Source organism: Sus scrofa, chromosome 13 (genome assembly GCF_000003025.6).
Source record: "Sus scrofa isolate TJ Tabasco breed Duroc chromosome 13, Sscrofa11.1, whole genome shotgun sequence".
Classification (NCBI taxonomy): domain Eukaryota; kingdom Metazoa; phylum Chordata; class Mammalia; order Artiodactyla; family Suidae; genus Sus; species Sus scrofa.
The window spans coordinates 60,574,094-60,718,272 of NC_010455.5; the positions used below are offsets into that span (position 1 = coordinate 60,574,094).

Here is a 144,179-nt window from a genome sequence, read left to right on the forward strand (position 1 = left end):
TCACAGATGTGGCTCTGATCCCAAGTTGCTATGGCTGTGGTATAGGCCAGCAGCTGTAGCTCTGATTCATCCCCTAGCTTGGGAACTTCCATATGCGGCAGGTTTGGCTCTAAAAAGCAAAATAAAATAAAATAAAATAAAATAAAATAAAATAAAATAAAACAAAACAGTAAATCTTATGGTGTGTGGATTATACCTCAATAAAGATGTTATTAAAATAAATAAAATTTTTGAAATGTCTTAAATAGTACTCATCAAACTAATAATAGCAGTTACTTTAATATATTTAATATATTTTTAATGAGAAGAATGAATTTTCATATTTATTACTCTGTAATTTAAAATATATTAAAAAAAAGAAAGAAAGGCAAAGTCCTAAGTACCACTCAAAATGCTGCTATATTAAGAGAAATGCATAGTAATGTGCATTCCTGATTTTTGAGCACTTTTCTATGCCCTGGGTATATAAAAATGCATAAGCCATGTTGCTTTTCTTCCAGGAATTTATGGTGCATATAAGAGTGGAGAAGGTGCACAGCCAATTATTGCATAGTATGCTAAATGCTTCAGTAATAGCATGTATATCTTGCTATGAAAGCACAAGGCATGGGCCCCAGGGGAGAGGAGCTGAACTTTAACAGATATGCAGAAGTTAGCCAAGCAGAGAAGAGGTAAGAGGAGACAGACAGTGAGAACAGCATGGGCCAGTCTTCACAGGTGCCGGAGCATGGAAGCTTTCAGAGAACTGTGAGCATCAGCAGCTATGGCACTAATAGATGTTTTATGGGGCACATTCTTGCAGATGGGAGGATAGGCTGGAAGCAGACCAAAAGGGGCTTTCAATAATGTCTTGCTACGGAGTCAGGACATTATTCTATAGGTGAGGGAAAACAGCATGGGAAAGAAGCAGACCAGATGGAAAGAGACACAAGACAGGAAAATAACCTAGAGATTCCTGATTTAACCAGCCAGGAGAAAGCAGTGTGTGAACTAGAGCTGGGGCAGGGAAATTAAAAAGGGAGGTCAGATTCAAGAAATATTTGAGAGACAGAATAGGCAGGACTCAGGGACTCACTTGTGTAGGAGAGAAAAGGGAGTGGGTGTAACAGTGACTCCCAGAAGTCATTAGCTGTCAGAGCACATATAGAAAGATTCTAGTCAGACTTGCTTGTTCCTCAGGAAATAAAATGGAGATGAAATAAAGGACATCATATGCAATAAGAGAAGATATGCCCTGTGCCCTCTGGATAGATAGACTCTCTTAGTTCCCTCCAGTTGTTGTGACATTATGCACTAGGGCATTTGTTAATATGTATCATATACATACTAGAGTATGCCCCATACAATGTGCAAAATCTATAAGTGAATAATTCCACTGAGCTTTCAGCACACCCACTTGTAGAGGTAGAAAATGGACACACTGAGATTATGAAACCAGGTTCAAACTCAAGAAGACTGATTTCAGAGTCCAGTGATTTTAATCACTATGCTCTCCTGCCTCTGACAAAGATGCCTCTGAAAGTTAAGTAGCTCTGCTTAACTTCCAACAAAATAAAGTCATATTATAAACGCATCTTCTTTTCCTTCTCACAAGATCCAATGCACATCCAGAGTATCCATAACTTCCTCTCAGTTGAGATCAAAGTGACTCTTCAACCTTCTCAGTGAGTTCCAGGATGTCTACACTGGCCATATGAGGTAGGAACATCCATCAAAGTGCAGCATGGCCATATGGTCAACCAGGTAACCCAAGCAAAGCCAAAATGCCTTCCAAAGAAAACATCCAGTCCGGTGGGCTGGTGAAATTCTTCAGCCAATACTTGGAGATTCAGAGACTCACTACAGTAAATATAGGATTTGTTTGTTTGTTTGTTTTTACCACCTGGCAACTATTTCCGTTAGTATCATCCTGATTTTCTTCTTGGTCTATACTTCAGATTATATGGTTGAGGTGGGTGGACTTGATTTCTACCTTCAAGAGTGAGACTGTAATTTAGGCTTGACCAATCAGAATACCTTATCTCCTCTGCCCCAGTAATTGGTTCCAAATTGTGTTAAGAGATACAATTCTGTCCCGTGAGAGTCAGACCTGGGACACTTTCAAATTGACCAGGGAGAAAAAGTCCTGTTTGGAACTATAAGTCCTGTTTGCCTGAAGCTTCCAGAGGTGTCAACATGGCCAAAATCTGAGTGAGTAGACAAGACAGAGGAAATGAGAGTGTCAAGATAAAATAGGGAAACTTTGAGTTCCTTTAATCAAACCCGTGGTATATGGAAGTTCCCTGCCTAGGGACTGAATTTCCTGAAACCTAAGCTTAAATTTTCAGTTGCTTAAACAAACCAATACATTATCCTTAGTATTTGAGCTATTTTTGAATTTCTGATATCTGCAACCAACAACAACAAAATCACAAGACGGAAAAACCTAAACACCTGCCTCAATAACAACGAGAAAGTGCTGAGGAGGCAGCCAGCTAGCTTTCTGCAAAAGACACATTCAGAGGGGGCTGCTACTTGCACGGCATTTACTGCCAAAATCTGCCTAGGAAAAGAGCTAATGTAAGAGCTGTCACATCTGGGGATGCTCAGTGTTGGCCTTGTAAATAGTACATTACATAGAGCAGCTGTAGGGTATAAGCAACAAAAGGTAAGGTTAAATAATCTCTGTGCACATAGCATGGATCTGCTGTCAGCCAAACTTTCTCACATTCTGGTAAATACAGTTCATTCTTTCCTGACATCTCGCATGAGAGGCCTCCCTCTCAGAATGTCCTCCCAGAACAGCCCAGCTGTTATAATTTTAGCTGTTTTCAAAACTCACCCCTAGTTTCCCCTCCAGTAATGAATTTTCTCTGGGCATTGCAGACCTTATGGCCATTTTCTTTGAGCTCCTCTAAACTTTATATCTAGTACCTCCTACATGGGATCCAGGCAAGAGTTGACTTTGTATAACAAGCTTGGCAAAATATGTCTGAGTCTTGATTTCCATATGTGCTGTGTGCCCAGAGGGAGTGTAGAAGAGGAACTTGGAGTTATTTCCAAATCTATAAGGACTGGATTTTTTTTTTTAGGGACATACCTGTGGCATATGGAAGTTTCCTGCCTAGGGATTGAATTGGAGCTGCAGCTGCAGCCTATTCCACAGTCACAGTAATGACTGAGCTGCATCTGCAAAATATGCCACAGTTTGTGGCAAAGCCAGAATCTTAGCCCACTGAGCAAGCCCAGGCATTGAAGTCAGATCCTCACAGACACTAGGTCAGGTACTTAACCCACTGAGCCACAACAGGAACTCCCAAGAGGACTGGATTTTGATAGTGGAAAGAGAGAATGATAGGGCCTCTAATATTCTATAACTTTGTGATTCTCTAGAGGGCATCCTGGGGAGAAGCAAGTGCTCACTGTGGGCCAAGGGTCTAGACACTCAGGCTATGGGTACAGGGTCCGTTGTACCTTCCTTCATTTCCAAGGGCTGTGAAATGATACAGAGCTGGGGGTGCAGTGCTATAAGATGCTCTGCAGAGGTGATGCTAAGAGGATGGGCAAATTTGCAGTTTTCCCAGACAGCCAGACTCTAACAGACATCAAAGAGCCTTATGAAACTGCTCTGATAAGAGAGTCCCCTGGGAGCAATGTCAACCAGTAACACCTCCCAAGGAGAGAAACCAAGGAGAACCACTCCTGAAGTTGAGTCACAGACAACAGGAGAATCCTCTGTCTGGAACTGCCTTTGTGGAGAGCAGTTAGAGAGTCTGGCTGGGGAACATTTCCCAGTTGCAGCTCAGCCTCTCAGTCTTTCCAGTATGAAGGCTGTATGGCACTGTGTTCAAGATAATGGGCCCTGGACTGACAGACTGGAGGCGTTACAATAGCTCTGTCCCTGTTTATTGTGGGGCTCTGGGGAAGTCTCTAAGCCTCAGTTTTATCATGCATAAAAAATAAATAATACTAACACTTCGCAAGGGTTTGGGCCAGATAAAATGAGACAATGCACATAAAGTGCCTAGCACAAGGTAAGTACTCAGTATGTGTTAGGCATCATCATGGTAATTATCATTATCCAAGAGAAGAAGATGGTGAGGATTAGAAATTGTTGGTGTGTCAAGATGCCATTAATTGAAAAGAATAATAAATTCCTTCTATGGAAACCCAGAGAAGTTGGAGGCCCAGGCTCAGCTCAGGGCTCATACTAACAATGGAGAGACCTCAAATTCCAAATGGGAGACGTGGCTTAAAAAGAAAGATAACAGAGATTCTGTTTTTAATCCGTTGTTAATTTTTCCATATGCCCTATTTTTTATCCTAGTTAGATTATGAACTATAATATACTATTACATCTTTCACTTCTTATTCTTATCTCAAAGTCTAAATCAATGCCAAAGGCCCTTGTTTATTAGCTGATTGGCACCAATGGCCTAAAGTAGATGACCATAGTCATTCATACAGTGTGAGTATATCTTGCATGTTATCTATAAATTGTAGAAAGAAGAGACTCACAGGTTAAACAAGATATGACACCACAACAGTTCAATGAAAATATTATGTATCAGGAGTCCTAAAAAATTCATATCCTTTAACATAATAATTATGTTTTAGGAAATTATCCTAACACTATAATATAGTGAATAGAAAAAACTTTATGTGGAAAGCCATTCTTCTTGACAGACTATATACACAGGAAATTTTTAAAACAGTCTAAATATGAAACAATAGGGGATATGTCATGTAAACTATGGATATTTTTGCAAGTAAAATAGCTATTAAAATGCTTAAGAAGCACCTTTAAAGGCTCAATAAGTGCTTACAATTTAATGTTTATTGAAAAAAGTTGTATACAAACTATGATCTCAATTACGATAAAAAGCACAGAATGTTAGCAGTGGTTATTTCTGAGTGGTAGGACTTGGGATTTAATTTTTTGTTTATACTTTCTAGTTTCTATTTCCTAAATTTTCCCAACTGCTTTTTAATATTGAATAATAATGTTGAAATATTATTTTTAATTACACATGTGAAAAGATTGTAGCCAGCTGAAGGTAACTCTAGCTAGATTCTGGCCCAGGTCAGGAGGGGTTAGTATAGCAGGAGGCAGGGTAGAAAAGCCCAGAAGCCCAGTGGTGATGAGAAAGTCCAGCCTTCTTTATCTCTACAGAACACTAGAACACCCAAAACAAAGACTTCTAAACTTTCCCCCAGGCAAGGGAATACCAAGGTCTGTGACTTAGTTACTCTCTTTAGAGAGGGAGAGGGGGAAAAAAGACAGGTCTCTCTCATCCAAGACATCATGTTGGGAGTGACATCACAAAGACAGTGACATAGGTCATTCCTGTCTTTGCCCACCCTTACAAGAAGAACAACTAACAACTCTTCAAGAACAAGACACCACTGAGAGAATCTTAGAACAGAGGGGTGAGCTGAACCACCCCCTTGCACCAAAGCAACCAATGTATTATATTAGAAAGGTAAGAGAAGCAGTTAACATCATACTCAATGGTGAAAGTTTGAAAGATTTTCCTCTAAGATCAGGAAGGGTATCCTGATCTTAGAGGAATACAAGGATAGTGGATACAAGGGTATCCACTTTTATCACTCCTGTTCAACATAGTACTAGAAGTCATAGCTAGTGCAGTTAGGCAAGAAAAGGTAACAAAAATATCAGAATTGGAAAGGAAGAAGTAAAATGGTCTCTATTTGAAGACGACATGATTATTTATACAGAAAGTCCTAAAGACTCAACCAAAACACTGTTAAACCTATTCAGTTACTTCAGTAAAATTGTAGGATACAAAATTAACATACAAAAATCAGTAGCATTTATATTCACTAACAATGAATTTTCAAAAAAAAAGAAATGTTATTTCATTTACAACAGCATTCAGAGACAATAAAATACCTAAGAATACATTTAACAAAGGAGGTGAAAAATCTATACTCTGAAAACTGTAAGACACTAATAAAAGGAATCAAAGAAATGGAAAGTATCTTGTGTTCAAGGATTAGAAGAAGTAAAATTGTTAAAATGTCAATACTACAAAAGCCATCTAAAGATTCAATGCAGTATCTATCAAGAGTCCAATGGCATTTTTCACAGAGATAGAAAAAACACTTCTAAAATTCATGTGAAATCAGGAAAGACTGGATAGTTAAAGCAATCCTAACAAAAAAGAAAAAAGCATGAGGCTTTATCATACTCTTTGTTTTCAAGATATACTATAAAGCTATGGTAATACAAACAGTGTGGTACTAGCATAAGGACAGAAAAAATAGTCCAATGAAAGAGAATCAAGAGCCCAGAAATTAACCCAAGCATACATGGTCAACTAATACTTGACAAGGAACCAAGAATACTCAATGGAGACAAGACGGTCTCTTCAGTAAATGGACTGGAGATAACTGGATATTTATTTATTTTTTTTTTTTTTTTTTTTTTTTTTTTTTTTGCATTTCTTGGCCGCTCCTGCGCATATGGAGTTCCGGCTAGAGTCGAATCGGAGCTGTAGCTGCCAGCCTACGCCAGAGCCACAGCAACCAGGATCCGAGCCGCGTCTGACCTACACCACAACTCACGGCAAACGCCGAACCTGACCACTGAGCAAGGCAGGGATCGAACCCGCAACCTCATGGTTCCTAGTCGGATTCGTTAACCACTGCGCCACGACGGGAACTCCGATAACTGGATATTTACATGCAAAAGAATGAAACTGGACCTTCATCTTAAACCACTCACAAAAATTAATATGAAATGAAATAAAAACTCAGATATATAACATCTGAAACAATGAAATTACTAAAAGAACAGGAATAAACTACTAAAAATGGACCTTGGAAATGATTTTTTGGATATGATACCTACAGTGTAACCAATTAAATAAAAAACAAGTGGGATTACATCAAACTAAAAAATTTCTATACAGCAAAAGAAACCATTAACAAAGTGAAAAGACAACCTATAGAATGGTAAAAATATTACAAACTATATCTAATAAGAGGTTAATATCCAAAATACATAAATAACTCAAACATTTCCACACACACAAATAACCCAACTGAAAAATGGGCAAAGGAACTAGGTAGACATTTTTCCAAAGAAGATATACAAAAGGCCAGCAGATACATGAAAAGATGCTTAACATCACTAGTCATTAGGGAAATGCAAATTAAAACCACAATGAGATATCGTCTCATGGCTGTTAGAATGGCTATCATCAAAAAGACAAGAGATAATAAATGCTGGTGTGGATGTGGAGGAAAGGGAACCCTGTGCACTTGGTGGGAATGTAAACTGGTGCAGCCATTATGGAAAACAGTTTGGAAATTCCTTTAAAAAAATTAAAAATAGGAGTTCCCATCGTGGCACAGCAGAAACGAATCTGACTAGGAACCAGAAGGTTGCAGATTCGATCCATGGCCTCGCTCTGTGGGTTAAGGATCTGGCATTGCTGTGAGCTGTGGTGTAGGTTGCAGATGCAGCTCAGATCCAGTGTTGCTGTGGCTCTGGCGTAGGCCAGCTACAACAGCTCTGATTAGACCTCTGGCCTGGGAATCTCCATATGCCACAGGTGCTGCCCTAAAAAAACAAAAGACAAAAAAAATTTTTTTTAATCATAATAATTAAAAAATTAAAAATAGACTACCAAATAATCCAGCAATTTCACTCCTGGGACTATATCCAAAGGAAACAAAAACACTAATTTGAAAAGATATCTGCACCCCACATTCCTACCAGCTTTATTTATAATAACCAAGACATGGAAATAACCTAAGTGTCCATTGATGGGTGAAAAGATAAAGAAATTAAAGTATAAATATACAATATTATTCAGTGATAAAAATGATGAAACCTGGAGTGCCTTTGTGGTTCAGTGGTAATGAACCCAACTAGCATTCATGAGGATATGGGTTTGATACCTAGCCCCACTCAGTAGGTTAGGAATCCAGTGTCGCCATGAGCTGTGGTATAGAGATTCCGCTCAGATCCTGCATTGCTATATGGCTGTGGCATGGAACAGCAGCTTCAGCTCCAATTCAACCCCTAGCCTGGGAACTTCCACATGCCAGGAGTGCATCCCTAAAAAGCAAAAAATAAAAAAAATATTTAAAAAAAGATGAAATCCTACCACTTGAAATAACATGGATGGACCATGAAGACATTACCCTAAGTGAAATAAGAAAGTCCAATATTGTATGATCTCACTTGTACTTAGAAGCTAAATAAAAAAACATAAAAACAAAAAAACTCAAACTCATAGTGAAAGATCAGATATGTGGTTATCAGGGGGTGGGAGGTAGGAACTGGAGGAAGGTGATCAAAAGGTACAAATTTCCAATTGTAAGATAAATAAGTACAAGGGATGTAATGCACAAAATGATGACTATAGTTAAAAGTGCTGTGTAATACATAGGAGTGCTGTTTTTTCTTTTGTTTTGTTTTATGGTTGCACCTGCAACATATGGAAGTTTCTAGGCCAGGGACTGAATGCCCCAGGCAAGGGATTAAACCTGCGCCTCTGCAGAGACCCAAGCCTCTGCATTTGGATTCTTACCCACTGTGCCACAGTGGGAACTCCAGGAGTATTGTTAAGAGAGTAAATCCTAAGAGTTCTCACCACAAGGAGAATTTTTTTCTTCTTTCTTTATAATGAATCTATATGAGATTATGGATATTGTGATAATGATTTTACCAGATATAAATCAAACCTTCAAGCTATATGTTTTAAATTTACACAGTGATGTATATCAAGTATTTCTCAATAAAACTAGGGGAAAAAAAGCACCCAGAGTTTCTCAGTCTGGGTGATTTAACCTATTATATACCCTTCAATGTGGTGAAGCTGAAGCCTATATCCTCAGCCCTCTGCAGGCTCTGACCTGCTACTTTTTTTGTTGTTGTTGTTGGTTTTCAATTTCATTTATATCCTTTTATTTAATTAGTTTTTTTAATTTATTTATTTATTTTTCTGCTGTACAGCATGGGGGCCAAGATACACTTACATGTACACATTTTCTTTTCAACCCTTTGTTCTGTTACAAGTATCTAGACATAGTTCTCAATGCTACTCAGCAGGATCTCATTGTAAATCCATTCCAAGTTGTGTCCAATAACCCCAAGCTCCCGATCCCTCCCACTCCCTCCCTCTCCCCCCAGGCAGCCACAAGTCTATTCTCCAAGTCCATGATTTTCTTTTCAGTGGAAATGTTCATTTGTGCTGGATATTAGATTCCAGTTATAAGTGAAATCAAATGGTATTTGTCTTTCTCTTTCTGGCTCATTTCACTCGGTATGAGAGTTTCTAGTTCCATCCATGTTGCTATAAATGGTATTATGTCATTCTTTTTTATGGCTGAGTAGTATTCCATTGTGTATATATACAACATCTTCCGAATCCAATCATCTGTCGATGGACATGTCTTGGCTATTGTTTCCATGTCTTGGCTATTGTGAATAGCGCTGCAATGAACATGCGAGTGCACATGTCTCTTTTAAGTAGAGTTTTGTCCGGATAGATGCCCAAGAGTGGGATTGCGGGGTCATATGGAAGTTGTATGTATAGATTTCTAAGGTATCTCCAAACTGTTCTCCATAGTGGCTATACCAGTTTACATTCCCACCAACAGTGCAGGAGGGTTCCCTTTTCTCCACAGCCCCTCCAGCACTTGTTATTTGTGGACTTATTAATGATGGCCATTCTGACTGGTATGAGGTGGTATCTCATGGTAGTTTTGATTTGCATTTCTCTTATAATCAGCGATGTTGAGCATTTTTTCCTGTGTTTGTTGGCCATCTGTATATCTTCCTTGGAGAAATGTCTATTCAGTCTTTTGCCCATTTTTTTCCATTGGGTGATTGGCTTTTTTGCTGTTGAGTTGTGTAAGTTGCGTATATATTCTAGAGATTAAGCCCTTGTCAGTTGCATCGTTTGAAACTATTTTCTCCCATTCTGTAAGTTGTCTTTTTGTTTTCTTTTTGGTTTCCTTTGCTGTGCAAAATCTTGTCCGTTTGATTAAGGTCCCATTGGTTTATTTTTGCTCTTATTTCTGTTGCTTTGGGAGACTGACCTGAGAAAATATTCATGATGTTGATGTCAGAGAGTGTTTTGCCTATGTTCTCTTCTAGGAGTTTGATGGTGTCTTGTCTTATATTTAAGTCATTCAGCCATTTTGAGTTTATTTTTGTGCATGGTGTGAGGGTGTGTTCTAGTTTCATTGCTTTGCATACAGCTGTCCAGGTTTCCCAGCAATGCTTGCTGAATATACTTTCTTTTTCCCATTTTATGTTCTTGCCTCCTTTGTCAAAGATTAATTGACCATAGGTGTCAGGGTTTATTTCTGGGTTCTCTATTCTGTTCCATTGGTCTGTCTGTTTTGATACCAGTACCACACTGTCTTGATGACTGTGGCTTTGTAATATTGCTTGAAGTCTGGGAGAGTTATGCCTCCTGCTTGGTTTTTGTTTCTCAGGATTGCTTTGGCCATTCTGGGTCTTTTGTGGTTCCATATAAATTTTTGGATTCTTTGTTCTAGTTCTGTGAAAAATATTATGGGTCATTTGATATGGATTGCATTGAATCTGTAGATTGCTTTGAGTAGTATGGCCGTTTTTAGAATATTGATTTTTCCAATACATGAACATGAAATATCTTTCCATTTCTTTACATATTCTTTAATTTCTTTGATTAAAGTTTTATAGTTCTTGGTATATAAGTCCTTTACCTCTTTGGTCAGGTGTATTCTGAGGTATTTGATTTTGTGAGGTGCAATTTTAAAAGGTATTGTATTTTTGTGTTCTTTTTCTTTTTTTTTTTTTTTTTTTTTTTTTTTGTCTTTTTGCCATTTCTTGGGCTGCTCCCGTGGCATATGGAGTTTCCCAGGCTAGGGGTCTAATCGGAGCTGTAGCTGCCAGCCTATGCCAGAGCCACAGCAACGAGGGATCCGAGCCGCGTCTGCAACCTATACCACAGCTCACGGCAACGCCGAATGGTCAACCCACTGAGCAAGGGCAGGGATGGAACCCACAACCTCATGGTTCCTAGTCGGATTCGTTAACCACTGCGCCACAACGGGAACTCCTGTGTTCCTTTTCTAATATTTCATTGTTGGTATATAGAAATGCGACTGCTACTTTTTTTTTGCCCATACTTGGAGAATAGACTTGTGGCTGCCTGGCAGGAGAGGGAGGGAGTTGGAGGGACCAGGAGCTTGGGGTTAACAGATGCAAACTATTGCTTTTGGAATTGATTTACAATGAGATCCTGCTGTGTGGCATTGAGAACTATGTCTAGATACTTACAACGCAACACAACAATGGGAGGAAAAAGAATGTATACATGTACGTGTAACTTGGTCCCCATGCTGTACAGCGGGAAAAAAAATTAATTAAAAATAAAAAAGAATCGTACTTTTAGGAGAATGGTAAATGTATTATATACACGCTTAAATCCCACTATCTACTGCATGCAAGTTGTTTGGTGCAGCAGTTGAGACAACTGGCTCTAAAGGGCACTTGCCCCAGTGCACCTCCTGCCTCTGCCTCAGGGGGGACTACCTTAAGCAGGTTACTTCCTCTCTCTGTACCTCAGTTTCTTTAACTGGAAAGTGAGATGACGGCACCTACCTTTCAGGGTTGTTCTAAGGATTAAATGAGTTAATACATGTACATCAAAACAGTGCTGGTCATTTAGTGAACACTCAGGAAGTTGGTTTTTTCAAAAACAATGTGTTTACCCCTATGCTGTACAATGGGGATAAAAAAGTGTGTTGGGGGAAATAACAATAAAAAATAAATTAAAAAAAATAATTAAAATAAAATAAAATTGGTGAGAGTGGGGAAAAAAAATAAAAGCCCTGAAGCCACAGGTCTCACTCTAACCTTCTCATCACCACTACCTCTTTCAAATACCCATGACCTCTGACAAAGGAAACTGCATCATCAGTGTATGTGTTAATTACTTCAGGTCTCTGTTCACAGTAGCACTTAATAATAATAATACATTTCAAGAAAAAAAAATAGTCATAATCTACCCAGATAGCAGAAGAGCAAGATAATATTATTGATGTGTTTATTGGAAAGCAATCTCAATTATTTGCTTTGCTTTAATACTTCATTGGTGAATTATATATTTTACAAAATTCATCTCTTACTAAATAGTACACTTTTTTAGCCATGTTTCCCTGATAATGAAAACAGATAAAAAAGAATTCCTGAGCTAATTTCTTTTTCCTTGAGAATTTCAAAGGACTTCGGTTGTGAATACTAATAAAATAATTTATTATCACTCTTCTAGACTCTGGTCATCTGTCTGCTAATCAATTCATTAAATGCTCAAATCAAAAAGAAAGTTTTTTTAAAGAATGTTAATATGCCAATTCACAGAAAACAATATATGATTACCTTTGCAGAGGACTGTAGTTTGAGAACTGTCTAGACACAGTGAAATATTCTAGAGATGATCCCACATCCTTCTGACCCTATGACTATTCAGAGCACAAACTCAGGATTTCAGCTCCCTTCGCTAATACCTAATGATAAAAAAAAACCTCCATGTATTACTGATAAGAGCAGTTAAGCAAGTAAATAATAAAGTCTCCTATCACTTCAAAGTAAAATGAATAAAATGTGCATAAATATAAAGTCAATTCACCAGATATATTTTAAAAATCACAGCTATTAGAGTTAGAAGGAATCTCAAGAGATCATTTTACCTGGTCTGCTGGCTTTATGCTGAAAAGGTATTGCTCTATCCATGTGCACATAAAGGAAGCCCCAGAAGGTTAAAGAGTGGGCCTTTTGGCAAAAAACTGATTAGCATCAAGAAGCAAGTTAAAGTTAGATTTCAGTTTGTAGTATCTTCATTAGAACTTTTCACACTGCATCAAGCTGCTTCTCTAAAAATTATTCTTTTCGGAGCATTAGTGGTCATTCCTATACTCATTCTACATTTTGTGAGCACATATTCTTTGCCAGGCAGTATGACAGACAGTAAGAATACAAAAAGAAAACAATGCATAGTCTCAGCACTTGAAGAACTCACAATCCAGCAAGGACAAGTTCAACATAAACAACGAGTTGTGTAGTAATAGCGTAACACCATCAGCAAAATGAACTTGGAAGAGAGAGCAATAAATTCTGCCAAGAATGAGAGAAGAAGGTTTTACAGCCCTAAACGATGAATAGGAGGTATTCCAGGCAGAAGAAACCATGGGAAAAAGGCATGGGTGTAAAGGATATGTTTAACGACAGCAAATGGAAAGCATGAAAAGCATTCTACCTCAAAAACAACACAGCCTTGTTTTAATACAAACCTAATGTGATAAAGCAGCCTCACAGGTGTACACATGCAAGTCTTCTCAGCATTGCACAGGGCTTCTAGGGGACTTCACTATGTTCCATTTACCTTTATCCCAGCCATGGTGCTCCCTGTAAGGGAAGCCCTTCTGTCTTCCCCCAGGTCAATCTCCCACCATCCTTCCTGACGGATCTCCAGCATTACCACCTCTCCAGACTCTCAGGAGTGTTTATTATCCTTTTCTTTGTGCTCCAATTTTCATATTTCCTGCTAGAGAGCATTTTATGTATTCATTTACATACATGCCTGTCTTTTGAACAAGTTTATGAAGGTCTCAAAGACAGCAGGCCTTTAGGATAATTGTATGTTTGATAAACAAAAGAATGGATGACTTCTAGGGGGAAAGCTGGATTCTAAGTTTGACAGAGACAACATGCAGAGTACAAGTCCTCAATGGAAACAGACACATATGTAACTCATAAGTGGAAAAATAATTCTCAGATTTGAAACCCCTAGGGAAATAGCTCCACTCATAAACTCCGGTTATCCAAAGATTTTCACATACAGCTGCTTTGGCATTGATTCCAAACTCCACCTAGACAGAGTTATAAACTCAGATCCTTTTCTTGTTACAATCTTAGAGTTCATAGTGGATGATTGGCAAAGGTAGATCTTTGTATATAATTTGGACATATAAACATAAATATGAGTGAGAGAAAATGACTGGTTTTTCTTTTATCACCGAGCATGTAATCCATTATAAAGGTGTTAAACTCATTTTTTTAAGTGTGAAAATGAGAGGAAATGAGGCTAGTGACAAAAAAAATGTAATGTGATAGTAAACTAAAATTAATGCTTTACAAATCCTCAGCTTCTCAGCCTTATTGTCTAAATTTGTTATTATCATGAATTATCAGGGTGAAAAACAGCCAGCCTCCTAAAAGTAAAGATTTTATTAAACTTCATTATGCATCAAAATGCCCAAATCCCTCTCCTTTGACCTGCTCAAGCTACTCAGTCCTACCGTTAAAAAATACCTCATTAGCAGTACCTGATGTCAGCAGTTGTGTTATTAAATTGCTTGCCACTCAATACTGAAATGCATCTAAGATGTCCAACTCTTTATGCCACCTCTTCTCTTTGCAATATAACAGTAGAAACAGTAGTATCTGGAATTGCTATTAGTCATAATTCCAAAAACTTGGTCATTTCTGTGATGTCTCTGAGTTAACAGGAAATCAGGTACTACCTGCCAGGCAAAAGTGTTATACACCAGTAAGAGATGAGTGACATGATAGATAGTGTGTTAGTCTATTCAGATTTCCATAAAAATACTACAGACTGGGAGGCTTTAAAAAACAGGTATTTGCTTTCTCACAGTTTTGGAAGCTGGAAGTTCAAGATCAAGGTGTCACCAGAGTTGGTTTCTAGTGTGGCTCCTCTTCTTGGCTTCCTGATGGGTAACTTTTTGCTACATCTGACATACCCTTTCCTCTGTGCTCACTCCTGGTGTCTTTTCATCTTCTCATAAATACACTAATCCTATGGGATTAGAGCCTCACCTTTATTAACTCATCTAACCTCAATTACCACCTTAAAGAAACTATCTCCAAACACAGCCATGTTGGAGGTTAGGGCTTCAACACATGGATTTGAATGGGGTGGGGAAGGGGTTCACACAATTCAGTTTGTGATAGATGATAGATAGATAGATGGATAGACAGACAGACAGACAGACAGACACAGACAGACAGATAACAGACAGACAGGAGGGAGGGAAGAACAAAATGAAAGAAGAAAGGAAGAGAGGGAGGGCAGACAAGGCAAGGAGGAAGGGAAACCACTAACCTACTAAGGAAGTAGTATTAGGACAAAACTTAAATCTCTAAGTAGTAAGCAATTGCCTGTGAAATTAAAAACTGAAATGTTATAAATCCCAACACCACTCCAAAATGTTACATCCTCACGTGCACAAGCGCATGCACACACACACACACACACACTCACACACACACATACATTTTAACACACATGGGTCATAGTGCCTGAAGTTTTACATTAATCATTCAACAAATATTTACTAAGAAGTTTGTCACTAGCACTTAGCTAGGTGTTATGGAGTATGCTAACTGAATATCTGGTTGAAAAGGATTACATTCTAATATGGAAAAAAATCTATGCATTAAGAAAGTTGTTCTTAGCCTCTATTCTATTGCTGAAAGGAACACTTGTGGAACTTTTTAAAAATATATATACTATAATCAAATCTTCTGAATCTAAATCTCTTCTAAATACCTGAGGAGAGACCTAGGTATCTATATGTTTTTTTAAATCTTTCCAAGTTATTTTTAAACAAAGACAATACGGAAAACCAATTCAGTCCACAAAGATAAACACTGGTCTTTCCCTCTCAATAGTAATGCCCCAGGACAATATTAGACATTATGTAAGAAAAGGCATGAATGATTTAAGATAAATGTATACCCATGAAATGCTTTATAAATACAAGAGATTTTTATCATGCAGTAGGTCACTATTTAATAATTTGAAATGTAACTTTCTTCTAATATTTCTAAGAAACACCCCTGCTTTCTCCAGAAGTTTTCAAGGAAGAACTCACAAGGCCTTAGGTCTATGACCCCAGCCCTATGGGGTACCTGAGTAAATCTGGACCAAGATTAAAAGCACTATGCTTAGCCTCATAACAGTTGTTTATAATACATTTGAATGAAAATCCAGATTCATATTAACAATGATAGCACATGAGAGATTAGTAATTATTTTTAAAATCAATATTTAACAATGCTTTCACATGTACTGACTTTATTAGATATGCACAACAATCCTGTGAGATGGTGGAAAAGATTGTGTATTTCTATCTCTGCTTAGCAATAGAGAATCCTGAACCTCTGAGGGGCTGACTGGCTCAAAGCCACAGATCTAGCAAGAAAGAGCTGGGAATCAAGTCTACACCTTCAGCAGCCAAAAGCTGTGTTCTTTTTACTTATATAACACTATCTCTCAGATGAGACAAGCAACAAGAGAAGAAAAAGAAAAAAAAACACAACAGAAAGACTAAAATAAAAAAATCAAAATGAAATACTAAAACATGTAAACACTCTATAAGGGAGGATAGTGGCAATTTCTGAAAGCTTAAAGAGGGCAATTCGAATCTAGATTTGATTAAGGTGGCTCTTTTGAAATGTGAATATATTCTTTCACTACAACCCACCACAGTCTGCAACTATGGACCCATTGTGCACACCACTGATGTATTCACAAATGGTTCCCCAAGATGTCCCTTGAAAATAACTGTGCTGCCCTCTACGGTTGACAAAGAAGTAGGCATGCAAACAGCTACGAGCCCAGCTATTTGTGTCTCTGAGCTGACAATAAAAATGAACAAGTGCTACAAATACCATTTCATTTTTATCAATAAGTGATTTAATAGTAACTTTTTCATTGAAATTTTTAAATTTATTGCTGAAATTCAAAAATTCCTTGCGCTTAATACAGACAATATAATTACTATTTCTAACTATTGTTATTTGGATTCTTTGTTCAAGGTCTAACTGAAAGAACATGAATAGACATTATATACTCGTAATTAGTTTGAAAACTCTTATACTGTCAGGGATAAATGAGCCTTAAATGTCAAATAGAGGCAAATGGATGTCTTCTACATGATGACTCTGATCTGTAGGAAGCAGCTACTTGGAGAAATGTGTTAATAAGGATTCTGAGACCCTGTCTAGACTCAGAGGGAAAGAGTGATGTAATTGATTAGCTATGTCTTCTAAAGAAAATAAAGTGAGGTGATAGTACACAGGCACCATGCCTGCTATCCCTGTGCTAGTCTCATCCATGCATTTTACAGATGAAGAAATCGAGGTCCAAAGATCTTGTCAAAGATCTTGTCAAAGATCTCACTGTTTCTTGAAGTTATGCTGGGTCAAGAATTCAAGCATCTTATACTCTGGAATATTCTTCCTGTAATTGGCTAAAAGCTTCTTAGCTAAACCTCTAAGAAGAATGCTCAAGAAATTCCAGCCCCAAAATTCAGACAATAAAAATGGTGTTCATTCTCAATATGGCTTAAAATAATTCTTACGGGTACTGATGTGCATGTTTTTTTCCTTTTCACAGACTGAGAGCCTTCTGAAAGATATGGGCCCAAGCAAAGGCCTTTCATCTTACAATTGATCTTTCTGATGATTTGTTCATAAGGAAATAGAATTTCCCATTGTAGAGTCATTTCCATGGTTACACATTGATTTCCTATAGGAAACATCCTGTTTACATGGCTATCCTGTCTTTATTGTAGAGGGTAAATCATCCTCTGAGTTTTCACTTTATCTGCAACCTGAGGCATGTAAAAATGAGCTCTGTGAAATTAGCAGAACAAGATAAATAAATGATTCATGTGAGTTGGTTTTGCATGAATAAGTGATTAATCCTCTCTTTCAACCTTGTTAGGAAAGAATACAGAATTAATGTCATTTTATGCAAATAGAAGCCCACTTTTCTAAATTCTGAACTAATTATAGGTATTTATGAGGTAAAATATATGTGAAATTTCCTGTAGCTAAAAAAAAAAAAATTATAATCCTGCTACTACAAATCAGAAACTAAACTGCTCTTTACAAACCTTAACTACAGATGCACATAGATGATACTGTGATTTACCCTAAAGTTTCTTTCAATACATTCTGGGTTTCAGAATGCCAAAGTTAAATGACCTTAGTGGTCCAAAACAGACCTCACCATTGCTTACCAAATAGCCCAGCCCTTGATTTAAACCAGACTCTATGTGGCAGCCTTAGCAGCCTGAACTGACTACACTTTTTGAAGCAATATATACAGGATACCAGTATCTTGGCAGAGTGAGAAATGACCACTCATTAAACCAGTAGAACACTCAAAACCCAAAATCAACAGGATGAAATTCCCTTAATTCAGGGGCAGACCACTACAATTCTATTCTCTACATATGTGCGCCTTGGTTGTGTGCTAGATATTCAGATCTTTGTCTCCACAAGCATTTCACTTGCAGCGGAATCTTTGAACATAAACTTAGATCAACAAGGTAATTCTGTATAAGTAACAAAACAAGAACACTAGAAGCAAGAGGTCACTTTGTACTGGAATATAGTCAAATAAAATTTCTTGTTTAGAAAGGAAATTGTAATTTGAGTGGGGGCCCCCGAAGAAGCAGTAAGATATAAGGTTTAAGCGGAAAATTACATAACTAATAGGTTGTAAGCCATGTACTTCCCTAAGCCCTTTACACTATCTTATTTCTTCTTCACAACAATTCAAAGAGGTGTGTAAGCTATTTTTTATAAGTGAAAAAGCTGAGGTTAAACAACTAGTGTTGCAGAGCTGTTAGCAATGATTGCAAGGCAATCTCCTGGGTCTATAGTCGTAACCACACCATTCCAGGCAAAGGGGAGAAAAGGAATCAAGTACCTGGGGATGCAAATCACAGAGCAAGAGAGTGACAAAGGGCAAATCACTCAATCAAGAGATGAGTGGTATAGTTAGAGGGAGGAAGGGCTGGGAAAACTGCATGGTGATGGACTATAGAGATCTCTGAAAGTCATTTTTAGTAGGATAAGACGTGAGAACTGAACTCCAACTGAGAAGGTGCCAATTAATTCAAGTGGCACTGACCTGTGAGGTGGGGGAGATCCTAATCACCAGAACAGTAAATGCTCATTATCCAACCTTTTAATTGGCAGCCTAGAAAAGTTATTAGCAAAGAACCAATATTTGATCATGCTGTTAAGGGGAAAACAAAGAAAATAAATAAACAATTCTCTGATCTCTCCCAGACAACAAATCTGTATTTCAGATGTTTGTTTTCCTACCTCCCTGCCCCAGTGGAGATAAAACGAACAAAAGGAAGAACAGATGGGACTAAAAGCAGAAGTCAGCTAATGAAAGAAAAAAAGCAAGGCTAGGGGAGGGTGTACAGAGAAGGATTCAGAAGGATAGCAAAAGATTTTGAAATGTAAAGTTATCCACCTTGCTGATCTAAACACACACTAGTGCCTACTTTGCAAAGTGAAATGGCTTTATCAAGTATTGGTAGAGATTCGTACCTAGGAATAATTACACACATCTCTCAGCAGAAGGGTCACCTGATAGAACCAAGTCAGCTATGAGGGCCAGGAGCATGTGCATCATCCCTTAGCAATAACAATATAGGACAGAGTCAGAGGCTATTCCCTATACCTTCAACTGGTACATGCGGAAAATAAAACCAGAGAAAGTCAACAGATAGTGCTTTAGACTGGGGATCTGGAAGGTGGTTCCTTCTCTCCTGAGAGGGGATTCATGCATTTTTCCAGGTGACAAGGTAAGTGGTAGAGTACCCAATCCTTTTTCCTTCCTCTCTGGAGAGCTTGCTTTCTTCCATTCCCAGAGCTCCAGAAAGAGTCAGGCTTTTATTCAAAGCCTAGCTCTGCCACTTATTAGATGTGTGACTTTAGGCAAGTTACTTTCCTCTTTGCCATCAAGATAAATAAAACAGGAAGTTCCCGCTGTGGCCAGCAGTAACAAGTCTGACTAGCATCCATGAGGATTCCTGTTCCATCCCTGGCCTCACTCAGTGGGTTAAGGATCCAGTGTTGCTGTGAGCTGTGGTACACGTCACAGACACGACTCAGATCTGGCATTGCTGTTGCTGTGGCATAGGCTGGCAGCTGTAGCTTCATTCAACCCCTGAGGCTGGGGGAACTTCATATGCCACAGATGTGGCCCTAAAAAGCTAAATAAATAAATAAAACAAGTTCTTTGCTCTCAAAGAGCTAAAGTAAATCAGGGACAAACAGGAAGACAAGGTCAAAGAGGAGTAGCTAGCACTAAGTTACTTGACTTTCTGCCCAGCATCAGGCTCATTGTAGTTATAACTAAGGAGTAGAACATCCCACTTCAGTGGGGAGGGAGAGGCTCCTTCCTCTTGTCAGCTTCCTCTTTTCAGCTTCCAGGCTGACTCTGGAATTGGTCTGATTGTTCTGGGGGAAAAGCAGGAAATCAGACTGCATCTTCAATACTAGATAATATTTATTGATCACTCAGAGCTATTTATTGTACTTAAAGCTTTATACACATGATCTCATTTAATCCCCCAATAATCCTATAGATTATTATCTCAGTTGTGGAGATGAGAAAGCTGAGCTTCAGAAAGATTAAGTGACTTGCCCAAACTCCACTGAAATTGGGACCTGGCTCCAAACTAGTGGCAAGCCAGAAAGCTGTTATGTGAGCAAAGAACTGGGGCAGCTTTCCTAGTGTTTTTGTTGTGACACTCCAGCATAAACGAGAAGGTCCTGCTGGTCCAAACATACATTTTAACTCCCTGGCATCAATGTTATTTCCTATGGAGAATTTTTAAATGCCAATTCAATATATTTTGCTGCATTCCACCAATTTTTGAGGCATCAGGATGATGTAGAGATTACAAAGAAATAAGAAGCACCTTTTCTGTCCTCAAGGAATTTTTAATGTAGCATGAAGATGACGAGGAGACAGATTATAGCAAGTTAAAGTATCTGATTCTGAGATGTATTTGAAAATTATAGGGGTACAAAGGAGAGATGGAGGAAAGGAACAGGGAAGGAGACACTGAGAGGAGACTAGAGAAGAAAGGAAGAAGAAAGGAAAGAAAGAAGGAAAAAAGAGGTGTTTGAGTATTTACCGTATATCATGCATTGTGCTAGGCTGTCCATCACCTTACCTCTCAGTTCTCCCAACACCATCATATGTAACATTCCTCCCCAAATGTCCCAGCTCCAAAACCCTGCAGAGGCTTTTCATCACACTTAGAATGACCTGGTCGTGCATGATCTGGTTCCTTCCTTTATCTCTGACCATAAGTCATACCACACAAATCCCTTCACTATGCCTTCAACATATCAAGCTCCTTTCAACATTACAGCCTCAGATACTTACTGTTCTTTTCACTTGGAATGTTTTCTACTCCACTCTCATAGAGTCACGTGGTCTGCTTCCCTCCCTCTCAGTATCTCCACTTGAATGTCACTTCCACAGAGCGGCTCTCCCTGACTTCCCTAACAACCCACTTCCCAGCTTCACTCTGTCTCCTTGCTCTCCTTTAATCTTCTTTGAGGCATTTACTATTACCTAACTTTGGACAGGAGCTGCGTGAGGGCAGCAATATATTCCCAGAGTCTAAAGAGCATCCTGCACATAGTAAGCACTCAAGGAAAATGTTATGAATGAGCTAAAGAATCTATCTTTGCAAGATAAGGAAATGGGCTCAGAGAAGTGAAGTTCCTTCATCAGGTCACACAGTCAGATCTATTAACTTCAGGGGGTTGTTATCAGGTTCCCTCCCGCCTCAGGCCTTCAGCCTTGAAATCCTCTCTTCTGCCAGCTCTTCACATAGATGGCTCTTTCTCATCCCTTCAGAAAGGCCTTCAGCGGTTACTCTATTTAAAGTTAACCCCCCCCCACACACACACAGTCCCAGTCACCATCTATCACATTACTTTATTTTACATTCTCATAACACTTGCTACTCTCTGACATTATCTTGTGGTTTGTTTACCTTTGCTTATCTTCCCTATTAAAATGTTAAGTACCAGGAGCACTGAGACTGCATCTTTCTTGTTTGCTGGACCACCGTGCAAGTATGGAGTAGGCAATGAAAAATAAACTGATAAATCAAGGAGAATGTGCATCTAGGTCTCTTGGCACCATAAATGGCCCATAAGTGATTACTAGGTACTAAATATGTATTTTTAGTAGTAGAGATGTTGCAAAGAGTAATAGCAAGATTTTAACAGGCAATGATCACAGGAAAAGAAATTCAAAGTGAAAGGAATCATGTAAGCAAAGGTATTTTTTCTTAGATTGTATTTCCTAAGTAGTTTTGCCCCTTAAGTCTGTGGTTTGGGTAGAAACAATAGAAATTTGGCCTCAGTGCAATCACAGAGGTTCAGGGAGATGCCTTCACTCTTTATGAATCAAAAATATTGTTTCAACCAAGAGCATGGTTTTGAACAGCTTCCCATACTATTCCCCATGTTTACAAGACATGTTACAATTTCAGGAATGGCATTCAATGTGGTGTTTAATTTGGATTCAGCTTTGTAACTGTCTATTCAGGCTGACAAGAGAACAGTCTTCCCTTAGTATCCCCTGAGGATCCATTCCAGGAACTCCACAATACCCAAATCTGTAGATGCTCAAGTCCCTTGTATAAAATGGCATAGTACCTTGGCCCTAAATATTCTCAGGCACCACATCTGCAGGTTCAACCAACTGATGATGGAATTTGATCCAGAACCTGTGGATGGGGAGAGCTGACCATAATTATTCTTGCTTGTAGCAAATGGTTTGGTGGATTTATAAGTGATTATCCAGGAATGGCAGGAAGCAAAACACCCCCCAAAAAAGAGCAAAAAACTATGAAAATCTACAATATACATAGCCTAAACATATATTTTTAATTCGTAATTCGAAATAAGAATTGATTCTTCCAAAATAAAACTGAAACAGGTGACAAAATTGAAGTCCTAACATGGAGTAAAATGAATGAAGTGTTTGTGTGACTTCAGGATTTTCTCACAACCAACAGAGAGGGCAGGGTAATTTCTAGATCCTAGAGTAAATCTTAACCTTATTTGGGGATTATTTAGGCAAAGCTGCTGTTGCCAAAAAGAATCTTCTCTTCACTCATATTATACCCAACAACCATAGGCTCTACAACTTTTCCGAATAAAAACATGCGAAGAGCTGAAGGATGCTGCAGAGAACTGTAGATGTGGACTAAAAAAATATCTGCATTCAAACCTGGACTAGAGGGATGGGACAGGAGGGCCGGTGTGTTGACTCTTGTCTCAAATACAAACTCCCCAGCTACCTACCTATCTCTCTTCTCTGCTCTTCTACGATTTCCCTTGTGACAGAAGGTTTACCATGCCCAAAACTTGTCCTTAGAAGGCAGGCCTCCCAGGAAAGAGGTTAGTGTTCTGAAAAATTCCATGGAAACTCAGCAATGGGCTATTGCTTAAGTCAATTTATCCTGGCCAATGGTAGTGAGTCTTGGACCCCAGTCCCCCAATCATGCCAGCCTGAATGCTGATATGGCAAAAATCCTGCTAATACCTTGCTAAGTCATAGAGCTATAACCACAAGGCTTGGACTCTAGTCTGCTAATTACTAGCAGGATGGGCTAATGCTCCTTCCCCTACCCTCAAAGGTAAATGCTGCATTAACAGCATGTAGCTAGAGCAAACTCATAATGCTGTTGCAATTTGGCTGGCTCCTGATTGCAGCAAGGATGAACTGACACTTCCCTAAAAATTAAGCTTAAAAGCCCCAAAGCCCAAAGGTGGGAATCTCTCTCACAGAATATGACTTCCAGCCATGCAAGTTTACTATGTGCTATTCCGGAATCTGATAAACAGAGAGAAAAACTCCATACCTACTTCATGACTTTGTTAAGTTTTTCCCCAAGAATGATATGTGTACAATCTGGTTGGTTGCTTTGGTTCCCACAATACCTCATCTATTTATAATACATATTTAGGAAAGGAGAGTACTTCTTAACAACCATTTGAATGTTGCTGAAATAGAAAGGGAACAGTTGAATGTTTTATACAGACACACACATACACACACACACACATGACAGCTGAAGACTGGGTTAGTCTGTCTATCAACATCAGTAATTAATACTTATTGAGTTAATACTCAATGCCCTGGATATTGGAGGAATACAAAGAATAGTCATAGTCAAATCAATCTTGCTCTCAAAGAGTTTGGATTCCATTAAGGAGGCATAAGATAGAAACATAGAAAATTCCAAAATAGAAGAGAAAACTATTAGTGTCCCCAAAAAATGTACAGTAAAAATGTCACAATAGTTCAGGAAGGAAGATACCATGGAAGTGATGGCCTTAAGCCAGAAGAATGGTATCAGTAGGTAGAGAAAATGGCATAAGCCAAGACAGAGAGGAGAAGTTTAAGACTGGCTGGAGTATTGGGCATGTTTGCAGGAGCTAGGAAATATGGATAGAAAGGTCACCTAAGTCTCAGTTACAAAGGGTTTTAGCCACTAGGCTAGGAATATAAGCTTTATTATGAAGATCAAAATGAGCCACTCAAAGGTGATGACCTCTCAGAGCTGTTGCCAGAGAAATTCCAGAGGTAAGAGTTCATCCTTCCAGATGACTTCCAATGGCTCTCCTCCCTCTCAGATCCCCTTAGTCTCTAGATTGATGCTAAAGAAGAAATAGTCCTCCAACTTAGACATGACCACATGGGTTGAGTCAGGGTTTGAAATGTGGGGAAGCTACTGAAAACAACGGCTATATCCTAGGTGATCACACAGAGAGCAAAGTTCAAGCAATTAAAGGAAATAGAAAACACAAGCCATGGGGCTCTTCTCTTCCTGGCGATCCCCTTGGGCAAGAAGCCAGTTCAGACACAGCATCAATTTGCCTGTTGTTGTTGTTGCATTTTTTTTTTCACAAACATTTTCTCAGCAGGAAAGAAATATTTTTTCTCTTTGCCTCACTCTTTGACATGTAAGTGGTAGTCCCTCCCAATACCTGGTAGTTTCATTAGAAACCTAAAGGGAAAATAACTATTGTGGGAAAGAAGGAATAGCCTAAACTCCAGGCTTCTTTAAACCTGATTAGATCAGTTTAAAATGAACTTAAGGCAAGTGAGCCAAGTATTTACAGAGCAACTAGAAAGGACTTGAAGGATTCACTGAACTGGAATTTGGTGCACTGAGCTGATCCTACGAAACTGTGATTACAAAACTACAAAGCTTGACCAAGGAAAGTTTCATGTGCTTCATGACCTTGTATCTAAAATCATACTCAGTCTGAAATCTCCTTCCTTCCTACTACAGAAATTGGTTAACTATATTGCTTTACTTACAAAAAAATTTGTGTCTAAACCAACTTGAAATGTGATTCTAGACACTTATCATGAAGAAACAGACAAATATGCAAGGATGCATGCAGAAGAATGTTCACTGCAGCATTTCCTAAAATAGTGAAAGACTGGAAATAATATTAATATCCACCAGGAGACACTTGTTTAAGAAAAGCATATCACAAAATGTACTACCAGCCAGCCGATAAAAAAATAAATTAGATGTATTAACAAGAAAAGATGTCCATATTGCTAAGAAAAATAAATTGTGTGAAAATAATATGTATAATAAAATCTAATTTTAAATTTATATTTTTCTATATAAATATGTTTATATAATTTAAATATACATATAATTTGTGTATGCATATGCAACATAAAAACAAAAGATCTATGTATAAAATATATGTATATATAAATAGTATAGACATATGTGCATATATATGCAATATATCACAGCTAAGGAGATACATCTATAGTAAGAAAGGAAGGAAGGAAGAAAGGAAGGAAAGGGAAGGGAAGGGAAAAGGGAAGGGGATGAAAGGAAGAAGAAAGGAAGGGAGGAAGGAAGGAGAGATACAATTATATATACAGAGAGTATGAGAGAAAGAAAAAGCCTAAAAATCATGAACCCAAATAAAAAGTTAACAGTGATTGTCTCTAGGGGTTTGGTATTATGAAGAATCCTTATTTTCCACTTTGTGTACTTCTGAATGGATTGAATTTTATTACAATAAGCATATATTTTTTACAATTAGAGAAAGGATATTTCTATCAGAAAATGAAGTCAGAAAAAGAGACTTCAGTTCTTCATTAACTTTTCCCAATTTGAATACTACCTATATTAGAGATCATTTTAAGATATTTTTAAGTGTTCTGAAAATAAAGCGTGGTATAAAATAAGCTACTTGGTATACTGAAAAGAATATTGGCCTAAATTTCAAAGTCTTATGAGTCCTAGCTCTTCCTTTTCTCTAACTGAAAATAAAATACCACGATGCAATCCTCCCTTACTAGGAATGGCCTAAAAAAACTAGGATATGGAAAACCTAGGTTCAAGTCCTAGTTCAGCTACTTATTTGCTGTAGAACCTTGGTCAAGCTATTTAAGATTTCTAGGAAGTTCCCATTGTGGCTCAGCAGTAAGGAGCCCAACTAGTATCCCTGAGGATGCAGGTTCGATCCCTGGCCTCACTCAGTGGGTTAAGAATCCAGCGTTGCCATGAGCTATGGTGTAGGTTGCAGACATGGCTTGGATCCTGCATTGCTGTAGCTATAGCACAGGCCAAGAGCTCTAGCTCTAATTTGACCCCAGCCAGGGAAATTTCATGTGCCACAAGTGTGGCCCTAAAAAGAAAAAAAAAAAAAAGATTCCCAGACCTCATTTGCAATACGTATAATTTAGGAATGATTAACTGTTGAATAATTGATATTTATTCAAAAATTATTAGTCCAGATGTAGTTAGTCTTTGTTCTCATGGAATTTGCAGTACAGAAGGAGAGTTCAACATTAAATAATATACAAATAAATGAATGAGGAATAGAAGACAAATAATGATCCTTTCAGAGCATATAACAAAAGTACCTGACCTAGTCATTACCAAGTGATACTTTTCTTGGATTTGATGGATAAGTAGTCATTAACTTGGTTAAAAGAGGGGGTGAAAGGAAGTACATTCCAGGATTGGGAAGTACAATGTTCAAAGGTCCTGTGGTAGCAAAAAGCATAGATAGTTTGAAGAGCTAAAATAAGGCCAGTAGAAATAGCTATTGAAATGTTTTAAGCATGGGAGTGAATGTTACAGGGTAATTTGAGATGATATAAAACAGGGCATAGAATAATGCTTTTATCATTAAACAACAAGATATGCTAGATGTTAATAGGAGATAAAAGTATACAAATCACTTAAAACAATTTTCCCCCAACTCAAAAGCATTATCAAAATACTACCTGATGTTGTTCAGTAACTAGGGTGCTTCACTAAAAAAAGGCAAGAGTGAAATATAATGGCACCACTGAGATTTTTTTTCCAAGGTGAAAATCTTCCAGCTGAAAGAGCAAAAGATATAAGGTACACCATGTTTAAAAGAACAGCCTGACTTTAGGGAAAACAAATGAAAGGATTTGTCAGAAATCTCCACTGCAGAGCTACTGATGGATGCTAACTCAGTTTGATACAGTACAGGGGAAACGCCAGAGGAGCAGCCATACAGGTTGTGATCAAATGTACCTGCTTGGAAACAATTAAATATGCAGTCACCTGAATTCCTGGGTCAGTTTCCAACTAAAGAAATTATAAGCTACTTTGCTACAACTAAAATTTCTCCTTAAGTAACATAAAATGGATATTTTATTTTGAACTGAAGTGAAATTTCAAGAAAAGTATCAATGGAATTGGTGAGGTTTTATTTTTTTTCTTCCTTAAGAATACTGCTGGGGAATTTACTAATAGACATACAAATGAGGGTGATAGGATGTCAGCTCCAGTAAGAACATTAATTAAAAGAAAAGTGTTGACATTTCTGTAAGTTCATGCTAGTAGATCAAACACAAACCCAAAGGAAGAGAGAGAAGGTCAAGGTGATATTCTACATGCCAGAAAGTAAGTTAAAAGTTTCTGAATAAGCTAAGATATATGAAGCTGCAGACCTGTCGACTTTTTTTGCTTATAAAGAGTCTAAAATAGAACCACCTAAAACTTAAGTGGCAAGGAATTTGGAGAAATATTAGGTAGCAACTGGCATGACTTAATGTAGAAGAGACCAATATAAATTTTGTTCTTTGACAAAGCAGCAGATCATGAAAATAAAGGAAGCAAGGATATGAAATCTACTGTAACTTTAGCAACATTTTAAGTTCTATCATGCAATACACAGTACCATGTAAGAGGAAATGTACTGAGGTGACTAGAAAAGTGGTTAATTTTACACCAGAATAAATTGCAGATATATTGAAGATTTAAATATCCAAAAATTAAATTATTAAAAGATACCTGAATATTTACTGGAAAGAGCAACCATAAGCAATGTGAAAAAACATAAAGTCAAAGAAAAAAGGGAAAGTACTTATAACATCATCATCAAATGAACACACTAGCAAATACAAAAAAAAAAAATCCAAAATAAAGACAATTAACAGATTAGGGAAAACAATGGCAAATAATATGGTAGAAGCCAGACTACAATTTTTCTTATACAGCAAGTCACCAAGATACCAATGAGAAAATAAGAATGACAAAGACAATAGAATTAAGTCCAGGTTTCTAAGGAGGTTTTGTTTGGGTCATTAGTTTGATCCCTATGTATCTTTGTTTTCTCCTGTCATATAACAAATTATCTCAGAATTTAACAGCGTAAATTACTAAATATTTATCATCTCACGGTTTCTGTAAATTAGAAATTTAGAAGCACCTTAGCTCACTGGGACAGTAGTCCTCTGAGGCCTTGACTAGGGCTGGAAAATCTATTCCCAAGATGGCTCATATACCTGGATGCTGGAAGGAGTCATGAGTCTCATGTTACTTCTCCATAGGCTGGCTGAGTATCCTCTCATCATGGTAGCTGATTTCCTCCTCAGTGAATGATTCAAGAAATAACAAGGGGAAAGCCATAGTGTGTTTTACGAGCTAGCCTCATAAGTCACATTTTGTTTCTTCCATAACATTTTATTGGTTACACAGGGCAGCCCCATCCAATGTGGGAGAAGAATAAACTAGGGCTTGATTGTCATAAGATTCCCATTGATTTCCCAAAGAAAATGTAAATATTTCCTTCATTGCCTAAACATTTATTGAATATCTAGAATGTGCTATCCAGAGTACTAAGTGCTACCTTGGTAAAACCAATTCAAAACAGGTGATCTCACAGTCACAAAGAATTCTAGCAATAGTAGTATATTTCAAAAGTGGGCAAGAGTGAGCAATGTACTTATCAAGTGGCTCAACTTCTATGGGCTACTGCTCTAAAAGAATATCAAAATTCTTTTCAATGGCCAAAGAGCTGTCCGTCAATGTCAAGATATTTCTGCCCAACACTACTCTTGTCCCAAGTATGTCAACACAAATTTCCAAACAAAGCCAGTAGCTTTCTAGCCAGGACCAATACAAGAATACTCAACTTGTGCTTGAAAGGTTTGCAGAAATTCTCTAGATTGTTTGAAGTTGCAGAAATTCTCTATATTGTTTCAAATCTAACTTATAAATTGTCCTAAAGGTCTAAAACTCTACCCTATTTACCAAAGATTATGCTATTAGTCCACAAACCTTCAAGTATGCATCTTGCTTTGTCTACTACCCAATCAACAAAAATTTGTGGAATACCTGGCACTATACTATCTCTGGAAAAACACACATTGTCTCCATGGGAAAAATAGGCAACAAGTAAGCAAACAACTAAATAATGTAGCTTGTCCGGCTCTGGGAATGAGACCTTGAAATAGCATACATTCCTATTAAACCACATCTTTGTTGTCCATCTTGGGATGGAAAGTCTGACCATAATCAAATAGATAAAAAAAAGTACAGAACACTCTAGTGAATACACAAATATATCTTATTCTGTTAGCACTATCCCCAGTTAAGGAATGCTTCACTTTGAAATTATTTTTGTCTTTAAATATTCCATCGCTTTTTTTCTTACTTTTAGTTTATTTTTCATTTATTAAAGTGTAGCTGATTTGCTATGTTGTACCAAGTTCTGTTGTATAGCAAAGTGACACAGTCATACATATATATATATACATTTTTTCCTCATATTATCTTCCAACAGGTTCTTGCCCAAGAGATTGCTTTAACTCCCCATGGTATACAGTAGGACCTCATTGCTTATCCATTCTAAATATAATAGTTTGAATCAATTAACCCCAAACTCCCCATCCATTCCACTCCCTTCCACCTCCCCCTTGGAAACCACAAGTCTATTTTCTATGTTCGTGAGTTTGTCTCTGTTTTGTAGATAGATTCATTTAGACCTTGCTTTCTGAGATTCTAGGCCTAATTAGAATTACTAATTCTATTGATTACTAATTCTATTGATTACTAATGATGTAATCAATAATAATAATACAGTACTTACAGTTTTAAATATTTTTCTTAAATATCTCATTTAAAAATAATAATACAGCTGATAATGTTATATTAATAAAGCTTATTAAGCATTATGAAAATGCTTGGCAGGAACTTGGATCTATCAGATGATGGTTTGGCTGAAACAGGGGAAAAGAGGAGAGTCCTTCAAATGAGGTAATAGAGCTATGAGAAAAGGATGAAACTATACAGGGCCTTAAGGCCCATGCTAAGGAGTTTAGGTTTTAAGCTACATGCACTGGGAAACCAGGGAATAATTCTCCTCAAGCAAGTGACAAGTTCAGACTTAAATCTGTATTTCCTGGCATGCTGCATTATATCTATGCAGTTGTGTGAAAACTGCTAAAGAGAGAGTGGGTCAGTCAAGGCCAAGGAACTAGGCAGGCTGACTTGGCATATATAGGTACCCAGACCCTTGGCTTTGTCTTCATTAGAACAGTGCCACTTACGGTGGACACTTAAATAAACACAACTATTGCTACTGAAGGTTGGTATGTCCTCATTTACTGAAAGTGAAAGGTCTTCTCTTCATGACTCATCCACATATCCTGCCGATCCTCTTAATTAAAAAGTTTTCAAACAAGTTGATGCATTAGTTATTATGAGCCCAGACCCACCAGGCATAAATCCTTTTTGCCACCCATATGCATGCCAGAACTTCACTGCTACATCTTTAATCATTATGAGGGAGATTCTTCAATATAATTTTCATGACACCATCTGCCATGTTCTCCTCTTATGCTTATTGGTGGGGCGACTGCTCAGTGATTATAAATATCAGATCTGGCTTCTTTTAAAAATAAAGCCCTAACAGAGACTCAAGGTGGGGAGAAAGAGTCATAAGACTTATCACAGTCTTAGGAATGTATTCTGGGTTAGTCTTTTTTACACCAAAATCAATAATGCAGCTAAGAATGGAAGTAAACTGAATTTGTGATCATCTTAGTTTTCAGCAAATTAACTGACTCATTCTTGCATCCTTTTAAAGTATTGTACTTTTCCATCAGTATAATTGGTTATAGATTGAGAACACTTAAAGGGGGAATAGCAGTTGTAAAAATTAAGCTGTCTCTCCACTTACCTTAAACCTAACTATCCAACGACTCTGAAGCTCAATATCCTCTGAGATGACTTCTCTGATTAACATAATCACATGTTTTCTTCATATTATGTGACATTATATGTGGCCTCTGGCACAAAGCCACTAGCAAATAGGCATGTATCTTATTTGTTTTTTTTCCATTCCCTACCCTCCAACAACAACAACAAAAAAATCCTCAGAGACAAGGACTTGGTTGAAAGGAATTTATTTTGGAGATACTCACGGGAAGCAGGAATTACAAAATGAGGAGAGTAAGACATAGAAGGAGAGGGAAAAAAATGGAGTGCTGATAACCACTGTGGGCAACTGATAACTCAGTGCAGCTGGGGACTAATTCTTGAGAGTCCACAGAGAATACACCTAAGAATTTCCTCTAAAGGACTAGAGGCTAAGGCGTTTATCTTATTTTTCCACTGATTGAGATTTGCCACTGGAGGTATTAACTCTGTGCTCTTCTATTCTGCCCAAAAGGTAGACTAAGAGAGCTTTGGGGACTTAAAAAAAAAAAAAAAAAAAAAAAAAAAAAGCCCTGAGGTAGAACAGAGAGGTGGAAGGCTTTTAAGGTGGGATACGGTCAGCTTACATGGGAACTGTCCAACACAGATACATCTGAATTCATGATGGATTAAGAGAATGTGGACACAAAAAGTATCTGCTGCAACAAAGAAGTGATATTGCTATTGATAATGTGAAAAGTGTGAACAATCATTTCTCTTATTTCTTAGAGTTATAGAGAGACTGACTGATCAGCTGGCTGAGTCTGAGAATTGCTTGACAAGTAGTAAATGAGGACCTAGTGACAATTAGCTGAACACCATTGGGCAATACAGAAGTTAAAGACAAGATGTGCAGTTCTCAAGGAGTTTATAATCTAGTAGGGATTATCAGCAGCCATAAAACACACTACTATATAACTACTGGTTTTGACAATAAAGGCACAAAAAGTGAAAGACAGTATCTTGAAGTGATTTAGAAATTCCACTCTGGAGTCAGACTTAGGTTTACATCTATGCCAGTAAGTTACCCTAATATCAATTCCTATTATCCTACTCCTTCGGTATCATAATTTGTTCATCAAAAAAAAAAGAAAAGAAAAATAATAGTATCTGCTTCACAGTATGGTTGTGAGAATTAAATATATGTAAAGAATTAATTGCAGTGCCTGGGACATAAATTTTCAGTAAATAATGGTTATTTTTATGAAGACTGAGTAGAAATATAAAAGAATGAGATTTTAGGAAAAGACAAAGGATCTCATCTTCATGCCAGATCTTTTCTCTTCCTTAAATACCAATCTTCTATAGTCCCTATTCTAGTGCCATTTTACCTTTTTAAAATGCTACATTATCTAAGGAACTATGAATAGTAAAACCAAAATACAGTGATTTTAAGATACAGAAATAGAGCACAAGATGCATGGGCTTTAGAGCAATACTAACCTAAATTCAAATCCATACATTTTGTCACTGCATGACTTTGGATAAATCTAAGTGCTCTGCCATTGGGTTTTCTGATCTATAAAATGGGAACAATATTGTCTGCTTCATATTGTCTGCCACTACAAAGTTTAAGTGAGAGTATTTCTAAAGAGTTCCCAACACATTTCATACCCTCAAAAGTGAATATTCACTCTTGGACACTTACTAGGCACTATACCAGGTTCTGGGGAATAAAAAGACAAGGGCATGAACAAGGTATGGTCTCAATAGTAAAAAGTATTACAGGTTAATGTTAATACTTAAACAAACCCAGTCATTTATGGTACTCAAGTTAGTAAGTTACCCTAATATCAACTCCTATTATCCTACTATTAAAGGGAAGGATGGAGTAAGGGAAACAGGGAGAGAAAGAAGAAACTAAGCTGGTTAGCTCTGAGACAGGGTTCCTGGAAGTACAAGATGATGAGATCTATCTAAATTCAGACTCTCTCTAAGGGTAGGTAATCGGAAGCTCGCAACATGAGCCAAAGTCAGAGAAGGTTTCTCTAACAAAGGGCTAAGCATGTATAAGGTCAACCCTACCTACCCTGAACTTGGAACATGTAACAGTGTTGCTCCTCCCCTATATTTTAATCCAGGTAAAACCAATTAATAACCACAAGGAAGGGAGATGATGTCATATGTTGAACAGAGAGAAACAAAGAACAAGGTGAGGGTAAGGAATGCTCTACAAGCACAGTATATATATGGTCTCATCACAAGTCAATGCCTTGCAAAGCTATAGTGGTGATTCATCAACGAGGAGGATACAAGACAATATCTCAATTTTACTGTATCTCAAGAATGGGTCTCAGAATGAGCATGGTCTTTACGGGTCTGCACTCCTCCTTTGCTCAATAGCATTCCTTCCTCACATTTGCAGAACACTTTATAGTTCACAAACCACTTTAATGTCCATTATCTCACATAATTCTCAGAAAACTCTGTGTGATTTGAGACTTTTTATCTCCATTTCATAGCTGAACAATCAGTCTTAGAATGCATATGCAACCTGTCTGAGGTCCCAAGATGTAAAAGAACTCAGACTAAAATTCAAATTTTCTGGTCCCATTTCCTGATCATTTCTCACATGTGCATAGACTTCTGAGGGAAAAGAAGGTGAAATCAATGGAAATGGAAGGCAGTGACAATGGGAAGCAATCTGTCCTCAGAAAACTTGAGGGATGTCCTTCAAATCAGAATTCCTAAAAAAAGAACTGGTCATTCCAAATCTATGCCATCACTAAAGGCAGTTAGATGTGGAAACCTTTATGAGCATGGAGCTTACTCCATGAAGAACACCATTAGACTCAAGACAGTAAAATTCATTTTAAACTAAATGGTGAGTAATCAAGTTGCTAAGGTTTATGAGCCTTGCACTAACACTAATACTGAGGTACAGTGTCAACAATAAAACCATAACCACTGGCAAAACTAGCCTTCTGTGGAAAAAAGGCAGGTCTTTTCCCTCAGCCTAAAGGCAAAAACAGCATCAGGCAATTTCAAGAATAACAAGATCACTTTCTCTTGCATGGTCCTAAATAGTGAATAGAAAGTACAGCTTCACCCTTAGAAATAAATGATTGTTTGATAATGGGACAAGGACAAGAGTATGTAATTCTCTAGCTAAATGTCAAGCATTTACAAAAGTGGGTGTGTCTATATAATAAAATATCCCCAAAAGCATGGCCAGAGACAAGAAGAAAATACAGAGCCCCTTTACATCCAAGTCTGCACATGCAATTGTCTGCTACCACAGCAGAGTTCCCCAAAAAGATGTGATTTTAAGCAGAAAAGGACTGAGCCCAGTGGGCTTGTCAGAATGAATTATCCTCCTATTTAGCCCCTAGAGAGATAAATGAATCAGTCCATTGAGGTCTGATGAAAATCTACTTCAAAACGACTGTTTTGGTTTTTGCTTATTTGGTAGAGAGTTGTTCTTCTTAACTGTATTGACTAAGAGAAACAACTGCTTCCAGAGGTCAGCCCTGGACAGGACTGGCAAGCCTCAGCATACCCACTGAGAAGGACCTTGTCTTCATACTGGCTCTAGAGCCTCACTGTCCAGTGTAGTCACCAAGAGACACACAGCCAGTGAGCACTAAAATATGGCCAATCCAAATAACACATGTGGTAAGTATAAACTACACACCAGATTCTGAAGACTTAGCAAGAAAATAATGTAAGCTATCTCATTAATAATTTCTATATTGATTACATGCTAAAATGATAGAATTTTAGATGTATCAGCTTAACTAAAACAGATTATTAGCTATAATTTAAAAATTAATTTCACCTATTTCTTTATATATTTTAAAATGTGGCTACTATAAAATGCAAAATTACAAATCTATCTCATATACGCAACTTACATTGTCTTTCTACAGGACTGTGCTGTTCTAGAGGGTATATACTTATCATAAAAAAAAAAAAACTCTATCAAGCCATTTAGGTAAATTTAAAAGGAAAAGGTATAACAGCCATGTTTTAATGCTCTTGAGTTCAAGTAATTTGGAAGTGGCTTTGCTTGCCTTCTAATGTGCTTTGAAAGTAAAAGGATGCAAAATATTGTATTTGCTTGCCTGACTGTTTTAGGCAGATTGAGATTTCATTGTCCCCAGTAGGAACAGTGTCTGTTTAACTGATGTGTAGAGTTTCAACATTGCATGATGGGGCATGTGGGTGTTTAACTGTGACACTTGAGAATGCTTATAGTTCAGCTGTTAGAATGCGGAGTTGATCAGTGCTGATGAGTCTAAGGCTGAGTGTTCAATCCCCACCCAGACACACTTAGCTCAGCTGTTTTAAAACTAGGGATACACTCCCCATCTAAGCTTGCTTTCTTGCAAATGTTTACTATTGGTGACAGTGAGGGCCAGTAAAATAGTTGTACTGTACATTCTTCAAATCCATCACCACATGCAAACTGCCATTTGATCCATTTTAGAAAATCCATCAGTACTACCACATAAAGCAGCCCAGTTTCATCCTTTAGGGGGAGTGCCTCACCTGTGCCACGTTGTCACATAAAGGAAAACATTTTACATTCCTTTGTTTAAAAAGAGGGATTTTTTAATGCATGTAGGTTGCAAAAGCTAATTTAAAAATACTGTTTCCTTTCCCTCATTTGCTTCTTGGAAAATCATTTTCAAAGTAAAAAAGGTCCCAAACTAAATCCTATCCATCTAGGAGATGTAAATCATAATGGAAAGCATGCACTTATATACTGTGGCTTCACATCAGTTTCTAAAACTTTGCTATTGAACAACTCCTTACATTAAATTAGATTTTTGAGTGATTTTTGTCCCTCAGATTGCCAAGAGATAGAAGCCAACAGTGCTACGTAAATGAGACTGGAGTCTGGAGATCCTGATCATAGGCCAGGCTTTGCACAATAGCTGTGTGGCCTGGGACAATTCATTTCCCTCTCTGGTTCTGAGTGCCCCTCCCCCCACACCCTGCCTCATAAGAGCAGACTCACAACTAGTCTTATCCTATTGTTTTGAAGCACCTGACAGATGATCTTTAGGAGCCTATACTCTGATTTTAAATTTTCTCAAATCCATTTTTTTTCCTGTTCCTCTTCAAGAGCAATAGAGGTGACACCTCATGATTTTGGCTGACCTTCATTTTTAACAGCTGTGCCAGTCAGCTTTGGAACAGGCTCCCATCTCCAGTGGCTTTTGCACCTGTGATCTGGCTGGCTCAAGCTCTCTGTTTTCTGCCTGCTTTGGCAGCAGATTGGAAGTGAGAGTGGTTGCCTATGTTGTTCTCTGAGCTTTGTACCCCTGGTGACTCAGCTAGTAGATATCTAAGGGCCTTGTCAACAGCTAAGACTATCTCTGCATTTCCTTGGCTCAAAACGTAGTCCTGGGAATTACTCTGGCTGGATCTAGCTAAACATCTGCCTTCCAAAGTGAAGGTTAACCTTTTCTTAAACACCAGCCAACAAGAAGGCTAGGACAAAGTGGGCCTATTGTAGCTTGACAACATTAATACATCCATAGAATTTGGACAACAGATGCTAAAATCATCATAAAAGATAACATGTATTGAGCACTTACCATAGACTAGACACTGTTATATAGTGTATGTGGGGTGGGTTTCTAATTTAATCTTTATAACATGCCTATGTAATGTAATAAGTACTATTATTACTGCCATTTTACAAATATGGAAACAGGTTTAGAGAGATAAAGAAACATTCCCATAGACTAATAGCTTCTAAGTGACAGGGGTAGGATTTGAAGATAGCTAGAGATGCTTAATTCTAGAGCTCAGAGAGATATGTACTCTACCATCAGTATAATTTTTGGTGGTCATTGTGACCCAAAAATTCAAGTTGGGATTGCTCGACTACATCATTTCTTCTATCTGAGGTGGCTAAACATCTTAAATAGTTGTGCATTAGATCCAGTCCATTGAGAAGCAGGCACCAAGGCAGATTAGATATCACTATTTATTTTTAAGCTTCCTTCCACTCCTCACATTTTTTTCCCTCCTTTTAAGGGAAAAGGCAGAAGAGAAGAGGCACAACAGGAGGCAGGCAATTCTCAAATTTCTACAGTTCAATCTTCAGTGCCAGAAGGTATGAGAGAATACAACTTTCACAGGTATGTCCCTGAAAATCTTAGAAGGAACTGAGACCTAGGACATTTCTGCATTTATACTCATCTACTTATTTTCTTGCTCTAAATCCATTCAATGTCTGTTCTTCCTTCCAAAGGTAACTCAGATCACAGCATAGCACCATGGAACATAAATCATTCTGAATAGGACTCTGTTTCTAGGGCATATCAGTGTATACTCAGGGGATCGGCCTTTAAAAACTACCTGCCAATGTAGGTAGATCAGGGTTCTACTACAATACTTACAACCCAACACAGTGAAAAATCTTCAGCATTCACCCATTTTCCAACACTGTCACACTTTGCTCATCTATTCTGAAATACCTTTGAAATCTCATCTTGCAGAAAGGAGCTTATAAATAGCAGAAGAAATCATAAAAATCACGTTTACCAGCATCTCATCTAGAGAAAGAGCTAAGGATAAAGCATGAACATTATTAACAGGCCCCCAAGCTTCAGATCTGATTGCATTAGATCTGCCAAGTTAACCAGAACCTCACTGGATTATCCTGGTCTCCTCCACTGTATGTCTCAGGTTAAAGACACATCTCTGAGCCTCCCTCTAAACTGAGGCTGATTTATCAGGTGGTATCTGCCAAAGCCAACAGCTCAAGTGAAAAATGATTGAGGGTTGCTAAGACAATTTCCCCAAGCAGCTGCAATTTTCACCACGCTCCAACCCTACCATATCTGGACTCTCACTTAGAAAGGTGGCTAGTATACTGGAAGGAGCACTCACTAATAGTAATAGCTACTAAATTCTCACTATGTAACAGGCATTTTATGTGTATTATTTCCACCCTGCTGACAGACTAAGGAAGTAGGTGTGATTATCCCCATTTTCGAGTCAAGTAAAGATGAGAGGGCATCCATTATTTACCCAAGGTCACATATTTAGTGCCTGATAGAGCCAGGATGTAAATGAGCTCTTTCTGATTCCATGTAACTCTCTATATCATTACCATCTCCAATTTTTTTTCAAATTACAGCTGTTTATTTATTTAGTAGAATGATTTTTATTTTTTTCATTATACCTAGTTTACAGTGTTCTGACAATTTTCTACTGTACAGCAAGGTGATCCAGTCACACATACATATATATACATTTTTTTCTCACATTATCCTCCATTGTAAGTGACTAGATATAGTTTTCAATGCTATACATCAGGATCTCATTGCTTATCCTTTCCAAATGCAAGAGTTTGCATCTATTAACCCCAAATTCCCAATCCATCCCACTCCCTCCCCATCCCCCCTTGGCAACCGTAAGTCTATTCTCCAAGTCCGTGATTGTCTTTTCTGTGGAAAGGTTCATTTGTGCCTTATATTAGATTCCATATATAAGTGATATCATAGGGTATTCGTCTTTCTCTTTCTGACTTATTTAGTCTGAGGGTCTCTAGTTCTATCCATGTTGCTGCAGATGGCATTATTTTGTTCTTTTTTATGGCTGAGAAGTATTCCATTGTGTATATATACATCTTCTTAATTCAATCATCTGTTGATGAACATCTAGGTTGTTTTCATGTCTTGGTTATTATGAATAGTGCTGCAATGAACATGTGGGTACATGTGTCTTTTTCAAGGAAAGTTTTGTCCGGATATATGCCCAAGAGTGGGATTGCTGGGTAATATGGTAGGTCTATGTATAGATTTCTAAGGTGGCTCCATATTGATCTCCATAGTGGTTGTACCAGCTTACATTCCCATGAACAGTGTAGGAGGGTTCCCTTTTCTCCACACCCTCTCCAGCATTTGTTATTTGTGGACTCATTAATGATGGCCATTCTGACTGGTTTGAGGTTGTATCTCATAGTAGTTTTGATTTGCATTTCTCTAATCATCAGTGTACCATCGCCAAACTTAAGGCAGGAAACTTGATCTGAGCCCTGGAACTGCCAGTTGGGTGTCCTTTGACAAAACTTACTTCATTTTACTCTGGGTCTTATTTGGTTCAGCCAAAGAAAAGAAATAATGCTAGTGAATCTTAGTTTGGGATATAGTCCCAGGAGTCAAGTTGACTGGGTGTAAGTGGTTTTCACCTTCGCCTAGCCTAGAGAGTATACAGGCTCTATCATTATGGCATCATCTGTGCATAGGGGTTTAGCCAAAATGCCTGGTATAATATATCTCAGGCAAGGATAAAATGCGGAAATGCTCCAAGAGTAGAAAAGAAAAGATACAACTGTCTCCACCAAAGAACAAAAGATTACACTGGTCACAGAATGAAGAGGTTCATTGCCAGTCTTCCAAGGTTCAAATCTCAACAAGTTGGTATATCAGTTTCTCAGTGTCCTTGTCTGTAAGGTCCAGCTATTAATAGTATCTCATAGAGTCACTAAGTGACATAAGGCACTTCACACAGAGTAAGTATTAAATAAGTAATAGATATGATCATATAAAGTATACTACATGTTTGCTGAAATACACTTTTGTTCCTAAAAATTTTTCCTCCAACCTCTGGTAGAAAGTTTTGGTGGTGATAACATTACAATGGAAGAGGGCTGAAGTTAGGAGAAAGCTGTGAAAAGAGCTACAAGAGAATATTTATGCCCTATGTCAGCAAGATGTAGTCACACACACACATCTTTGATACAGACTTTGGAGGTTTTTTGGCTTTCAGACCATCAAGGACAATCAAGTTATTGAACATAGGCCAGTGATTTTCCTTTTAAGTTATTTCAGGCCATAAGTACAGATAAGGGATTCCTGGCCCTGATACTACTAGTGTCCATGTTATACCTTATCCTAGCTACTTACAAACTAGGTAGATTTTGCAGGAAAAGTGCTTAGATTTAATCCTGGCTTCATCACTGCTATAGATTTCATCCTAGAGAAGTCATTTAACCTTGCTAAGCCTCCCTTTTTCATCTGTAAAATGGGAATAATGTAATCCACTTCGTAGGGACACTAGAAGAATGCAATGAGACAATAAACTTGTGGCATTCAGAATAATGCCCCTCCCCACAAAATAGTCCAGGTCTTAATATCCAGAACCTGTGGCTATGTTGTGTTACATGGCAAAAGAGATGTTGAAAATGACATTAAGATTATAGATCTTTACAAATAAAAGTCCAGGACCAGATGGCTTCACAGGTGAATTCTATCAAACATATAAAGAGGAATAGGTGCCATCCTCCTTAAACTCTTTCAAAAGGTGGAAGAAGAAGGAATACTCCCAAAGACATTCTATGAGGCCACCATCACCCTCATTCCAAAACCAGGCAGAGATACCACCAAAAAAGAAAACTATCGCCCAATATCATTGATGAATATAGATGCAAAATTCTCAACAAAATCTTAGCCAACCGAATCCAACAACATATCAAAAAAATTATACACCATGACCAGGTTGGGTTCATCCCAGGTTCACAAGGATGGTTCAACATACGCAAATCAATCAGCATCATACACCACATTAACAAAAAAAAAAGTCAAAAATCATATGATCATCTCAATAGATGCAGAAAAAGCATTTGACAAAGTTCAACATCCATTCATGATCAAGACCCTCGCCAAAGTGGGTATAGAGGGAACATTCCTGAATATAATCAAAGCCATTTATGATAAACCCACAGCAAATATAATCCTCAATGGGGAAAAACTGAAAGCCTTCTCACTCAAATCTGGAACAAGACAGGGATGCCCACTCTACCACTGCTCTTCAACATCGTTTTGGAAGTCTTAGCCACAGCAATTAGACAAACAAAAGAAATAAAAGGCATCCATATAGGAAGAGAAGAGATCAAACTGTCACTGTATGCAGATGACATGATTCTATACCTAGAAAACCCTAAGGACTCAACCCAAAAACTCCTTGAACTGATTAATAAATTCAGCAAAGTGGCAGGATATAAGATTAACATTCAGAAGTCAGTTGCATTTCTGTATACCAGCAATGAAACATTAGAAAAGGAATACAAAAATACGATACCTTTTAAAATTGACCACACAAAATCAAATACCTCGGAATACACCTGACCAAGAGGTAAAGGACCTATATGCCAGAACTATAAAACCTTAATCAAAGAAATCAAAGAAGATGTAAAGAAATGGAAAGATATTCCATGTTCCTGGATTGGAAAAATCAATATTGTGAAAATGGCCATCCTACCCAAAGCAATCTACAGATTCAATGCAATCCCTATCAAATTACCCATGACATTTTTCACAGAACTAGAACAAACAATCCAAACATTTATATGGAACACAAAAGACCCAGAATCGCCAAAGCAATCCTGAGAAACAAAAACCAAGCAGGAGGCATAACTCTCCCAGACTTCAAGAAATACTACAAAGCCACAGTCATCAAAACAGTGTGTACTGGTATCAAAACAGACAGACAGACCAATGGAACAGAATAGAGAATCCGGAAATTAACCCTGACACCTTTGGTCAATTAATCTTTGACAAGGGAGGAAAGAACATAAAATGGGAAAAGGAAAGTCTATTCAGCAAGCATTGCTGGGAAACCTGGACAGCTGCATGCAAAGCAATGAAACTAGAACACACCCTCACACCATGCACAAAAATAAACTCCAAATGGCTGAAAGACTTCAATATACGACAGGACACCATCAAACTCCTAGAAGAAAACATAGGCAAAACACTCTCTGACATCAACATCATGAATATTTTCTCAGGTCAGTCTCCCAAAGCAATAGAAATTAGAGCAAAAATAAACCCATGGGACCTCATCAAACTGAAAAGCTTTTGCACAGCAAAGGAAACCCAAAAGAAAACAAAAGGACAACGTACAGAATGGGAGAAAATAGTTTCAAATGATGCAACTGACAAGGGCTTAATCTCTAGAATATATAAGCAACTTATACAACTCAACAGCAAAAAAAACAATCAATCAATGGAAAAATGGGCAAAAGACCTGAATAGACATTTCTCCAAAGAAGATATACAGATGGCCAACAAACACATGAAAAAATGCTCAACATCGCTGATTATAAGAGAAATGCAAATCAAAACTACCATGAGATACCACCTCACACCAGTCAGAATGGCCATCATTAATAAATCCACAAATAACAAGTGCTGGAGGGGCTGTGGAGAAAAGGGAACCCTCCTGCACTGCTGGTGGGAATGTAAACTGGTACAGCCACTATGGAGAACAGTTTGGAGATACCTTAGAAATCTATACATACAACTTCCATATGACCCTGCAATCCCACTCTTGGGCATCTATCCGGACAAAGCTCTACTTAAAAGAGACACATGCACCCTCATGTTCATTGCAGCACTATTCACAATAGCCAGGACATGGAAACAACCCAAATGTCCATCGACAGATGATTGGATTCGGAAGAGGTGGTATATATACACAATGGAATACTACTCAGCCATAAAAAAGGATGACATCATGCCATTTGCAGCAACATGGATGGAACTAGAGAATCTCATACTGAGTGAAATGAGCCAGAAAGACAAAGACAAATACCCTATGATATCACTTATAACTGGAATCTAATATCCAGCACAAATGAACATCTCCTCAGAAAAGAAAATCATGGACTTGGAGAAGAGACTTGTGGTTGCCTGATGGGAGGGGGAGGGAGTGGGAGGGATCGGGAGCTTGGGCTTATCAGTCACAACCTAGAATAGATTTACAAGGAGATCCCGCTGAATAGCATTGAGAACTATGTCTAGATACTCATGTTGCAACAGAAGAAATGGTGGGGGAAAAACTGTAATTGTAATGTATACATGTAAGGATAACCTGACCCCCTTGCTGTACAGTGGGAAAATAAAATTAAAAAAAAAAAAAGATTATAGATCTTAAATTATAGAAACTGTCTTAGATTTTTCCAAGTGGGCTCCATCACATGGATCCTTAAAAGTGAAAGAGAAAGGTAGAAAAGCTGTTCAGAGATGACATGGCAGGGGAGTTCCACTGCACAAACTGATTCAACTCACCATTGCTAGTTTTAAAGATGGAGGAAGTAGGTCACCAATGAAGGAATGCAAGCGGCCTTTAAAAGCTAGGAATAGCCTGAGCTGATAACCAGCAAGAAAACTGGGACTTCAGTCCTTCCAGAGCAAGGAACTGAATTCTGCCAAATATTGGAATAAGAAGAAAACAGATCCTCCAGAAGGGAATACAGGCTTCCCAACACCTTGACTGTAGCCCAGGAACTTCTTGTTAGACTTCTGACCTATAGACTGGAATCGAAAATGTGTGGTGTGTTAAACTGCTACATTTGTGGAAATCTGTTATGGCAATAATGGAAAAGTGATGCAGAATGTCAAGTACTTAAAATGTGCCTGACCTAAATAGACATTTCTCCAAAGAAGATATACAGATGGCCAACAAACACATGAAAAAATGCTCAACATCGCTGATTATAAGAGAAATGCAAATCAAAACTACCATGAGATACCACCTCACACCAGTCAGAATGGCCATCATTAATAAATCCACAAATAACAAGTGCTGGAGGGGCTGTGGAGAAAAGGGAACCCTCCTGCACTGCTGGTGGGAATGTAAACTGGTACAGCCACTATGGAGAACAGTTTGGAGATACCTTAGAAATCTATACATACAACTTCCATATGACCCCACAATCCCACTCTTGGGCATCTATCCGGACAAAGCTCTACTTAAAAGAGACACATGCACCCTCATGTTCATTGCAGCACTATTCACAATAGCCAGGACATGGAAACAACCCAAATGTCCATCGACAGATGATTGGATTCGGAAGAGGTGGTATATATACACAATGGAATACTACTCAGCCATAAAAAAGGATGACATCATGCCATTTGCAGCAACATGGATGGAACTAGAGAATCTCATACTGAGTGAAATGAGCCAGAAAGACAAAGACAAATACCCTATGATATCACTTATAACTGGAATCTAATATCCAGCACAAATGAACATCTCCTCAGAAAAGAAAATCATGGACTTGGAGAAGAGACTTGTGGTTGCCTGATGGGAGGGGGAGGGAGTGGGAGGGATCGGGAGCTTGGGCTTATCAGTCACAACCTAGAATAGATTTACAAGGAGATCCCGCTGAATAGCATTGAGAACTATGTCTAGATACTCATGTTGCAACAGAAGAAATGGTGGGGGAAAAACTGTAATTGTAATGTATACATGTAAGGATAACCTGACCCCTTGCTGTACAGTGGGAAAATAAAATTAAAAAAAAAAAAAGATTATAGATCTTAAATTATAGAAACTGTCTTAGATTTTTCCAAGTGGGCTCCATCACATGGATCCTTAAAAGTGAAAGAGAAAGGTAGAAAAGCTGTTCAGAGATGACATGGCAGGGGAGTTCCACTGCACAAACTGATTCAACTCACCATTGCTAGTTTTAAAGATGGAGGAAGTAGGTCACCAATGAAGGAATGCAAGCGGCCTTTAAAAGCTAGGAATAGCCTGAGCTGATAACCAGCAAGAAAACTGGGACTTCAGTCCTTCCAGAGCAAGGAACTGAATTCTGCCAAATATTGGAATAAGAAGAAAACAGATCCTCCAGAAGGGAATACAGGCTTCCCAACACCTTGACTGTAGCCCAGGGAACTTCTTGTTAGACTTCTGACCTATAGACTGGAATCGAAAATGTGTGGTGTGTTAAACTGCTACATTTGTGGAAATCTGTTATGGCAATAATGGAAAAGTGATGCAGAATGTCAAGTACTTAAAATGTGCCTGACCTAAATAGACATTTCTCCAAAGAAGATATACAGATGGCCAACAAACACATGAAAAAATGCTCAACATCGCTGATTATAAGAGAAATGCAAATCAAAACTACCATGAGATACCACCTCACACCAGTCAGAATGGCCATCATTAATAAATCCACAAATAACAAGTGCTGGAGGGGCTGTGGAGAAAAGGGAACCCTCCTGCACTGCTGGTGGGAATGTAAACTGGTACAGCCACTATGGAGAACAGTTTGGAGATACCTTAGAAATCTATACATACAACTTCCATATGACCCCACAATCCCACTCTTGGGCATCTATCCGGACAAAGCTCTACTTAAAAGAGACACATGCACCCGCATGTTCATTGCAGCACTATTCACAATAGCCAGGACATGGAAACAACCCAAATGTCCATCGACAGATGATTGGATTCGGAAGAGGTGGTATATATACACAATGGAATACTACTCAGCCATAAAAAAGGATGACATCATGCCATTTGCAGCAACATGGATGAAACTAGAGAATCTCATACTGAGTGAAATGAGCCAGAAAGACAAAGACAAATACCCTATGATATCACTTATAACTGGAATCTAATATCCAGCACAAATGAACATCTCCTCAGAAAAGAAAATCATGGACTTGGAGAAAAGCCTTGTGGCTGCCTGATGGGAGGGGAGGGAGTGGGAGGGATCGGGAGCTTGGGCTTATCAGACACAACTTAGAATAGATTTACAAGGAGATCCTGCTGAATAGCATTGAGAACTTTGTCTAGATACCCGTGTTGCAACAGAAGAAATGGTGGGGAAAAAATGTAATTGTAATGTATACATGTAAGGATAATTTGATCCCCTTGCTGTACAGTGGGAAAATAAAAAATAAAAAAAAATAAAAAAATTTTAAAAATGTGCCTGACATGAAGTAAATATTAGTTAAAGTCCAGCAATTTGATAACAGTGGTGGATAGTGATGAGGAGGAAAATAACAACAATGAACTCAAGTTCCACCTGAAATTATGAATATTAAAGCTAGTTAATATTCACAAGATTAATCATTACTGAGGCCCTTTTATAGGTCTAGTAGCATATCAAATTCCTTCTATATAACAAATTATTTTGTCTAATCCTTACAACTATCCTATGAAGTAACTGTGATTATCCATTCCATTTTCACAAGATGAAACTGGAGCTCAGAGGAGAAAATTTCATTCAGCTTATACTGAATTCTTCTCTGAGTTATTTGTGTAATGCAGAAGTTATCAAGGATGTAATACCTAAGCAGGATGTGGAAATTCAAAATGTCTCAAAAGGTAGAAACAACACAATAGGTTACTCCTTTAATGGACAAGGATTCTTATGCAGCCCTTTCTTTTATCAATGCCTAAAATAATGCAGCTGGAGCTCTCTGAAGAAAAGTTAAACAGGGAGGGATACACAGAAACATTAGAACTTGAAACTGCTTAAGAGATAGAAAATAATTGTTCTAAGACAATTCTGACCATGTTCCTGCTGAGAGCTCAAAGCATGTGAGTTTTAAACAAGGAAACCAACCTCAATCCTAAGTAGCTCAGAAAATAAGAAATGTATTTCAGTTGGTCTGAGACAGAGTTTAGAAATGAGATCAAATGTGTGTCCTCTTTAGACCAAAGTCTTAAAGGATGATTTGATTCTTCTTTTCCTAAGCAGAATGCAATTTTAGGTCGCTTGTTATGTCCCAAGAGACACCACAAAAGTATTATTCAACAGGTGGTCACCACAGAAGATTCCAGGCCAAACTTTACCACTTGCATGAAAATTATTTGGGATGACCCACTCCAAAGGGTATGAATTTGCAGAAGCCTAGAAATCTGTATTTCTAACAAGTTCCTTAGGTGATTCTCTTACAAATTCAAGTTTGAGAAACTTTCATGTAGAGATGCTCAAGAGCATGCAGTGGTAAGTCAGTCCTCATCAACAATGAGATATTCCATAACAAGTACCAGGGGAAGCACTAAGATTAATATAATTCCTACCCTGACTCCAGGATTTCCACAGGCAACTGCCAATCTACAATATAGGACAGATATACAGAAGTAATTCATGGAGGTACAAGTAGACTTGCTCCAGGAAAATAGAAACAGAACAATTAATTCTGGCTGGGGATCTCCCTCCAGAATGTGAGAAAGAGGTCTCATTCAAGTTAAAGTTGAGAATGAGATTGGCAGCAGAGTATGAAGTGGGACAGAAGAAGAGCAGGTTTTGGGGGGCAGGGCAGGGGGAGAAGGTGAGCAAAAGCATGAAAATATGTCCAGGATATTGTGCATAGACTGATCCTACTGTGGAAGAGGAGTCCTCAAAAGCTGTCAGTGGAGAAGAAGACAAAATATTTGTCTAACTGGAGGACTCCAAAGACATCAATGACCTAATAATAAGGTGAAGGGGAAGGTATTTTAAGTTTTTAAAGATATAAGTTGATCTATGGTTCAAAAATGAAACAAGTTATGCAGTAGTTTCTTGTCACTAAAATAACACATTAGCACAAAATGAATGGATTAAAACAACAAAAGTTTATTCGCCCACAGATCTGGAGGCCAGAAGTCTAAAATTGAGAGTTAGCAGGGTTGTATTCTTTTTTTTTTTTTGTCTTTTTGCCTTTTCTAGTGCCGCTCCCACGGCATATGAAGGTTCCCAGGCTAGGGGTCTAATTGGAGCTGTAGCTGCTGGCAACGTGGGATCCGAGATGCGTCTTCGGCCTACACCACAGCTCATGGCAATGCCAGATCCTTAACCCACTGAGCAAGGCCAGGGATTGAAACCGCAACCTCATGGTTCCTAGTCAGATTTGTTAACCACTGCACCACTACGGGAAATCCAGCAGGGTTATATTCTATTCAAATGCTATAGAAGCAAGTATTTCCTTGCCTCTTTTCAACTTCTGGTGGCTCTAGGCATTTCCTGGCTTGTGGCTTCATATCAATCTCTGCCTCTGTGTTCATGAAGTCTTATCTTATCCCTGGGTCTTTTCCTCTCTGTCCCTTTAAGGACATTTAGGACCCACCCATCCAGAATGATGTCATCCTGAGGTCTTTCACTTAATTATATCTATAAAGACCCTTTTTCCAAATCAGGTCACATTCATAGGGAGTAGGCCATGTACGTATCTTTTGGGGGACTAACACTCAACTCACTACAGACTATCATAACATAGTAAAATATAGAATCATTTTGTAAGACAGCTCCATCTGAATTTGAATCTTTATTCAAAACAAGTTACACTACTTACTGTGTCACCACAATAGGTAGAACATGTATGTAAAATAGTGATAATAAATATTTCTTGGGGTTGTTATAAGGATTATGTATTACATACCTACCTAGGATCCCTAGCATAGTGTCTGGTACATAGTGATTCTCAATAAATCATAGCTAATGTTAGTCATATAAAGAGATTACTATTGTGTGAGATCTATTAGCGAGGCCATATATTTTAGGAGTTAACTGCACAGTAGAGAGATGAATGCCCTGGGTGCAATTCTTGGCTCTATAATAGCATGACTTAAATCTGAAGCTTGTAAAATGGAATTTATAATATTAACTACATAAATAATTTGTTGTTAGGGTTAAAATAAGTAATACATGTACAACAGCCACATGTGTGGCACATAGTAAGTCAGCTACTTAGTGATTATGAGGATGAAACAAAGGAACATATTCAAGAGAGTCTGGTCACTCACACATAGCGATCTAGTGTTTAGAACATAAATACAGCATAAAGCACTTTGATATGCAATATCTAATTTGAGTTTCCTCAAAGCTTTTTGTCATCTTATTATTTTGTGGCTTTGCCCTGGGCAAGAAGACTGCCCCTCCAGATGCTCAGGGAGAGGACGGTTCCCCAGACCATATTTTTTACCAAGTTAAGTACTTCTGGGAATTTTCTAGTGACTTTTGGAGGGCAAAAGGCCCCCCAAAGAAATATAGGCTCTGTGAAAAAGAAGACCTATGTGTGGAGTCCTATAATTCTTTCCATAGGCCTGAGTGGAGGCAGCTGCAGAAGGAGCTTTCTCATTCTACCTCTTGCCATTTCCTTCTTTGTTATGATCCTCATAAATAAATCCATATGGAAAAACAGCTAGTCAACCAACACCTGCTCACACCAGAGAAGATGCACAGAGCCCAACTGTGAGCAGAAACTAACATGATAATCAACTTTGATACTAGAATTTCTGTCTCTGCTTCAATGAAATACAGACGCTTTGCTCTAAAAAACCAAAATAAAACAATAAAAAAGCTAATTAATTTTCTGATTGCCCATGTGAAGCAGTTCCTGGGCAGTTTGTTTCATTTCCATTTGATATTGGGATCAATGAGACAGAGAGAAAAAGCCAAGGTGAAAGCACCTAGTGAGATGCTCACAGAGTATTCACACTGTTCTGGGCACTCTGGAGGCTTTAGAGCATGAAGACAGCAAGGTTCAAAAATAAACAGCTTATAGAGTTCCCATCGTGGTACAGTAGAAATATATCTGACTAGGAACCATGAGGTTGTGTGTTTGATCCCTTGCCTTGCTCATTGGGTTAAGGATCCAGCGTTGCCGTGAGCTGTGGTATAGGTCGCAGACATGGCTTGGATCTGGCGTTGCTGTGGCTGTGGTGCAGGCTGGCAGCTGTACTCTAATTAGACCCCCAGCCTAGGAACCTCTGTATGCTATGGGTATGGCCCTAAAAAGCAAAACAAAAACAAAAACAAACAAACCAGCTTAAAATGGTCAAGGAGGCATAATCAGACAGGTGCATAACTTCAGAAGAGAAAACAAGTAAATGCAAGTATGTCTAAACCACAAAAATATTCTAAGGATTCAGATCTAGTCAAATACATTGGAGGAGAGTGACCTATTGGCATGAGTGAGGCAGAATAAACAAATTGTAAAGACAGAGGATAGACCACATTCTTTTTCAATGAAGAAAGTCCCGTCGCAAAAGTAAAATTGAAACTAGATTTCTAAATTGTCTCATATCAGATCTCTTCCTTCTCATTCAGACATAGCCACTCCCATTATTCAACTCCTATAATAATTTCTAACTCTTCTTCTTGTCCATCTTCAATTTTAACCCATTCTTAATGCATCTATCACCTTAGCATTTTTCCTTAAAACATACACACACACAAGTGGATGATATGCTGGAATAAAATTGCACGTGTCAGTGTAATAGGAGATGGAGGAAGGTTGTGGTAGAGTACATAATCTCTAACTCTGATATAGGAAGGCCATTTATTTGTAAAAGTTGAAATATTTATAAAACAGGCATATTATTAAAAGGTAAAAATAGAGTGACTATACCAACAGAGAGTTCTTCTCACTATGTCCTCACATGGAAGAAGGGGAGAGAAGAGCTCTCTGGGATCTCTTTATCCAGGCACTAACCTATTCACCCTCTTGATTTAATCACCTCTCCAAGGTCCTATCTCCAAATACCATCATATTGGGGGTTAGGTATCAACATATAAATTTATTTTTAGCATTTATTACAATTACCATTTATTGAACAATTGCTAAACTCTAGACACTGTTGAAAGTGCTTTATATGTTATTTTTTATTAAAATATAGTTCATTTACAATGTTGTATCAACTTCTGCTGTACAGCACAGTGACCAAGTCATACCTATATATACATTCTTTTTCTCATACTATCTTCCATCATGTTCTATCCCAAGATATTGGATATAGTTAACTGTGCTGTATAGTAGGACGTCAATGCTTATCCATTCTAAAAGGAATAGTTTGCACCTACCAACCCCAAACTCCCAGTCCGTCCTATTCCCTTCCACTTTCCCCTTGGCAACCACAAGTCTGTTCTCAACATATAAATGTCTTATAATACTTTAACTTACATTATCTACAAAGAGAGAGGGAGAAGTGGGTAGTTAAGGAAAAAAGAGCAAGGCCCTTTTCTTCCCCATTTTTTCTTCTGAGATCATGTTCAGATAAGAAGGCCTGAATCATGAATGTTGTTCTTATAGACCATATGAAAGTTATGGCCTGGGGATACTTATCTGGAAACTTTATGCCTTACAAAGGCAGTAATAGTCCCCCAAATTACCTGAAATGTTGAACTAACACATGTGGTAAGAGAAAATTACAGTCAAGTTTGAGTCAAAAGAATTATTAGCCTGTGACTATGAAGAAACCACTTAATTTCTCTGACTTATTTATTTCAGCTGTAAAATGGGAATAATAAAATTTACACTGGTTACCTTACAAGCTAATTTTGAGAAGTAAATGAAGTAACAGATATGAGAAAGGCTTGGAAAATATAAAGCACAAAATAAATACAAATCAATGAAACAAATGTATCTATTATGTCATCTGATCTTTACAACATCTCCAGGATATGGACAAGAATTATTATCCCCACTTACTGACAGAGGGGAAAAAAAAGAAACAGAAAAGGATTAATGTATGTGCTTAGAGTCCCTTTGCAGGTTGGTTACCAAGCTAAGACTAATATTTGGAGCCACCCTACTTCCTGGCTCTCTGTGCTGTTATTCCAAAACCATCCCCTGTCCTCCTGTGCATCCTATCTCCTCTGACTTCAGATTGGACTGATCAAAAGAAAGACGATGAGCAAGTTGGAAGAGAGACTGAGGTATTTTTTCTGATGTTCTCCCCTTTCCTCAGCACTGTGTCTCTGGCAAGACGTGATCCCTCTACAACTTGAACTAATTTCTAGAGCCTCATTCTACAGTGAAAGGTCTCATGAGGCTACAAGTACACTGGGTCCCAGTGCTCACCCCTTGTTCTTCAGACCTAGATAGTATAACAGCTTCTTGATGCTGCTAATCTCTGGCACCCCATCATCTTTTCCTGGGTGTCTCAGTCTCACCTACCTTGCTCTAAATGGTACCTTCGTTAAATTCTCAACAAAATTCTAAATAAATGTGCTTTCCCTTTTATGCCAGGTTCCTGACTGATAAACTCCACATTTCCACAATAATGTTCACAGGCTACCAAGGAAACTTTCACTACTTTTTCTCTGATTCCTCTTTCAGCCCTATCTTTACATACAGGAAAGCTGGTTTTCTGCAGGAAGCCAGTCTCCCTTCTTTCCTCTCCAGATACTAACTTACCTTCGGTTTATACCTCCCTTTTTCTAATTCTTCTTTATTAATTTAAAAGCTGCTAAGTCCTCTCCTTAGCTCTTATTTCCTCAGCCTCTATTCTTCCTGTCTCACACTTTGTTTTTCCAGAGCTGATGTGTCTGCTGTATAATTTGGGTTAAGGAACAGCATTAAAGAACCCTCTGAGCACCTTAGGGAAACATATTCTATTCACACTGAGTTTCTTTCAACTCCAAATTTGCAAACTATTCTTTCTGTAAAAGGTAAGTCTGCCTAAAAGGGATTAAAACAAATTGACCACTCTTTCAATTTTCTCCTCAAAGTTATATAGACTCTTCTTACACTGGCAGTACAAGTTCATCTTCTTTCAAACTAGATCACCCTTGTTACTAGGCACTTGTGATAGTAACTGTCTCCAAGGCTACCATAAATCAGTGGCCCAACACTCTTTTCCACCAAGAAAATTTACAGCAGAAGCAGGCACAGTAGTCACTTTGGCCTCTAGGGTGTTTTCTCACTAAAGGCCATGAGTTCAGTGGTTAGACAAAACCTATAATAGCTTTGTCTTCCTGGAGTGTGGCTGGAGGGAAGATAAACAAATAAAAATGTCCTTGCCTTCTTATGTTAGAATGCACAACCAAAGCAACAAAAAGCTGAAATTTCATTCAGAATATTTGAGCCCCCTCCTCCTCTCCTTGCTGTGAAAAATAATGATCTGTTGATCTCTGCTTGTACTTCAAACCATATGCCCACGAAGTCAGCATCTGTCTCCTCATTGGCCTTCTCTCCCCCAAATGTACTGGCTGTCACCAAAATGGAAATAGCATTTCTTGTGATACTTTCCAAACCACACTAGTCATGAAGAGCTGACAATAATTACCAACAAATTGGAACAGTTGCCCCAAATGATGACTGTACAGGCCTACAAAATAACTGGTATTTTTACCACAGTTCAAGAGTATGAAACTTCACAAGTGATTTTATGACATTTTGGCTACTAATCACAGGTACAAATTATCCCTGGTCAATTAAAGAAAGATGAAAGTTCATCTTTCTTTAATTAAACCAATAACTTGTTCAGCCTCAGGGCTTGAAATAAATGTTAAGATTCTGTGTCTAGCAATCATGAATAAAGAATTAAAGAAGAAAACTCTACTATCATTGATTTCCTTAAAATCAAGGTCTTATCCACATTGGAAATTATTCATGATGACACTTTTAGATAGAAAAAAAATTAATCATTCTCATACTCTTTAGGCTGCCATGTAATTAATGACTTTCTTCACTATTATGTTTTGAACATTCTATCAATTAGATCACTCTCAGTAAATCAATCCAGATATTTTCATTATATTCTACTGCAAATATATGTAAAGAGGGACTTGAAAAAATACCTAATATATATTATAGCATAAAATAAAAATCTCAAGTAACCTGCTCTGCAATGTAATACATCTCTGAGCCTCTAGTCCCTGATCTGTAAAATGGTGCCTGATGATCAGTTTTATGTGTTAACTTGGCTAGGCTTGCTCTCCATTTATTCAACAAATACTAATCTAGGTGTTTCTATAGATAATCTAAATAGGTCTGATTCAATCAATTTAAAGTCCATAAAAGCAGAACTGAGGCCTTGCTGTTCTTTCAGATTATGCCCAAGAATTTCAAACCGCCCTTTCTGACAGCCTGTCCTACAGATTTCAGACTTGCCTAGTCAGCCCTCACCTGTTATAGACAAATTCCTTGCTATTTATCTATCTATCTATCTATCTATCTATCTATCTATCTATCTATCTATCTGTCTACACTAGTGGTCCTATTTTTCTTGTTATATTTGACGCATACATGGGAATAACAATGCCTATTCTATAGGACGGCTATAAGAATAAAATGAGATAGAGATTATGTGCATAAAAGTTTTTTTAAACAAAATGAATGTAACAAAGTATATTTGGTATTACTTTTGGATGTGACTAACTCCATTCCAGCTAATAATTTCTTTTTTTTTTTTTTTTGTCTTTTTTCTAGGGCCACTCCCACGGCATATGGAGGTTCCCAGGCTAGGGGTCTAATCGGAGCTGTAGCTGCCAGCCTACACCACAGCCACAGCAACTCGGGATCCGAGCAGCATCTGCAACCTACACCACAGCTCACAGCAATGCCGGATCGTTGGCCCACTGAGCAAGGCCAGGGATCGAACCCGCAACCTCATGGGGATTCAGTGGCGCAGTGGTTAACCTTCATGCTTCGTTAACCACTGCGCCACGACGGGAACTCCCAGCTAATAATTTCATGTAAACACCATTCTTTCCTAATAAGCCTTACCAAACCATTGTGGTTTTTAGATATTGCAAATTTTCTTACATTCTAAGGCTGCTTTCTAACACCACCAGATCCTACTTTATCGTTTCAGAGAATAAGACAATCATACCCAAAGCCACAAGCATCCCATCCATATGTGGTACTGTTCATAAGAAACTGATAATGAACTTGTGACAGAGTCTGTGGACACAGATATCAAAAGTCAAGGTGAAGGCATAAAAGTAAGATCAGTGTTTGAACAAGAGCCTGCACAACACTTAAATGAAGAGTGAGTCCAGAGTCAGAAATAAAGAATAAAAAGTCAACTGATATCAGGAGTTTCTGCTGTGATACAAGAAGTTAAGGATCCAACGCTGTCTCTGTGGTGGCACAGGTTCAATCCCCAGCCTCGTACAGTGGGTTAAAGGAGTTGCCACAGCTGTGGCATAGGTCACAGGTACAGCTTGGATTTGATCCCTGGCCCAGAAATTCCATAGGCCATCAGTGTGACTAAAATAAATAAATAAATAAGTTAACAGAAATCACAGCAGGGACAGAAGATGGGCTACTACAGACACTTGCTCAGGTCTTACCTGAATCTGGGCTGGCTTGGCTCCCTAATGGTTGGGTGAGATGATGAGCTGGGAAAGAAGGACCCTTGACCCAAGCTGTGTGTGAAATGACCCTCAGGCTCAGGAGCTCTCATACCAAAGAATCAAATGAACAGTAGCACCTTGCAGGAAAAATAATCACCAAATTCATGTCTCTTACTTTTAGGCCACACAGCTAAACTGTAGTCCCCAGCCTCGCTTATAGTTAGATCTGGCTGTAAGATTGAATTTTAGCCAGTGGAATGAGAGCAGAGTTTCCCATATCAAGGCTTCTCTCATAAACACTTCCATGCTCAACTCTTCCTGCTCTTTAGCCCTTCTTTCTGGTTGGAGTGGAGCCAGTCCCCAGGGGAGCCATAAGAGCTACATACTGAAGAAGGAAAAGCCTTAAGATACAAAAAGCCTAGATCCCTGAATCACTGCTTGGAGAAGAGGCATCCAGGAGAGCCACCTGGTTGAGATTATTATGTAGCAAGATAAGAACTTGTACTATGGTAAGCCACTGAGATTTGGGAGTTTATCTATTAGATCAGTCAGCTAAGAAAAATTGATTCCAAATTTGCCATGCTATTGTAATAAAGATATGCAGCATTGGCTAACTCAGGTAGCCAGTGGCAAAGAAACTGGAAATGGAATCTGGGAAACGGCAACTCATGCTACATAGTTAAAACAACCCAGCATTTAAGTCAAGCTCTGATTAGGGGCTTTTCCTAAAGTTAGAACAATAACATGACCATTAGTTTAACTTTTTTTTCCCCAATTTCCCTCTCCACAGGGCCAGATTTCTCTCTTTCCAATTTCTTACTTCTCCCCTTCAGACCTTTAATCAGACCGCTGATCCCTTCTGATGACACCATCCTCCCATCCAAATCCTATTCTTCCTCTAGGATCAAGACTTATCTCTCTCCAGCACTTCTAGAAATGCTTTAACACATGGTAATTCTACTATCCTCTAGCCATAGTGTTTAAACAACTTATATGGGTATTTAATCATACAATGTCCTACATTTTTCTTTGATTCTCACCCCTACCCCACCACCATGAGCTCCCTGTAAACTTTAGGGAAGGACTAAATCATATAATAATTAACTTACGCCAACAAAGCACTAGCAGAGCAATGGACTTACACAGTGGATCTTAGCAAGCAATGAAAATGAATCATATTTCCCTTGCTCTAAATTTTACAATAAAACCAATAATAACCTGTGATGGCCTGATGAAGAAAAGATGCTAATACAACACAGTAGGAATGGCCAATGTATGTATTTCAAACACCAACACCAATGGTGTAGTGTGGCTGCCTGGAGCACTGTGATGAGAAAGACTCATACTCATACTGTGATGAAAAAGGCCATACCCAGGAAACAGTGCTGTAATCTACTAGCAGTGTCTGTATGGAACTGGATTGACTAGTGGCATCATGAAGTTTTAGTATTTGCCACAGGCTTATATAGACAATCCGTAGTGGTTAGACACTCAAGGCTTTTATAGACAACTACCGACTTGATAAAACCACTTAGATGTCACCCAGGCACCTCACACTTATTTTATCTAATATGATATTCTTAAACTTAGGTTCCCACCTCTCCTCCTTCCAGTCTTCCTCATCTCAGTAAATGACTCTACCATATATTCAGTTGCTCAAAGCAAAAATCAAGGAGTCAATTTGATTTCTATTCCCTTTACTTTACTCTCTCCCAACACCCTGCCAATTCTATTTCCAAAACATATTTCCAGTTTTTCCATTTCCCTCCCTCTCCTCTAGTCTATCACCTTAGTTTACTCCATAACCATCTCTCATCTAAGACTATTGAAATAAACTCCTAAATGGACTCCCTGCTTCTATTCTTATCATTTAACAGCCTATTTTCCACACAACAGCAGAATGATTTTTAAAATCATCAATCAAATTGTGTCACTTCACTGCTTAAAATTTCCCAATAGGCTTCCTCTCCTTTGTACTTAAAGTAAAATTTGATCTCCTTTTAGCAGACTAAAACCCTAGAAAATTTTGACTTATAATATTGGTCACATTTTCTCTGTGACTAGAATTACCCTAGATCAGTGGGCTCCCATCACACTCAGATTCAAATACACCAAGTGTATCCCTGCCTTACAAACTTTGAACATGCTGTTCTTTCTGTCTGAAATGCTCCTGCCTCAGATGTTTGCATGGCTGCTGCTTTTATATATGTGAAGTCTCAACTTAAATGTCACCACTTCAGTGACTCCTCCCTAGCTACCCATATATAAAACACCTCTCAAGTTCATTACCTTTTATCATTATATCCTGTTCACTTTTGGAACTATTTGTTTTCTTGCATTTGTCTCTCTTCTTCAATGGATCATTAGCTCCACAAAAGCAGAGACCTTGACTAATTTCATTGTTATCATATCCTCAGCAACGTGACCTTGGCCATCTCATTCCCACTTCTAACCTTTATTTTCCTCATTTTAGAATGAGGGCTTGGGATTTGGTGCTCACTATTGCTTCGACATTCTTTGCACCCAGGGTTCCAAGGAGGCTTTAGAGCTCAGGGCTTCTTGAGATACTGACATTTCTAAATGCATTTTTCAAATGAAGTCAAAGCCCTCAGGCAGGCCAGTGGGGATGTCATGGAGAGCCAGCAAGAGGGAAGTCTGGTGAGCTGAATTATACCGTTTGTTTGCCATGCCACTCCACCCATACTGAGGAGATGCAGCTCATTAGGTACTAAATGTTTAGTGACTGTCACTATTAATTGGTGGGTATTAATACTCTAAAGAGATAGTAAATCTTGCTTTGGACTCAGTGACATAAGACTTTTGCAGTCAGACAAAGCATAAGGAGTTTGAATATAAAACATTATAAAAAAGAACCCAAAGCTTGTCCCATCCCTACTTGTAAGAGTAAATACTGGCTGCTAATTATATTGAGCATTTCTCAAGTTACTAGAATTGTTTTTGTTTGGTTTTGTTTTGATTTGATTTTTTAATCATTTATTTATATATATATTTTTCTAATGTACAGCATGGTGACCCAGTTACACATACATGTATACATTCTTTGTTCTCACATTACGTGTTCCATCATAATGGATTAGACAGAGTTCCTGGTGCTACACAGCAGGATCCCATTGCTAATCCATCCCAAAGGCAACATTCTGCATCTATTTACCCCAAGCTCCCAGTCCCTCTCATTCCCTCTCCTTCCCCCTTGGCAACCACAAGTCCATTCTCCATGTCCACAATTTTCTGTTCTGTGGAAAGGTTCATTTGTGCCATATATTAGATTCCAGATATAAGTGATATCATATGGTATTTGTTTTTCTCTTTCTGACTTTCTTCACTCAGGATGAGAGTTTCTAGTTCCATCCACGTTGCTGCAAATGGCATTATCTTGTTATTTTTTATGGCTGAATTGTATTCCATTGTGCATATATACCACATCTTCCTAATCCAATCATGTATCAGTGGACATTTAGGTTGATTCCATGTCTTGGATACTGTGAATAGTGCTGCAATGAACATGTGGGTGCATGTGTCTTTTTTAAGTAGTTTTGTCCAGATATATGCCCAAGAGTGAGATTGTTGGGTCATACGGTAGAATTATTGTTGAATATTTTACATGCCTTTTTAATTTCATCCTCACAACAAGCCTAAGGAACAGGTACTAATATCCTCATTTTATTAAAGGGAAAACTTCCAAATAGAGAAAAGAAGTACCTTGCCTAAGCTCACAAAGCTAATAAGTAATAGATCCTAGATTTGAATTGAGGTCTGGCTCATTCTAAAGCCTATGATCTTGACAACTAAATAAACTGCTTGTTTTTATAATTATCATCTCATCATATTATTTTGTGTTTTTTGTTGTTGTTGTTTTTTCTTTTTAGGGCTGCACCCATAGCTATGGAGGTTCCCAGGCTAGGGGTCTAATTGGAGCTGTAGGCACTGGCCTATGCCACAGCCACAGCAGCGCTGGATCTGAGCCCTGTCTGTGTGTGGTCTGTGACCTACACCACAGCTCATGACAATGCTGGATCCATAACTCACTGAGTGAGACCAGGGATTGAAACAACAACCTCATGGTTCCTAGTCAGATTCATTTCAGCTGCACCATGATGGGAACTCCTCACGATATTATTATAATTATTTTTATCAAAGCTTTTTACATTCTTTAAGTCTGAGCTCAAATGCCACTTCTTCCATGAAGACTTGTCTAACTTCCAGACAGACCCATGCCCCACCTCACCTGTCCCTGGGGGGTTGGCCTTTTGGAATCAATCACATTGAGGCAGGAGGGGCAGTAACTAACATTTATTAAGAATATACTATATGCACCATCACAACTATCCTATGAAGTAGGCATTAAATCTGCTCTGAAAGATGAAACATCTTGGGCAGGGTCGTATAGCTTAAAGTAGCAGAATCTGAATTTAAACCCAGGTTAGTCAGATGCCTATCTAAGCCCAAGGAATTGCCACAAAGTTACTCTGAGCTCTCCATTACACACCTAGACTAAATAAGTTCTCCTTTCATAAACCCTCAAAGTTCCAAACACATCTTTGTAATCTCTTCCATAGTTAAAATTTCATGTATAATTATATGATTAATTTTAATTTCCTTTTTAGCCCCTAACTCTATGAGGTAATAAACATATCTCACTGTGCTCTACTAAACTGCCAGCCATTGACAAATGTAATAGCAATGGACCTCAAAATAGGTTTGAATAAATGAATGCTTTGTGTACATTTCATTGTATACATTTCATACATAAATTTAACCCATTTCTGCTAGACTGTAAGCTCCCCGAGATAGGTTACCTTCCTAATTTATCTCTGGATTCATCATAATGCTCTGTGCATGGTATAAATTCAATAAACATTTGCAAAATGAATTTTGCATATAGGTCTGTACCATTTCAAACTCTGTGTCATTGAAGCTCCTAAGTAGACACTAAATAAAATCACAGAGTAAGAAGACCTCATATTTCCTTTATAGGAGAAGTTTATAATCTAACAAGTATGGGTTCAAAAGCCAAGAATAAAAAGCTCTGTAATGTAAAACCCAAGTCACATAATTATATCAGTCAGGATACATTAAGCCATGCTGCTATGATAAGCACTTGACTATCTCAGCGGCTAAAAGAAAATGTTTATTTTTCATTATCACTATAAGTTAGTGCAGGCTGAGGGCACTGTTCCACATCATCCTAACTCCAGGGCCCAAGTAACAGAGCAAAACTGGTTGTCATGGCAGAAGGCAAATGAGAGCAAAAATCCTGTAGCAGCTCTTAAAGCTTCCACCTGGAAATAATGCTACATCGCTTCTACTCACATTTCCTTAGCTGCCTTCAAGAAGGAGTGGGAATGCCCTCCTATCCCATGCCTAGGAGGAAAAGCATAAACATTGATGAATGGCTCCAACTGCACAATAACAGCCTGCTTAGGAGAAAACACTGAGGAGTTACTTAGAACCTGACATACCATCCAGAGAAACCACTATTTTAAAAGTGATCTACTTCTAGTAAAGAGATGAAATTGACAGTTTTTCCAACATCTCTTTAAAAACTTCCCTCTGGACCTCAGTGTACTTATCTGTAAAATAGGAACAAAAATAGAATTTCAGAGCTGCTTTGTCAACTGTAATGATGTAATGTGAAAGCACCAATAAAGGGCCTGGCATACCTGGCCACTAAATACTAATCTTCTGGAGTTCCCATTGTAACTCAGCGGTAACAAATCCAACTAGTATCCATGAGGATGCAGGTTTGATCCCTGGCCTCGTTCAGTAGATCTGGCTTTGTGGTGAGCTGTGGTGTAGGTTGCAGATGCCGCTCAGATCCCATGTTGCTGTGGCTGTGGTATAGGCCGGCAGCTACGGCTCCGATTCAACCTCTAGCCTGGGAGCTTCCATTTGCCACTGATGCGGCCCTAAAAAGACAAAAAAAATTTTAATCTTTTGAGAAACACAATCTTCAGGTCCAAGTATTGTCTTTGAAATGTAGGAAAAATTAATTCCTCCAGATATCAGAGAGATAAAACCATCCACTTTCCCTTAAGTTTAGCAGTTTTCTTTGGCTAATATTTCTGGTTGCCTACCTGCTAAAATGGCTTGCTGCATACAATCACCCACACATCCCTCTAATATCAGTACTCAATTATTGGAAAAGGACTAACTGTACCATATTCTGTGGCCAAAGAAGATTGGAGGAAGGAAGGCAGTGGAAGGAAGCTGTTAAAATAATGACACTATCTGTCCTTCCTAGATAGAACCAAACCACCTTCATCCAATGGGCTATACAAGTTGCCATGATTCCTCTTCCTGCTTTATTTGCCTTCACATCCCTTCCCACACAGGGCTTTGGGGAGGGCCAATGTTGCACATTTCCAGCTAGCTTCCTTATAGACAAGACTCAGAACCAGGTCTAACAGGCATGTAGTATTTTCCATAATGGACAGCATTTCCACCCTCCTACAGCCCACCCAAGTGCATGATTAAAGGAGCTTTAAAAGGTAAATACTCCCAAATTAAATATTACTAGACTCCTCACTCCTACTCATACCTCCATAAAAATGGAAGCACATTTTAAAGTTGTAATGTTTCTCCATGGCTGTGCTTGGTAAATACCTAAGAGAAAGGAAGCTCTCCACTTTTCTTCTCCCTTGTCCCCACCTTCACTGATACTTCTCAAGGACATGTCTTGATTCTTGGATTTGGGGCCATGTTTGCTGGTAGAAAGGGGCTACTGGGCAATAAAACCCCACTGCTTAGGTGCTGCCTTCTGTTTTCTCTCCCTTTCATGCTATGGGAATAATAAAGGTGTGGACATGTTCCCACATGAGAAGAGACCTGGCCTTCTTATCTCTTAGTTTCTCTCTTCCTTCTCCTCTATCCCTGCAGCATAAGTGCAAAAGGCCCAGAGAAAGGTCAGTACTGCACTTTGGATAATGACTGATACAAAACAAAAAAGTATCAACTACTCACCATGTGGCATTTTATAATTTTGAAAATGTTTTTCATCTTTTGTCTCACTCTGTCTTCATGGCAACCTGTATGAGTTTCATAGGGCTACTGCTTGAAAGCACCACAAACTGTGGCTTAAAAAAAATTTTATTGTCTCTTAATTCCACAGGCTAGAAGTCTGAAATCAGCTCTATGCTCCTTTTGAAACCTATAATGGAATCTTTCCTTACCTCTTTATACCTTCTGGTAGTTTGCTGGAAATCTTTAGTATTCCTTGGTTATAACTGCATCACTCCAATCCTGGTCCTCATCATGACATGGCATTTTCTCCAAGTGTCTGTGTCTTCACATGGCCATCTTTTTATAAGAACACCAGTCATACTGGATTAATGTCCCACCCTACTTCACTATGACCTCATCTTAACTAATGACATCTGCAATTAGACCCTATTTCTAAATAAGGTAACATTCTGAGGTACTGCAGGCCAGAACTTCAATCTATCTTTTTTTGAAGGTAGGGACACCCATAAAACAATCCTGTGAATAAATTTTTCAGGAAGTATTACTGTTAATGTGTTGAAATAATTTATAAGAAATGTCTACTACAGACCATTCTCTTCATTCTATCATAAGAAAACTGAAACGATCTCCTCAGTGTCACATGGTGGCAAGTGACATATACGAAGGAAAGGATGGGCAGTGGTGGATGATTTGGTTTTTGAAGGTCACTTTATTGATCCCTCTTTGCTGATTCAACAGGTTTGGCTGACTGGACAGGTATAGCCTCCAAATATATCCTTTACTAATGTCATTAGTGACAGAGAATGAGTATCCCAGATAGAGGAGGGCAGGTTACAGATGAGGGGTTTATCAGTATTTACCCTCCCCTTTCTGGAACTGACCCAAAGCTAGTCTCAGAATAGTCTACTACTCTGGACATACATGCTTGCCCCCCTATTTTGTGTTTTCCAGGGAACTTGCTGCTCATGAATGTTTCCAGTAACACTACTAAAATACCGAACAACTGCTGGGGAAGTTCCCCTCTCAAATGCAATATTGCTGACCTAAGTGCTAACTTGAAACTGCTACATAACAATCCATCCTTTTCTTTGCATTTTAAGTCCACATTTTTGCGCACATAATCTGCTTCCCACTATGCTTCTGAGACTTGGGCAGAACAATTATTATTTGAAAAATGAGAAAATAAAGATCAAAGAGGCTAAGAGGAATGTATAAATTTACAGCTGGACTAGAATTCCAGAATCTCCTCTCCCAACCTACAGAGTCCCCATTTCCCTCCCCTATCCACTTGACATGGCCTTTAAAATTGGAATAAAGAATAGTCATAAGATTCCAGAATGGGAAGGAAATTAATCTTATTAAGTAATACAAAAGAGAGAGGGGAGGACAAACAATTCCCAAGACATACACTAAAACATCGAATACTGTCACTGTCCCCACATGATCTGTGTTAGTTAATAATTTCACCTTCCAGTGGAAGAGAAATATGAAATAAACATAAGCTTAGGAAGTAATATAACACCTACAAAATCTTCACAATGAAAAGTAGAGCTTCACCATATCCACTGGCTCTAAAACAATTTGGAAAATTCACAATCACCTTTTCTGTGGGTTAAAAAGTGCCATCTTCCACAAAATTAGTCTCTACCAAATCAATTTCCATAACAATCAATAGTAACACATTCAAAAAAGAGTGTCTGAGGAATAATAAAGACTGATTAAATTAATCACATCAGAGGAAACTCAAGCATGACCTTTTGAGCAGTACCATTTGTTTATCTGACACTCTATAAAATAAATAACTTTCAAATAAATAAATGCAGGTCAAGAGTGATAAAAAGAATAGCATATGAGCATAATTTCAATGCAGATCCCTAATACAGCTTTCAAATCAATCATAACTTCACCTGAAACAACACAGCTTCAAGTTAAAGAATTTATCATATAAATGATAAAATGTTTTGAAATGTCAGAGCTGGGTCCAGAAATCATCAAAGGAAGCATAAGATAAGTAGAAACTGAAAAGACTTGCTGACTGCAGCAAAAATGTCGTGACAATCTATCACCTTGTCAAATTTTATTTCTTTTATTGTCTCTCTCTGACATCAATATCCCTTCCTCTGAAATCTGTCAAAATGCTGGAGCAAAAGAGTTAAAATATTTTATTCAGGTGTATGATTATTTGCCTGCTTTTAAGGACTTCTTTATCCTCTACCCTCCATTTATCTGTCATAATCTTTTAGCATCAAGAGCATGCCTGTTCCCAATACTATGTAATATTAATGAGGAACTCACAGTGTGCTCATTGTAAATAACATGCTGAAGGTCTCACATCTCCATATCCAATCTTCTTGACCTAGGATCCCAGAGAAATGTGTAACTAAATAACAATAATAATACCTCCTAAGCTTTGGCTTTGTGCCAGGGACTGCACTGGGGTTCATATACATAACCTTTGTCATCTGCACAACAAACATGTATTACAATTATACCCATTTTATATAGAAGAAAACTGAGACTCAGAAAGGTTAAGAAATATCTCCAAGACAACACAAAGGATATAAATGAAGTTCTCCCCAACTGCAACACATGACAAGCCAACACACTCCACCACTTAACCGGCTCACCTTTCCTCACTGCGTGCTGGTGAACTAGATACTGAAATGGAATGAAGAGACTCTTTATTTAGTGCATTGCTGATACTCATCTGCTGAACTAAATCACTGCACACAGTGAAAAAGAGCGAATGGTTGAAAAGTACTCTGGTACAAATGACATTATAGCAAAAATATAACAAAGTAGAAAAATGTAAAAAGTAAAAAGCAGATTTTAAAATATTACAAATGTGCAAAATAATGTTAGCTAGCATTTACTAGTCTTTATTGTTTATTATGTTCTAGGTATCTTCTGAGTTATTTTTCTGTATTCAGTGACTGCTAACAACAGCTCTATTTATTTGCATCTAGAAGGTGTACTCATTCTATGGCTATTGTAACAAATTTCCACAAACTAAGCAGCTTAAAACAACATTATTTTATAGTTATACAGTTCAGAAATCTCAAGCAGGTCTCATGTGGCTAAAATCAGGGTACTGACAAGACTTCATTCCTTTCCAGAGGCTCTATGGGATAGTGTGTTCACTTGACCTTTTTGGCTTCTAGAGGCCTTCCATATTCTTTAACTCTTGACTCTTTTCTTCTGTCTTTAAAGAGAATAGTGTATGGCCAAGTCTTCCTTACACTGCCATCTCTCTGGTTCTGTTTTCCAATTCCATTTCACTTTCAAGGATCATAGTGATTACATTGGGCCCAACTAAATAATCTAAAATACTCTATTTTATAGTCAGCCAATTAGCTACCTTAATTGTCCTGTGCATTGTAACCCTGTAGATTCAGTTTCTGAAAATTAGTATGTAGACATCTTTGGGAGTCTTTATTCTGCCTACCATAGTCTGTCTTCTGACCCCTAAAGATTCACATCTGGCTCAAGACATTACACCCATTAAGTCTCACTATCTGAACTTTCTCTGTTTGGAACTCCTGCTATTAAAACTTCTAGAAGGATCAAGACGGCAGAAAAGTAAGCCATCACGCTCACCTTCTGCCACAAACACATCAAAAAAAAAAAAATCTATATGTAGAACGATTCACACAGAACATCTACTGAATGCTGACAGAAGACCTTAAATTTCCAAAAAGGGCAAGAAATCTTCCACATAAATGGGTAGAACAAAAATAAAAAGAGAGAAGGAATCAGGACGGGACTAGCACTCCTGAGAGGGAGCTGTTAAAGAGGCAAGTGAAGCTGCACTGTTGGAAGCCACATAACCAATGGGGAGATCAGCCAAGACAGAGGGATATCAAAGTTGCAGAGAAAAGTGGAGCAGCTGGACTGAGGAGGGCAAAGCAAAGTGAGAGCCACACAGACTCCCAGCCCCAGGCACCACAGACTGAGACACTCGGGTGGGGGTTGGGTGCTGAGACTCAGGCTCCAGGGGTCAGTTCTGGAGAGAGGACTAGGGCTGGCTGTGTGCAGACACCCTGAGGGACTAGGGAGCAGTGTGCCACAGTCCAGGGAGCCAAACACTACAGCTGAAGGAACTCAGGAGGAAGTCTGGGCCTGCAGGAAAAGCAAGATGCCATTGTGGGGAGGGTAGAAGAGGAGGGGTGAACTGCTACGGGAATATCTTTCTCCGTGCACACACAGACTTGCAGAGGGTGGGGCACCTCTGGCACAGGCTATGGGTTGCAAGGTACCACTTTCTCATGCTACAAGTGACCAGGCACCTCTTGTGTGGCCTAAGGGCAGTGGGAGGCTAAGTGCAATGCCACACCTCTTGCATGATCTACGAGCAATGGGGACAAACCACAGCAGTCATCTCGGACAAAAGGGGGGGTGTGGTCTGCCACCACTAGGGATCTGTGAATAGGTACTACCTGCAGTACCAGTCACCTCAAAGGGCGACAAAGAAGAGAGCACTCCAACCAAGCACCACCCATTGTTGCTCTTGCTCTCCTTGGAAAACACCTGCCCTGCTGCCGCCATGGCCAAATGCTCCAAGTGTGGCCTACACATGCCTGATTACTGTCACTTTCCAGGGCCATGCAACTAGGAGCAGCCTGCACCACCTCCCCACAGGTCCTTGCCAATGCCAAGGGCCCAGCAACCAGGCACTGGCTATTAGCTTGGCCTATTGCCTCCATCTCCCCCTGGAAGCACACACAGAACCCTAGAAATAAAAAGTAAGCCCTAAAAAAATATCCAGGGGTACTCATGCATATATATAGCCCTCCAAGACGTCAGTAGTTGCTTTCCCTAAACTCACAGAAAAAGAAAAATAGAAGCAAAATGAAGAAGCTCAGGAACCATTCCCAGTTAAAAAAAAAAAAAAAAAAAAAAAACCAACAACAACAACAAAAAAAAAAAAAAACAGGAGAATTCACCTGAAGGAGAACATAATGAAACAGACTTCTGCAGTCTAACAGATATCAAGTTCAAGAAGGAGACAATGAAAATACTGAAGGAATTAAGAGCAAATATGAAGGAATTAAGAGTGGATCTGAACAGTAAAGCAGATTGCTTTAGAAAGGAATTAGAAAATATAAGGAGGAGCCAAGATAAATTAGAAAATTCATTTGCAGAGATGCAAGCTGAGTTAAAGGCACTGAACAGCAGAATGAACAATGCAGAGGAATGAATTAGTGACTTGGAAGACAGAATAATGGAAATCACACAATCAGGACAGCAGACAAAAAACCAAATGAAGAAATATCTACGCATAATAGGGATTCCAGAAGGAGAAGAAAAACAAAAGGGGGTTGAAAATATATTTGAAGAAATTATGGCTGAAAACTTTCCAAATCTAAAGGAAACAGATATAAGATACAGGAAGCACAGAGGGCCCCCAACAAGTTGAACCCAAACAGGCCCATACCAAGACACATTATAATAAAAATGGCAAAAGTTAGACAAAGAGAGTATTCTAAAGGCATCAAGAGAAAAGCAAAATGTTAATTATAAGGGAACCCCCAAAAGGCTATCAGCTGATTTCTCTACAGAAACACTACAGGCCAAAAAAGAGAGGCAAGATATATTCAAAGTTTTAAAAGAGAAAAATTCCCAGCCTAGAATGCTCTACTCAGCAAGAATATCATTTAAAATAGGAGGAGAAATAAAGAACTTCTCCAAAATTCAAAAACTGAAAGAGTACAGCAATACTAAACCCATTTTAAAAGAAATATTGAAAGGTCCCCTTTAAATAAAAAAGAAGTAAGAAGAAGAAATAGAATGGAGGAAACCACAATTGGAAAGCAATCACTTAAATAAGCAAGTATACAGATTTAAAAGAAAAAAAAACTATTGTAAAAGTGATGATAAACACAATGAACAGCAAAAGGAAAAATATGAACATTTTTTAAAAGGACTTCAAAATCAGAATGTGGGGAAGGAAATTAAGAAAATCTAGACTTTTTTTTTAGAATGGGTTTGAACCTATATGACTGTCAGTCTAAAGAAAGCAGATAAAGGAAGGGGTTAACATACTTGGAAAAAGGGGTAACCACAAATCAAAATGAAACATTAAATTCACAAAAACTAAAAAGAAAAGGACAGAAGTATAAAACAAAAGGAAATAATCCATCAGGAAAATAAAAAAATTTTTAAATAAAGGGAAAAAGGAGAAACATAGAATCAACTGAAAAACAAGGTTTAAAATGGCAATGAATACGTATCTATCAATAATCATCTTAAATGTCAATGGACTAACTGCTCCAATCAAAAGATATAGAGTGGAGTTCCCGTTGTGGCGCAGTGGTTAACGAATCTGACTAGGAACCATGAGGTTGCGGGTTCGGTCCCTGCCCTTGCTCAGTGGGTTAACGATCCGGCGTTGCCATGAGCTGTGGTGTAGGTTGCAGACTTGGCTCAGATCCCGCGTTGCTGTGGCTCTGGCGTAGGCTGGTGGCTACAGCTCCGATTAGACCCCTAGCCTGGGAACCTCCATATGCCGAGGGAGTGGACCAAGAAATGACCAAAAAAAAAAAAAAAAAAAAAAAAAAAAGGATGTAGAGTGGCAGATTGGATAAAAACACAAGAGCTATAATACGCTATCTACAAGAGACTCATCTTAAGACACAGACACATAAATATTAAAAGTGAGGGTATGGGAAAGATACTTCATGCCAATGGACAAGACAGAAAAGCAGGAATTGCAAAACTCATATCAGACAAAATAGACTTTAAAACAAAGGCCATAAAGAAAGGCAAAGAAGGACACTATTTAATGATAAAAATCCATTTGAGAAGAGGATATTATAGTCATCAATATATATGCCCCTAAGATAGGAGCATCTAGATACATACAACAAATACTAACAGACATAAAAAGAGAAATTGATGGGGATACAATAATAGAAGGAGAATTTAACACTCCACTCACATCAATGGACAGATCCTCTAGACAGAAAATCAGTAAAGCAATAGAGATCCTAAATGACACAATAGAAAACTTAGACTTAATTGATATTTTCAGGACATTACATACAAAAAATCAGAATACGCATTATTTTCAAGTGCACATGGAACATTCTCAAGGATTGACCACATACTGGGGCACAAAACTAAGCTCAACAAAAATTAACATACAGAAATTATTTCAAGCATCACCTGACAGCAATGGGATGAAACTAGAAATCAACCACAGGAAAAGAAATAAGAAAAAACTGATTACCTGGAGAATAAATAACATGCTACTAAAAAACAAACAAACAACAAAAAAACAATGCATCAATGAGGAAATCAAAGGGAAATAAAAAAATATCTCAAGACAATGATAATGAAAACACAAGCCATTCACAATCTAAGGGTTGCAGAAAAAGCAGTGCTTAAAGGGAAGTTCATAGTAAAGCAGGCCTTCATCAAAAAAGAAGAAAACTCTCAAATCTACAACTTAACCCACCACCTTAAAGAACTAGAAGAACAAATAAAACCTAAACTCGGCAGAAGGAAGGAAATCATAAAGATCAGAGAGGAAATCAATAAAATAGAGATTCAAAAAACAATAGAAAAAATAAAACCAAGAGCTGGTTCTTTGAAAGGCTTAACAAAATAGACAAACCTCTGGCCAGACTCACCAAGAAAAGGGGAGAAATAATTCAAATAAACAAAGTAAGAAATGAAAAAGGAGAAACCTCAATGGATACTGAAAAAATACAAAAAAAAATCAGAGAATACTATGAACAATTATATGCCAAAAAATTTGACAACCTAGAAGAAATGGACAACTTTCTAGAGCCTTGCAGACTGACAAATCTGAATCAAGAAGAAATAGATCAACAGAACAGACCAATCACTAGAAATGAAATTGAATATGTAATAAAAACACTCCCTACAAACAAGAGTCCAGGACCAGATAGCTTCACAGGCAAATTCTACCAAACACACCCATCCTCCTTAAACTTTTTCAAAAGGCTGAAGAAGGAATAATCCCAAAGATATTCTATGAATCTACCATCACCCTAATACCAAAACCAGACAAAGATACTACCAAAAAGGAAAATTATAGGCCAATATCTTTGATGAATATTGATGCAAAAGTTCTCAGCAAAATTTAGCCTACAGAATACCACAGCACATAAAAAAGATCATATACCACTACCAAATTGGACTCATCCCAGGTTCACAAGGCTGGTTCAACATACGAAAATCAATCAATGTCATATACCACATTAAGAGAAGAAAAGTCAAAAACCACATGATCATCTCAATAGAGGCAGAAAAGGCATTTGACAAAATACAACATCCATTCATTGTAAAAACTCTTACCAAAGTGGGTATAGAGGGAACATACCTTAACATAATAAAAGTCATTGATGACAAACACACAGCCAATACAATACTCAATGGAGAAAAGCTGAAAGCCTTCCCACTAAAAACTGGAACAAGATAAGGATGCCCACTCTCATCACTTTTATTCAATATAGTATTGGAAGTCCTAGCCACAGCAGTCAGACAAACAAAAGAAGTAAAATGTATCCAAATTGGAAGAGAAGACATAAAATTGTTACTGTATGCAGAAGACATGATATTATGTATAGAAAACCCTAAGAACTCAACCCCAAAACTACTGGAACTGATCCATGAGTTCAACAAAGTCTCAGTATACAATATTAACATTCAGAAATAGGTTACATTTCAGGAGTTCCCATCGTGGCGCAGTGGTTAATGAATCCGACTAGGAACCATGAGGTTGCGGGTTTGGTCCCTGCCCTTGCTCAGTGGGTTAACGATCTGGCGTTGCCGTGAGCTGTGGTGTAGGTTGCAGACGCGGCTCGGATCCCGCGTTGCTGTGGCTCTGGTGTAGGCCGGTGGCTACAGCTCCGATTCAACCCCTAGCCTGGGAATCTCCATATGCCGCGGGAGTGGCCCAAGAAATAGCAACAACAACAACAAGACAAAAGAAAAAAAAAAAAAAAAAAGAAATAGGTTACATTTCTGTATACTAACAATGAAGTATTAGAAAAGGAATACAAAAATACAATACAAATTGCACCCCCCAAAATTAAATACCTCAGAATAAACCTGACCAAGGAGATGAAAGACTTACATGCTGAGAACTATAAAACATTAACCAAGGAAATTAAAGAGGATTCAAAGAAATGGAAAGATATTCCATGCTCTGGGTTGGAAAAATTAATATTGTAAAAATGGCCACACTATCCAAAGAAATCTACAGATTCAATGCAATCCCCATCAAATTACCCATGACATTTTGCAAAGAACTAGAACAAACAATCCAAAAATTTATATCGAACCACAAAAGACCCAGAATTGCCAAAGCAATCCTGAGGAACAAAAACCAAGCAGCAGGCATAACTCTCCCAGACTTCAGGCAACATTACAAAGCTACGGTAATCAGGACAGTGTGGTACTGGTACCAAAACAGACATAAAAACCAATGGAACAGAATAGAACCCAGAAATAAACCCTGACACCTACGGTCAATTAATTTTTGACAAAGGAGGCAAAAAAATAAAATGGGAAAAAAGTCTTTTCAGTAAGTGCTGCTGGGAAAACTGGACAGCCACATGCAAATCAATGAAACTGGAACACACCCTCACACCATGCACAAAAATAAATTCAAAATGGCTTAACTACTTAAACATAAGACAAAACATCATCAAAGTCCCAGAAGAAAACATAGGCAAAATATTCTCTGACATCAACTGTACAAATGTTTTCTTAGGTAAGACTCCCAAGGCAAAGGAAATAAAAACAAAAATAAACCAATGGTACCTAATCAAACTGACAAGATTTTGCACAACAATTGAAATCATAAAAAAATAAAAAGACAATCTAAAGAATTGGAGAAAATAGTTTCAAGTGATGCAACTGACAAGGAATTAATCTCTAAAATATACAAACAAGTTATACCACTCAACAGCAAAAAAACCAAAAACCCAAATGAAAAATGGGCAGAAGACCTGTACAGACATTTTCCCAAAGAAGATATACAGATGGCCAATAGGCACTTGAAAACAATGCTCAATATCACTAATTACTAGAGAAATGCAAATCAAAACTACAATGAGGTAGCAGCTCACACCAGTCATTAACAAGTCAACAAATAACAAATGCTGGAGAGAGTGTGAAGAAGAGAACACACTCTTATACTGTTTGTGAGAATAAAAATTTCTACAAACACTATGGAAAACAGTATTGAGGTAGCTCAGAAAACTAAATATAGAACTACCTCATGACCCAGCCATCCCAGTCCTGGGCATATACCTGGACAAAACTTTCCTTGAAAAAGACACATTCACCCATATATTCACTGCAGGACTATTCACATGGAAACAACCTAAATGTCCATCAAGAGATGAATGGATTAAGAAGATATAAAAAAATAAAAAATAAACTTAAAAAAAAGAAGATGTGGTATGTACACACAATGGAATACTACACAGCCATAGAAAAGAACAAAATAACACCATTTGCAGCAACATGGATAGAACCTGAGACTCTCATCCTAAGTGAAATAACTCAGAAAAAGAAAAATACCATATGCTATCACTTATATCTGGAATCTAATATACATACAAATGAAATTTGTACATCAGATCTGAGCTCCTTATCATGGGCCAACTGCCCACCCCCTGAAAAAGAAAAGAAACAAACTCTTGGACTTGGAGAACAGACATGTGTTTGCCAGGGGGAGAGGGAGGGGGAGGGAGTGATTAGTTGCAGTTAGTATAAGAAAACTATTGCATTTGGAGTGGATAAGCAAAGAGATCCTGATGTATAGCACAGAGAATTATGTCTTGTCACTTGTGATGGAACATGATGGAGTTAATGTGAGAAAAAGAATGTGTATACATACATGTAAGACTGGGTCACTGGGTCATTTTACAGCATAAATCGACAGAACAATGTAAATCAACTATAATAAAAACAATAAAATTCTAAAAAAAATTTAAATAAATAAATAAATAAAACTCAGGAGCTGAAGAGATTCATAGAGTATGAATTAAAACTGGAATTTTAAATAGTAAAATATTAACCATGTTTCCACTTGGGTAGTGAAATTACATATACTTTTTTCTTCTTTCTTATTTTGTGTTCCATAATTTTTACAATAATAATGAATAGCTTTTGTAATCATAAAAAGTTATTAAAAACAAATAAAATGTGTTGAAATAAGTGCCAATAAAGGAACATGAAGAATGACAGGGGGGCAGCAAAGGTAGCACCATCCTCAGCTTCTCTGAGATGGGGAAGGAATCAGAAACCCTCATGGAAAAGGAGTTTGCAGAATGGACAATTGGTTAAGTACTCTGCTAAGGCAAGTATCTAAGAATGGAGTTGAAGGGATAAACACAAGCCTCAAGGTCATTTTCTATTCATTCTTGCCTTCTTCTCACCATCACTTACTGCATCAAGCATGAGTCAGGCAGAGGGCAGTTGGCCCATGACAAGGAGCTCAGACTGATGAAAAGCACGGGAGGATCTAATAAAAGTGAATGGTATGCGTGAATAAAAAAAATGAACTCATAGTCTTGTGTGGAATCAAAAAAAGAATGCAGAGTAGCAAGTTCAACTCCCATCTTCACAATTTACAGCTGTGCCAACTTGGGATGCTGCAGTCATCTCTCTAGCCCTCAGTTTCCATATCTATAATATAATATCAATGAGAATAATGCCTACGTGCCTCACACAGTTGTGATGAAGAAAAAATTAATTACATGGTGCTTGTGTAAAACACTCTGAAAGCAACAAAGATTCACTGTGGGAAAGGAAGGAGGAAATTCTCAGTAAAGCAGCATCTGAAGGTGAAAATTGTGGGTAGGTGGAAGGTAGACTGACACTGAAGTAGCTTTTGAGAATAAATGATTTTTAAAGAGATAAACACTGAGGCTTCATGAATTTAATTAACTTTCTCAAGTCACATAATAATAAATAGTGGAGTTTGAGCCCTATGCCTATAAATTCTGTGCTCTTTTCTCTATCATGAAACCAGAGATTCAAGGATTTAAGAGAACGGCAGAGAGGAACTGGAGCCTAGATGTACCAATAATGATAACTGGGTGTTTTCTCTGTGCTGAACACTGTTATAGGCACTTTGTAAACAGTAATTCATTAAATCCCCCAATATTCATGTGCAGTAAATGTTCCCATTTTTATAAATGAGGAAGTGAGGTATCATGAGGTTAAACACATCATAAGATCACATAGAGAGTAGATGGACGGACCACAATTTGAATCCAGGCATTACAGGACCAGAATCTGTGTCCATAACTATCAGGCTACATTGCCCCAAAGGAGGTGTGCAATATATTTTACTGGACTTTCCTGCCACCCCCTCAAGAAGTAACCAGACCCCCACACCAATTATAAAGTATCATATGCATAATAAATGCTCTCTAAATATTTGTTAGGTTCAGCAAGTCCTTGAAATGCCAAGATATTTAGGCTCATGATAAGGAATGAGGAGGAAGAAGCTGACATTCTGGGTGACTGACTGGATATGGCAAACCAAGGAGAAACATGGTCAAGAAGGTCCCCAGGTTAAGGGATCAGGGAACTGGCTGGATCCCCCGCAAGATAGGGAGGAAGCTCTGTTGAAAGATGTCTGGGATGGTAAGAGGGAAATCAGGTAAAAGAGAAACATGGGCCTAAGGAGCCATCATCTGGTGACCACATAGGTGATGCATTCCTCAAGATAATATGTTGCCTTAATTATCTCTAATTATGCAAAGGAAAAACCAAAGTTGACAAAAAATACTTTTTAGAAATAAACTAAGAAGCAAGAGAAGCTTGCTTCCTGGAAGAGATTCTGAAAGAAGAAAAGTTTTCAAGATATATTCAAGAAAATACAAGCCAAAAAAAAAAAAAAAAAGCATACAATAATTCTTTTAACCTAATGCCCTTCTAGCAAACAGGTTCAGTTAATAGATTTTATACTGCATTTAATCTTCAATTTGTGAGATGTCAATCTTGGAGGCTTTGTTGGAAACCAATGAGGTGAGATTATTCTAGCTATTATTCCCAAATAATGGATTACTGCACTTGACAAACCTGTAAACAAAAAATCCCTTTCTTTTCATTAGAGGGAATGAGCTATAGAGAAAAGAGGGAATTTGAGACAACATATTGGGAAAGCTGATCTCTCCAAATATATAGTAAGCTTTTATGTAACAGGTTTCAGGAGGCCTTTACAATAATCCCACAAACATACTTGCAGTAATAAATAAAAATGCAGCTCTACTCTCTACAGAGAACTCCAGCTTCAGCATAGGGCTTGTAGTTGGACAGATAGATGTCCTCACCACTCTTAACCACAGTGACTCAATGTGAGAGCTACAGCCAGCCAAGCACCTAACAACTTGATTTGTTATCTTTATTTATAGGAAAATGATATACTTTCTCTCTACTGCTGCCCATTTTGACCGGCCTTTTATGTCAGTACGAGCAGGAAAAGAAGACCCTTGGAAACTGCTATTCTGCAAATGAGCTTAAATACTCCAGGCAATCATTAATTTCTAAAGAATATCTGAAATTTCAACCCTATGATACCCAATAAGATGGAGATAGTTTTGTCCAGGGCATGACAGAGGCAAGGGGGAAGGTTAAGGAGGAGAGTGTTCCTAGAAGAGTAGGAATAGTACATGGAAGGCCCTGAAGCAAAAGGGACCACAATGCAGTCAAGGAACTGAAAGAAGGTGAGGGTGCCTAGAGCACAGAAAGCCTGGGGCCTGGAGAGACAGGCAGAGTCAAAGCATGCCAAATGGAAGATTTGGGCTCTTATAAATGCAATGGGAAGTCGCTGAAGCAGAGGTCATAGCAAAGGAGTGATAGGAATCAGATCTGCATTTTGCAAATACCCTACCCACTGTGGTAAATAAATGAGTGGAGATAAAAGCCAATGCAGAACTACAGTGGTAGGGGTAGAGATGGACATTAAGGGATATCTGAATTTATATGACATCATGTGTACACAGAGTACCAGAGCAGAGCAATGAAGAGCATCTCAATCTGTGTGGTTGGCCTTGTTGGAAGAGCACTGTGTGGTGGGGATCAGGGAGTTTGATTTTCAAGCCACGCTTCCTGGTTTAGAATCCCAGTATGCCAACGTGTACTTTTGCACAAGTTATGCAATCGCCCTACCTCAGTTTTCTCATCTGTAAACTGGGCATAATAATATAGTTTCCACAACCCCAATCCAAAATCTTCAAATCAGATTTTTTTAATTCAGAATTTTATAGGTTTTTGAAAGGTATGTGGTTGTACCAAATATTCTGTACCACCCCCAGTAGAGTCTTAGGCAGGACCCCATAATCAAACCATTGATATGTTTCAAAGCAAAATGTATGACTATTAATACTGTGTGGGATAATAAAGACAATAATTAGAGTTCAGTTATTTAGTTCAGATCAGGTTTTTCTACCAAAGAGTTTGCACTAACTTTCAAAAAAAGTTATGTTTTCTTCAAAGACTTCTGAAATTCAGAACTGCAAGTAAAAGATTATGGACCTGTATTACCCTCCTCCTAGGGCTGTTATGAGGAATAAATGGATCACTGTTTATAACCACTTGGGACAGTGCCTGACATATAGTAAATACCATAGAAGCACTTGTTAAATAAATAAAGCTCTTACGTACAATACTAGCTATCCGCATGAATTTAGGAATTCCTAATCAGTAAAATACAAGGAATAAAAAGGACAACCTTCAAGGTCCTTTTATTTTTCAAGTTCCATAAGACCCCAAAATGTCTTAAGGAATGTCTACTTGGAATGCTTTGTGGAGAAGCCTGGGGTGGACCCTGAATCCACTCCTGACCATGTAATGATAATGCTATAGTAATTTTACACACTGTCCTCACACCTCCTCTGTCCCTTTTGGCAATTCAGTTACACTCAGACCCCATTCTATATTTACCTTTTCAATACCATTTCACCCCCATCTTCCAAGATCTCAGCCTGGAAAGCCTCCCCTTTATCACATCACTATTACTGAAGGCTCAGTAATAAACCTAAGAGCCAAAATCACCAATATGAATCAGTAAGCTCTTGGAGAGAAAGAATTTCTGATGTAAGCAAACTCCTCTCCTAGGAAATGGAAGGCAATAATTTTCCCCACTCTGCTTCCCTTCAAGTGTATTGGGGAAAGGGTCAAAATTACCAACAAAGAGTCTAGGCACATAACCTGGGAAAGTAAGAAACTTAATGCTCAAACCTTGGCTCCCTTATGAGCAATATCAGGATAATAAGAATTGAACCTGCTCTGCCTTCTTCATACAGGTGCTAAGAGGGTCAAACAAGGTGATGCAGCAAAAGCTAACTTACAAAGTATGGCTGATTCATACTATCATCTGCTGCTTGCCTTATAACTGAAATATTTTCTGCATGGTGAAGATGTCCTGGTAATGGATAGTCCCCACAGAAAAGTTACAAATCTGCATTTTCAATGCTTTATTAAAGAAAAAAATAAACACTTATTGAGGCCTCATGATATGCCAAGGACTATGCTAGATATTTCTATACGTGTTACAATCAGAAGACTCATTTTTGTGAATATTATCATGTCTTATTCAATTAATAAATGTTTCTTGGATTTTATTTCAAGGTGAATACAGTTTAATGAAAGTCAAGTTCATTTACGAGAGACTGTTAGCTTAAAAATAATGACCCCTTAAGTCAGCACAGCACTTGACATTTTATAAAGGGCTTGTTTAGTCACTTGTGCACTCGTTTGTCCCAACAAGATACAATTATTAGCCCCATTTGACAGAGAATGAAACTGAGTCTGAGATAACAGCCTGACAAGTGAGGAACCCAGGAATTGAACCCAGGAATCAACCCAGGAATTCATTATCTTAACCACCTATCTCTATACAATCTCTGCAGTTCTGAGAAGGACTGTGCTGCAGCCAGATTTTTAAAAAACAAAGCTGAATTTCTTTTCTGAGATCATTTCTACAGACTATCTCCTTTGGAAGGACAATAAAACAGCACAGGCACCACAAAAAGTGGTGAATTTCATTAAACTGGTATAGAAAATACAAGCACAGAGAAAGAGATACCCCAACTGTCACTTGCCACATGTGAATGAAAAAGAAAGGCATGGGCCATGATACAGCTTTTGCCCTCTCCCTCAGGTCCTCCTAGTAACTCCAATTAATGGTATTTAAAGTTCTAGAGCAGAAGGAAAATCAACGCCTGTTTGCCTAGCCTCACCATTTTCCTTCCTGTGTCAGATAGTACTATAGAAAGCCACAGTACAGACTTAATAGGTTCAAGAATTTCAAGGTGCTTTTCCTTCCTTGCTTTTTTGCTTTTTTCCCCACAATAAGACAGAGAAGCAATTACTTCTCCGTCTGCTCAACTTGACACTTAGGCTTCGCTGAGCTGGAAAGAAAAGGAAATGGGAATGGGAAACCTAAAACCAAAGACTCAGAGCCTGAAGAAAATGAACAAAGTTTTTAATTCAATGAGATTAGCATGGAAATCTGCAGTTAGTTTCTACCCTACTCCTTGTCTGAGAAAAACTTAATTGCATCTGATTGCAGTAAGACAAACATGACTGGTTTTTTAAAAAATAATACTTTTAGGATTTAGGAAGTCTAATCTAAGTATACCTTGCATTATACAGTGATTTACACTTTACAAAGCACCTCCACATACATTATCTCACTTAGTTCCTAAAACAGTGCTAATTCTTTAATCAATCATTTGAATTTAGAATTTTCAAGGACTTGGGAGGAAAAAAATTATCACTTTGAGTGCCTACCAAGTGCTAGTCATAGTACTGAGTGATTTGCATTCATTATCTCCAATCATCTAAAACAACCCAGCAAGAAAGGCACATTGGGAAGGGTCCCCGCAGCATTTAAAGTCATCTCACAAGGAATGCTGCAGTAACTTGAGGCAAGAAGCAGCACTCAGGAACTCCAAGAAACTAACAAATGGCAACAAGAACTATAGTTTTCCGTGGAGTGAAGCAGTCAACCCATGTGATACATAGAGAGAGAGCCAGGAGAACAGATATTCTGAACTCACTGTCTGTATACTCTCTGATATTTCACTTGTACCCCCAACACTACACCCTCCACTAATTGAACACAATTGGAACCAGAGGGCATGGGGTCCCATTGGTGCAACCTATGTGAGTGCATGGGCACAAAGTAAGGTGAATAAGGGTAAAATGTGGATCCAGATGGAAGAGGGAAGGAAAGAAGTTAGCTAGCACAGACTACCCTTTTTTGCCTCCTCCTCATCTACCCTTATTTTTAATGTTATGAAAGAAAAAACAAAACATAATTGGTATTGCTAAAGGAGCTCTTTAATATGAAGGCAGGGGCCATGGAGGAAGTGGGACTTAATGCACGTCTCAGATTGGGTGAAATCTGAACTACTGACCACTCACTGTCTAAAGCAGGCATCTAGAATATCTATACATTGTTCCAGAAACTCAAGATATTCATCAGACCCTTATTAAATAACCCATGACAGCCTATCCCTTAAGGACAAATATTTTCTTTTTGCATCAGGCCAATCATAATTCTTCCAAGACAACTTTAACAACCTTGTTGCCTTTAAAGCTTCTGAATCTTTCTCTCACAAACTCTTTCAGTTTTACCCAATTTCTGTCTTCCATTTTGCAGTTCCTAAGACCTCAAATAAAGCCCCTTGTTCTTTGCAGCCTTGTTACTAAGATACTAATCATTGTTTGATAGTCCAAATGAAAAGATGCCAAATCAAGACAGGATGATGTCAATTTTAGTCATCTTACCAAATGAAACCCAAAACATAAGCAACCATCAGTGTTCTTCAAAAAATATATCAGAGTAAATAGAGGGATAACTATTCAACATAATATATAACTTTTACCAGTTCCTATAGCTTCTGTATTTGAGTATCAGGCCTAAATTGGCAAGCAAAGCAGCCAGCCTTTCTCCACCACTATTGTATGTTCTCTTTACCCTCTGCCTGCTTCTCAAGTGGTGTTCTTTACTCATAAGGTGATTCAAATCTCTATCCCTGAAGGATCTGAATTCTTGAAGGTTTGTCTTTTTTGGGTTGCTGCCGCTGTCCAGTGACCAGGATTACTAGGCAAGAGATACTGCTGTGGATCCTTTCAGTCCCAGAAATACTCCTCCTCACTCTGTTGTTTCACAGCAACCTATTACTCCCTGGTAATCTGCATCAGTCACACTGCTGAGTAGAGTTAAATCTTTTCTACCTGACAGTCCAATAATCCATGGAGCTCATTATGGTCAAGGGCAGTTTCAGCTTCCAGTTCACTGGAACTATGACTGTGTCCCACTTGGGAGCATTCTTTCTTTAAACATTAGGATCGATGGGACATGAAGCAGAAGTTCTTCCCGTGGGTTATTGGTCATTTGTAGGGCCATCTACTCCCATCACCACCTTTGGTTCTGACAAAGAGTCTCTCTTAGGCCAAACTTCAGGCAGAGTCCTCTGAATACTCTTCTGCACAAGGACCTGACTTTTGGGCTTCCATGTTGATCTCTGTGTTGTCCATTTTTAGCAGGAACTCCACTAACTCAGTTTAACCTAATCGCCCACCCTTCATATCTGATCATCCTCAAAATATAATCATGTTTCTCATCCTCAATCATCCCCCAAGTGATGTCGGGAGGTCATTGGCCTACCTTCAGCAAGAATCCTGTTAAATCAGTTTGGCCAGAATCATCCTTACTCATGATGCTTCCTCTTAGTAATTTTCTTTCCACTCATCCCAATCCCGCTTCTTGGCTATAAATTCCCACTTTTCCTTGTTCTTTTCTAATGTCTCTCCCTTAATACAAAACCCCATTGTAGAAGTTTCTCTTAAATAAAGTATTCCTTACCATATTTAACAAGTATCGTAAGTAAATTTTTTTCCTTTAACAGTTCCAAGATCTAGGCTTTCTGGCTACAGAAGATGATACTCTATCCTGGCCACTGGTTTTGAGGCATATATACAACATCGTGAAGGAAGTACACCAAATTTGTAGAATATTTTCATTGTACTAGTCATTCCACTATTCTGTTAAGTAACTGCTTCTAGGTTGTGTGGCACATAATAAGACCAATAAATTCCATGGAAATGAGCAGACTATGGCATATGTTTTGCGGGAGAAGGTGATTGTGGGTCAGGGATGATATTTGGATACCACTATGATGGTAAAAGAGAGAACAAGAAAAGAAAATATACATATGAGGAGTTCCTGCTGTGGCTCAGCGGTAACGAACCTGATGAGCACCCATAAGGACGTAGATTTGATCCCTGGCCTCACTCAGTGGGCTAAGGATCTGGCATTGCTGGGAGCTGTGGTGTAGGTCACAGATGCAGCTCAGATCCTGCATTGCTGTGGCTATGGCGTAGGCTAGCAGCTACAGCTCCAATTCAACCCTAGCCTGGGAACTTCCATATGCCACAGGTGTGGCCCTAAGAAAAGAAAAATAATTAATTAATTAAATATACACATGAAATATGTCTTTATCCTATGAGAAGAATCAAAGACCTCTCCATGTAATAAGAGGTACAACATAATGAATCTGTCACGAAGTAATTAGCTGTTCTCTTTAGGAAATGATCCCCACGTAGCTAGGAATTCAGCATTGCCTCTGCCATAGGCATAGTAAGCACTTAGCCTTTTGGAAAGAAGTCTATGTTTTTAAGCCTATAAATAATAATCCCTTACTGGCCCCATGGCCATTTATACAGGAGCCCATTGAGCAAGAAGCAGAGTATCCACAGAATAGGTAACTTGTCCACCTGGTTATCTAAAGCCTCACCCACAGTGGATGCTCTCCATGGGCACTAACATGGAGTACAAATATTATGTTCACTCCAAAAAACTCCATCCACAAACATCTCTCACAGAGTTTTGACATCCAGAGGGTGACCACTTCCACTGTCCAAACTGAACCTAAAACCAGTGGGCAAGGATAATAAATTGAAATAGTTCATAGGTCATCCTCCTGGAGTGCAAAATAAGCTAAAGAAGCATGAAGAATATCTCTAGAGAGCAAAGAAATCCTGCTCAGTAGATATCGTCGTTTTGTTTTTTGTTTTTTTTTTTTTCAGATAGAGAAACTGAGACAACAAAAGTCTAAATAGTTTGCCTGAAGTCACACAACTAGATGAGGAAGCTGAGATTCAAATCTTCCATTTCTAAAGTTTATCCTCTTCCTTGGGCCATCAAAGCCTCTTAGCTTCCCGTCAAGGAGAATTAGATTCATCTGAGATGCAAACCAACTATCAGCTTAAAATTTTTTCTACATTGATAAGTAAAATCCAAAGTTTCTTCCTGTAGTCATTAAAATTAAAGATTATGATGAGCAAGGAATTTAAACAGCTATCTTAGCTTGTTCAGTGGAATGCATTCTTAAAGATGGCTTTACCTCCAATCATTAGCCCCCACAACCACAGCCTCTTAAGCAGTGCTGATAGTAATATAATCCAGCCATATCAGTAATTGAACAGTTATTCTTCTTACTTTTTAAAATATGACTCTATTTTAAAAATAAAAGGAACATGGATGAAACTAATCTTCAACAAGTAATTCATATAAAAATATTCACAAGATTTTTACATCCTTTATTTCATATTAAGTATTAAAAATCCATTCTGTCCTTCATACGTATGCCACATTTCATTTCAGACCAGCCACATTTCAAGTGTTTAATTAATGGGTGTGGTTGATGCCTGCCATGTAAGACAGCACCGTTCTGGAGATGAATTCTTCTACTGACTGGCTGTGTCTTCTAAACATCTCTCACATTCTTCAACTTGAAAATGGTAATAATGATACATTTGGGAATTAAATGAATAATAACAATGATAGTAACAAAATAACAATAAGAAGAATAGCTAGATTTATTTATTTCTCATGTGACCAGCACCGTTAACTCTTAGAGGACTTATGGCAATTAATTTTTGTAACAAAATATAAGGAAAATCAAGATATAATGATTATGTATCTTGCTTGAGATCATAGCTGGAAAGAAACAATTTGAACTGTGGCAATGCAATTTCAGCCTCTAAACTCTTCTATGAGAATAATAATAATAGCACTAACAATGAGAGCTACTGAGTATTATATTTTAACAAGATAATAGAATCATAATTCAAACTTCAACAAGGCCAACCTTGCCTAATATATAGAGCCACTCTTACAACTCAAGAAGCTGATAATGTTGTGAAGAAAAAGAATACATAGAAAGAAATAACTAGTACCAAAAAAAAAAGGGGGAAGGCAGTAGGGGATGTAACAGGCAAAAAAATGTGAACTCTACAGAAATCCAAAGTAGTGATCAACATTGGGTCATGGTCATGATGGTCTTCCTAGAAAGAGCTGACACTTAGGGTCCCATCTGGGGAGAGAGGCTATGACCAGCAAATGCAAGCAGGGTCAGCTTCATGAACATATGGCCTATGTGATCACACAGGGTCCTACAATTAGAAAGGCCCAAAAACTGGTTTTTAATGCTGTCTTGAAATTCTTAGTAATTTTGTCTTTGAACTTTTATTTTTTAAGTGAACATGCTGGGACAATGGAGAATGTTCATAAGAAGAAGAAATACTCGTAATACGCAATGTAAGTGTCCACCTCCATTTCTTGCCATTCTGTTTGTGTATTGCATTCATGCTGCCTTATGAGCAAAGAATTAAAATGTGTGGAAGTTCAGAGACACACAAAACAAGTACAAAGTAAGTATTTACGACTAAAACTAAGTAAGCGAGCAGACAGCCCCAGGAGGCCACAATTTTCATTTGAACCAAATCTTGATTTGAACAAAGAAAAAAGCATTCTAAGAAACACGAAAAACCAATGAACCCTATATCTTTTCTTACTTGGTTACTTCCCTGTATTAGCCAACCACTCATACTGAAAATGAGGACAGGGAAGAAACAGGAAAGACAGAGCTAACCATTGTTTCTTTTCCTTCTAGTCCTTTCTCATTCATCAATAAGCCTAAGGTAGAGAGTGTTAGTAAATTGTGTCCTTCTCAAGAAGTGAAGTAATAACAACTGACTTTGTTTTGTGCAGCATGTTTACTGTTCTGATAAGAGTGAAAAATATACATACAAAGCTATGAAAAACAAATTGAGTAATTTTGGTGATTTTGCATACAAGTTAAATGCCTTTCTTTGTACATACATTTAAAACTGTCATTGAACAATAATGGACGGCAAAATTCCTGCTAATCATTTAAGTTTTTAATTTTCTTTTGTTTAGAACAATATTAAATAGCAAATAAAAATACCATGACAAATCAAGAGACAAACAGAAACCATAGAGGAAAGGAAAAGACTTTATATTTTACTACATGTAAGGAATGACACCTTTTTTCCTGCTTTTGAACAAGGGTATCCAAATTTTCATTTTTGCTCTAGGTCTCACAAATTATGTAGCCAACCCTGACAGCAATTGTGAAGCTTTCCCCTCTCCGGTATTTACAGCAAGTGCTATCACATTTTCTCATTGAGCCCAAATAAGACTTCTGAATCTTTCTCAGAGCAGTGCTCCCATGAGCAGTTTAAGCAGGTACACAAGTTAAATCTGTGGATATCCCCCCAAAACCAAACCATGCAGATAGAAGGGATGTGAAATTCTAGGCAAAGAAAACACTGGGTGGTGTGCACAAGGGTAATGCATAGGCCAAGCTTGCTAAACTACCTGTGAACTAACTCCCTGTTAACTACCAATGCACGTATGAAAGATCATAACAAAAATCAGCTTGATAAAAGAAGTAATGATATTATGTCTTGTTAGTTTCAGAAATGGTCCATAATTTAGAGCTCTTTATATTAGGGTAGAGAACCTTTGAAAATATATAATGTAATAAAGTGCTCAATACTTCTGCGGTGCTTATTATTCTATGGCGCTGTTCTAAGTGATTTGCATATATCAACTCATTTAATCCATAAACAACTATTTGAGGTAGGTACTATGAATATCTCAATTTTACATAAGAGGATACTGGAGCACAGAGAAGTTGAATCACTGGCACACTGTCATGGTTAAACAATAGCAGAACCAGCATGGATATAGAGTTTGCACTACTATAATCTCTTGAAGTCTCTGAAGAAGGTGTCTATCACCAACATAGCAATATTTTGCAAAATATTCTGCATTTGGCGCTCCTGGTGGTGTGGGTTTATTATAGTCTCAGGAAGAATGATCATCTCCTATTTGATATTCTTTGTCATCTGGAACCCAAAGCAGTTCCGAGTGGTCTCACAAAATGTCTAATGAACAATTTCTCCTGTTCCAGTTATTCCTATTCTAATCATAGGGTTCAAGCTCAGTCCAAGAAATAGGAACATTTAGGACATAAGCTCGGCCAGTCAAAATATTTAGCATTCCAGTTTTATAAATATCGTTATCTAATACCTTCCTTTAATATTTAAAATCCCATACTAGAATTTTGGAACCAGAAGAGTCCTAAGAGATCATCTAATCTAGGAAGAACAAAAAGGTATCTCATAAGCCCATTCTGGTCTTATTGATTGGTATTAGACATCTGGAGTAACATTATAACAAGGGTTTTGAGGCCATTTTGGAATGTAGTGGGATAGAATAGTGTCTGATGAGTAATGGGTGTAGGGAAGGAACAACAGAAGCTCATATGCTGTCCTGTCAATAGAGTGGAACACAAGAATATGGGCTCTGGGGTTAGCTTTCCAAAAATCAAAGCCTTGCTTCACTGTTCTCTGATGGGGCAACCTTGGACAAGTTACTAAATCTCCTAACTATCAATTCACTTATTTCTAAAATGAGGAAAATAAAACCTACCTCGTAGGTTGGTTGTGAGAATTTAATGAAATAATATATGTTGATATGCTTACTGGAACATTTAACATACCTTAAATATTCAACATATCATTTTTATATACTAGCCGTAACCAATTTGTGGCGTCTAGGCTGGGCCCTAGAAGAGACAGGTAGCAACAGTGCCATGCATATACCATTTCTTTTCTTTTTTTTTTAAGTCGTTTTGCCTTTTTCTAGGGCCTCTCCCATGGCATACGGAGGTTCCAGGCTAGGGGTCTAATCAGAGCCATAGCCGCCGGCCTACGCCAGAGCCACAGCAACGCCAGATCCAAGCCACATCTGCAACCTACACCACAACTCACGGCAACACCAGATCCTTAACCCACTGAGCAAGGCCAGGGATCAAACTCTCAGCCTCATGGTTCCTAGTTGGATTCGTTAACCACTGAGCCACGACAGGAACTCCACATATGCCATTTCTGATCTAGCCCCTTCTCTTTGAACAAACAGATGGAGAAACTGAAGGTGTGGCAAATTTGGGTACATTCTCCAAATCACATTTGTTGTTTTCCTCACAAGCAGAGGCCCTCAAAGAACACTGGGTTCTTGCCCTGACTGCTCATGATCCACATGCAACCCTGGGCATGACACTGCTCTAGAGACTTCAGTGTCCCTATTTACAAAATAAAGGAATCAGGATCTAATTCATCTCCATGGAGCAGTCACTCCCAAAGGGTCCTGTGTTTCTAGAGGGTGAGGACCTTTTCCCATAATTCAGTGAGTGTTACAAACTGAAATTCTCTCCTTCCAGTTTTGACAGCATTGCAGGTGTTCTTTCACAGAATGTATGTTCCATTTGCTTTGTTCTAAAAATTCAGGTTTTTAGTAATGAAGGCCACAGCTGGATACCAAAAGATTACACAATTATTTCTTCAGCATGCCCTAGGGGGGTCTAGTAGGCTATGACCCACAACAATCTTATCAGCGGCTTTTCACTGCCCCTTGAGGTATAGCCAAGGTAGTGTTGAGATGTACTTACCAGATTATCTCTTCAATGCTCTCCTAAATTCAGATTTTCTGGACATATTCAAATACTTAAAAAAAATGTATTGAGGTATAACTATCCATTAAATGGACCCATGATAGTACTTTAAACAACTCCCTTTTTTAAAAAAAATGAGTCAAGCACAGCTGGATACACTGCTTCAAAATCCAACATAGGATCAAAAACACTGGGAAAAATCCAGGTTTTCATTAATCTTCTGATAGGCATTACATTCTAATAAACACAAACGAAGGTATAAAAAGAAAGGAAAATATAGATTTAACATTAAGGATGCAGACACATAAAATACATTAAATTTATAACAGGGAGGAGTTCCTGTTGTGGCGCAGCAGAAATGAATCCAACTAGGAACCATGAGGTTGCCAGTTTGATCCCTGGCCTCACTCAGTGGGTTAAGGATCTGGCATTGCCATGAGCTGTGGTGTAGGTCACAGTCACAGCTTGGACCTTGTGTTGCTGTGGCTGTGGCTGTGGCATAGGCTGGCGGCTACAGCTCCAATTAGACCCCTATGCTGGGACCCTCCATATGCTGCAAGTGCGGCCCACAAAAAGAAAAAAAAAATTATATCAGGAATAAGGATGTATTTGTAAAACACATACTTGTACTTGATTGTTTTGTATACATGTTTTAAAGGCTTCCCAGCTCAAGGATTTTTAGAGTACTGGTTTTGTAAATGAGGAGTCGCATATACAAATTTGACCTTCCCAAAGTATTTCAGAGAAGTGTAACATAGACATTAAGAATTTGGATTCAAGAGTTCCCACTGTGGTTCAGTGGGTTAAGGATCCAGTATTACTGCAGTTGTGGCATAGGTTGCAGCTGCAGCTCAGGTTCGATCCCTGGCTGGGGAGCTTCCATATGCAATGACAGTGGCAAAAAAAAAAAAAAAAAAGAATTTGGACTCAAAAGCTTAATTATTTGGGTTAAAATCCAGACTTTTCCACTTTCTAGCTGATAAACTTGAGCAAATTATTGTCTTACCTCAGTGTGCTCATCCGTATAATGGGAATGAAAATGATTAACCTCATAAGAGTTGTTGTGAGGACTCAGTGAGGTAATACACTTTAAGAGCTTATCCCAGTTATAGCATGTATTTCAAGACAATAGTGAGCCCAAGCCTCTTCGACTGTGGACTTCAGTTATCAATGTTTTACTTCTTCTATTTTGTAGATAAAGAAACAAGTTCAGAAAAGATCTGTGTTACTTGCCTAAAGTAGCATTCATTGAGCAGAGCAAGGCAGGATGCTATTTAGTAGAAGACCTCAATTTTAGTAAACCTCAGACCACTGCTTTCCCCAGGTCAGTGCTCTTATGGTGTGAAAGAGATTAGTATAAAATATCTATTTTTAAATTGCTAATACTATTTAATAATAATCTCAATTTCTCATATTAATTGTGCAATACCTTTATGAACTATTAATAAATAGAAGTTCGAAAGAGAAAAAGAGAGATTATGTTCTGCTTAGGGAAAATGGGTATAACGCCACTAGAGAAAAATGAGAGATGGAAAAGGGCCTCTTGGGCAATTGAAAGAAGCTATGTTAAGTCAGTCTATTTTAGATGATAAAATCTATGTCTTTTTAAACGCTTTTTTATGTAATAAATGCCCAGCAGATAAATGACCAGACTGGCTCATTGCCTGGCGGGGTCCATATATTTAAAAGTTCCTCCATCAGGCAGAGTGCTAAGAGGTTTATTTAGAAAATACCTAGGTGTCTCCTGGGTCTGAGCCCTTCTGCTGGATCAAAGCACACCCCATGGATAAATGTGCCCAGATTGAAAAGGCTGAAATCCAGGGCCATCTGCTGAGATGTGGCTTTGCTTGAACACCTCACTTTTGATTAAGAGATCGCAAACTGCCTTGTTATTAAAATTATAATTCAAACTTTGTTGGCAGCTACACAATTAGAACCTCACAGACAGGCCGCCTACCCTTTAAACATGACATTTGAGCTAATACCCCGTCCTTTGCCAAGACACACATTACGAAAAATCACTGGAAAATGAAGGCACTGAAAGTTCAGCAATCAAATCCCAAATGCTGATTGTCACTGCTCAGTGCCCATGGTGAAGAGTTTCATTTAGGCTTATGAGGATGTATCAGCAGAACAGAGCTTATCACTAGGGCATCTTTGGGCTGTACCCCAATCCGACTGTGAAACCCCCAGAAGACACAAAGAAAAAGTTACGTGCCCTGTGACTTCATCTCATTCTCCCAGTCTTCTGCTATCATGAGCTTCCATTTGTAATCATCTCCAAGGAGAGCACAGACTATCCAAAATCAGGGTCTTAGAGTAGAATTTATATCTCTGACTTTCATATTTTACAAAATATTATTTAAAACATCCCAAATATGCAATTATTTGTTAGACACTGCCCTAAGATATATGAGGCACCATCTCCATCTCTCTATTTAAAGAGAGTTTAGAATCTATGGGAAAGAGAAGACATATAAATATACACCAGGAACAAGTGTGATCTCATCTTTGGTCAAAAAGACATTTCAAAAAGAAAGAAGTTAGAAATTAATTTTGTGGAATGTTCACCATAAGGTTAACTTGTTTTCTCCAAGTGGTGGTAATTAGGTTGATTTTTGTCTTCTTCCTAGTACTTTATCCCTCGTTTGAATTTTTTTGTTAAGTATGAATAGTTTTTATAAAGAATATACTGCTATTTCAAAAAGAGAGAGCACTTCATGGAGGAAATGGTACTTTTTTAAAATGATTTTTTTTATTGTAATTGGTTCACAGTGTTCCGTTAATTTTCTACTGTACAGGAGTTCCCGTCATGGCTCAATGGTTAACGAATCCGACTAGGAACCATGAGGTTGCAGGTTCAATCCCTGGCCTTGCTCAGTGGGTTAAGGATCTGGCATTGCTGTGAGTTGTGGTGTAGGTTGCAGACGTAGCTTGGATCCTGTGTTGCTGTGGCTGTGGTGTAGGCCGGCGGCTACAGCTCTGATTATACCCCTAGCCTGGAAAGCTCCATATGCCTAGGGAGAGGCCCTAGAAACAGCAAAAAGACAAAAAAAAAAAAAATCTACTGTACAGCAAAGTGACCCAGTCACACATACATGTATACATTCTTTTCCTCACATTATCATGCTCCATCACAAGTGACAAGATATAGTTCCCAGTGTTATATAGCAGGATCTCATTGCTTATCCATTCCAAATGCTATAGTTTGCTTCTATTAACCCCAGACTCCCAGTCCATCCCACTCCCTCCCCTTCCCCTTTGGCAACCACAAGAATGTTCTCCAAGTCCATAAATTTATTTTCTATAGAAAGGTTCATTTGTGCCATATATTAGATTCCAGATAAAGGTGCTATCATATGGTATTTGTCTTTCTATTTCTATTTCACTTAGTATGAGAGTTTCTAGTTCCATCCATGTTGCTGCAAATGGCATTATTTTGTTCTTTCTTATGGCTGAGTAGCATTCCATTATGTATATATACCACATCTTCTTAATCCATTCATCTGTCTATGGACATTTAGGTTGTTTCCATGTCTTGGCTATTGTGAATAGTGCTACAGTGAACATGTGGGTGCATGTGTCTTTTTCAAGGAAAGTTTTGTGAAATGGTACTTTTTAAATTGGTATTATTTGGAAAGAGAGTAATGATAAATTTGTTGGGTACCTGGTCCTGCTCTACTTCCTTGGGAAATCATTAAAGAAAAAGAGGCAGCTCTTCCACGAGCCTGAGCAAATTCATAATTCCCCACTAGTTGCTCCTAATTATTCTCTCAGTTAAGTCCAGGAAAATGGAGTTGCACAAAGGCAAGGCTCTTTTCAAACCAGAAGTTCCAATAGAATTATTACCGAATTGGTTACATAGGAGAATGTATTTCAGAAAATGCTGTAATTTGTCAAAGAGAAAATATCAGCTAATGAGAATCAGCTCATGGTTGTGACCTGCCTTTGGGCAACTGTCCACTCAATGGTCATAACAGCAGCCAATGGAATGATGTCTTCTCAGAGGAAATAACTCATTCCTGCTGCAGAGTATCTGCATGCAACAGAACTCTCTCAGACACAGAACCCTAGAACAGTGTATGTTTAAATTGCTTGAATGGTTAGAACTAAAGCTTTTCCAAAAACAAGGCAAGGTGATGAAGCAAACAGGGCTTATTGATAAGTAGAAGACATAAGTTTCTTCCTGACTTTAGCACAGAGCATAATAATGCTACTACCTTTGATTCATAAAGCCTCGCTTGAGGTCAATTAACAACTCTAAAAGTGGGAATATGATCACCTTGCCTTGATTAACTTACAAGACTATTTTAGAGGTTGTAAATAATTTTTGTTAATATTTTTCATACCTTGCAAAAAACAAGGAGTTATAGTGATGATCCCTAGATTTTGGGAAAACATAGCATGTGGTTACCTTATTTAAAGATGAGGAGAGGACTTTTTTCCTCCAGAAATGCCAATCCTGCATTTTTTTCTTGTTTTCAAAATAATGGAAAGGTATCAACAGACCATCCCAATTCTCCAAGTGAATGAAATACAAGCTTTATACTGTGTGTCTTCAATGATTCATTCAAGAAATAGACTTAGCCTATCTATGCTATGCATTTTAATATAGATTTATACCCTATATAACAGATTCAGAAAGAGATTAGAGATGGGCCAGGCACTCAGGTAATCTGAGTAACATCAAATAGGAGAAGCTGAAATACTGTCCTTGTGACACTAAATTATTATAAATGTAATGGGATGAGGAACATGTGTTTACCAGAACTCCAATTAGGGAGATGTATGCTTATGGAAACAAGCATATATCTGGAAACAATTACTTAATAAACTATTTTGGATGCCCTTGAGATCTAACAAAGGCACATCCAAAATGACTACTATCCATATCTAAATGAAGTAAATTCAAGAGAATGGGAAAATAACTGGAAACCGAACAGACAACTCTTTTTAAGAATTCTGCTAAAAAGAGAGCAGAGTGATAGGAATCATAAATGAAGGGTGATATAGGATCAATATGTTGTAGTTGCTGCTGTTGTTTCTTGTTTAAGATGAGAAAAATTTATGTAACTTGGTATACTTTGATCATTAAAATAGAAAATACAAAGAAAAATGTCTATTCGGGTCTTTTGCCCCTTTTTCAATTCCGTCGTTGGCTTTTTTGCTGTTGAGTTGTATAAGTTGTTTGTATAGAGATTAAGCCCTTGTCAATTGCATCATTTGAAACTATTTTCTCCCATTCTGTAACTTGTCTTTTTGGTTTCTCTTTGGTTTCTTTTGCTATGCAAAACTTGTCCGTTTGATTAGGTCCCATTGGTTTATATTTCTTTTATTTCTGTTGCCTGTGGGGGTCTGACCTGAGAAAATATTTGTAAGGCTGATATCAGAGAATGTTTTGCCTATGTTCTCTTCCAGAAATTTGATGGTGTCTTGTCTTACATTTAAGTCTTTAAGCCATTTTGAGTTTATTTTCGTGCATGGTGTGAGATGTGTTCCAGTTTCACTGATTTACATGTGACTGTCCAGTTTTCCCAGTACCACTTGTTGAAAAGATTGTCTTTTTCCCATTTTATGTTCTTGCCTCCTTTGTCAAAGATTAATTGACCATAAGTGTCTGGGTTTATTTCTGGGTTCTCTATTCTGTTCCATTGGTCTATATGTCTGTTTTGGTACCAGTACCGCACTGTTTTGATGACTGTGGCTTTGTTATATTGACTGAAGTCTGGGAGAGTTATGCCTGCTGCTTGGTTTTTGTTCCTCAGGATTGCTTTGGCAATTCTGGGTCTTTTGTGGTTCCATATACTTTTTTGGATTGTTTGTTCTAGTTCTGTGAAAAATGTCATGGGTAATTTAATAGGGATTGCATTGAATCTGTAGATTGCTTTGGGTAGTATGGCCATTTTTACAATATTCATTTTTCCAACCCAGGAGCATGGGATATATTTCCATCTCTTTACATCTTCTTTAATTTCCTTGATTAATGTTTTCTAGCTCTCAGCATATAAGTCTTTTACCTCCTTGGTCAGGCTTATTCCCAGGTGTTTGTTTTTTTGGGGGTGCAATTTTAGAAGGTATTGTATTTTTGTATTCCTTTTCTAATATTCCTTTGTCAGTATACAGAAATGCAACTGATTTCTGAATGTTAATCTTATTTCCTGATACTTTGCTCAATTTTTAATCCATTCAAGTAGTGAAAAACGGGCAAAAGACCTGAACAGACATTTCTCCAAAAAAGATATACAGATGTCCAACATGCACATGAAAAAATGCTCAGCACCATTGATTATTAGAGAAATGCAAATCAAAACTACTCTGAGGTACCACCTCACACCAGTCAGAATGGCCATCATTGATAAGTCCACAAATAACAAATGCTGGAGGGGCTATGGAGAAAAGGGAACCCTCCTGTACTGTTGGTAGCAATGAAATCTGGTACAACACTATGGAAAACAGTATGGAGGTACCTTAGAAAACTATACATAGAACTACCATATAACCCAGCAATTCCACTCTTGGGCATATGCCTGGACAAAAATTTTCCTTGAAAAAGACACATGCACCCACATGTTCACTGCAGCTCTAGTCACAATAGCCAAGACATGGAAACAACCTAAAGATCCCTCAACAGATGATTGGATTAAGAAGATGTGGTCAGCAGTTCCCGTCATGGCTCAGTGGTTAATGAATCTGACTAGGAACCATGAGGTTGTGGGTTCAATCCCTGGCCTTGCTCAGTGGGTTAAGGATCCAGCATTGCCATGAGCTGTGGTGTAGGCTGCAGATGCAGCTCAGATCCTGCATTGCTGTGGCTCTGGCATAGGCTGGCAGCTACAGCTCCAATTAGACCTTTAGCCTGGGAACCTCCATATGCCACAGGAGCAGTCCTTGAAAAGGACAAAAATTAAATAAAAATAAAAGATAAAAATAAAGATGTGGTATATATATACAATGGAATACCACTCAGCTATAAAAAAGAACAAAATAATGCCATTTGCAGCAAAATGAATGGAACTAGAGATTCTCATACAAGTGAAATAAGTCAGAAAAAGAGAAAGACAAATACCATATGATTTCACTTATATATGGAATCTAATATATGGCACAAATGAACCTTTCCTCAGAAAAGAAAATCATGGACATGGAGAGCAGACTTGTGGTTGCCAGAGGGGGGGGGAGTAGGAGGGATTGGGATTTTGGGGTTAATAGATGCAAACTACAGGCTTTGGAATGGGTAAGCAATGGGATCCTGCTGTATAGCACTGGGAACTATGTCTGATCACTTGTGTTGGAGCATGATAATGTCAGAAAAAAATGTATACATGTATGTGTGACTGGGTCCCCTTGCTGTGTAGCAGAAAATTGACAGAACACTGTAAATCAGCTATAATGGAAAAAATAAAAATCATTATATAAATAAATAAATAAATAAATAAATAAATAGAGAATCATGTTCTAAATTGCAAAAAAAAAAAAAAAAAAAGAAAGAAAGAAAAAGAAGAAAATACAAAGAAAAAAATGATTGCCTTCCAATGAGAGTAGATGCAAGAAGCTCAGGGTTTTGACTTTGCTAAGTGAATAATATAAATTTGGGGGCCAGAGATCAGACAATAAAGATCAGTTTGGGAGCTGCTATCAGTGGTGGTCTTTCTCTACCCTTAATCTATATAGTGTTTAAGTTCACCTCTAAGTCAACAAACAGGTAATTACATCTACTCAAAGAGGCACCAAATTCTTAGCATGTTAGAGATAGCCATGTGTCTTGTTAAGCTGTTACTACTCCTCTTTGAAGGACTAACCCTTCATGAAGACAGGAACTCTAAGTAAAACAGAGTGCATTCTTTCAGACATTCAACCATGTCCATGTTCTATACTTCTTTAGAACCAGCTTAGATAAGACTGAAGTCCTATGGCAACATTCAGAAAAAACAATGCTAAGGTGATTTGTGTTTTTTATTCTCCTTTGTGTTTTAAATTTATTTTTAAGTAAAGAACTACAAAATATTAGGCATGCAGCTGATTTGATACAAAGCCCAAAAAGGGACAGAAATATTATTTTGATGTTATGTTGTACACTCTTCCTACAAAAATAGATGATGAGAGTTCCCATTGTGGCACATCAGAATGAATCTGACTAGTATCCATGAGGATGTGGGTTCAATCCCTGGCTTTGCTCAGCAGTTTGGGGATCTGGGTTTGCCATGAGCTGTGGTGTAGGTTGCAGATGTGGCTCAGATCCCACGTTGCTGTGGCTGTGGCTTAGGCTGGCAGCTATAGCTCTTATTTGACCCCTAGAACTTCCATAAGCTGCAGTTGTAGGCCTAAAAAAGAAAAAAAATAGATGATGCCTCAATGATTTGATGTTGGAATTAATAATTCCTTCCCTTCTTCTTCTCCCAGAAAACCAACAAACCAACACATAAACTGCCCAAACATGAAAGTGTATAAAATTGAAATTTGCAAATGTCTGAAATAAAGCTCAATATGGGACGCAATCAATGTATCCCTTGGTAGAAGTTAATGCCAATTGCCTCTAAGAAGATCCACAACACAAGAAGGCTGAGATTTTAAATACAGAGAACACAGGAATAAGGGCCATTAAACAACCCAGCTGATGAGGCAAAATATGCATTACCCAAATCACAATATATATTTAAAACACTAAAACAAAAGTACCAAGGGCTTATACAATCCAGAATCAGAAGAAAATGTAATCATCACTATTAAATTCAGGTAAACTAACACCTAAAAATAGAAATACAAGAACCTAGAAACCACATTTACTAGTTTAGCTTCTTCTGCATCTTGTTTGGGAAATTTGCTTGGAAATTCACTTCATCTCTCTAGGACTAATTTTTCTCTGTTAAATTAAGTTAGACTAGATGATATTTACAATGCTGAACAGCTACATAATATAATACAGGGAAGTTAGAAAGCCTGGGGTCCAAAGACTGATCTGTCATGAAATGTTAAGCAAGCCCCAAAATTTCTCTTCTACTAAATGGAAACAAATTCACCTGCTCTACCTACCTTATGCAGCTGAACACAAATGGACTGAAATTGGTTAGAGACTAAAGATGTTATAAAAGTATAATTAAGTGGAAGGACTATGATCAAAACATTAAATAGAAAAGATCTTTTTTCCTCTTCTTAATTTCCAAAAGGAAAACAAAATGTGATGATTCTACTGCTCTGAGCAACTTTGGAGCCCATGGCTGATGAGATGAGGTATTGAGATCCAATATGAAGTAGACAAATTCCAACACAGAATTTGTGTGACCTCCAGCAAGTACTTGGACTGATATCCCTCAGCTTCTGGATCTCACAGAGCTGGGAAAATTATAACACCTAATATTCTCTGAATGTTCAATACTTTCCAAGCATTTCTCTTCCCATACCTTCTTTCAGTTATACCTCAAAATAGCCCTATGAGATACCATCATTCTCATTTTATAGGTGAAGTAACAGGCACTGTACAGGGATTTAACTTGCTTAGAGTCACCTGGTGCTCAGTAACAGGCTAATCAGTCTGATTTCATTGTCTACACTCTTGATTTATAATCAAAAATTCTCAAACTTTTTGGTCTGAGAACTCTTAAAAATGATTGAGGAGCCCAAAGAGTTTGTGTTCAGGGTTAAATCTATTAAAATTAAACATATTAAAAATTAAAATTGGGAAAAAATTTAAACTTTATTAACTCATTTAAAAATAAGAATCATATAGAATATGAGAAAAAGAATGTATATATATATGTATGACTGGGCCACTTTGCTGTATAGAAGAAATTGACAGAACATTGTAAACCAACTATAATTTACATTTTTAAAAAATAATAAACCCATTACATGTTAGCATAAATACTTTGTGAAAAAAAAATTTTCCAAAAACTAAAATAATGAGAAGCATTGAGGCATTTTTTCACACTTTTGCAAGCCTCTTTAATATCTGGCTCCATAAAAGACATTGAGAGAAATGGATTACCTCCCATTTGCACCTCCCAATGGCAGTAAAACAAAATAGTACATAAGCAAATGGAAACAAGACTAGGAAAAAATCATTACAATTATACCAGCACCATTTTAACATTTATCTAATAAGCATCTTAAATTTCTAAATTAGAAGGTCACCATATTTAGTGAATGAAATGGAATAATAATCATAATGAGATTCTAAATTGCATTTTATAGTTCAGTGATAATCCCAGACAAATCAGCCGTTACTAGCAATTACTGATAATTTATTTTTGTTAACAGCCTGAAAAAGTTTTTGAAGGGAAATTAATGATTGAAAGTGATTAAAAAAATGTACATGCCTATTTGATTCCAAGAAAATCTAACACAAATCTTTCCAAGAAGAAGCATGGTCTAAGGGAGGAAAAGGATGACAAACGAAGGGCTAATAAGGCAGGGAGATGTAGTTTGGTTCCTGTGAAAAGATGGGTTTCCAGGCAGCATGTGAACTCAGTACTAAATGAGCATTCTCTCTAAATTCCTGTGATTTACTTCCACCATGCCCATCATCATGCTCCTTGCCATGCTATTCCTTCTTTCCATCTGTTGCTTCCACTCCCCATACTCAGGTAGGTCTGGTCTCCTCTTTATAATGCCATGAACTTGACATTTGACTTGAAGAAATAGGCAAAAATTACATCCTGAACTTCTTTCCCTGGTTGATCCACCAGGTTAACCTTATTAAACACCCAGACAATCTTTATTCACTCACTTCATTTACTTTGTTCATAATGTTTTGTATATAACTATTATGTGTCTTTATCTCCTTCAAGTCTTAATGCAACTACCACCCTCTCAGTGAGGCCTTCGAGGGACACCCATCTAAAATTGCAGACACCACCATTACCACTTCCCTACTACTTCCCTCTCCCCTCTTCATCCTTTATTTTTTCTATGATATTTATCACTAACACATTAAAGATTTTATTTATTCATCTTATTTACTTCATACCTCTTCAAGTGAACTATAGGATCATGGAGACAGATATTATTTTCATATGCTTCCTTCATGGTTGAGTCCTCAGCACCTAGGATGGAGCCTGACATACAGAAATTTATTTCTGCCTTTATTGCACATAGCTCCTTCCTTACTGAAGAGAAATATACAAGCATAAACCTTCAAATTGACTGTCCTAGTCAGAGTCCCCATATGCCTTAATGCCTACGAGCTCTTTAATACTAAATAGATATGAGGAAAGAAAACCACAAAACACATTTGTTGAAGAATGAGTGAGTGAATGAACAAATGAACCTAACATTCTGTCTCTGCGTTGAGAAAAAGAAATAACAAGTCACGGACCATACTCTTAAGGAGTTCATGGCTTACCAATGACTCACAACCAAGCACAGGTTACAGATGATATTCATATGTCAGACAGTTCCACAGCCATGCCCAACATTACCAACTCTGGCACTAAAAAAATGAACTACAGATTACATGCAATTCTCTCTCATGTTTCCTGAAACAGCACCCTCTTGCTCCTACTCAAGAAAGCACTGGATCAAGGAATTCAAGAGATTGAACATAGTGTTTCCACAGGGATAACCTTGAATCTGTTCTATTCTGTAATGTTTCCTAAAATTTAATCCTTTCACTGTGATTAGTAATCAGTTACTTAGAACATAAATCATGAGTGTTGGCAACATTCCTGAATGTCTAAATCTGCCTTGCAAAACTGCTTGTCTAGAAGACAAGATTCGTGGAAAATGTCACTTAAGGAGTTCCCACGATAGCTCAGTGGAAACGAATCTGACTGGTATCCATGAGGACACAGGTTCGATCCCTGACATTACTCAGTGGGTTAAAGATCTGGCATTGCTGTAAGCTGTGGTGTAGTTCACAGACACAGCTCAGACCTGGCATTGCTGTGGTTGTGGTATAGGCCAGCAGCTATACCTCAAATTCGACCCCTAGCCTGGGAATTTCCATATGCCATGGGTGTGGCCCTAAAAAGGCCAAAAAAAAAAAAAAAAAAGAACATCACTTGAGAAATAAGAGAAGCTACTTGGTCTATTAGAATAATATGTAATAAGCATTTGGATAATGCTTGGATAATATAGAAAAAATACAGGATGTCTTGAAGCTGTCTTATTAAATGTCAACGTTTATTCTTCTTGGTCCATTCTAGCACAAAGCCTACCATATACCTAGAACTCCAGGGTTTTACAAATAAATTAATTAATCATTGGATAAAAATCTGAACTGCAGAACAAAGAAAGAATAATGGATTTGTTATTAACTGATTTGCCAGAGATTATTATTATCATTTTTTTTAACTTTTTAGGGCCTCACCTGTGGCATATGGAAGGTCCCAGGCTAGGGGTCAAATCAGAGCTATAACTGCCAGCCTATGCCACAGCAACACTGGATCTGAGCCACAACTGCAACCTACACCATAGCTCATGGCGATACTGGATCCCTGACCCACTGAGCGTGGCCAGGAATCGAACCCGCATCCTCATGGATACTAGTCAGATTCGTTTCTGCTGCACCACAACAGGAACTCCTGCCAGAGATTCTAAAGGCCCGCAAACTATATAGCTCATAATTCATCCTTTAAGACTTAGCCACTACCTCCTACCTAAGTCTCTCTGACTTTCCCACCTCAAATCTCATTTTTCCTACTATCCCTTGATCACATGTTCTATTGTTATCTTCCTTGAGATACTCACCATATTTTACCTTGTGGTAGTTCTTTAATTTCAGCTCCAGAGTCTTTTTATTCCTTGACCACTACTGTTATTATGGACTGGTTACAACCATATTCTTTTACTTAAGGGCAGCTATAGCAAAGTTCCAGCTTTGTCTATATGAACATTTAGAACCATCTTCCTGAATAAATTTTAAGTTCCATGAGTCTAGTGACTACATATGATTTCACCATTTATGCCTATCATAAGCATAGTGTCTGGCCATAGTAACTCCTCCATTAATATTTGTTAAATTAATAAATTAAATAATGTGTAATTCAAGTTTATGTAGTATCTTCCCTAAATATTTTAAGCTCTTTATATTTCTCATAACATGTAGTTTGTGAACGTGATAATGGCTTAAGTATTAGACTGGATATATTTTCCTAAAAACGGCGAATATATGCATGACATGAAGTATATAGGCACCTGCGTGGCAGGGAAAAGAAAAGAGCCACATAAGGAATTGAATGCACCTTTAAAAATTCATCATAGCTTTCAATCTTTGGCATCCATCTTCCTTCAAAAGATTTATTTCTTGAATGTGTGTTTAAACTGGATACTTATTTAAACCATTACAAGGTGTTATGTTGTTGACAAAAGAACCTGTTGCAGCCTTTAAAACAACCTCAAATAGGATAATAGCCCTCCATAACTTGAACAAATATTCACTTTTATTGAAATTAAACAGGATGTACTAGAACCTAAAAGAAAAAAATATTATTCCTGCCACACTTGGCAGGTTGGCTGAACCAGTTTGTGCAACATATTCACTGGTAATTGTAATGCAGGAGGCCCTTTGGGACCATCATTTACTCACAAGGACATTAACACATAAACATTATAGCCTACCTCAAATACATTCCTTATTCTGAATGCTCCAGTTTCATTCAGCTGTGTTTCGTGAGCATGCAATTTTTTTAAAGAATCATCTTCAGGAGATGATTAAGTCATTCTTGGACCCTGCAATGCATTTAGTTACTTTGCCATGCAGTTATCACCCCCTCTCCTGAAAGGCCGAGTTAGCAAAGAGTAAAGGAAGAGATTGGAAAACCTTCCTCTGGCATCCTAGACAACTGCATCCACTTGGTCTGACATGCAGTACAGACCAACTATTAACAATCAGTCCTTTGGACGTTCCCAATGTGGCTCAGCGGTAATGAGCCTGACTAGTATCCATGAGGATGTGGGTTCGATCCCTGGCTTCGCTCAGTGGGTTAAGGATCAGGCATTGCCATGAGCTGCGGTGAGGTCACAAATGTGGCTCAGATCTAGTATTGCTGTGGCTGTGGTCTAGGCCAACAATTATAGCTCCAATTCGACCCCTAGCTCGGGAACTTCCATATGATGCAGGTGCAGTTTTTCAATCTTCCTTTAGTGCTGCTTGGCTGCTTGTCCTGCTCTGCAGCTCATGGTCACAGTCTCCTTTGAAACCCTGTAGCATCTAAAAAAAAATTCCACACAAAGACAGGGTTCCATCCTAGAACACTCTTAAGTGCAAAGTATTTGCATTTGACCTTTAACATGTTCACTCACAGATGCTCCTTTCCAGAGGAGAAAGGATACAGGGCCTGAAATAGCCAAGAGATCCAGTTCACTGTCACCGTTCTGCTGCACAGGCTGAGGGGCTGTGAGTGCAGCAAGTAGCAACACAGGGTTTCCCTCAGTTTCCCCTTCCGCTTTCAGAGGGAGGTGAATTAAATGACTTCAAAGGACTCTTTCAAAAACAGAGTCTATGCAATTGGTGAAACCACTGTTTTGATGTGCCAGGCCTATTTTCCTTTGTTTCCTCTTTGTTGAAAATAGCTAATCCTGGGAGTTCCCCGATGGCTTAATGGGCTAAGGATCTGGCATCATCACTGCTGTGTTTCAGGTCTCTGCTGTGGCTCAGGTTTGATCCCTGATCCCTGGTTGGGAACTTCCCAACAGGGTTGTAGGGGTGGAGTTAGTTAACTCTTTCCTTGGTGAAAAGAATTTGACAAGGATGAGTCTTCAAATTTTTTAATCCTGTCAAATACCTAACCTATTTCCAATTTTTTTTTTTTTTTTTTTGGTCTCTTTAGGGCTGCACCCACAGCACATGGAAGTTCCCAGGCTAGGGATTAAATCAGAGCTGCAGTTGTCAGCCTGCACCACAGTAACAAGGCAACGTGGGATCTGAGCCACATCTGCAACCTACACCACAGCTCACAGCAACACTGATCCTTAATCCACCAAGTGAGGCCAGGGGACAAATCCATGTCCTAAATGGATACTAGTTAAGTTTGTTAATGCTGAACCACACAGGAACTCTGCCTATCTCCAATCTTATAGAGACTCAGAGGAAAAACAAAATGAAATACTACATGTGATGTTAAATCAATAATTTTAGCTAAATTATATTAAATATCCATAACTAGAAAAAGTGTGTGTTATGGGGGTGGGGTAGAATATCATTTAGATAAAGATCACAATACAAGTGTAGAAAGAATCATGAAATGGATTTTTTTAAATGACACATGTCAAGCCATTCATGTTAAAGTAGTTTGAACTGTGAAAAATATAGCCAAATGAGTGAATACAAGAAGGTAAGGCTGTTACAGTAATGGGAGAAATTAGTAGAAATTAGATTTTTATCTCTGTCTTAAGCTACAAAAAGAGATTTGATTAAAAAGAAAAATTGGGGAGGAAGTTCTTCCACAAACATGCCAATGTTTAGAAAAAGAAATGAATAAATATGTGCAGAGCTTAAAAAATGAGCTTTGTAATTTGGGAGCTTAGTTTCTGATCCTTGTTCTATCATGCAGTTTTCTGTCCTTAGATAAGTTACTTAACCTCTCTGAGCCTCTAAATTTCCTCATGTTCTAAAATGGCAATTTTAAGAATGCCTATCTCAGAAAGTTGTTACGAGGAATAAATTATGTAAAATTACACAAGGCAATATCTAGCACAAAGATGGAGTTTCTGCTGCTGCACAACAGGATCAGCAGCATCTTGGGAGCACTGGGATGCAGGTTAAGGATCCTGTGTTGCTGCAGCTGCAGCTTAGCTTGCAACTGTGGCTTGGATCTGATGCCCGGCCTGAGAACTCCGTATGCCACAGGGCACCCAAAAAAAGGGGAAAAAATGTAGTGTAAATAAATGTTTGCAATATTTATATAACTATAAATTACTCTTTGTTGAGAATTTATATAAACTGATCACTCAGGCCCAAGAGACACAAATAAAGTAAATTATGTCCTTGACCTCAAAAAACTCTCCATCTGAAAAAGAAAGGAGTTAGTCAATAATTCACTGTAATATATATCATACTACAGCTGTGAAAACAGAAGCACAAGGAATGAGTGCCTAATAATTGTTGAGTTGTAGGGAAGAATAAGGAAAAAAGACTACAAAGAGGGTAGTGATTGTGACAAGTCTGAAAGAATGAGTAGGAATACATAAGCCATGAGAGAGAGAGGTTTCTCTAGATAGAATAAACATCACTTGCAAAGGCATGGATATTTAAAATCTAAGAACTGCAAATAGTTTGGTGGTGGATAGAGTTCAAAGAATGGAAAACAAAACAGTAAGGAAAAGGCCCCCAGATTGATAGGGAACTAGATTTGAACTATTTTTTTTTCTTTAGACAAAGGAATCAGATAATTAGGACCAAGAATTCTAAAAGAGAGGAGGGATCAAAAATTCCAAAGACAAGGTTGAATCTGTAAATTATACCCAGTTAATGAAAGGCTTTAAATGCCAGTTTGAGTTTGAATTTTAGTCTGTGGGATATTGGAAAGGATTCTCAGTTCTAAAATAGGGGAGAAATATTGAAATTCTATTTTAGGTAGATTAGGCCGATGTATGTCCAAAATAGGAATTTTTTTAAAATTTCAAAACAACTAGTTAGAAAGCTGAAGCATATATCCAAGAATAATGCAATAAGGACCTGGACCTGGATTTTGACAGTGGGGGAATGAAGAAAAATAAATCCAAGGTATGACTAAATAGACCTGGATATAGCAAATAAATACGAGGGAGAGATGCAATTGCCTGAAGGAAATAAGGTTTATGAGGGATGTGTAATGGTCAAATGCACTGACTGCAGATCATTTATTTTAAGAGGACAAAAGGATAACAGGAGAGAAGGCTACCAGACTTTGGGTGTTAAGTTCATTGATTCACCCATTCTGTCACTCATTCAAAACTGTATATTAATACTTATCGGAACAGAGTATTATGAATAAGCTCTGGAGACAGATGGTATAAATATAGATAGAGGAGATATGAAATGTACCTAAGTAGCTATTAAGACTAGAGAGAAAAGGATACATTTAATAAAAGAGGGATTTCAGTGTAGTGAAAAATTACTTTCATTTGAAGAAACTAGAAAAGCCATTATGTAGCAGTTAGGATGTGAGTAAGGCTTTGAAGACAAAATAAGTTCGTCAAATACAGGGTGACCATGAGTCCCATTATATCAACACAGTCCTAATTATGCATTTCAATAAGCATAATTATTAACTGCAACTCCCTCTATTGAGTCTATAAAATGTCCCAAGTTAGATGATACATTATATGGTTGCCCTAGTCATGGTGAATGGGTGCCAGGCTGTGCTCATAATCAATGTCAATAAGAAGCTTAAACAGTGAAGCCAAAAGGCTGCTAATAATATAATTTTTGTAGCTAAGGAGGTAATAGCAGTGTTCTTCTTGATCTTAAAGTCACCTACACATTTTTGGGCACCAATTATCACAAGGAGAATAGACAACTTATGTTCAAAGGAGAGTGACTAAAATTTAATTTGACTCCAAACCTCATTGACACTGATTTGACCACTGAACCCAATTTCGAGAAAGCATCTGATGGAACCAGTGTTCCACAGAACACACTGCAAGAAACATAGGACCATATGACCAAATACCAGCAATTTTGAAAGACAAAAACAAATATTGAGAGAGGCACTCACTGATCACAAGTAAGGCATTTCTAAATATGAGAGTCTAGGGTAATTCTGTGTCACCTACAATGTAATTTGAAAGTACTTATACAGAACAAATCTATCTAAAATACAAATATCTTGACTTCTTCAAAAACATAATTATTGGAGTTCCCGTTGTGGCACAGCAGAAACAAATCCGACTGGGAACCATGAGGTTGTGGGTTCCATCCCTGGCCTCTCTCACTGGGTGAAGGATCTGGCATTGCTATGAGCTATGGTGTAGGCTGCAGATATGGCTTGGATCTGGCATTGCTGTGGCTGTGGCATAGGCTGGCAGCAACAGCTCCGATTAGACCCCTAGCCTAGGAACCTCCATATGCTGCAGGTGCAGTCCTAAAAGGACAAAAGCCAGAAAACAAAAAACAAAACAAACAAACAAACAAACACATAATTATTGAATTTAAAAAGGAACGATTCTGTACAGGGTTTCCATAGGTCCTAGACTCCAGGTTTCAAGCTTTAAAATGGCTTTAAAAATGCTGACCATGGAACATCATAAGTAACAGAACAAATGGTGTTCTGCTTTCTTATTAAAAAGGATTATTGTGCAAGCCATCCCTATGAATGTAAATGTCAGAAGCCTCCTTAGCTGCAGAAAATCTAGGGCCTTTCAAAGTTTTCTTTTGAAAGCTCTGAAGAATGAGATTGATGATAGAATCCCTAATGTCTCCTTTTCTTTGTAATCCACACCACACAAGATTTAAGAGCTAAACCAGAAAACATCAAATGACTTGTTCAGAATTGTTCAAGGAGAAACTCTGATGTTTTTTGCCACCGACGAGAAACACTAAAATTTTTATAAAAGGTAAAACGAAATATGACCAGCAGCCTGTTTGCTACAAGATGCTGTTACAGTCACTACCATAAGCAGATCAATATAAAACAAATTCATATTTCTGACTGCCTGAAAGGAAAAATACCATCACAAATTCGCAGTGCATGAAAGAAAAATAGTGTTGGCAAATAATGAATATAAAGCTGGATCCCAGTGACCTCCAAACCTATAAAAATCAAACACATTTTTATATAACTTTATTATTTCTTGTTTGGAGCTAGTGGTAAATCACTCTGGTATTCATTGAAAAAAGGATAGGAAAACACTCTTTTATCATTTGCAGATGAAATGGCCAATAAAGATGTATCTTGTTGTAGCTGAATTTTCTCTTCCATCTTTAAAAATGGAAACTACATCACCACCAAGAAATATAACTAACTATAGTGGGGATTATACTGGTCAAAGAGAATTACCTAGACATAGCCCACTGTTTTAAGATTTGTAAATTTTTATGGTCTTCTAAGCTGCTGTATTTGTTATCCTACATTTGATATTCTCAGGGAGCTTGTGAAATAAAATAGGCAGGTGATATAATCCACATCAAAGGAGGAAGCAGAGCATCGCTAACTTAGTCATCAAGCATGAGAATGTACAGTAAGTGCAGAGTTGTAATTATAACCCAAGGACCAGAATTCCCTATCTAAGGATATTTCTCCAACACTATAGATGACAAGCAACCAAGTTCCCTACATTTTCTCCTGCATACCAAAAGTGACATATGCCTCTTTCTCATTATTTTAAAATAAATGATGACAACTTAAAGAGCTATATTCACCTAGTCAAAAAATGGATGAAATGTGGGGATAGGAAGTTTTTGTAGGTCCCTATCAAGGTAATACCAGACTATGGGCTTAGTCTTCATACAGCCATTGCACACAGAAGCTTGTCTGTGTGCACTTAATATCCATACTTAAGTAAGGACTAATCCTCAGAATGCAAAAGAATCTAACTTTCTTTAGAGATTACCATGATGGCCACAGTTTACAGGGGGGCACAATACCTAAGTGAGGAGGAAAGAGAGGTCCTATAAAGATAAGTCCACAAGAAAAGTTCTAGTGGTATCTCTGCTGAAGAATTGGAAATATCTACAGAAATCAGACAGACAGCAGTGAGACAACTGGCCTGGGTGGGAACCGGGATGAGCCCTAAGCATACTGTTTGAATGGAATGGCACTATTTAGCTCTACCTGAGTATTAACCATATAAGAGATCATGCTCACTGTTGCCTAATCTTCCTTTTTTAAGAAGAAAAATTGTATTATTCTTAGGAATTTGATTTACAAAGTCTAGCAACTAATTTAAAAAATTAATATTGCATGGATCAAACTAAACATCTTTATTGATCAAATTTGACCTCTGTGTCAGAATCGGCCTGTAGACTGACAAATTTCAACCTCAAATTTCAATTTAAAACTTCCAGTTTAAGCAACAGGAAGTCCTTTATCCTTCTAAGTTCAATACAAATTACATCTGATTGCTCAAAGGTGTCCAACTCAGGGGCCCATAAATATAGACTAGAGCATTCATATACTCACTGTAACGAAGTGAGGATGTGATCAGAATCTAACCTACTATGAGCGTATTATTTCCTTACCATATCTGGTTTTATCTTTGCAATTTATACAGTTTTTGCCTTCTGACTGAAAACACATCTGTGTTGTTCCTTTTAATATATCAAAAAGATGATGTCTCCCCTAATCTTCTAATAAAATCAACTTTTCAGGAAAACATACTCCATTTATCCTGTGGCTCCCAAAACCTCTGAGTAGGCTGTTCAAGAAGCATAGCCCTAATTAACCAGAATTTTCTCAGGAGTGTCACCCTTTCCTAGTTCCAGCTGTCCTTGCACCTAAAGCTTTGGCTGCAGCTATCTATCAGACTGACAACAGCCAAGGGCCAGGGGGCTGGAGTGGCATACACAAAGAGAGACATGCTCCCAAGAATTCTCAGGGCTCAGTCAAAATGCAGCCTGCTGATCTTGCTTAATCTGATCAACACCCCAACTGCTGTCAGAAACAATGGCCATGATTTTTTTCAGGCCTTCTCTGGCCTCTTGCCTTTCAAAATAGTGCCTCTGCCAAAGTGCCTAGACGAATAATTTATCTTCCCCCTCGGGGTTGAGACTACAAAGCTTTCTTTCTCCATAATTGCTTCACACCACTTTCATCTTTAATACTAAAGTTCATAGGGAAGTGAACATCAGAATAGCTCAGTGGGAGAACATCAGATGGAAACTGAGGGTCCCACAGCAGTGTTGCTCATTGCAAGTGTTGAGGAATTTCACTGACTCAGGCTATTCTTGGAGACATCTCTTTGGAGGAGCAACAGAATTATAAAAAGTGCTAATGCCTAGGAGCACACTTGCTTCTAAGTAGTTGGTATCTCTAATAAAGTAGATTAAGGACCAATAAACATAAACACTTCAAGGGTATAGGCATATATCGACACGCATCACTATATATTAAGATACAGCAAAGCCTAAAAATCTATTTCTTTGTCCCACTTAAGTTTTGGTTTTTAAGTCTCTATTTTATTTCAAAGAGAGCTCTTATATTCTTCTATTTCCAGATACCAGAACTACCCTTGTGTGGCAATGATTAATGGCTCCCCAAAGCAAAGGAAGCTATTTCCTCTGAAAGTTTTCAGGGAATCTAAATGTACACTATTTTTTTTCTGTAATAATATCTCCATATTTTTATGCACAGTATCTTTTTCTTGGCAAATGCATAATCATGTTAGCTAAATGTTTGTACGGGATTTTATTTTGAGGCCTTCAGAATATTTCCTCCATCCACCAAGGAGCATTCGGTAGATAATTCATTCTTCATGGCTTCAAACCAAAAGAAAAAAATTGTAAGTTAAAACTGCCAGAAAACCCTAGAGTTAACTTACCTCCATTCACAGGCCTCAGAGGAAGCCACAAAGGAATTTCTGACAATTGCAATTTGTCTTAAATATGCCAATACACTGTTCACATTCAAGACTCATTAAGCAGATTTGTAGCATTCACTTCACATCTGATGTACTAGATCTTCAGAAAATGGATTTTTTTTAACCCATTGGTGACAGAGAAAAAGACTTTTGCCACTGGAGTCTTTAGCAAAAACAAAATCAAGCCTATTCTCCGAGATGGCTAAGAAGGATCAGGGAGTTCCCACTGTGGGTCAGCAGGTTAACGACCTGATGTAGTCTCTGTGAGGATGCAGGTTTGATCCCTGGCCTCATTCAGTGAATTAAGGATTTACTATTGCTATAAGCTGCAGCATAGGTCGAAATGTGGCTCAGATCCAGTGTTGCTGTGGCTGTGGCATAGGCCTCAGCAGCAGCTCCCATTCAACCCCCAGCCCAGGAACTTCCATACGCCACAGGGTGAGGCCAAAAAAAAAGACAAAAAAAGAAAAGGAAAGATCAGAATCTGCACCAATACAGTACCCAGTTAATAGCAACTTGAGTAGAATCTACTTTGCTGGATGAAATCAGAAACTGGATGAAAACAGATAGTTGTGGACTTTAAACCACCCCCTTACCATACATTTTTTTGCTCCCTCCTCCCACAATATACTCTAAGAAGTAGTGATAGTTGATAATCTGGGCTTTGGATCCAAAGACTAAACTCAATTCCAGTAGCAATATCTTTAAAATGGAGATAATAATGTTATATACTTCTTAGTTTATTGTTGTGAAGATAAAATAATGTTTATGATGATATGCATAAAGATTCAGATTAGGACTTGACACTGGCCAAATGATCTATAAATGTTTTTGCTGTTGTTATTTACTGAGGGTTTACTTAGGTTAGAACACTCTTCCAGTGACTATAAAACATAAAAATAAGAATGAAGATGACCTCTCCCTGACCTCACTCTGATTCGAGACTTCTAGGAATAACCTTGCCTTGCTCTACAACCTTCTCTCATAAGTCTGACATGGATTCTCCAGCTTCTATGTCTTCCTAATTTGAGAAAATGGTATTGTCAGCTGCATAAAGATGATCTAGAAGCCAGTACACAGGCATGAAACTCCTTTACCATTTCTGTTAAATATTGGTTGGTTCATCTAAATTCTCTGTGCACCCGTTTGTCCAGGGGAAAAGTAGAAAAAGAGTATCTTACACAATTTCACCTCCAACTTCCTCCATGAGCTTCTTTTTCATCTTCTTTTCACAGCCAAATTTCTTTAAAGAGTTGTTTGTGTTGTGCTTTATTTCCCTCTCATTTCTCAACCAACTTTGATCTAAAGTTGCATTGTCTCAATAATTAATTAAATACTATTATATGTGTAAACAGTGCTATTATGTGTTAGCTAACAGAGGCCAATACACATTAGCTATTCTAGAAATGTGAGCTATTAATATCATTAATAAGCATTATCTAATAAATTGCTTATTAAAAGAAGGGCAAGAGCACAAAGTGCCCTCTCTTTCTCCATGGTTGCATACATATTTTATATTGCATATTATGTGTTATAATTGGAGAGGGCCTCAGGATGTTAATCTAACAAGTCAATTATCTGTATTTCCTCCTCTGTTCTCTGTTTTCGTTTGATAGTAGGGATCTGGTTAATTATTTTCTAGCTGTAATTATTATATAATTAATTTTCAGCACATAGCCATGTGACCCCTTCCTGTCCTTTTAGCTCCAGAGATTCTGATGTAATTTTTTTTCAGAAAGAGACAGAGAATGTGAGTCTTACTTGAAATCTGTTATTTGCATATAATTATTTCTGGGCTATGTCCCTTAACATCAATAAATCCATACAAAGACTTCCACTGATACCAACTCATCATTTCATACTTAATTATAAAAAATCAGGAGTTTGTTATAAACATCAATAATCATGGTTAGAAACATCTTAATACTAGAAGATGTTCATCTGGAAAGCTTCAGCAACAAGTCAGTGCCAAATACAAGTTCTAAAAGTTCTCTAAGCTGAACTTACTGTAGCAAATATACCAGAAACCCCAAAGCAGTAATGGTGCAATCCAGCTTGAAGGTGCTGTTATGGCCATTCTCTATTGAGCCAAAAGTGAGGGTACCTCTTATCTTAATTTCTGGTCATTCATCAACACTTTTCTTGCTGAGGTCTTCTCAATTCTACAAAGCTTACTTTCTATAGTGTAAATATCCAAAGACTTCAATTGTGATTTTCTAAAAGTGCTTACTATTTTCTACATTGTTTAGCATTATACATTAAATAATTATGACTATAATTATTATATTCATGTGCTCTAAAATCCTCAACTATATCTTAAGCTCTACAAAGGCAGAGTAAATGTCTTTTCCATCTGTGTGCATTCTCTCAGTGATAGCACAGTATCTGGTAGATCCTCAACAAATTAATGTAACTTAATTGATAGGGTGAAGCAAGGAGAGGGAAAGAAGGAAGCAAGTAGGGAAGGAAGGAGGATGGAAAGATGGCTAGATTAATAAGTACTACTAAGAACTTTTAAAAAAACAATTTTGTCTGGAAAAGCTTCTTATCTAGCTGAGTAGATATAAATACATATTTTTGCACACAAGGAAGCCCTATATAAAGTGATCTATAACCAAATGATTGAGTATTTGGCTTCTAAAAGGAATGCTATAGATTCAAAGATAAAGATATGTGAGGCTGCAAATCAAGAAATTTTAAAATGCTTTCTAATTGAAGTAAAAAAAAAAGAAAAAAATGCAGTTAGAGCTTGAACTCATACTTTGTTTGCCATAAATACTTTATTGAATAAATATATCACTTGATTTTGCTGAAGAACATCACAAAAAAAAAATAATAACATAAATTATTAATAATTTAGAAAAATATAATATTCTAAATGAAAAATGAAACAAAGATAAAATTGTCAAGAAAAAAAAATATAATATATGAATTAAATCTTTAGAAAATGAAAAAAAAAATTTCAATTACAATTTCATTAGTGATAAAAGATACAGAAAATAAAATAAAAACAAAAAAAAAAAAAAGAATTTTAAGAGTCCAATACTCCCACCTCTGCCATGCTGCTGACTCAAGGACTACAGCAGTAACCTGTCTGTAGTTCCACTGAGGTTATCCAGGAAGCATGGACAGTAATCAAAGAGATAATCCCCCCCCCAACACCTAACTACTAGGCCCCCTCAGGTTGGTTGTGTCCTCTACTAAAGGTAGAAGACACCTGGTAATTCCTGATTGCGCCCCACCCCACCCACACTCTCTCTTGCTCTCTATTTCTCTTTTTTTTCCCCCTCTTTATCAGCTGCACCCATGCCATATGGAAGTTACCAGGTCAGGGATCAAATCTGAGCCACAGCTTTGACCTCCCCATAGACAATGCCAGATCTTTAACCCGCTGCACCACAGCAGGAGCTCCTGGCTCTACCTCTTTTATTGTTAATAGTTTTTTTCCTTTTAACCTTTCAGATCTAAAGGTGGTGTGATGTATGATTTTCTTGTTACCATCTATGCCAACTCTTGCTGCTTTTTCTATGCTCATACACTTTTGAAGGGTTCTTTTATCAAACTCTTCATTCATACAGTTTAAGTGTGCCATCTTTTCCTTGTAGGGATCCTGACTAAAATAGGTGATAAGTTTGTGAATTAAATTGGTGATATTAAAAATAAGAAAAGCTCCAATCCTGAGGTACATTATAAAAGAATTAACACACCTGGATGAAAGGCTGATAAAGATAATAAAACAGAAAAATATCAGAATTCATTCTTAGTTGTCTGAGTCCAGGTAATCTAGAAAATGAAAATACCGATAGAAATGGGGACTTTAATAATGAAAGTTAAGAGTTTTTATATTACCATGATTATCTATTTGTCTCTTCATTCAAATGTCTGTTTGAGGGGCTACAAGTTCTTTTCTGTGAAAAAGAAATTAAACAATACAGACAAAATCGAAGTACCTACCATTCCACACCCCAGTTTTGTTCTGCTTGCCCCCTTTCCCAGAGAAATATATGTCATGAATTTAATATATACCCTTTGAAACTATGTTTATACCATGTATACTATTGCCATTATTTATAAAAATACACTTATACAATTTTATGTACTACATTTACTATTTCAATAATTTGGTAATTTGAGATTTTCATTTAAAATTTGGAGATCTATGGACATAGATCTGTATTCATTCTATAGTATCCTTATGATATTCACTTTTTTATTTATTGACAGACTTTTCACTAAAACACACAATGCTTAGGTGACTCTCCTGGTATAAATCTCCTTAGGAAAATATTTCTCAGGTTCTTGCTAGACCCAAGAAAAATGAGTTAAGTTTACCTTGACTTGGAGGTACTGTGCTATTGGGTATCAAAATGGAATTTTAGCAGTAGTCATAAGGAAAATGAGAAAGAAGAAATGAAGATAAAAATATTTGTTTACAGCTAGATTTCTAATGATCTTTGGGGGTTTTTTTGTTTTTTTGGGGTTTTTTTTGTTGTTGTTGTTGTTGTCTTTTTGCTATTTCTTGGGCCGCTCCCACGGCACATGGAGGTTCCCAGGCTAGGGGTCCAATCGGAGCTGTAGCGGCCGGCCTACAACAGAGCCACAGCAATGCAGGATCCGAGCCACGTCTGCAACCTACACCACAGCTCAAGGCAACACCTGATCGTTAACCCACTGAGCAAGGGCAGGGACCAAACCCGCAACCTCATGGTTCCTAGTCGGATGCATTAACCACTGCACCACGACAGGAACTCCTCTAATGATCTTTCAATCATTATCTCATTTAACCTTTTCAACTACCCTTCAGATAAGTGAAATTCACATATGCTTCATTTTAGGTAATGGTTTCAATCTCTACTACAGCTACATTTTTAAAGGCTGTTTTAAAGAGTAGTTTCAGATTCACAGCAAAACTAAGGGGAAGATACAGATAATTCCCTCATATTCACTCCCCCCAACACATGCACAGGAAATATTATCAACATCCCTCTCCAGAAGAGTATGTTTGTTACAAGTGATGAACCTATACTGGCACAGCATAATCACTCAAAGTCCATAATTTACATATGGTTCACTACTTGTATTGTACAAATATACATGTATCTATCAGAAAAGAACAATAACACAGTATTCTTGATGCCCTAATACTTCCCTACAATTGCATTTTAACAAATAGAAAATTCCAACTGTCTTAAGGATATCCTTTTTAAAAACCAGTTTTTCAGTGCAAAGAAAGAGTAAAGCACTAACAAATAAATAACAAGTAACTTGCAAGATTCAGGGAAAGTAGAAGCTGGATAGTCTACAAACTAGTAAGCCCCAGGAGAAATCAAGAATTGAGTCTACTTGAACTTATAAAATTAATTTGTCCTCGCAATGAGGGTTCCCTGATTTGAGGCAAAAAGGTCTATTCTTCAATTAACTGTAGATGTCAAACTTGCCTCAGAAGCCCTCCAGGAGGTGAAATAAATTGGGATTCACCCTAGGTAAACAAAGGCCATATCTATTAGGATCTTAACAGTACTGCTATACCATAAGAAAAATAACCTGTATTTTTTCATGATAGTTTTAGACAAAAGCAAAATATGGTACAGAAAAAAATTCACACATCCCTCCAACGCATTCATAAAGGAAGGATAAAATTATCTAGGGAGTCTTGTGGGTGCCCTTTTGTTTTCTGTTCTGTTATCCCTTCAATATCATCCTTCTGTCAGCTTTTCAGATTAAGACCCCAATGGGGAAAAACTTCAGTAATAAACAGCAGAAGCTAATGCCTCCAGTGTCACTAAAATCTGATTTAAGGTCACCCACATTCTGTAGACATGGGGTAAGCCATCCAGGAACTATGATTTGCCAGATTTTCTACACCTCTCTGTTTAAGGACACCCAGTTTCTAGCGAGGCCAGCAATTAAGAATCTGCTGAACAGGGAACTATATCCAGTCTCCAGTCTCCAGTCTCTTAGGATAGAACATGATGGAAGATAATATGAGAAAGCACTAACAATATATATATTGCATATATAACACTATATATTGTATACATAACACTATATATTATATATAACACTATACACACACACATATATATACATACACACACATTATTGGATCACTTTGCTATATAGCAAAAATTGGCACAACATAGTAAATCAACTATACCTTAATAAAAAAAGAAAAAAAAAGAATCTGCTGATGTCCCAACTGATTAAATGAAGAATAGAGTTTTCCTTGTGAAAGTTATACAGAGCTAGTAGCCTTTAAAATAGAGGCAGCAATAATGAAATGATAACATTTTGCAGTGGTATGCTATCTCATTTATTCCTCATGACAGCCCAGAGAGGTAGCTATCACTGACAAAACTGGCAAATGACAAATTTGAGAGATACAGGCCACCTGGCTCTGATCCTTTCCCCAAAACACTGTGGAACCTAGGTCTTAATAGATGTTGAATGGATATTTGTAAACAAAGACCTCTTGAGGTTGTTAATCCTACCTGTCTCCTAACCACCTGTCAGAACTGCCTGGCATTCTGTGATTAGGTAGTCAGCCCTTATTAGAAGAAATTATCCTCTATTAAAGTGCAAATATAAAGATCACACTTTAGAAAAATATCTTTCTCAGTAATACCATTCTTGAGAATAATTCAACAAAAGCAAACCACTAAATACATGAGCCATTTGGTGTAGTATGTTCTGTGATAACAAAAAGAAAAGGAGTTCCTGTTGTGGTTCGGCAGATTAATAACCTGACACCGTATTTGTGAGGATGCAGATTCAATCCCTGGCCTTGCTCAGTGGGTTAAGGATCTGAAGTTGCATCAAGCTGCAGCATAGGTCACAGCTGTGGTTTGGATCCAGTATTGCTGTAGTGTAGGCCAGTAGCTACAGTTCTGATTTGACCCCTAGCTGGGGAACTTCCATATGCCCTAGGAACAATACTAAAAAAAAAGAAAAAGAAGAAGAAAAGGAAAGATAAGAAAGGTCAGGAAAGAAGAGGAAAAAAACTTGTAGAAATAATCCAAATGCCAAAATACCCAAAATAAGAAATTAAATGGTAGTATATCAATCTATAGGGAGCAATGAAAATATTTCACTTGGTCAAAGCCAGCAGTTTTTTTTTTAATGAAATGGATTTTTTAAAAAATAGAATGAAATAGAATGGATAATATCAGAGTGCATTACCCCTAATGAGGGTAAGGATTGTCTCATGAAACCTTTATTTTTTATGTAAATATATACATGTGCATACGTTTATGTATGTTTGCAAATACATTGTAAAATATATTTCGAAGAAATATATTTCTTCGGTCCAAAAATTTGAAATGTACTAGCCTAGGTTATTGGTCATTCATTAAAATTTACTTGCAAAAGATCCAAGAGAATGTTTATAATAATGTTAAAGGAAAAGTAGGTCACAAGATGCTACAGATTATTATTGTGGCAATTACAGAAAATATGAATGGACGTTGGTAAATGACAGGAAAGATATCAGCAAGGGAGATGTATATTATTATTACTCTCATTTTACTTTTTATTTCTAAGTTGAGACAAACAGAGCTATGCTACAATTAACTCTAGTTCAAAACTTGCCTTAGACCCTATCAATAATTTGAGTAAATAAAACAAGTCAAAATCCACACCAAGCAAGCAAGGAACCAACCTGCTAAAGAAATTTACAGTTGGAACTAGAATACATATAATACTAGGTACATAAAATGTGGCTGAAACACCAAGTACATGAAATGTGCCTGGTGGATAGAATAAGTGCCTGATTTCTAGTCATATGTTCAAACATACAATTGCGCACACATACAAATGTTGGGAGGGAAAACAGATTAAATTCTCTGTTGTTCATTTACACCTTAGTGTTAATATATCTAGTATGTAAAAGAGAATGTTCTGAGAATAGACGAAACTACTAATGGTTACTAAAAAGATGAGAAGAAATTGTCAAAAGGGCATTGGGAAGTGCTGAGTTGTTTCTCTTCAGTACCTCCTAGCATCTCCTTTCAATTTACAATTTTCCTTCTTGATTTTGCTTAAATTCACCTATAGAGAAGTACTTTAAGTGACTAATATAAAGATTAATAAGGTACATATCAAGTCCAACTACCTCATAAAGCTACCTTAATTAGTCTGGAGTTACTTTGGGTAAGAAGAGGCTAAACTCAGGGGCTAGAGGGTAAAAGGAAAGGAATAAGGAGAAAGCAGACCCATGAACTCCATATTTCTTATTACCCGTTCCACTCTATGACCCAATAAAGTGAAAATAATCTGTGCTTTCACACATTAAAACCTGTAGATGTTTACTAATGCACCCAAATAATTTTCAAGGCTATTATGGTGCCTGCTAGCCCACAGACTCTGAATTGATCTTGCTTGTCAACCAATCAAATATTAACTGAATGGCAATCTGAAGAAAAGGTTATAATTTCTAATGCTTGTGGCAGCATGGGGTCTTCTCACTTCACATCCATTTATTTCCTTCTGGTTCTTATTATCATTTGAAAAGATGTATTTGGTAAAGCTGACTAAAAGAAGTTTTTCAAATTAATAATGCTCAAAGAGGTGGTCAAAACTAAGAGAAAGTTTTGCCTGAAAGATACAAAAAAACAAAAACAAAAAAAAAAAACCCGTCTCTCTTTATGTTGGACAATTAAGGTCTACCTCCACTCACAGATCAGATTCAGGAAAAAGGTAATCATGACATTGACTTGGGGTAGGAGAGTAAGAACAAACCACTGAAATTATCCCACTGATCCAAATGCCTCCCCAAAAGGTGAGGTAATGGACAAAGCATTAATTCCTTCTCTAAATTTCCTTTAGACATTTACAAATGCTGTTTAGACATTTATAAAATATCCTAGATGGCAGAGTGCAAACAGATTGAGAGTTGTTCCTTCTCTAAAAGCTACTACCAAAAGATACTAAATGAACTTTCCCCTGATTCAACTTCACCTATTGATTCTTGGTGGAAATTTTATAAGCTAATTTCCTACATGAGGGCTGGGAAACATTCCACAATTAAACTGAGAGACCAAAAGCCTAAAATTAAGATCAAACTTTACCATTACTCCACTGAACTTTTTGATCTAGGACAAGTTACTACCAATGAATAGAGAGAAAATTACTCATACTGGGGAAGGACATTAAGTCTTTTGGGTAAGTTAGGTGCCATGGAGAGCTCTCAATGGCATAATCAAAGCTTTTGTGTTCTCTATCACATTCCTGTGTGATCTATAGTCCAAACTCCTAGGACAAAAGAAAGTGGAAACCAGTGTGAACTCCTATGTAATCAAAGTACCTCTAAATTCTAAGTGTAATTTCCCCAATTAAGGAAAGATACAAGTTTATCAAGGGTAAAGTATAAGTGTGCACATGATTTGAGAGTCCTTAAAGCACTGCCCTCATTGACCACCACTGAAGGACACCATTAAATGTAAATTATTGTTTGTATTGTATAATTAAGGCATTTCACATTTTATAGATACCTTAAGTGGTCAAGATAAGATTAATGAGACCTGTAGTGAATTAAACCTCTTCATAAAGCTACCTCAGCTGGTCTAGAGTTACTTTGGGTAAGAAGATGCTAAACGAGGGAGGCTTAACTTCTTCATTAAAATTATAAGACACAGCAATAGTTGGGAAGGCAGTTTATTAATAAGATCTTGGTATAAGACATAGCTTTCAAGAATTTCAAAAGTTGAAAGCATCACTGGACCACTTATCTACATGCATCAGAGACACACACACACACACAGAAGAATAAAGAGAGAGTTCAGATCACAAACACAAAAAACGGCCTCTTTAAAATTTAAAATTCTTTCAGCTTTTCTCCATTGAGTATTATATTTGCTGTGGGTTTGTCATAAATGACTTTGATTATGTCAAGGTATGTTTCCTCTATACCAACTTTGGTAAGAGTTTTTATCATGAAAGGATGTTGGACTTTGTCAAATGCTTTTTCCCATCTATTGAGATGATCATGTGGTTTTTGAGGTTTCTTTTGTTAATGTGGTGTATGACGTTGATTGATTTCCTTATGTTGAACCATCCCTGTGAACTGAGGATGAATGCCACCTGGTCGTGATGTATGATCTTTTTTATATATTCTTGGATTCAGTTAGCTCAGATTTTATTGAGAATTTTTGCATCTATTTTCACCAAAGATATTGGCCTATAGTTTTCTTTTTATGTGGTATCTTTGCTTTTGGAATTAGGGTGATGGTGGCATCACAGAATGCCTTTGGGAGTGTTCCTTCTTCATCAACATTTTGAAAAAGTTTAAGGAGGATGGTTATAAATTCCTCTTTGTATGTTTGGTAGAATTCACCTGCGAAGTCATCTGGTCCTGGACTTTTATTTGTAGAGAGTGATTTTATGGACATATTCAGTTTCATTTCTAGTGATTGGTCATTCAGTTGATCTATTTCTTCTTGATTCAGTTTTGGCTGTAAGTCTCTAGAAAGTCGTCCATGCCTTCTAGGTCATCAAATTTGTTAGCATACAATTGTTCACAGTATTCTCTCTCTCATGGTTTTTTGTATTTCCATAGTATCTGTTGTGACTTCACCTTTTCCATTTCTTATTTTATTTCTTTGGGTTGTTTTTCTCCTCTTCTTGGTGAGTCTAGCCAGAGGTTTGTCACTTTTGTTCACCTTTTCAAAGAACCAGCTCTAGGTTTGATTGATTTTTTCTATTGTTTTTTAATCTCTATTTTATTGATTTCTTCTTTGATCTTTATGATTTCCCTTCTTCTGCTGACTTTAGGTTTTGGTTTGTTCTTCTTTTTCTAATTCATTTAGGTGGTGGGTTAAGTTGTTGATTTGAGATTTTTCTTCTTTTTGGAGGAGGGCCTGTATTGCTATGAATTTCCCTCTGAGCACTGTTTGTGCAGCATCCCATAGATTTTGAGTAGTTGTGTCCTCATTATCATTTGTCTCAAGATATTTTTAATTTCCTTCTTGATTCCCTCATTGACCCATTGGTTTTTTAGCAGCATGTTGTTTAGTAACCATGTAGTCAGTTTTTTCTCATTTCTTTTCCTGTGGTTGATTTCTAGTTTCATGCCAAACGCACAGCAAATATAATACTCAATGGATAAAAGCTGAAAGCCTTCCAACTAAAATCTAGAACAGGACAAGGATGCCCACTCTCACCACTGCTGTTCAACATAGTACTGGAAGTCCCAGCCACATCATTAAAAAAAAAGAATTGCACCAAAATATCAAATCCCTGGGAGTATACCTGACCAAGTGGGGAAAAGACTTACATGCTGAGAACTATAAAACATGAATCCAGGAAATGAAAGAAGATGGAAAGAAATGGAAATATATTCCATGCTAAGGGTTGGAAAAACTAATATTGTAAAAATGGCCATACTATCCAAAGCAATCTACAGATTCAATGTAATACCTATCAAATTTCCCATGACATTTTTCACAGAACTAGAACAAAGAATCCAAAACTTTATATGGAACCACAAAAGACCCAGAATTTCCAAAACAATTCAGAGGAACAAAAACCAAGCAGGAGACATAACTCTCCCAGACTTCAAGCAATATTACAAAGCCACAGTCATCAAAACAGTGTGGTACTGGTACCAAAACAGACATAAAAACCAATGGAACAGAATAGAGAACCCAGAAATAAACCCAGACACCTATGGCCAATTAATCTTTGATAAAGGAGGCAAGAACACAAAATGGGAAAAAGACAGTCTTTTCAGCAAGTATTGCTGGGAAATCTGGACAGCTGCATGAAAAGCAATGAAATTAGAACACACCCTCGCACCATGCACCAAAATAAACTCCAAATGGCTGAAAGACTTAAATATAAGACAAGACACCATCAAACTTCTAGAAGAGAACATAGGCAAAACATTCTCTGATATCAACCTTACAAATGTTTTCTCAGGTCAGTCTCCCAAAGCAGCAGAAATAAAAGCAAAAATAAGCCAATGGGACCTAATCAAATGGACAAGCTTTTGCACAGCAAAGAAAACCAAAAAGAAACAAAAAGACAACTTACAGAATGGGAGAAAATAGTTTCAAACGATGCAACTGACAAGGGATTAATCTCTAGAATATACAAACAACTTATACAACTCAACAGCAGAAAAGCCAAAAAACCCAATTGAAAATGGGCAAAAGACCTGAATAGACATTTCTCCAAGGAAGATATACAGATGGTCAACAAGTACATGAAAAAGTGCTCAACATCACTGATCATTAGAGAGATGCAAATCAAAACTACTATGAGATACCACCTCAAACCAGTCAGAATGGCCATCATTAATAAGTCCACAAATAACAAATGCTGGAGAGGGTGTGGAGAAAAGGGAACCCTCCTGCACTGTTGGTGGCAATGTAAGCTGGTACAACCACTATGGAGATCAGTATGGAGATACCTTAGAAATCTATACATAGACCTACCATATGACCCAGAAATCCCACTCTTGGGCATTAGATTTTTTTTCCTTTTTATTCCCCTTATTATATGAAAAGCAATAAAGCAGTGACCCTGGCTTTTCACTCAGAGCCTCTGTGGTCTATACGTTTATCACTTCTTATCTGGTGTCTTCACTTAGGGTATCATGCTGAAAATAAGTACTACACAACTATTGACTTCTCACAGAACAATTCAAGAAACTTCTATCAGGTGAGTTTAATGGCAAGTGAAATTGACAGTTATAAAATCTTAAGTCCAAATCTACCACTACCTCAAAGGCAAATAAGTTCAGGGACATGGAATTGTAAAAGACAAAAGAAATCTATTTGGGATCTTGTGTACAATAAAGCTTGTGAACAGTTAATGAATGCCGGATGAACAAAAAAAAAAGCTTTACTTATAATCATATAATGGAAGACTCTTCAATCATTAAAAGAAATTGTATATATTTCTATTTAATGACATGAGATGTTCACAACAGTTTATTGAACTGTTTATAATATGGCTCCATTTTTAATTTCATCCATGAATACAGAAATGCTGAAGATTGTTATTTCCTCTAAACAGAGGAATTAGGGATTATTTTTAAATTTTTTAAATCTTTATTCATACTTTCTAGTTTTCTTACAATGCATTTATCTTTCTGATCATGTAATAATGGAATAGCCAAAGCCTATCTGCAGAAAGCTAACCAAAGCAAAGGTTAACAGAGTCATTGTCCATACTTTCCCATTTTTTAAACATTGAAATGGTTTTAAGAGTAAATAAATGTGAAGGCATAGATTGCATGGGATCAAATAATGAATTATTCTTGGGGAGAAATTAAAATTCTTATCCAGGTAATTAATACTCAAGAAATTATAAACAGGTGAGCAGGAAGTTAAGGGAAGCCTCTTCCTCATCTTTTCTGCAATTTATTTTCTTGGTTCTATTCCTTATATGCTTTAGGAACAAATAGGTTTAGTAGATAAAAGTTTGGAGTCAGAGGGCTTAGTTTTCCTATTTGTCTCTCCTAATTAAGATTCACTACCAAATAAACAAGTGGGACCTAATCAAACTTATATGCTTTTGCACAGAAAAGTAAATCATTAAAAAATGAAAAGACAACCTATGGAATGGAAGAAAATAGTTGCATATGATGCAACTGACAAGGGATTAATCTCCAAAGTATACAAGCAATTCAAACAATTCAACAACAACAAAACAACCCAATCAAAAAATGGTCAGAATATCTAAAGAGGTATTTCTCCAAAGATATACAGATAGCCAATAGGCACATGAAAAAATGCTCAACATCACTAATTATTAGAGAAATGCAGATCAAAACCATGGAATACCACCTCACACTGGTCAGAACGGCCATAATTAATAAGTCTACAAATAACAAATGCTGGAGACAGTGTGAAGAAAAGGGAACCCTCCTTCACTGTTGGTGAAAATGTAAATTGGTACAACCACTGTGGAAAACAGTATGGAGTTTCCACAGAAAACTAAATATAGAGCTATCAAATGATCCAGCAATTCCACACCTGGGCATATATCCAGACAAAAGTATAATTCAAAAAAGATACATGCACTCGTATGTTCATTGCAGCACTATTCACAATAGCCAAGAAACAGAAACAACCTAAATATCCACTGATAGATGAATGGATTAAGAATATGTGGTAGTGGAGTTGCCATCATGGCTCAGCAGAAACAAATCCAACTAGGAACCATGAGGTTGTGGGTTTGATCCCTGGCCTTGCTCAGTGGGGTAAGGATCCAGCATTGCCATGAGCTATGGTGTAGGTTACAGATGCAGCTCAGATCCCACATTGCTGTGGCTGTGGTGTAGGCCAGCAGCTGTAGCTCTGATTTGACCCCTATCCTGGGAACTTCCACATGCCAGGGGTGCATCCTTAAAAAGCAAAAAAAAAAAAAAAAAAAAAAAAAGGAATATGTGGATAATATACACAATGGAATACTACTCAGCCATAAAAAGAAGAAAATAATGCCATTTGCAGCAACATGGATGAAACTAGAGAAACTCATAGTAAGTAGAGTCAGAAAGAGAAAGACAGGAGTTCCTGTTGTGGCTCAGTGGTTAACGAACCTGAATAGTATCCATGAGGATATGGGTTTGATCCCTGGCCTCGATCAGTGGGTTAAGGATCCAGAATTGCCATGAGCTGTGGTGTAGGTCACAGATGCATCTCAGATCCTGCATTGCCATGGCAATGGAGTAGGCCAGCAGCTACAGCTCTGATTTACCCCATACCCTGGGAAGCTCCATATGCTGCGGGTGTGGCCCTAAAAAAAGACAAAGAAAAAGAAAGAAGGGAGGAAAAAAGAAAGAAGGGAGGAAGAAAGAAAGAAAGAAAGAAAGAAAGAAAGAAAGAAAGAAAGAAAGAAAGAAAGAAAGAAAGAAAGAAAGAAGGAAGGAAGGAAGGAAGGAAGGAAGGAAGGAAGGAAGGAAGGAAGGAAGGAAGGAAGGAAGGAAGGAAAGAAACCATATATTACATATATGTGGAATCTAAAATATGTCACAAATGAACCTATCTACAAAAGAGAAACAGACTCACAGACGTAGAGAACAGACTTGCGGTTGCCAAGGATATGGGGGAAGGGAGTGGGATGGACAGGAAGTTTAGGGTTAGTATATGCAAACTATTACATTTAGAATGGATAAGCAATGAGATCCTACAGAATAGCAAAGGTAATTATATCCAATCTCTTGGGAAAGACCATGATGGAAAATAATATAAGGAATATATATATACAGAATATATATATATTTCTGTACAGCAGAAATTGGCACAAGGTTGTAAACCAACCATAATTTTAAAAATAAAAGAAAGAAAACAGGGGGAGAGATTTACTACCTCTTTGAGTTTCAATTTCTTTATCAAGAGTGAGACAGTAACACATAACTCATGATGATATTGTGAGAATTCCCTGAGAAAATATGTATGAAAATTTGGAACATGATGTTAGAACTCAAAAAATATAACTTAAAAAATATATATATAACTTTAACATGAATCTGTAGCCTGATGTTCACTTTGGTTTTCTGCTATGCCTGAAATAGCAATAGATATATTAAGTCATCAGGTTCTTGAATCTCACTCCCAGGGACCACTAGGTTCTAACTGATATTCAAATTAGGATATGACAATAACTATGCTTTTCTAATTACCCCACTTGGCCAAAGAAGATATGCATGGCTCCCACCAAAATTTTGATACTGGTTTGAATTTTCTCCAGCATACAAAACAGAGCCTATGTATGTATCTTTGTAGCAGGATTCTTGGCCTGAACCTAGGTGTGTTCACCTTTAGTTTTCAACCATATCAGGACAAATCTGTCTGCCTGGTGGGATGGGTCCTTTAGAATTCCATTTGCATGAGTGAATAGGACCCTCCTCTCCCCCAAACACAAAGAAACATTCTACTTTGGATTCTTTGGAATTCTGAGTATCATTACTTCTAGCTTTGTCTTTCCTTCCTCAGAAAGGTGAAAGAATATAATGCATCCGTGAAACAAGAACAGGCTACTGTGAAAAAGAAAGCATCCAAGAACAAAGAGCCTTGATGATTTAAATTGCAATCATTTTCCACATTTAAAATGCAAAAGAAGAGTGTAATGATTTAGTCAAGGAAATTTCCAGAAAATAGAACCAAAAAATTTTAATAGAAATAAAAAAGTTAAGAAAATTTTTCTAATGAATCTTTTAGTAGTTTTTGAATTTTCTTAATGTGCACATGTATTGCCTTGATAAAAATAAAAATTAATTTCAAAATATTATTTACATGTACTGTATCCATGTTGTCACTTCTAATTTATTCCTTAACACTTCTTAGTAACTACTCTTATTAAGTCAACATTGATCTCCTAAATGCCAAATACAATGAGCTATTTTCTTTTTTCAAAAAAATTTATTGGAGTATAGTTGAATTACAATATTGAGTTAGTTTCAGATGTACAGCAAAGTGAATCAGTTATACATATACATATAACCATTCTTTTTCAGATTCTTTTCCCAAATGGTTTATTACACATATTGAGTAGATTTCCCTGTGCTTTACAGTGGGTCCTTGTCACTTACTTATTTTATATAGAGTATTGTATATATGTTAATTCTACCATCTTAATTTATCCCTCCCCCATTCCCCTTTGGTAACGATGTTTGGTTTCAAATTCCTTGAGTCTGCTTCTGTTTTGTAAATATGTTCCTTTGGATTATTTTTATTAAATTCCTCATATTAGTGATATCACATGAAATTTGTCTTTTTCTGTCTGATTTACTTCACTTAGTATGATAATCTCTTAGGTCCATCCATATGTATGCTGCAAAAAAGGCATTATTTCGCTATTTTTATAGCTGAGTAGTATTCCATTGTGTATGTGTCCAACATCTTCTTAATCCATTCATCTGTCGCTGGACATTTAGGTTGCTTCCATGTCTTTGTTATTATAAACAGTGCTGCAATGAACATTGGGGTGCATGTATCTTTTTGAATCATGGTTTTCTCTAGATAGATGCCCAGGAGTGGGATTGCTAGATCATATGGTATATCTGTATTTAGCTTTCTAAGGAACCTCCATACTGTTTTCCATAGTGGTTGTACCAATTCACATTCCCACCAACAGTGTAGGGGTGTTTACTTTTCTCCATGGCCTCTCCTGCATTTATTGTTTGTAGTCTTTTTGATGATAGCCATTCTGACCAGCATGAGGTGATGCCTCATTGTAGTTGTGATTTGTATTTCTCTAATTTGTTAGTGATGTTCAGCATCTTTTCATGTGCTTTTTGGCCATCTATCTGCTAATGAGCTATTTTTAATACTCATACTATTGGAGAACTATGCAACATTTGCATTTGACCACTCCCCAATCCTCTTAACTTCTGGGTTGGCACACTTCTCTAGTTCTGCTTTTAGGTCAACATCACCATTGCTGACTTTTCTTCTAAATTACATTAAACTTTGATGTCCTTTGGGTTCCATCCTTAGTTATCCTACTCTGAATCCATGGCTCATGCTGGATGATCTTACTCTCAAATTTCAATCACCATTCTCTAAGCCAATGATTCCCAAACATCTATCTCATAAGCTATATTTCCAACTATTTGTATCTTCACTTACTATCCTTAAAAACACTTAAAACTTAGCATGTGAAAACTGACCTCATTATTTTAGCATTTACCCCCTCACTTCCAAAATCCATATCCGCTCTGCTACATTTTCCATTAAGCTGAATTGTCTGTTAGAAACCATGGGATCATTCTTGATTCCACTCTCAACCTGAATCAGAAAGATCTTTCACATTCAGCCTTTCCTCCTCATCCAGACTGCCCCTGCCTTATTTTAGGCCTAATATTTCTCCTCAAATATCATTATCTTCCCATGCTTCCCATCGTCTGCATTACTGCCTGTTACCTCCTAAAAACCAAGTCTGACCAATCCTGCCCCTGTCTAAAATGGTTCATTATCAGTAGTTTTCTTTCTCTGGCATCGGAGTGTTTCACAATCTGAATACAATCCACACTCCAGTTAATGTTGCCTTAATATACACACACCCTCTGCCATGCACATGCACACTGGACTCCCCACTGGTCTCTGAATGCCTCAGGCCCTTTCATCGCTCTCATCACATTCTTTTCCTACTGTCTTGCATTCCCTCCTCAACTTCTTCAACTGGAAAACTCATACTAATTTTCAAGATGTTATTGGAATGTCACCTTGTCTGTGAAGCCATGCAAAGTAGATGCTTTGTGCTTTGTGCTAAGCACTTCCTTAGTGCTTCCATAGCCCTCTATTCTTAACTCCTGTAGTACTGCAGATAAGGCAACATACACACACACACACACACACACACACACACACACACATACACACTACAGAGTTTTATTTTTTGCCTTTCTAAGGCCTCACCTGCAGCACACGGAGGTTCCCAGGCTAGGGGTTGAATCAGAGCTGTAGATGCCAGCCTATGCCAGAGCCACAGCAATGCTAGATCCAAGCCACATCTGAGACCTACACCACAGCACACAGCAACAATGAATCCTTAACCCACTGACCGAGGCCAGGGATTGAACCCACATCCTCATGGATGCTAGTAGGGTTCATTAACCACTGAGCCACAATGAGAACTCCACACCACAGAGTTTTCAATGTATTTCCCTAATGGCTAAATACAGAACCTAACCAAAGTGGCTGCACAGACAAGGAGCACATTCACCACATCATTGAGTAGTTTCTTCCTTGTTCTTTTATTATTCCTCACATGTTATACAGCTGCCACTGACACTCTTACTTCTGGTAGGATGCTGCCATATTTGAGAAAGAAGCTATAATCTTGCAAACCACCACCCTTTTATATCTGGGCTTAAATCACCATTCCAAAAGAATTTCTACTAACAAGTTATGATCTTACTTTTTAGGAAATGTTGACCAACAACAGGCCCTCCTGATTATTAAGCAAAACTCAGCACCAGCATAAGCATATCCTCACAGAGGGAAGAAAGCTGAGTCAGGACAAAATGTCCCTCAATAATATCTCTGCCTCTAGATTTCCAGACAGAAAGTCTGTCTTCCCACACTACTAAAATAAAAGTTGCCAACTTGTATTATAATTTACATATTTATGTTTCCATTTCTACCACTGGACTGTGAACTTCATGAAATCAAAGGTCGTATATTACTTATACTTACACAATGACAAGCTCAGCATTGGTCACCTTCTAGGACACTCAGTAAATTTTGTCGGATGAGCAAATCTAGTATGCTTTTCCAAGCTAGGCTCTCCGAAAAATTTTTCAGGTCTCAGAATGTAATTCCTAGGCTTCTACAATTTGGTGAAGAATATACACTTTAGAAAAAGTTATTTCAAAGAAATCTTGGGCAGCTAAAATTACAGGGTATTTGTGATATCCTTGCACAGATCTGACCTGGAATACCATCTTCTGTTTCCCCCTGTGAGAAAATAATCATGATACTACCTGGCCACATGGAGTCACAATTATACCTGTGGGAAATTCAAGGCCAAATGTCAGGCCAAAAGAAGGAAGGGGTTTCTCTCTCACTGAAGATTTCAGGCAGAGATAAGTACAGGAGGATATTTCTAGAATGCTACACAGAGGATGTTGTGGGCAAGGTGACTTCTAGTTAGATCATTCTAGCAGGGCTAAGAAGACTGCTACCTTTCCCTTCAACAAGGTCCCCAAATTGTGGTGTCAGGAAAATATCACAGTTTAATGCCAGACACATTTGATTGCCAATTTTGGTTCTACCATTTACTAATTGTATGACCATGGGTGAAGTGCCACAACTGTGAATTTTTGTTTCCTTATTGGTAGAATAGAGGATTATTGTGAGGACATGAGGTAAAGTATCTTAGATGCCAAGCCCAGTCCCCAGCATGTATTGATAATCAGTTGCTGGAAGAAATAGGAAATAAGTGAACTAGAACTTACTTTATAGGATGGAAAACCCTGAACCAAACTATATACCAGGGTAATAAGCTCAGCAACAATATTGTGACCCTGAGCTAGTCACATAATCCCTCAAGGATGTAGCTTCCTCAAAGGTATTTTCTAAAAATTGCACTTGACTATTAAGATTTTTTCCCAGCCATCACTAAGTTTCATTCATTTGTCTAGTTCTTCCCCCAAGCCTCCAATATCATGAATAAGATTATTTTTAACAATGAAACTGAAGACAGAATTATTAAATGACCCCCCTAAAATCAAAATCATGATTAATTTTATGTTATATGAATTTCACCTCAATAAAAAAAAGTACATGCCTCCTGATATGAGGAAAAGGTAAAACTGGACATGAGAATGAAGGAAACTAGCATTAGGAATCTGAAATCCCTATCAAGACATTAAGTTCAAAGCTACTGAAACCTGATGAGAGAGACTAAAACAGCCGTGACTGTGGAGGAAAGAAACCAAGGGGCTGAAAGGGAAAACTGCCTTAACAGAGGGAGAATCTCAGGACTCTTGCCCAATTCAGCAGAGGATCTCGGGTGCTATTGGAGGAGACCAGGCCTCAGTGCAGCTGATGCTACCTCTGCATCAACACCCCAGGCACCAAGAGGAAAATGGCTATGTGCCCACTCAACAGAAATTCATTCTTTCCACAAATACGTATTGAGTATCTCCTTAGTACCAGGCATCATTCTGTACTTTGGGTAAGACAGAGACGATCCTCATTTTCATGTAATTTACATAATATTGAGGAAAATTCACAGAAGATGAGAACAGAAAGAGGATAACTTCAGATAAGATCACAGTGATGAATAAAAGGTAAAATAACATAGATGTGAGTAGAGAGGATGAGAGGGAGAGGTACAGCATCAGACAAGGCTGGCAAGGAAGCATCTCTCTTTTTTTTTTTTTTTTTTTTTGTCTTTTTAGGGCTGCATCCACTTCATATGGAGGTTCTCAAGCTAGGGGTCTAAACGGAGCTGTAGACACTGGCCTACACCACAGCCACTGCAACGCAGGATCTGAGCCACATCTGCGACCTACACCTCAGCTCACTGCAACACAGGATCTTTAACCCACTGAGTGAGGCCAGGGATCAAACCTGCATCCTCATGGGTACTAGCCATATTCATTTCCACTGAGCCATAATGGGAACTCCAAGGAAGCATCTTTAAAAAGGTGATATTTTAGATAAGTGAGAACTAAATCTTTAGAGTGAGGGCTGGGGTGGCACAGTGACACTGGAGCACAGTAGAAACTAGCTTTACTAAAAGAGATATTTTATCTCATGACCTAACTCCTTAAAAAGCTAAATCCCATATTCTGCATATATAGGACACTTAACAAATATTGATGTAAATCTGAATGAGAGAAAGAGGCTAAGAGGCACAAAATGTTTTTCTTTGATGAGGGGAGTAGAAGATTGTTTTGTTTTTTTGTTTTGAATTTTGTCTATAGGAAGCAAATTATTGGTCCTAAAATATACTTCCCACTCTTATGTAACTTACAACAAAGCTCCAAATGAAATGCAGTATTGTACTTCCTACATTGATTAAATGGCTAAAAGCAGGAATTAAGCCATTTAAAACTTTTACATAAGTAGGACTAGAAGACAGCACAGTAGAGAGAAAATAATGCTGAACTGGGAATTATGAGAACCTCAGTTTTATCTTATTCTGTGCAAACATAGGAAAGTCACTTCATTATTTGCACCTCAATTTCCTCTGTATAATGGGAAAATTGGACTGTATAACCTCTGAGGTCTTTTTCTGGCATATGGTATATATGAGGGCAGGGAAAGGAATGATCAGAGAGAAAAGTATAGGCAGGGTACTGGAGACATTGACTAGACACAGGGACTCAACAAATGGCTAATCCACAGAGGCGATGATTTCTCTGGGGCATAAATTCCTTTTCCCATCTTTACCTCCACCTTGACACTTTTCAGATTCAGCTCCTTTTCTGAAATTTCTCACTCCCTCTCTTTTCTTACCAGAATAGTTGAGATTCCTATGTGATGGATAAAACAAGAGGATTTAAATATATCAATAATCAGAATTTAAAACATCAATTTCTTTGGGGGTTTTTTGCTCTCTAAAAAATAAAAATCCCTCTTATGACAGATCAGCTTTACCTATCACCTTCCTGCACTTGGGGAGACATAATAAACATATTTTTCTTTAAAATGGCATGAAAACAAACCATTTCTACTCTTAAAATTATATAAGCATGCATATGCCTATTCAATTTGATATTAGAAGGAGGAATTGTCCTATATCTTGGGGAGTGAAAGAAGATAATGAGTTTAGCTTGGTATAAATAATGTTTGAGACACAGTTCTGTTCTCCTTCCTATAAATACAGACTATAAATCTTATTAATCAAACTTCATTTTCTCTCTTTGTGAATGTAAGATTTTAATTGTTCTAATCCCTTCCCTGTTGATTTCTTGCTACAATTTCACACAGCAGCAGGTCACCTCTTTCTTTTTTCAGAAATACATTAGCACAGTGCCATAGTCCTAAATAATATATTTTTTAATTGAGTGGAGGGGAAAAAAAGAGGAACTCAACTCTGAAGTTCAGGGACCTAAAAATAGTCTTCCCAAGAGGACACACATTTACTTTTTGGAAGCCAATGTTAATTAGCTTTGGCCTTCACAACAGAGGGAAAAAAACTCTATATTCCATTTTTAGGAATCCCTATCTACAAAGAGTCAATGTATTGACTAGAGAATACTATTTATCTTTAACTAATATTAAAAAATTCAGAAGGAAATTTTTTTACTGCTTGCCACTGGAAGTCCATATTTAATACACATATATAACTATAAAGGACTATACAATATGGTACATGTGAAAAATGCTTTGACTGAGATTCCAGCTGATAACTGTGTGATTCTGAGTAAACTACTTCATTCCTTTGGGCCTCATTTTTCTCATCGGTAAACAGTTGTAAAATAGTTGAGGATTCTCTTAGTGAAAGCATTTTATAATCTTATAAAATGAATTTTTAAATTAATCTTAAAAATATATATACTTTTCATGTGTCCCATTAAAAATCTGGAGGTATGTAAAGCTGTGCTGTACAACAGAGTAGCCACTAGCCAAATGGGGCAATCTTAATTTAAAGTGATTATGTATAAAATAATATAAATTCAGTTCTTTAGTTGCACTAGCTACACTTCATATGCTCAGAAAACCATATGTAGCTAATGAATACTGTACCAGACAAAACATATATAGAATATTTCCATCACCACAGAAAGTTCTATTTATTAGTGCTGATATGAAGGGACAGAAAAAAAGTACTGTGATGTATTATCCTTATACAGCCCTAAAATAAAAGTTTCTTTCATTCTTTCAACTGATTATTCCAGTAGATTTCAATCTTACATATCTTTGAATTTAGTTTTTAACCAATTATAAATATGCCTGCTTTTTGCCATTAACCAACTAGCTTTCTTATTATTCATAAGAATGTCATGAGAGATATTATGAAATGCCTTGCTGAAATCCAAGTGCCCAATGTCTGTTGTAATGGACATCCGTAACTCCACCAAAGGAAATAAATAGAGGTTAGAGGGCTCTTCTGTCATGGCCACTTATTATTAAACTCATGCCAGTCCCTCATGCCGTATTTTCTAAACACGAACAAACCATTAGTAAAATTACATCTTCTATAATCTCACCTGCAATCAGTGCCCTGCTGATATCAATCTCCTTTTAAAAAAAGCAGAACTATAGATGCTTCTCCTCCATTTCTAAGGTCTCTCTTCTGTCCAGCACTCCTCACAGATTATTGACAATAGTCTAGTCATTTCTTCGTACCCACAGATGTAATTTTTATCTCCTAGATAATTTTAAACTCAGTTAAAATAAAGTGTTCCCTGTGGATTTCAGATTTCTTCTCCATGAATGTTCTACTTACTCAAGTTTGAAAATAATATTCCGACAGTTTTTCTCTTTCCTCTGTTAGTTTAGCATTTTCTATTTTGCCTGCAAGTTTCACACCATTAGAGCACCCTTCCTTACTTTTCTTTCTCCCAAACTATAAATAGAATCATATTCATCTTATCCTTCAAATTTTTAACAGATTTCAATAAATCTTATTCTCTAGCCTATCTGCCAGACTCATTTATTCACCCTTAGTTAGTAAGCTTGTATTTGTTAAGAACTTTGTTTGCTGGAAGCATAACCTCACTTGAGCTAACTCTAGCAACAGAAGTTTAAGAATAAAGGGACTCAGGAGTTCCCATTGTGGTGCAGCAGAAATGAATCCGACTAGGAACCATGAGGTTGAGGGTTCCTTCCCCAGCCTTGCTTAGTGAGCTGTGGTGTAGGCAGGTTGCAGACGCAGCTTGGATCTGGCGTTGCTGTGGCTATGGTGTAGGCCAACAGCAACAGCTCCTAATAAACCCCTAGCCTGGGAACCTCCATGTGGTGCGGCCCTGAAAACACAAAAGACAAAAAAAAAAGATTCAACTATAATTTTAAAAGATCAACTATGCTTAAATAACAAAATAATTTTTTTAAAAAAGAATAGAGCTATGATGCCCAAACACAGGTATAAATACAACCACTTCTCAGGAAGGACTAAAACTGGCAAGTAGAAGGGTGTCACATTTCAAAAAGGGCAAAATTAACAGTGGTTCATAAAACTCATAAGGAAAGTAGGAAACAATCATAAGTTAAATTGAAAAGATATGTTTGAATTCATAATCATAAAAATAAATATTTTTCAGCACTGTTACTATCAACAGTAACTCAGCGAAAGTAGCAATTCTCTCCCACCTTCAATGTGTACCCAGACTTTGATCTCTAATATTCTTCCCAAAATTAGAGAGTCGGTGAATAACTCTTATCAATGCTTAATGGAGGGTAATTGATTCCATATCTCAGGAAGAACAAACTTAAAAGGTGTTCAGACATCCACTGTTTCCAAAAGTAAGACTTGCTTCCAAGAACTTCGGAGGATGAGTAGGACAATTTAGAGATCTCTTACTAACCAAGATATGTCTATGTCAGCAAATAGTAATAATTAATTGAAACAAGTAATGTATAACTTAATGTATAAAAGGCCATGAATATGTAAAAGACCAGAACCTATAATGATGGTCAAAGGAGAAAAACTAATGTAAAGAATACAAAACGTAGTGATACAAATCTAGAGTGAATACATATTATTGAACTTTTATAGACTTAAAAGTAGGAAAGAAATAATACATAAGCATATGACTGTTTAAAAAATACGTAGATTTCTCTCTGTATCAGCAGTAAGTGAACTAACACATGTGAGCCAACACCACAAAATATAGCATCTATGCAGGAACAGAAAAAAACAAATCCACAGGCTTCACTGTTACAGCTAGGAAGAGTGAAAGCCCTAACTTGCTCTGGCAAAAGTGTATCTTCCAAGATGGTCAATTAACCAAATGTCCTAAAGAGTCAAAAATAAAAGATGCATAATCACATCTTCACTTTCCAGAAACAAAACCTCTAATTGTAAAGAATTAATTATAAGAATTGTAATCAGTAACATATATTTTATATCCAACAATACATCATGCCAAAATGCCACACCATTTGTAATTAAATAAAGCACAAATCATTTATTTTAAAAACGTAGGAATTCTCAAAAAATCAAAATCAGTCAAAAAATGAAAATAAAAGGGTTCTACTAATAACAAGTGGCATTTTTTTGATGAAAGTTTTGCAAACCATACTTCCACTTCTAGGCTGGGTATAGGTCATATCAGGGCAACACTCCTAACAACAAAGAATAAAAAACTAGATAAATTATAGGAAACTATATGAAACTATAGAGACAATAAGGATAAGAGGGGTTAAAATTTCACCTAGAAGAGAACTAGTTAAAGGTAAATTAAGGATTGTGACAGGTATTTTTCCCCCCGGGAGCATTTGCTAATTCAGAGCACTGAGTCTCTAAGTTTAGTCTAAACAGAGACGTTACTGGGATAAAAGAAATTAACATCATTTTTAGCAGTTACACTGGGCTAGAGTGAAATATTGGAGAATTAAGGAGCCCCAAATGCATCTCAATAATATTTGTTGAATTATGAGATTTATGGGGAAAGCTAAAAAGTAAAGCCAAAAATCTTCTAAAAGGCAGAGTGAAATCCTGCAGTGCTTAAGAAATGAAAAACCTCAAGGAGCAGGGAGATTGCAAACAAAACAGGCAAGAGATGAAAACCCTAGAGGGAGTGGTAAATTGACCATGAGCTCCACAGCCACTTTTCATATAGGGGCCATTATCAATTCTGGGCTCACCTAGAAGCTGAAAACCTAGGTTTGGCCCTTGACTAACAGCCACTGTTGGAAAAAGAGAAACCTCAGAGGATTTGGTATTTCTGTAGAGCTAGAGTGATTTAATTGGACATTTGGGGTCCAGAAACTCATAGTCACTCCCTTAAGATATTTGCAAAATTTTGAAGCTACATGGGGCAGGAAGCTAAAGAGTTAAGCTGAAAATTGAATTTCCCACAGTCCCTCAGGGCTAATAAAACAAAGCTTTCTCAGGTACTCAGCTGAATGCCATGATAAAAATCTGGGTGAGCAAGCAGTATATGGAATCTTACCAAAACTGTTACCCAGGCCAGTCTCAGAGAAAACACTGAATGGATTGAATTCATCAGCCCTCTGCCTTGTGACCTAATAAAGAAAAGAGGAATCATCTCTAGTGGAATATTACACTACACAGAGCCTTTTTGGTTCTATCATGCATAATATTCACAACATCGTTGGCGGTGTAATAAAAAAATATATATTTTATTTTTGCACGAATGACCCATTCTAGTACCAAGCTCTTAAAATACTTGGAACTTCTGAAGTGATAGGAGCAAGTTTTGAGCCACTTTTGAGCATGAATTTATGCATTCATTTATGCTAATGAAACAACTCAAGATATAGCCCCTAGATAGCTTCAGGCTGGGGGCTAATCACCAGAGGAACCAATCATGTGATTAGAATGTTGGAAATTTTAGCCCCATACCCTGACCTCCAAGGAAGGGACTGAAGTAGGAAGTTGAGTTCAGTCAACAATGGCCAATGATTTAATTAATCATGCCTACATAACAAAATCTCAATTAAAAAAAAAAGAACTTGGAACAAGGAGGTTTAGGATAGCTTCTGGAATGGAAAACACATTGGTATGCTAGAGTATGGTATACTCAAAGAAGGCAGGGAAGTACTGTATCCTCTATACCTTGACTTATATACCTTCTCATCAGACTATTCATTTGTATCCATTATAATAAACTGTAATCTTAAGTACAACACTCTCCTGAATTCTATAAATAAATGTAACAGTTGTCAAACGTGAGGTGAGTCATAAGAACCCCTAAAGTTGCAGTCATGTGGAAAGAACTGTAGTTAGCCAGGTGACCTCCTTTGCTGCTAGTGTCTAAAATGGAGGCAACTTTATAGGAGTGAAAACTTAATCTGTGGAGTCTGCACTAACTCCAAGTTAGCACCAAATTTGAATTTAACTGTAGGATACCCAGTTGGTATTAGAGAACCAGAGAATTGGTATTTGATCACTGAACCATCAAAAATTGCTAGACATAGAAAAGGCAAGATCATATGACCAATAAGCAAAGAAAATAGACAATCTGACCTGTACCCATGAGGATGTGGGTTTGATTCCTGACCTCGCTCAATGGGGGGGGGAGGGTAGCTATCCAGCATTGCCATGGGCTGTGGTGTAGGTCAAAGACACAGCTTGGATCCTGCATTGTTGTGGCTGTAGCATAGGCTGGAAGCTACAGCTCTGATTCAACCCTAGCCTGGGAATTTCCATATGCGACACATGTGGCCCTAAAAAAAAATTAAATAAATAAATAAGCAAATAAATAAATGCATAAATAAAAATATAGATGATGAAGGAAGACACATGGGGCATTCCCGTTGTGACTCAGAGGGTTAAGGACCCAACATTGTCTCTGTAAGGATGCAGATTTAATCCCTGGCCTTGCTCAGGGGGTTAAGGATCTGGTGTCGCTGTGGTTGTGGTGTAGGCCACAACTGCAGCTTCAATTTGACCCCTGGCCTAGGAACTTCCATATGTTGCAGGTGCAGCTGTAAAAAGAAAAAAGATAAAAAAGGGCACATGGGTGATTGACATATTGGAATTAGAAGATAAGGACTTTAAAATAACTATACTTATTACTTGTGGGGGACAACTCAGGGTGCTTGTTGCATTGTTTCTTGATCTGGTGCTGGTTTTCTATGCACCTCAGGAAACAAGGTAGAGAGAAGATAGCTGCCCAAAACCCCCATGTCCTTATTATAGTTCTGAATACACAGAAAGACTCATTCTCTCATAATTCAATGTCTAGGGGAATGGATTCTAAAAATGGTTAGGTCAGATTTCCTCTCTACTTGCAACTTGCTATTCCCAGGAGGTACAATCTTATTGTATGAAGGTAGCTGGCTGGAAGCTATGTCTATGGGTATGAGAAAAGACTAAGGACATCATTGTAAGGTGGGAAGACACCCCCAAATATATCTACTTTATCTCAATAAACCTAAGAGATAAGTCTTATCAATAAGAGAGCACTCTTTGAGTTCATGTCTGTTCTTTAGATCATAATTTCTTTTCTTATTCACACTATTATAATCAGAAACTTTTTTTAGAATTATCAACTCTCTTGAGACATCTTTTAGCTCAAAATGTTTTAACCGAGGATTTTTTACATATGACTTCCTAAAATCTGGAATTCATATCTGACTCTGACCAAACTTCTCTATTGAAAACTCTAAGAAGGATCAATATATTTCCCCCAAGGGCCTTGCTGTATGCTAAAGAGAGCAACTTAGTTTCAATAAGAATACAAAAGACAGCAAGTGTCTCAATAATTTGAATATTCAAAGGATAGATAGTGGAGATATGTCTCAAATGTTTTTGTCTAACAAATTTAATCTTTAAATTAATTGTCTAATAAATTCTAGAAAAAGAAAACAATGGTTAAGTATAAGTAAAGACCATAAATGATTGATCCTGACTTTACTGATGTTACTTTTTTTATATCCATGGACATAATAACAAGCATAAACTATTATGTAGTTACACTAATAAGCTTTCATATTCAAATTTATTTCCTCTGCAAATGTCTTTAATTAAATTTCCTAATGGTAACTGAGGTAAAAGATAACTTTTTTTCTCACTGTTTATGCATTAATAGCACATGTAATGGGGCAAAACCAAAGTAGTACAGCTTGAAATGTATTTTATAATGGGGTATTTTCCACAGCTATGGTACTAATGCTTTTGTTGTTATTACTGAGTATAGTTTGTGATTAATACTTTCACAACCTCAGAAACTTCTCTGATTAAAACAGATGTGAAGTTCATTGATTATATCTTTTGCAAATTAAACTTGAGTTAGAACATCCAGGCTTCTAAATAATGGTTAGAAAATGTTCATTTTACATTTTCTAATGTAAATATATATAATGGAATACTACTCAGCCATAAAAAAGAACAAAATAATGACATTTGCAGTAACATTAATGCAACTAGAAATTCTCATACTAAGTGAAGTAAGGCAGAAAGAGAAATACAAATAGCATATGGTATCACTTATATGTGGAATCTAAAATATGGCAAAAATGATCCTGTCTACAAAAAAGACACAGACTCACAGATATGGAGAACAGACCTGTGGTTACCAAGGAAGAGAGGAGGGGAGTGGGATAGAATGGGAGTTTGGGGTTGTTAGGTGAAAACTATTACATTTAGAATAGACAGGCAATGAGATCCAACTGTACAGCACCGGGAACTATATACAGTCTCTTGGGATAGACCATGATGGAAGATAATATAACAAAGGGAATGGTTGTATATGTGTGACTGGGTCACTGTGCTGTACAACAAAAACTGGTACAACATTGTAAAGCAACTACACTTTAATTTTTTAAATAGAATAAAAGAAAAGAAAATGTTCGTTTTACACAGTAATCATGTCACCTAACTACATAAATGAATGTAATTGGTACTTGAGAATTTTTACTTTCAAAGCAAGCTATTTACTCAATATAATGTATATTTTCCATTTTCAAAAAAGTATGCAGTGATTTTTTTATAACAGAAATTAATGTTTTTATTTAATCTTTTTTGAAGGCATTTATTACCATTATAACCACATTGACACTCACTCATTTAATTAGCATGTGGGAGACCTCATTTTCCACACTTGAAGATTGCATGTTAAAGTAAATAAAAAGTTTGACATTACAGTAGTATGCTAGAGCTGCCTTGGATTGGCTAAAGGGTGCCAAATGTTCCTTTATAAAGAAATTTGTAACCTGGTTATTAAACATAACCATTATTAAAAGTTAAAGTATATAAATACTCAACAGGAGTTCCCGTCATGGCTCAGTGGTTAACAAATCCGACCAGGAACCATGAGGTTGCAGGTTTGATCTCTGACCTCACTCAGTGGGTTGAGGATCTGGCGTTGCCATGAGCTGTGGTATAGGTTGCAGATGTGGCTCAGATCTGGCGTTGTTGTGGCTGTGGTGTAGGCCAGTGGCTGCAGCTCTGATTCAACACCTAGCCTGGGAACCCCATATGTCACAAGTGTGGCCCTAAAAAGACCAAAAAAAAAGTATATAAATACTCAACAAAATAGGAATAGAAGGAAACGTTCACAAACTGATAGGACATCTACGAAAGTTCTCTATCATCAATACCATACTTGATGACATACTGAAGCTTTCACCTTAAGATCAAGAAAAAGACAAGGATGTTTGCTCTCATCACTTCTATTCAATATTATATAGGAGGTTCTAGTCAGGGCAACTTGGCAATAAAAAGAAATAAAAAGATACAAATTGGTAAGAGAAGTAAATCTATCTCCATCTGCAGATGACACAATGTTGTATGTAAAAAAATCTTAATGAACACAAACACACTCAATGAGAACTACAAAGTTATGCAAGGTTGCAAGATACAAATTATATACAAAAGTCAACTGTATTTTTATATAATAAGCTGTGAACAATCCTTAAGTAAAATAAGGAAAATTTTCCATTTATAATAGGTCAAAAGGAATAAAATACTTAAGAATAAATTTAACAAAAGTGTAAGACTTGTGCAATGAAAATTACTTGACATGGTAGAAAGAAATTAAGACCTAAGTGAGTGGAAAGAGATTCTGTGTTCATGGTTTGGAAGACATATTTTTAAGATAATAATACTACTGAAAATGATCTACAGTTTCAACATAATCCCTATCAAAATCTGTATAGTAAAAAATTAACTTTACCCAGAAATATCTGCCCTTTGCCTTCAGCTACTGGAAGGTGATCTCTAGGTCCTTGGACTGCCTTGCTAATAGGAGTGTCTTTGGTTGCCTGAGCTAAAAACACTGAATAGTCTAACACTGAGACTTAAGATGGGAACTTTGCACTATGCCATATCACTTCTAACCTCTGGAGGAAATGGATACTTAAAAGTATAAGCTAAATCTCCAGTAGGAGATGGGGAGTAAAATGCCGGCATCTAGGTAGCACATGACCAAGACCCACTAAAAAATTCTAGACACAAAAAGTTCAAGTGAGATTTCCAAGTTGAAAATTTTGAGGGTTTTGAGTATTGTCACACATCATAGCTGGAGAAGGTAATGCCATCCAGGATCCCACAAGAAAAAGACAACCAGAAGCTTCATGTTTGGATGCCCCCCCCATCTTATTTGTTCCTTCCTTTGGCTTGTTCTGATGTTTACCTTTTGTTATAATATAAATGTAATCATAAGTATAGCATTTTCCTAAATTCTGTTAGTTGCTCTAGTGAAGTATCAAAACAGGATGGTTGTAGGATCCCTAAATTTTGTAGCCAGTTGGTCTTATACTCTTGAAGACATTTATTTGTATGCTGGATTTATTATATCATGGTGTGGTAATGAATATTTCTTGCCAACTCCATGTGCAATGATTCAGATCAATATCTTGAAATTGACCATAGTCAATTCTCAACTGACCAGGAGAGTATTTATACCACAGAAAGCAGAAAAAGCTATGAATCAGGGCTTAATCTATTATTTTGTTGATACTGTAAGTATTAATAATACAGAACAAACAAAAAAGTTTTTTGTATCCATGGTAACCACATTGTAAATAGCAAAAAAAAAAAAGGTTGAGAAAATATTCTGCCAGTATATGAAAATTATTATAATTATTATACAATATAGCAATTTCCAAGATGGGATTAAGATGGTGTAACAGAAGGACTGGAGTTCACCTCCTCTCATAAAAACAGTAAAATTACAAGCAAATGCTGAACTATCTTCAACCAAATGAATGGGAAAGTTTCAAAAAAGATATCCTACTCCAGAAGACAAAGAAGAGGCTATATAAAGATGAGGTGGCCATTTTGGGAAAATCTGGCCCCACCCATTAGTGCTGAGAAGCCCCAGGCCAAATAAAAATCCAGGTGGGATCACAGCCCCACCCATCACTGAACAGGTTGCCTAAAAACCCCCCAGGCACACAGCTGCCTCTAATCTCACACAGAGATAAAGCCCCACCCAACAAAAAATAAGAATCCACCACACCCACCAGTGGGCAGGCACCAGTCCCTCCCATCAGGAAGCCTACAGCAAGCCCCCACACCAACTTCAGCCACAAGGGGGGCAGATACCAAAATTAAGAGAGGCTACAACTCTACTGTCTGCAAAAAAGAGACCACAACAAAACCCATAAAAATGAAAAGGCAGAGAACTATAACTCAGATAAGGGAGGAAGAAAAAAAAAACAGAAAAACAGTAAAGTGATCTGAAGATTATCAGCCTCCAGGAAAAAAACTTTAGACTGGTGATGCAAGACCTTGGAAATAAACTGGAGGCAAAGATTGATAATTTACAGCAAAGACTGAGCAAAGAATTATAAATTTAAAACTTAAGCAAGCAGAGATGCAAAATAAAATAACTGAAATAAAAATTAATTAGAAGCAACCAAGAGCAGAAGACAGGAAGCAGAAGAATGAATAAGAGAGGTGGAGGACAGATTACTGGAAATCACTATTGCAGAACAGAAAAGAGAAAAAAGATTGAAAAAATCTGAAGACAATATAAGAGAACTCTGGGAAAATGGTAAATGCACTATAGGGGTACCACAAGGAGAAGGGAAAGAGAAAGGGATAGAAAATATTGGAAGAGATAATAGCTGAAAACTTCCCTAACATGGGAAAGGAACTATTCACTCAAGTCCAGGAAGCACCATGAGTACTATATAAAACAAACCCAAGGAGGAACACCCTGAGACACATGTTAATCAAACTGACCAAAACTAAAGACAAAGAGAAAATATTGAAAGCAACTAGGGAAAAGAAACAAATAACATACAAGAGAACCTTGATAAGGTTATTAGTTTGGTCAGCACAAACTCTGCAGGCCAGAAGGGAGTGGCATGATATACTTAACGTGATGAAAGGAAAAAACCTCCAACCAAGATTACTTACCCAGCAAGGCTTTCATTCAGATTTGAAGGAGAAATCAAAAGCTTTACAGACAAGCAAAAGCTAAGAGAATTCAGCAACACTAAACCAGCTTGACAACAAATACTAAGGAACTTCTATAGATAGAAAAGAAAAGGCCACAACCAGAAATAAAAATACCACAACTGAAAGGCTGACCAGTAAAGGCATATATACAGTAAAGGTAGGAAATCACCTATGCACAAATATGCTACTAAAATCAGAAATTGTGAGAGAAGGAGGGTACAAATGCAGGACACTGGAGATGTACTTTCAATTAAGATACCAACAACTTAAAACAATCATTTATATATATAGACTCCTATATCAAAACCTCAGGGCAACTGCAAACCAAAAATCTACAATTGATGCACAAAAAAATAAGAAAAATCAACTCAAATACAACACTAAAGATAGTCATCAAGCCACAAGACTGATGATGTTCACTCCACAAGAGGAGACAAGAAGAGAAGAAGGGAAGAAAAATAAGCAAAAAAAAAAAAAATACATCCAAAAAAAGTTAATAAAATGGCAATAACAACAACATATCAATAATTATCATAAATATAAATGGACTAAATGCCCCAACCAAAAGATATAGACTGGCTGAATGGATACAAAAAACAAGATCCATGTATATCTTGTCATCAATAGACCCACCTCACTTCTAGGGACACATGCAAATTGAAAGTTAGAGAATAGAAGAAAATATTCCATAAAAAGGGAATCAAAAGAAAGCTGGAGTAGTAATATTCATAACAGACAAAATAAACCTTAATATAAAGAATATTAGAAGAGACAAAGAAGGACATGACATAATGATCAAAGGATCAATTCAAGAAGAAGATATAACAAATGTGCACCCAACATAGGATCACCTCTATATATATGGCATCTGGTAACAACCTCAAAAGGAAAGTGCAAATTATCACAGTAATAGTGGGGTACTTTAACACACCACTTACAGCAATGGACAGATCATCCAGACAGAAAATCAAAAAGGAAAGACAGGCCCTAAATGAAGTGTTAGACTAGATGGAATTAATAGATGTTTATAGGACATTCCATTCAAAAGCAGAAGAATACACATTCTTCTCAAATGCAAACAGAACACTCTCTAGGATCAATCACATTCTGGGACACAAATCAAGCCTTGGTAATTTTAATAAAACTGAAATAATATAATGCATCTTTTCTGACCACAATGCTATACAGCTGGCAATCAAAAACAAGAAAAAAAACTGCAAAAAAACACAAATATGTGGAGACTAAACAACATGGTACTAAACAACCAATGGATCACTGAAGAAATCAAAGAGTAAATTTAAAAATACCAAGAAGCAAATGATAACAAAGATACAACACATCAAAACCTATGAGATGCAGCAAAAGCAGTTCTGAGAGGACAGCATATGCTAGCATATCTTAGGGAATAAGAAAAAGGTCAAACAATCTAACTTAACATTTAAAGCAACTAGAGGGGGAAGAACAGACAAGACCTAAAGCAAGTAGAAGGAAAGAAATCATAAAGATAAAAGGAGAAATCAATGAAATATAAACAAGGAAACCATTAGAAAAAAGCAATGAAACTAAAAGCTGGTTCATTAAAAAGATCAACAAAATTTATAGCCAGACTTATCAAGAAAAAAAGAGAGAGGACTCAAATCAATAAAATATTAAAAATGGACAAATTCATAGAAAAGTACAATCTTCCAAGACTAAAGCAAGATGAAATAGAAAAGATGAATGCACCAATCACAGGAACTGAAATTGAAACTGTGATTTAAAAACTTCCAACAAACAGAAGTCCAGGACCAGATGGCTTCTCAGGCAAAGTCTATCAAACATTGAGAGAAGAGCTAACACCTATCCTTCTGAAACTATTCCAAAAAATTTCAGAGGAAGGGATACTCCAAAACTCATTCTATGAGGCCACCATCACCCTGATATCAAAACCAGACAAAGATACCACAAAAAAAGAAAACTACAGGCCTATTTCACTGGTGAACATCGATGCAAAAATCCTCAACAAAATACTAGCAAACAGCATCCAACAATACATTAAAAGGATTGTACATCATGATCAAGTGGGATTTATCCCAGGGATGCAAGGGTATTCAATATCCACAAATCCATCACTGTGATACACCACATTAACAAACTGAAGAATAAAAACCATGTGATCCTCTCAATAGATGCACAAAAAGCCTTTGACAAAATCCAACACCCATTTCTGATAAAAACCCTTCAGAAAGTGGGCATAGAGGGAACCTACCTCAACATAACAAAGGCCATATATGACAAACCCATAGCTAACTTTATTCTCAATAGTGAAAAGTGGAAGGAATTCATGCTGAGATCAGGAA

General features: G+C 37.5%; 1 long non-coding RNA gene across 2 annotated transcripts; it reads left to right on the plus strand.

Annotated features, from left to right (window-relative positions):
• On the plus strand, positions 26,507 to 89,799 carry LOC110256477. Of its 2 annotated transcripts, none has more exons than XR_002338060.1 (3): positions 26,507 to 37,478; positions 83,685 to 83,744; positions 88,163 to 89,799. It is a non-coding gene; the product is annotated as an uncharacterized LOC110256477 (long non-coding RNA). The 2 variants fall into 2 exon arrangements; XR_002338061.1 differs by lacking the exon at positions 26,507 to 37,478 and adding an exon at positions 81,527 to 82,945.